Source organism: Rissa tridactyla, chromosome 17 (genome assembly GCF_028500815.1).
Source record: "Rissa tridactyla isolate bRisTri1 chromosome 17, bRisTri1.patW.cur.20221130, whole genome shotgun sequence".
NCBI lineage: Eukaryota > Metazoa > Chordata > Aves > Charadriiformes > Laridae > Rissa > Rissa tridactyla.
The window spans coordinates 8496317-8636896 of record NC_071482.1 but is presented as its reverse complement, the minus strand read 5'-3'; the positions used below and the strand labels follow the sequence as shown (position 1 = coordinate 8636896).

At 51.5% G+C, this 140580-nt stretch overlaps 3 protein-coding genes, 1 long non-coding RNA gene and 3 other non-coding genes across 12 annotated transcripts; 5 read left to right on the top strand and 2 right to left on the bottom strand.

Moving 5' to 3' along the window:
• Positions 1 to 34888: 34888 nt before the first annotated feature.
• LOC128918651 (olfactory receptor 1013-like) lies at positions 34889 to 42115 on the bottom strand. Its single transcript, XM_054223115.1, is given in 5 exon segments — positions 34889 to 35645; positions 35648 to 36099; positions 36950 to 37067; positions 39984 to 40107; positions 40691 to 42115. Coding segments are annotated over 4 exon segments (1410 nt in total). The 5' UTR covers positions 40072 to 40107; positions 40691 to 42115; the 3' UTR covers positions 34889 to 34893.
• A 7821-nt stretch (positions 42116 to 49936) lies between these two features.
• Positions 49937 to 65863, top strand: LOC128918590 (medium-chain specific acyl-CoA dehydrogenase, mitochondrial). Of its 2 annotated transcripts, none has more exons than XM_054223000.1 (12): positions 49937 to 50012; positions 54445 to 54544; positions 55349 to 55446; positions 55555 to 55624; positions 58205 to 58305; positions 58388 to 58468; positions 59268 to 59398; positions 60635 to 60743; positions 61897 to 62037; positions 62114 to 62209; positions 62934 to 63182; positions 65297 to 65863. In XM_054223000.1, exons 1-12 carry the CDS (start codon positions 49989 to 49991, stop codon positions 65366 to 65368), a joined length of 1272 nt encoding a protein of 423 aa, XP_054078975.1. In that variant the 5' UTR covers positions 49937 to 49988; the 3' UTR covers positions 65369 to 65863. The 2 variants fall into 2 exon arrangements, with proteins under 2 accessions (XP_054078975.1, XP_054078976.1); XM_054223001.1 differs by having other exon boundaries at positions 49951 to 50012; positions 54448 to 54544.
• Positions 65864 to 69838: 3975 nt separating this feature from the next.
• LOC128918579 (uncharacterized) lies at positions 69839 to 82332 on the top strand. Of its 4 annotated transcripts, none has more exons than XR_008469630.1 (6): positions 69839 to 70003; positions 70531 to 70632; positions 72097 to 72160; positions 73662 to 73803; positions 75148 to 81376; positions 81773 to 82332. It is a non-coding gene; the product is annotated as an uncharacterized LOC128918579 (long non-coding RNA). The 4 variants fall into 4 exon arrangements; XR_008469631.1 differs by lacking the exon at positions 81773 to 82332 and having other exon boundaries at positions 69845 to 70003; positions 75148 to 75363; positions 79608 to 80537; XR_008469632.1 differs by lacking the exon at positions 81773 to 82332 and having other exon boundaries at positions 69845 to 70003; positions 75148 to 75363; positions 75914 to 77181.
• LOC128918761 (small nucleolar RNA SNORD45) lies at positions 71052 to 71136 on the top strand. The gene has a single exon (XR_008469704.1). It is a non-coding gene; the product is annotated as a small nucleolar RNA SNORD45 (small nucleolar RNA).
• Positions 73967 to 74048, top strand: LOC128918757 (small nucleolar RNA SNORD45). Its single transcript, XR_008469700.1, has one exon. It is a non-coding gene; the product is annotated as a small nucleolar RNA SNORD45 (small nucleolar RNA).
• LOC128918760 (small nucleolar RNA SNORD45) lies at positions 76157 to 76241 on the top strand. The gene has a single exon (XR_008469703.1). It is a non-coding gene; the product is annotated as a small nucleolar RNA SNORD45 (small nucleolar RNA).
• Positions 82333 to 82367: 35 nt separating the features above from the next.
• MVP (major vault protein) lies at positions 82368 to 102066 on the bottom strand. Of its 2 annotated transcripts, none has more exons than XM_054222978.1 (17): positions 101872 to 102066; positions 101146 to 101320; positions 100350 to 100545; positions 99530 to 99653; positions 99323 to 99454; positions 98305 to 98399; positions 97390 to 97626; positions 96537 to 96662; positions 95920 to 96078; positions 94689 to 94939; positions 92354 to 92551; positions 91464 to 91602; positions 90927 to 91138; positions 90401 to 90517; positions 90178 to 90304; positions 89837 to 90025; positions 82368 to 84999 (listed from the first exon to the last, which is right to left on the bottom strand). In XM_054222978.1, exons 1-17 carry the CDS (start codon positions 102008 to 102010, stop codon positions 84892 to 84894), a joined length of 2724 nt encoding a protein of 907 aa, XP_054078953.1. In that variant the 5' UTR covers positions 102011 to 102066; the 3' UTR covers positions 82368 to 84891. The 2 variants fall into 2 exon arrangements, with proteins under 2 accessions (XP_054078953.1, XP_054078952.1); XM_054222977.1 differs by lacking the exon at positions 82368 to 84999 and adding an exon at positions 89457 to 89683.
• Between the last annotated feature and the right edge of the window lie 38514 nt (positions 102067 to 140580).

The following is a 140580-nucleotide window of genomic DNA, read 5'->3' as shown; positions in this document are numbered from 1 at the left end:
CAGTTATTGCGGTGCGAACAGCCACTTGAATCGGGGCTAAATGCTCTTCATTCACGACATGCTTAATCATGTCTGCGATAGTTGACCCCGGTGGTAGAGATCGTAAAATGTCTTTGGTTTTCGAATTACACTGCTGACGTAAGCAGTCTGCAACGACTGGGCCTTTCGCTTCCGCGGGCAGGGTCGAGGAGTCGACCGCTGCCTGAAGGCGGTCTACAAATTGCGTAAAGCTCTCACTTTCATTTTGTTTTATTGTGGACCATGGTGATGGCTTGGCGACAATTCTAGAGGCTACACGAATAGCTTCTCTGGCCGCACGAGTGGTTGTCATAACTTCATGGGCCCGCATGCCTTGAGCTTGCGCCTGGGGGGTAACCATTGTAGGGTCTGTACCCATTAGCCGCTGCAGGCTGGAGCCGTGTAGCGGGTGGTCCGCTCCGGTTATTTGGGCTAGTTGCTTCGTACAGTTGTCCTCCCATTCTTGTTTAAAAACAATCATCCCTGCTCCGTCAAAGATCAATCTACAAGCTTGTTTTATATCGAACGGGAGCATGTCGTCCCCCCCGAAAACTCCGTCTATGAGGGTGGAAACCATGGCAGAATTAAGCCCTTTGTCTGCGATTGCTTTAACAATCGCTTGTATATCCTTAGGATTTATTGGCGAGTGGACCCTTTGCCCCCCGTCCGCCACCCGGACCGGGAACGCTAGCGTGGCCGATGGGGCCCAATCAGTGCATGCGATCTTTATTTTTCTCCAATCCGTGAGGGGAATTTTTCCCCCTCGCCTTTTCTCTTCATTGCGAATTGGGATATTGTGGCTTTTGACTCTGTCTACCCCTATTTCCTCCTCCTCCGAACTTGAATGGATTGCGCGCCACTCGTTCCAGGTAGTGTCTGACCCGGAGTCAGAGCTCGACTGACTGCTCACTTCCGGGTTCCAGTGCTTTTTAGTTGGGCTCTGGCCCCGCCCACTTACCTTGCGGGCGGACCATTCCCTCCCCCTTAGCTCACCTCGCCTTCTGCCCGGCGGGGTGTTTGCCCTGTGAGGGCATTTGTGCAGATGACCGCTCTGATTGGCTTTCCGCCCCTCGCTCGAGCTCCCCTCCTCCCCCCGATCGCCCCCGCCGCTTGCCTCTTTCTCATTCTCCCCCTTTCTTTGTTTGTGAGCACCTGTAGGTTTTAGCACTTCCTCTCTGTTCCCGCGGGGGGCATCTTTGCCCCGCCTTTCCCTTCTTCGGCCGGGGCCGTCTTGGGGCGCATAGGGGGGTGGTCTCGCCCAGGGGTCCTCAGACTCTGATTTCCCTGCGGCACCCCTGGCCTCCTCGGCTAATTTGGCCCAGAAGGATTTTGTTTGATTTTGTCCCTCCGCGAGCGGGACGGGGTTCGGGGATTGGGGGGGCGTACCGCCCTCCCGCGAGTCCGTGGGCTCAGCAGGATTACCGTCGTCCTGGGGGCACGGAGTCTGTGTGGCTGCCCCGACTCCCAATTTCGGGGTAACCAACAAACAGTCCCTTGCCGCCCTCCAGGTATCCTGCTCCTGTATGGCCTTCTGCAAAGCCTGTACGACTTTTCCCCATGACTTAAGATTTTTCCCACAACCCGAAGACATCGTCTCCTCAGCTAACGTTTTAGTACATTTATCCCACACTTCTGGGTGGAGAATATCCACCGGCTGGTCAATGACCCCAATTTGTAAAAGCCTCGCAACTGCAAGGGTAAAATCTTTGAGCTTACAATCAATCCCCCACTGTTTATATACTTGGGATACGACCTTCACAAGGGCTTCCATCCTCCTTGTTGTTCCTGGTCTGGGAGCGTCCTCCCCTGACCTCCCCCGCCGGGCTGGTCCAGCCGCTCCGGCCACCGTTCACCCGAATCCAGGTGACGATTCCCGGGTTTCGGCACCACTTGTTGCCTGGGGTAGGCGTGGCGACCTGGTTCAGGAACGGCGCGGCGACCAATCACAGGCCGCTCGGTCCATCGACTCGCAGACACCAATGTGGTGGACAGCAAATGGCTGGTGGTGAAGGTGACCGGACGCCTCCACGCGGTTCCTGGGACCGACACAGCTCTGCTCCAGGGGCTTGCTGCGCTCAGCATGCTCGGTATCTCGGCCCATCTCCTGAGCTGACTCCGCTTGGCCTGGCTCCGCATGGCTCCTAGGCCACACTCCATTCAGCTCCTTGGACCAACTCAACTTGACCCCATGTGCCGCCTCCGTTCAGCTTTGAAACCAGCTCAGATTGGCTCCTTGGACTAAAACACCATGACAACTGGTGGAAGCTCAGCTCCCATCCTGAGGACAGCCAAGCTTGACTTTTGGGGCCGCCTCCATGCGGTTCCTGGGACCGACACAACTCTGCTCCAGGGGCTTGCTGCGCTCAGCATGCTCGGTATCTCGGCCCATCTCCTGAGCTGACTCCGCTCGGCCCTCGTCGCAGCCTTGCCTGGTCTTATGGCACAAAGTCAGATGGGCTCCTGCGGCCAGCTCTGCCCAACTCCTTCGCCGGCTCGTCAAGGCTCCTACCTTGGCTCCGCAGGCTTCCTAGGACGAGGACTGACACAGCTCAGCTCCAGGGGCTGGCTGCCCTCAGCATGCTCGGCATCTCGGCCCGACTCATGAACTGAATCCACTCGGCCCTCGCCAGAGACTTGCCTGGTCTTTTGACACAAAGTCAGACGGACTCTTGTGGCCAGCTCTGCCCAACTCCTTGGCCAGCTCATCTTGGCTCCTGGGACGGCTCATGGAGGCTCCTACGTTGGCTCCGCAGGGTTCCTAGGGCCAGCTCAGCTCCTGGCGCTATCTCCGCATCCTTCCTTGTCCCCGCTGAGCTCGACTCTTTGGTCCAGCTGTGCTCTGCTCTGCTCCTAGACCTGCATCAGCGTCACTCCTGTGACGGACTTGCCTGGCCGTTTGTGGCCAGCGCAGCTTGATAGTTGGGCTCTGTTTGGCTCCGTTCCCGCGACCGCCTCACCTCGCCTCCTGGAACATTGCCATAAGGCTCCTGGCCTGGCTCCGCATGGCTCCTAGGCCACACTCCACTCAGCTCCTTGGACCAACTCAAATTGCTTCCATGGGCCGCCTTGGCTTGCCCATTGGAGCCGGCTCAGCTTGACTACTTGGTCCAGTGCTGCTCTGCTCCTAGGCCTGCATCAGCTTCACTCCTGTGACGAACTTGCCTGGGTCTTTGTCACCAGTGCGGCTCGACCTAAGGCCTCTCTTTGGCTCACCTCTGGGACCGTCTCCACTCGGCTCACGGGAAACCTCTGTAAGGCTCCTGGCCTGGCTCCACATGCCTCCTAGGGAACTCTCAACTCAGCTCCGTGGACCAACTCAACGTGCTTCTATGTGTTGCCTCGGCTTGCCTTTTGGAACCAGGTCAGCTTGATTCCTTGGACTAACCTATCTTGACTCCTGGTGGCAGCACACCTCGGAACCTGAGGCCAGTGAAGCTCAACTTTGGGGCTGCCTCCCCTCGTTTCCTGGGACCAACGCAGCTCAGCTCCGGGGGCTTGCTCGTCCCAGCATCTGTTGCATATCGGCCCGAATCCTTAGCTTACACAGCTCAGCCCTCGCCGCAGCCTTGCCTGGTCTTATGGCACAAAGTCAGATGGGCTCCTGCGGCCAGCTCTGCCCAACTCCTTGGCCAGCTCATCTTGGCTCCTGGGACGGCTCATGGAGGCTCCTACGTTGGCTCCGCAGGGTTCCGAGGGCCGGCTCAGCTCCTGGCGCTATCTCAGCCTCGTTCCGTGTGCCGGCTCGACACGGCTCCTTGGTACAGCTCTGCTTTGCTCCTGGGCCTGCATCAGCTTGGCTCCTGTGATGGACTCGCCTCGGCGTTTGTTGCCAGTGAGGCTCAACCTTGCTGCTGTATTTGGCTCACCTCCCGGGACAGCCTCAACTCAGCTCCTGGGATGCCTCCGGAAGGCTCCCGGCCTGGCTCCGCATGGCTCCTAGGCCACACTCCATTCAGCTCCTTGGACCAACTCAACTTGCCCCCATGTGCCGCCTCAGCTTGCCTTTTCGTCATTTTAGAATGTGGGCCTCCAGGCAGCCATACATAATAAAAGTAGTATTATTGCCAGGATCAATGTCAGGATTCCCTGGAAACACTCAAAGGTAGCATAAGCCTATCCGTCTGTACAGCTCATCCAATGTTCCTGTAAGACACAAAGGAAAAGAAAATCTGCTCTGTCTTATTCGGCCGACGGGGTTAAAAGAAGGCGTGATCCACCGGGTGCTGATCCGGTGTATCTTCCCTGAACAGGCCTTGGCTTCCCATGCATAGGGATTTTTGGGAGTAGCTAGCACCATTGGCACCGTCCAAATTTGAGGCATTTTCACTAGCACAGGTAGTCCAGGGTGAAATCTTCCCGGGTATTTTCCCGGTTCATTGGGAGCCTTTGGAGAGATAATATTGGCAGGTACACAGAAAGCTTTCATTTTAGGACAGCCGTCTCCACTCCATCTGTTATTTAGTTGATAGATGGCATCATCCAATCGCAAATGCCAACCAGGTTCATGACTTTTTGCAAAACGCTTAACCAATCGCTTGGTGCGTTCAGCAATGCCATTAGCCTGAGGATAATAGGGAGTATGAAATACCCATCGAATCCCTTCTTCTTTGGCCCAATCTTGTACCACTGAAGCGGTAAATTGTGAACTGTTATCACTCTGGATTTCCTCGGGAAGGGGAAGTGTGCTGAGCCACCCTTTTAGGCCTTTCACTGTGTCGTCCCCAGTATAAAAATTATAAACGATACAGCCTGGCTATAGATGTAGGGTAGAGATTCTCTAGAGAAATTTCTAAGTTTCTTTGTATTCGCAAACAACCTTGTACAGGGAATCACAGCTGTTGCTTTCTTCGTGTGCTAGCTGCAGCTGTATTCTACCTCAGAAGCCTCTTGATTTTTTGACTTTCCTTAATGTGTGAACAATGCTGTATTTTTGTATTCTTGGCCAATTTAGTAATTATTCCACATAATCCACCCCGTGACTACAGTCACTCAAGCTCCACGATAATCAATACGGATGGGGAATATCACATGTCCTCTTGTGGCGAGAGATATCAAGTGCAAATACTTCTTGTGAGGTGATTAAGCGAGTTAAGCTTTTCATCATAATCCAAAGTCTAACATACAAAACAATTGTCAAAGCAAAGCACAATACAGTGAGTACTAGTAGAACGACAACAGGATGGAGCATCTTGTTAAAAAGTCGTGTAGCTGTTGGTGACCATCCAAAGAGGGTGTCCCACCATTCATGTCCCCCATCTCTCTTGACCCTTTCCAGTACATGGTGTATTTCTTCAACATCATGATGGACAGTAATCAGAGGTCTTTTCCATTTTCTTGGGCCTCTTTCAACAATCGCTTCAATTCATCGTGTTGTAGCAACTTCTTCACTAGTGAGAGATTCATTCCGATAAGGGTAGGCAGCAAATCTCGAATCAATGTGTAATTAGATTGTAGCAATTGAAAAGGTAACAGGAGCTGAATAATTGAAGTCACATCCAATGATGTTAGTAAAGTTACCAACAAAAAGATTTGAGTCATTACTTATATCTACTGCTATGTCATCTACGAATACGAGAGTACAGGGAGACCTCATGCAAACACACCCTTTCCCAATATAGACAAGCACAGTCTCTGGGGTTTCATCAGGTTGTTTCTCAAAGTGACAAACATTCTGGTTGGTGTCAAGACAAAGGTCTTGTGCTTTGAGAGTATTACTCTCACAAATGAATCCTTGTTGGTCTCGTGAAACGCATGCGTCAACATCAGCAGTTTGCCATTTAGTCTCATTTTGTCGTGCCCAACCTCTGTGCTGTGTTGGATAGAGTATAGCTCCTTGGTGATTCAACCCCAGTGCGATGATTGGGTATATGGTGTATACTGAGGCATTGCATATCGTTAAGACAAAAGCTGTGGCTTTGCTCTCAATGGGATCGTAGGTGAAATTAACCAGATACCACCAGCATTGAAATTTTCTCTCAAACTCAATTGCATTATCCCATATTACTTTTCGAATTTCGGTGGGCAAGGTGCCTTCTTCACCTTCCCTTATGATTGCGGCTGTCATAGATTGCATCCACAGTTGGGCTCGGATACAACTAAGAGCCAAGGAAACATTGGTTTGGGTTGTACCAAGTGCATCTGTGATCAGCTGATGGTCTTTTTCACCCGTTTCTTCCCACTGAGGCAATATATTCGATAAAAGCCATTGGTGATTTCCCAATGCTGACAGAGAGGACTGTAGAGGATGTTTTAATTTGTCTAGATCACTAGTAGTTGTGACTAGTTTGTTGGCAAGTATCTCAGCATCTATACTATTTAAGACTCCCAGCCCTGTTCCTAAGATACCAGTCACATCTCTCTTCAGTCGTTGTGAGGTGGCAACAGTTCGTCGGCCTAACCATGCTGACCATCCTGCATAAGATGTACTCAGGAATGGTGAGCAGGTGGGTTTGATCGCAGAGATATTAATCTGCATTGACAATTCTACTCATTTGAGGGAATATGTTGGGTTAAACAGTATTGGTTGTTGACCTGTGTGCTTAATGGCGTAAGGGCCAATGTTGAAGGTGTAACGAGTTAGACTAATGGAGGGCTGAGGAGCTACACCCTTCAAAGTTTGTGGGGGTGTAGGTTTTCGGTTCATTTCAACAGGTTCAGATGTATTTGAGTCAATCATAAATTCAAATAACAATTTCGTGCCCCTGTAGCCCCAAATACAATATACTACGATAGGTTTGATAAAGGTGAAGTTGTGCCAGCAATCTGAGTTTGGCTCTATAATTTTGTAACAATCAGTGTTTTATTTGTCCGGTTTAGTAGAGTCTACATGGATGGTCTCAATTACAGTTGGTCTATGGTGAGCAGACCTATTGATTACTTGCAGCCAATTTGTATTTTCTTTCCTGGGGCGGCTTCAAGCTTAGCCATTTGGAGTGAGTCTTTCCAACTCCATTTATCTCTGGAATATACTTCACTTCCTTCTATAACCAGAGTGGAGAGATTTAAATCCCTTATGTTTTCTAGTGTCTCAGTGCTTGCAGTGTATCGTGACAGTGCATTATCCCAAAGCTCATCATCAAGGGGCAGATTCTTAAGTCCGCTCAATAAGGTGTCATTGTCAGGGGTTTCAGATAGTGGCAGTGGAACCAGACTAGTCTGTGGAGTTGGGTCAGGTTCGACTATATCTATGTTTTGATCTATCTCATGTCTTGAAAACACCTCATTTTCATGTAGGACTACAGTGGCCAGGCTCAATTTTCCTTTTCCTGTTCCTGCCATCGCATTGTGTTTTACATAAGCTTGAGACCACGGCCATTCTGGATCTCTTTGAGTACAAACAACGGGGAGTAAGAAGGTAAAACTGAATAGCATCAATTCCATCTGCCAAATCGTCATTTTAAAATTTAGGCCTCCAGATGGCCATACATAATAGAAATAATATTATTGCCAGGATCAATGTCAGGATTCCCTGGAGACACTCGAGGTTAGCGTAGGCCAATGCGTCTGTCCACGTACAGTTCATCCGAGGTTCCTGTAAGACACAAAGGAAAAGAAAAATCTGCTCGGTCTTATTCGACCGACGGGGTTAAAAAGAAGGCGCGATCCACTGGGTGCTGATCCGGTGTATCTTCCCTGAGCAGTCTTTGGCTTCCCATGCTTGGGGGTTTTTGGGAGTAGATAGCACCATTGGTAACGTGCCAATTTGAGGCTTTTTCACTAACACAGGTTGCCCAGGGTGAAATTGTCCTAGGTATTTTCGTGGTTCATTGGGAACTTTTGGAGTGATGATATCGGCAGATACAGAGAAAGCTTTCATTTTAGGACAGCCATCTCCACGCCATCTGTTATTTAGTTGATAGATGGCATCATCCAATCGCAAATGCCAACCAGGTTCATGAGTTTTTGCAAAACGCTTAACCAATCCCTTGGTGCGTTCAACAATGCCATTAGCCTGAGGATAATAGGGAGTATGAAATACCCATCGAATCCCTTCTTCTTTGGCCCAATCTTGTACCACTGTAGCGGTACAGTGTGAAACGTTATCACTTTGGATTTCCTCAGGAAGGGGAAGTGTGCTGAACCACCCTTTTAGGCCTTTCACTGTGTTGTCCCCCATAGCTGATTTGAAGCTGGCGGCCATAGTGAGGCCGGAGATAATCTCCACTCCGACTAGGACGTCTCTTTTCTCACCTGATGATCTCAAGGGCCCAATATAATCAATCTGCCATGAATGCCACAACGCTTTCTTGTCCCGCATGTGTAAGGGAGGCGCCTTACTCGGATGATCTTTGCTGAGTCGTAGGCGACATTGTGAACAGGCAGTTACTACTTGTTCGCACAGCTTAACCAACACAGACCACCCCCGGCCTAGACCTTCCTGATACAGGTCAGCACGGCCTGTGCGGCCACGTTTAACATGTAACCATTCAAGTAAGTGTTCCCATTCCCGACCATCATCTACAATGTCAATTTGCTGCAGCCATGTGAGGCTATCTACCTGTTGGTTGAACTGAGCAGTGATCGAGTTTGAACGATCATGGCCTTTTACCCAAGCAATGTGCAATGTTCTCTGTCCTCCTATTTCCAACAGTTGCTTCCAGCTATCTGTCTCCCAGATTGGGACTCTATTCACCTGCCAATTATTGGCTGCCCAGTGTCCTATCCATTCAGTGGCTCCTTTAAAAACAGCATATGAGTCAGTGTAAATGTAAGTAGCCCCATGTTGTGCAGCTAGTAGGACGGCTCTGAGTTCCCCTACTTGTGCACTACCTTCTCCTGTTTCAATTGCTCTTTCTCCCGTTGCTACTTCCAGTGCTACGGCCTTGTATTTCCACTTATTGTTCTCAGAGTGAGATGACGCATCAGTAAACCACACTCCTGTAAGATCACTGCCTTCCTTCAGAGGAGGTGCTTCTTGGATTGGAGATGGTCTGTTTGGTGGCGATTGGAACAATAGGGCACCATCTATATCCTTCTGGAGCTTGGATACTTTGATACTACCTTCAGAGATTGGCATGATATCATTAATGCCTTCTAAATAAGCATACCACTTTCGAACTGTGGGTTTCTGGGCAATGCCGGCTGGTGGTGCTGTCACTTTACGGACCACATCTAGGAGGCGGAAAGGGCCGCGAACAATCACACTCTGCTCTCTCCTTATCTGCTCTGCCCGTTGCAATGCTCGCACCAGGGACAGTAAACCCTTCTCAAGGTCTGAATATCTGCTCTCAGTATCATTGAAGGAGTGGGAGCTAAATTCTAATGGTCTCTCCGGTCCTGCTGGTCCCTTTTGCCATAAGTTACAATGAGAACCATGTTCGCTGAACCCCCCATTCTACATAGACAGGGTCAGTTGGATGTATGGGGCCAAGTTGTTGGAATAACCTTAGCTCTTTTATTAGCAATTCTAGTGCATTATATGTTGTTCAGTCCACTCCCAGGATTTACCTTTTTTGAGCAAACAATAAAGGGGGCGAGCAATGATGGAAAAGCCAGGGATGTGTTTACGCCAATAACTTAAAGTTCCTAGGACTTGCTGTAACTCCTTCGTGCTGGAAGGATTCTGTCCATGCTCTATTTTTTCAGGGTATCCTGAGGGACGGAAGCAGCTCCCTTAATCCACCAGACCCCCAGGAATTTGACTTCCTGTGCGGGTCCCTGACACTTTTTGTCTGGAATTTCCAATCCCAAATCTGATAATGTTTTTCGGATGTTTTGCATCATATCTTGTACACTTTCTTGGCTCTCCCCCCCATTAAGATGTCGTCAATATATTGGTATACTGTACATCCCTGTGAAACAGGAATCTCCGATAGCAATTTAGCTAAAGCATTATGAGCAATGGTGGGGGAATGTTTGTATCCTTGTGGAAGTCGGTTAAAGGTATATTGGACTCCTTTCCACGTGAATGCAAACTGCGCTTTGTCCTGCTCAAGGAGGGGAATCATAAAAAACATGTCTTTAACATCTAAGGCAGCCATCCAAGGATGGGCAGCTCCTTGTATCATTGTCACAATTTCCGCGATATTCGGAACCGCAGCGGTCAGGGGTGCAGTGTTGGCATTTAATTTTCGGTCATCTACTGTGAAACGCCATTGCCCTTTTGGTTTCTTTACTGGCCACACCGGTGAATTATAAGGCGCGTGAGTTCTCTTAATGATGTTTCTTTTTTCTAAATCTGATACCACCCCATCTGCTCCTGCAAGTGCAGCTGCAGGCAGTGGGTACTGTCGGACTTCGGTAATTTTAGAGGGAGGCAAAGGTATAGATGTTTCTAATAGGCCCAATTTAACTGTGTCTAATCCTTTTTTGCGTCCTGCAAAACTCCACACAGTTCCATCTGGGAGTTTCCACATTCGCCCACGCAGCACGTCAAATCCTAGGAGGTTAGTACGTGAGGCACCTAGTCATTCGCTGCAGTGGGGCATGTTTTTACCACACCATCAATTCCTGTGAAGTTGACTCTGCGTCGGGTGGGATTTATACCTAGAAGTTGTGCTGTTTCGTTAGTGATTGCAGATATTTGGGCTCCGGTATCAATAATAAAATTTACCAATAACTTCCGGGGTCCAACAGGAATGACAATAACGGGTTCGGAGTCTTTATGAGAGAGCCATTGGATTGCTAGTACCTGCCGGACAGGGTGGCTCACTGCCCTCCCCGGGGATAGGAGTTTTTTGACTGGGACTCTGTCAAATCAATCAAGTTACGTTCCGGTGCAGAAGGCACAATTTTCTCACGGCTTGGGGATTCTCTGGTTAGACTTTTCTCCCCAGCCGCATTATTCTTTCTAGGTAGAGATTGGACTAGCGTACGGAGATCTCCCGTAGGGACACCATGCAAGAATTGTCGGGGCACCCCTAATTGTAGGGCTTTACGCCACAACTCATTTCGGTCCTTATCAGGCTTAAACCTTCCCTCCAATTTAGGGTTTTGAGTGTGAGTTTGGACTTGGCGAACCTTTCGGGGGTGTTCGGAGGATTTCTCACTAGTTTGGCTGGCCCAGCCCATTCGGCGCCCATATTGATCTATTTCCTGTACATATTCATTCCAGGTGGGCATGTAGTGACCACGGCCCCGCCCATGAGCACCCCGAGAATCCCGTATATGATCTTGAGTGCGAACAAGGAACAGTTTCAGGCAATCGGGAAGACCACGGATGAGGGGGGCTAATCGATATGGGTCGATAGGGGCTGACATTGGGGATTTCCGAAATTCCTCTCTGTCATACATGGCTTGCAGACAAGCTGCTTTCCGTACAGCCGCAAACAGATCAGAGTAGCCTGTAGCTCTAATCTCTAACAGCTCCCCCCTCTCTCGCGGATCCATACCCCCTGCCCAATAGGCTGCTAGAGCGCTTAGGGAATAGTTATGATCCCCAGGCATAGTGGTTAAAAACACTCCTGGTCCCCAAGAGTCTCCTGCTTCTTGCTCACTCAGCATAATTCTGTCCCTCCCTTCAGAAGAAACTCGCCACACGTACTCAACAGCTGACTCTTCTGGTCGCCTCGAATATTTCTCCCTTATTTTTGTTAACTCGGTTGGTGTCCACGGAATGGTACGCACAGTGGTGTGAATTTCATCACCATCATCAACCGCAGTTTCGGTTTTAACCAGAGGACGTAAAGGAAAAACTTGGGATTTCACAGTAAAAGTCCTTTCCTCCTCATCTTCTTCATCATCCTCACTATTAGAAAAAAATCTCTGGTCTGGGTTCCGGAATTTGGATAACACATTAACTTACGAATCTGTTGGACCTGGGTCGAGGGCTGCATTTTATCTAAGAGCCCAGTCACCCTTTCCAATAACATTTTAAGTTGGCGATTTTCACTCCCAAGTTGAGCATTCCGGTTTCCTAAACATTCATTCTCACTCACAAGCTTATCGACTTGAGTTCTTAATTTTTCTCCTGTCTCCTTTTGCAACGCTAATGATGACGTCAGCACCTCATTCTCCGATTTCAGGGTTGCATATTCTACAGCTGAAATCAGATTAGGAGCAGGGGTTTCCCTAGCTTCTTGTTGTGCACAAGATAAACAGGCGCTTAACACAGCACAAATCACACCCTTGCCTTTCCCCGCTCTGAGCTTCTGTGAAGCCCGACACTCTTCAATACGTTCCACCACTTTCTCTTCATCCTTCCAAAATTTTTGGGCCCACTCCTTCCCAGCCTGGGAAGGGGCACAATCATATTTTTGCAGCAGTTTATCCATGGCAATCCTGCCGACTACGCCAAATTCTGTTGCGTGAAACGGGGCCAAGCGGTTTTGGCAGAAGATAAACCCCCTTGCGTTCTAACACTCCTCTCCGAGGTGGGAGGCCAGGTGCGGCTGGGTTTAAATTCTGAGTGATGCCCAATTCAGCACTATCAGGCCAATCGCGTTTAATATGTGTTAAACTATTACGATTTGGATACACTAGTAGTGGGCTGCACCTTCAGTCTAGTCGTGCTTATGAACTAGCACGGCCTCTCTCAAGTTTTGGTGGCGTTCAGTGAGAAAGCGAAACGACTAGCTACTGAAACAGTGCAGTTTATTTAAAGAACAGATATACAGGTTCTTTAGGATTGCCGGTGATAAATACACTGTCTGCAAAGCACGTGCAAATAAAGCTATTGTTAAGTATAGAAACGCGCGACAAAATTATAAACGATACAGCCTGGCTATAAATGTAGGGTAGAGATTCTCTAGAGAAATTTCTAAGTCCCCGAGAAAGCGCTCGGTGTAATCCAAGTCTTACCCAAAGGCGTCCCTTTGTGGGGGAAGAAAGGCTCAGCCCGTCGACTGATCCCAGAAAACAGCGGTGGGATTCTTCGCAATGGTGTCTTCCCTGACATCCCCTCTTTCTTGGGCTATTTTTATATTTTTTTTATCTTCAAAGTGGAGTTTGAGTGACTTTAGTCATATGTACTTTTATTATGATTAATGTACTCAAGGAGGAGTGTTCAGACCTCGGGGGCGGATAGCCTCCGGGATGGAGGTGTGTTTTGGTACATTGTGGTGAGCAAAGTTTGCACAAAAGGACAGCATTTCATCAACATTTGACGAAATGTTGGCTCGGGTAGCGTGTAGGCCGCTTATCAGTTCCGTAGTACCATCTCGTCCCCATATCTGCTATTCGTCACAAGGGAAGACCATGGAATAAGCGCGTTCCGTTCCATCCCTCGTGTAGTTTCGCAAACAACCTTGTACAGGGAATCACAGCTGTTGCATTCTTCGTGTGCTAGCTGCGGCTGTATTCTACCTCAGAAGCCTCTTGATTTTATGACTTTCCTTAATGTGTGAACAATGCTGTATTTTTGTATTCTTGGCCAATTTAGTAATTATTCCACAAGAATAACCATTGGTTGCCGATTTATCGACGGGTCTACTCACCACAGGCCAACTGTAATTAAAACCATCTATGTAGACTTTACCAAACCGGACAAATACAACACTGATTGTTACAAAATTATGGAGCCAAATTCAGATTGCTGGCACAATTTCACTTTCATCAAAACTACAGTAGTGTACTGTATTTGGGTCTACAAGGGCACAGAATTGTTATTTGAATTTATGATTGACTCAAATACACCTGAACTTGCTGAAATAAATCCACAACCTACACCCCCACAAACTCTCAAAGGCGCTCTCTCTTCCAAGAGAAAAAAAAACACCTCTCTCTCTTCTAAGCCCTCCATTAGACTAACTCCTTACATTTTCAACATTGGCCCTTACGTTATTAAACACACACAGGTCAACAACAGGTACTGTTTAATCCCACATATTCCCTCAAACGAGCAGAATTGTCAATGCAGATTAATATCTCTGCGCTCAAACCCACCTACTTACCATTCCTGAGTACATCTTACGCAGAATGGTCAGCATGGTTATGCAAACGAACTCTTGCCACTTCACACGGACGGAAGAGGGATGCGACTGGTCTCTTAGGAACAGGCCTGGGAGTCTTGAATAGTATAGATGCTGAGATACTTGCTAATAAACTAGTCACAACCACTACTGATCTGGACAAATTAAGACATCCCCTACAGTCCTCTCTATTAGCATTGGGAAACCACCAACGGCTTTTATCGAATATATTGCCTCAGTGGGAAGAAACGGGTGAAAAAGACCATCAGCTGATCACAGATGCACTTGGTACAACCCAAACCAATGTTTCCTTGGCTCTTAGTTGTATCCGAGCCCAACTGTGGATGCAATCTATGACAGCCGCAATCATAAGGGAAGGTGAAGAAGGCACCTTGCCCACCGAAATTCGAAAAGTAATATGGGATAATGCAATTGAGTTTGAGAGAAAATTTCAGTCCAGGTGGTATCTGGTTAATTTCACCTACGATCCCACTGAGAGCAAAGCCACAGCTTTTTTCTTAACGATACGCAATGCCTCAGTATCCACCATATACCCAATCATCGCACTGGGGTTGAATCACCAAGGAGCTATACTCTATCCAACACAGCACAGAGGTTGGGCACGACAAAATGAGACTAAATGGCAAACTGTTGATGTTGACGCATGCGTTTCACGAGACCAACAAGGATTCATTTGTGAGAGTAATACTCTCAAAGCACAAGACCTTTGTCTTGACACCAACCAGAATGTTTGTCACTTTGAGAAACATCCCGATGAAACCCCAGAGACTGTGCTTGTCTATATTGGGAAAGGGTGCGTTAGCATGAGGTCTCCCTGTAGTCTTGTATTCAGAGATGACATAGTAATCACTCAAATCTTTGTTTTTGAACTTTACTAACACAAAGTTATGGGATGTGACTTCAATTATTAACCTCTTGTTACGTCTTTTCAATTGCTACAATCTAATTATACATTGATTCCAGATTTGTTGCCTACCCCTATCGGAATGAATCTCTCCCTGGTGAAGAAGCTGCTAAAACACAATGAATTGAAGCGACTCTTGAAAGGCCCAAGAAAATAGACAACTTTGATTACCGTCCATCATCAGGTTGAAGAAATACACCAAGCGTTGGAAAGAGTCAAGAGAGGCGGAGGACATGGATGGGAGATACTCTTTTTGGATGGTCACCGACAGTTACAGGACTTTATAACAAGATGCTTCACTCTGTTGTTGTTTTATTAATGCTCACTGTATTGTGCTTTGCTTAGACAATTGTTTTGCATGTTAGACTTTGGATTATGATGAAAATGTTAACTCACTTGATCACTCCGCGAGAAGGATTTCCACCTGATATCCCTCACTACAAGAACACATGTGATCTTTCTTATCAGTGTTGAGTACGTCGACCTTGAGTGACTGTAGACAAAGGGAGGACAATGTGGACTAAATACTAAACTGGCGAAAAATACAAACCCTAGCCACACCTAGGCACCCACACCGGTGAGGAGTGTAAGAACGAAAGGGGCGGCTTATTTTCTGCCAAAACCGCTTGGCCCCTTTTCACGAAACACGCACAGACAGTGGGGCTGCGGGCTTTCCCGTCCTTTTCCCTTCCCTTCCCTTTGGGAACTGCTTGCGTGGCCCCACAGACCTCGGGGCTGCGGGCTTTCCTGCTGCCTTACCTCAAAACAACCTTTCCCACTTGGCACCAGCCTCTGTGGACGTTGGACCAATATCTAGGCATATGGTCATTTTGGAGGCTGGCATGGCGCCAAGAGGGAAATGGATTTTTTTGAGGCTGAAGGCGCCAGGAAAGCCTGCAGCCCCCAGGTCTGTGGGGCTACGCAAGCGATTCCCAAAGAGCTTTAAAACAAGCCACAGTTTTCCGTCCTGGCTCTTTGGGCGTGGGACCAGTCTCCAGAAATAGGCGATTTGGGAGGCTGGCGAGGCACCAAATGGGAAAGGGTGGTTTTGAGCCTGAAGGCAGCAGGAAAGCCCGCAGCCCCCAGGTCTGTGGGGCCACGCAAGCGGTTCCCAAAGAGCTTTAGAACAAGGCATAGTTTTCCCTGCTGGCTCTTTCGGCGGGGATCCATCTCCAGCCATATGGCCATTTTTGTGCCTGGCGCGGCGCCAAGTGGGAAAGGGTGGTTTTGAGGCTGAAGACAGCAGGAAAGCCTGCAGCCCCCAGGTCTGTGGGGCCACGCAAGCAGTTCCCAAAGACCTTTGGAACAAGGCATAGTTTTCCCTGCTGGCTCTTTGGGTGGGGGACCCATCTCCAGCCATATGGCCATTTTTGTGCCTGGCGCGGCGCCAAGTGGAAAAGGGTGGTGTCGAGGCTGAAGGCAGCAGGAAAGCCCGCAGCCCCCAGGTCTGTGGGGCTATGCAAGCTGTTCCCAAAGAGCTTTAGAACGAGGCATAGTTTTCCCTGCTGGCTCTATGGGCGTGGGACCCATCTCCAGACATATGGCCATTTTTTGTGCATGGCGCGGCGCCAAGTGGGAAAGGGTGGTTTTGAGGCTGAAGACAGCAGGAAAGCCTGCAGCCCCCAGGTCTGTGGGGCTACGCAAGTGGCTTTCAAAGAGCATTAGAACAAGGCATAGTTTTCCCTGCTGTATGTTTGGGCGTGGGACCAAACTCCTGACATATGGCCATTTTTGTGCCTGGCGCATCGCCAAGTGGGAAAGGGTGGCTTTTGAGGCTGAAGGCGCTAGGAAAGCCTGCAGCCCCCAGGTCTGTGGGGCTACGCAAGTGGTTTCCAAAGAGCTTTAGAACAAGGCAGTATTTGGCTCACCTTCCGGGACAGCCTCAACTCAGCTCCTGGGATGCCTCCGGAAGGCTCCCGGCCTGGCTCCGCATGGCTCCTAGGCCACACTCCATTCAGCTCCTTGGACCAACTCAACTTGCCCCCATGTGCCGCCTCAGCTTGCCTTTTGGAGCCCGCTCAGCTCGGCTCCTTGCACCAACGTACCTTGACTGCTGGTGGCAGCTCAGCTCGGATCCTGAACAGCAAAGCTCGATTTTTGGGGACGCCTCCACTCAGTTCTTGGGAACGACACAGCTCAGCTCCAGGGGCTGGCTGCGCTCAGCATGCTCAGCATCTCTGCCCGACTACTGAGCTGTCTCCGCTCGGCCCTCGCCAGAGACTTGCCTGGTCTTTTGACACAAAGTCAGACGGACTCTTGTGGCCAGCTCTGCCCAACTCCTTGGCCAGCTCATCTTGGCTCCTGGGATGGCTCATGGAGGCTCCTACATTGCCTCCGCAGGGTTCCTAGGGCCAGCTCAACTCCTGGCGCTATCTCCGCATCCTTCCTTGTCCCCGCTGAGCTCGACTCTTTGGTCCAGCTGTGCTCTGCTCTGCTCCTAGACCTGCATCAGCGTCACTCCTGTGACGGACTTGCCTGGCCGTTTGTGGCCAGCGCAGCTTGATATTTGAGCTCTGTTTGGCTCCGTTCCCACGACCGCCTCACCTCGCCTCCTGGAACGTTGCCATAAGGCTCCTGGCCTGGCTCCGCATGGCTCCTAGGCCACACTCCACTCAGCTCCTTGGACCAACTCAACTTGACCCCATGTGCCGCCTCAGTTCAGCTTTGAAACCAGCTCAGATTGGCTCCTTGGACTAAAACACCATGACAACTGGTGGAAGCTCAGCTCCCATCCTGAGGACAGCCAAGCTTGACTTTTGGGGACGCCTCCACGCGGTTCCTGGGACCGACACAGCTCTGCTCCAGGGGCTTGCTGCGCTCAGCATGCTCGGTATCTCGGCCCATCTCCTGAGCTGACTCCGCTCGGCCCTCGTCGCAGCCTTGCCTGGTCTTATGGCACAAAGTCAGATGGGCTCCTGCGGCCAGCTCTGCCCAACTCCTTCGCCGGCTCGTCAAGGCTCCTACCTTGGCTCCGCAGGCTTCCTAGGACTAGGACTGACACAGCTCAGCTCCAGGGGCTGGCTGCCCTCAGCATGCTCGGCATCTCGGCCCGACTCATGAACTGAATCCACTCGGCCCTCGCCAGAGACTTGCCTGGTCTTTTGACACAAAGTCAGACGGACTCTTGTGGCCAGCTCTGCCCAACTCCTTGGCCAGCTCATCTTGGCTCCTGGGACGGCTCATGGAGGCTCCTACGTTGGCTCCGCAGGGTTCCTAGGGCCAGCTCAGCTCCTGGCGCTATCTCCGCATCCTTCCTTGTCCCCGCTGAGCTCGACTCTTTGGTCCAGCTGTGCTCTGCTCTGCTCCTAGACCTGCATCAGTGTCACTCCTGTGACGGACTTGCCTGGCCGTTTGTGGCCAGCGCAGCTTGATAGTTGGGCTCTGTTTGGCTCCGTTCCCGCGACCGCCTCAACTCGGCTCCTGGGACGTTGCCATAAGGCTCCTGACCTGGCTCCGCATGGCTCCTAGGCCACACTCCACTCAGCTCCTTGGACCAACTCAAATTGCTTCCATGGGCCGCCTTGGCTTGCCTAGTGGAGCCAGCTCAGCTTGACTACTTGGTCCAGTGCTGCTCTGCTCCTAGGCCTGCATCAGCTTCACTCCTGTGACGAACTTGCCTGGGTCTTTGTCACCAGTGCGGCTCGACCTAAGGCCTCTCTTTGGCTCACCTCTGGGACCGTCTCCACTCGGCTCATGGGAAACCTCTGTAAGGCTCCTGGCCTGGCTCCACATGCCTCCTAGGGAACTCTCAACTCAGCTCCGTGGACCAACTCAACGTGCTTCTATGTGTTGCCTCGGCTTGCCTTTTGGAACCAGGTCAGCTTGATTCCTTGGACTAACCTATCTTGACTCCTGGTGGCAGCACACCTCGGAACCTGAGGCCAGTGAAGCTCAACTTTGGGGCTGCCTCCCCTCGTTTCCTGGGACCAACGCAGCTCAGCTCCGGGGGCTTGCTCGTCCCAGCATCTGTTGCATATCGGCCCGAATCCTTAGCTTACACAGCTCAGCCCTCGCCGCAGCCTTGCCTGGTCTTATGGCACAAAGTCAGATGGGCTCCTGCGGCCAGCTCTGCCCAACTCCTTGGCCAGCTCATCTTGGCTCCTGGGACGGCTCATGGAGGCTCCTACGTTGGCTCCGCAGGGTTCCGAGGGCCGGCTCAGCTCCTGGCGCTATCTCAGCCTCGTTCCGTGTGCCGGCTCGACACGGCTCCTTGGTACAGTTCTGCTTTGCTCCTGGGCCTGCATCAGCTTGGCTCCTGTGATGGACTCGCCTCGGCGTTTGTTGCCAGTGAGGCTCAACCTTGCTGCTGTATTTGGCTCACCTCCCGGGACAGCCTCAACTCAGCTCCTGGGATGCCTCCGGAAGGCTCCCGGCCTGGCTCCGCATGGCTCCTAGGCCACACTCCATTCAGCTCCTTGGACCAACTCAACTTGCCCCCATGTGCCGCCTCAGCTTGCCTTTTGGAGCCCGCTCAGCTCGGCTCCTTGCACCAACGTACCTTGACTGCTGGTGGCAGCTCAGCTCGGATCCTGAACAGCAAAGCTCGATTTTTGGGGACGCCTCCACTCAGTTCTTGGGAATGACACAGCTCAGCTCCAGGGGCTGGCTGCGCTCAGCATGCTCAGCATCTCTGCCCGACTACTGAGCTGTCTCCGCTCGGCCCTCGCCAGAGACTTGCCTGGTCTTTTGACACAAAGTCAGACGGACTCTTGTGGCCAGCTCTGCCCAACTCCTTGGCCAGCTCATCTTGGCTCCTGGGATGGCTCATGGAGGCTCCTACATTGCCTCCGCAGGGTTCCTAGGGCCAGCTCAACTCCTGGCGCTATCTCCGCATCCTTCCTTGTCCCCACTGAGCTCGACTCTTTGGTCCAGCTGTGCTCTGCTCTGCTCCTAGACCTGCATCAGCGTCACTCCTGTGACGGACTTGCCTGGCCGTTTGTGGCCAGCGCAGCTTGATATTTGAGCTCTGTTTGGCTCCGTTCCCGCGACCGCCTCACCTCGCCTCCTGGAACGTTGCCATAAGGCTCCTGGCCTGGCTCCGCATGGCTCCTAGGCCACACTCCACTCAGCTCCTTGGACCAACTCAACTTGACCCCATGTGCCGCCTCAGTTCAGCTTTGAAACCAGCTCAGATTGGCTCCTTGGACTAAAACACCATGACAACTGGTGGAAGCTCAGCTCCCATCCTGAGGACAGCCAAGCTTGACTTTTGGGGATGCCTCCACGCGGTTCCTGGGACCGACACAGCTCTGCTCCAGGGGCTTGCTGCGCTCAGCATGCTCGGTATCTCGGCCCGTCTCCTGAGCTGACTCCGCTCGGCCCTCGTCGCAGCCTTGCCTGGTCTTATGGCACAAAGTCAGACGGGCTCCTGCGGCCAGCTCTGCCCAACTCCTTCGCCGGCTCGTCAAGGCTCCTACCTTGGCTCCGCAGGCTTCCTAGGACTAGGACTGACACAGCTCAGCTCCAGGGGCTGGCTGCCCTCAGCATGCTCGGCATCTCGGCCCGACTCATGAACTGAATCCACTCGGCCCTCACAGCAGCCTTGCCTGGTCTTTTGACACAAAGTCAGACGGACTCTTGTGGCCAGCTCTGCCCAACTCCTTGGCCAGCTCATCTTGGCTCCTGGGACGGCTCATGGAGGCTCCTACGTTGGCTCCGCAGGGTTCCTAGGGCCAGCTCAGCTCCTGGCGCTATCTCCGCATCCTTCCTTGTCCCCGCTGAGCTCGACTCTTTGGTCCAGCTGTGCTCTGCTCTGCTCCTAGACCTGCATCAGCGTCACTCCTGTGACGGACTTGCCTGGCCGTTTGTGGCCAGCGCAGCTTGATAGTTGGGCTCTGTTTGGCTCCGTTCCCGCGACCGCCTCAACTCTGCTCCTCAGATTCCTCCAGAAGGCTCCTGGCCTGGCTCCGCATGGCTCCTAGGCCACACTCCACTCAGCTCCTTGGACCAACTCAAATTGCTTCCATGGGCCGCCTTGGCTTGCCCATTGGAGCCGGCTCAGCTTGACTACTTGGTCCAGTGCTGCTCTGCTCCTAGGCCTGCATCAGCTTCACTCCTGTGACGAACTTGCCTGGGTCTTTGTCACCAGTGCGGCTCGACCTAAGGCCTCTCTTTGGCTCACCTCTGGGACCGTCTCCACTCGGCTCACGGGAAACCTCTGTAAGGCTCCTGGCCTGGCTCCACATGCCTCCTAGGGAACTCTCAACTCAGCTCCGTGGACCAACTCAACGTGCTTCTATGTGTTGCCTCGGCTTGCCTTTTGGAACCAGGTCAGCTTGATTCCTTGGACTAACCTATCTTGACTCCTGGTGGCAGCACACCTCGGAACCTGAGGCCAGTGAAGCTCAACTTTGGGGCTGCCTCCCCTCGTTTCCTGGGACCAACGCAGCTCAGCTCTGGGGGCTTGCTCTTCCCAGCATCTCTTGCATATCAGCCCGAATCCTTAGCTTACACAGCTCAGCCCTCGCCGCAGCCTTGCCTGGTCTTATGGCACAAAGTCAGATGGGCTCCTGCGGCCAGCTCTGCCATGAGAGAATGCTGTGCAGTCTGGGCTCGTCCCCTGAGTTGTCGCCTAACTGGGCTTCTGCTGCATTTCATGTGAGGACCATCTGACCATAAGACTGGGGGGTTTTTTTTGCACATATACTTTTCCCGTTTGGAGTGCCTGAGACAGAGTAAGAGCTCTAGGCGTGGAGAATATGCGTTGCCTTCTGTGTAGCATGGCATTAGGGTGTATAATGTGGTTTGATGCATCACACATGCAGAAGGCGGATGCAAAGCATTTGGGGAACTGGTTCTGATAATGTCTTGCACATCATTCCTGTTGTAAGTGATGCCCAGCGTTTGCCATTGCTCCGTGGTGCATAAAATCCACGGTGTAAGTTGCCACTTAGCAGGAACTAAAGCCATGCCAGCAGTTACGCAGTAAGCATTGTTGAGGTCGAAAAGCTGAGCTCGCTCTCTCTTTGGTTTATTTTAGAGTGAGAAAATGCCATAAACTTCTTTCTCTGTTCTAGGCCATCTAAGAGAAGCGTGAGTGGTTTATAAAAAGCTAGCTTAAGTCCAGTCATTATGCAGATACGAAGTGTTTCTCCCTGCCCCGTGAAGCCCCGGAGCAGGGAGTTTTTCACAACATAGTGTATGCGGTGGAACCTGATCTTCTCCTAACATCCCTCAGGTCTCCATCAGAGATCTCTAAGAGAGAGATCTGAATCTTCCTCAGGTCCGTGTGAGTCCCGTGGCTGAAGCATGTCTTTGCTATCCTTTTATCCCGAAGGACGCTTAACACAGGCAGTCAGTTGCAAACAAGGGAATTAAGCACCCGTTGGTGAATGTTTGGTCGTCAGAGCTTTTCACTGCAGAGTGAGCACTTGCCATGTTGACAGACCCCACAAGGACGGAGCGCAGTGCGCGATTGTCCACTTTTGCTCTAACGCAACTTTCAGAGCTGTGAGGTAATCGTACACATAAGAAAGGCTTCACAGCGTTGAAGGTGACTTCTGCAGTGGGAAAAGTGGCATGTGACAGAGGAGGCTGAAGAAGCCAGGAGGGCAAGTTACAAAGCGCCGATACTGGAAGAACAGCGCAAGGACAATCGAGAGACTTGTACAACTACAAAGCAGAAAGGTGGGCAGGCGGAACCTCTTTCTGCGTTACATTGGTCAGAAAAATGGCCAAAGTATAACATCAGCAGCTCTACCATAATGCATCGCTCAGGCACAGCAAAAAGCCTGAGAAGAGCTGAAAGATTTCTGTCAGACAACATGAGACCATAAGAAACACCACTGGGTCTTACGAAGCAGCGCTCTATCTGGTGACTGTGGGAGCACATAGGCCTGTCTGCGCTCTACAAACCACTCCCGTGCCTTTTCCACTGTCCACGTCCTCTAAATCCAGGGAAGGGAGGGGAACAAGGCGCTGTGGTGACAGAGAAATGGGGGGTTCCATTACTGAGATATCACAGAGTCATGGAGTTGCCCAGATTGGAAAGACCTTTCAGATCATCAAGTCCAACCATCAACCTAACGCTGACAAGTCCACCATGGAACCATGTCCCTCAGCATCACCTCTGCCTGTTTTTTAAATACCCGCACTGAGGTGGGTAATGGGAGTTGAGTACAACACCAAATTTCTCCACACTACTCAGGAAGGAGGACAAAAATCAAACATTCAGAATGAGTGGCTAATGCGTCTGCAAGCAGCCTGCGTTTCACTCTCTGGATCACAAGAATCATCTTACTTGGATACACTTATCTACCTCTCTGCCTCCCACTTAGATGACACTCTGAAAGGCTTCTAAAGCCGGATCAAGTCTTGCATTGGCAGAAACTATTTTTCTGTCTGCTGAAGCCCTGGACAAGATCTGCTGTGCATATGGCATATGGTCAGTGCTCTGGTGGGCTGCTCTTTATGACCTGGGGCTATGCAAAATAGTTGGTCAAGTCGTTTATTCGTTTTGATTCAGAGAGCCATGACACGGACAAGTAGTTAGCGGAATGGGCATTTCACCATGAATAGCACAAATATTTGAATTCAAATTGATGTTAACAGCAATTGATTGAAACCTTCATTGTGAGGGTCTACGGGAACCAAAGGCAGATGAAAGAAGAAGGAAAGATTCTTTTTAAGGCTAAGTTAGGCTATTAAGACAACACTGCTTCTTGCAAGTGTCAGCTGTGTTATGCATATAGCCACAGTAAGAGGACAAGAAAATTGTATTCTGCTTAGCCCCTGCACCGCAGTGACAGCAAGGGGGTTACTGTGAAGGCGGGCTGGAATTTCACATCATCTACTAAAATGTGGTCAAGTAAAAGGCCGTGCTATAACTATCTGTCTGTATGTTTTTTTCCTGGGGCGATGGTGCGTGCGCTTTCAAAAACGGAGTGCACAGCCGCAAAATGCCTGAAAGTTCATGCGGGGAATGTGTGTTTAAAAAAATAATAAAACCTGCCTATATGGGCATGAGGCATTGAAATAAAGAACAATTTCTCATTTTTATACATAATGAAAAATAAGAATGTGTATATATAAAAGTTCAAAATAAAACCCTGTATCTACTCTATTATATAAACCATGTTATCATATTAAAAGATCTGTCCCATAGATAATTTTTGCCTTCATGGTTCTTTCTCTGTCTGGCTCCCTGTTGCATCCTCCTGTCTAGTCTGTAGCCCGTTGCTGTTTTCTTTCCCCTGTGGCTCTCTTTCCCTGTTTCTCACCTCCACCTTCTCTGCCCTGTAGCCGATCGCTGTTGTATTAAGTGACAAGGTTTTGTTAGCTGAGTTGCAGGGGCTGCAGGGGTGGGTTGGGGGAGAAGACACCTGAAACTCTCGCCACGTTAGGCACAGCCAGTGCAGAGAGGGACCTGCCGCTGGTCAAAGCCGAGCCCACCAGCAACGCTGGCTGAGAGTGGAGCAGAAAGTCCCTGCAACCCATGGAGGCCCCCCCATTGGAGCAGAAAAAGAGTGCGAGGAGGAAGGAGCAGCAGAGACAATGGGAGGTGAACTGACCACCACGCCGAGTCCCTGTCATCACGTGTCGTCCAGGGGTAGGAAGCAGAGAAGTTGTGACTGAAGATGATTCCGGAAAAAAAGAGAGGGGGGGTGGGAAGGTGTTTTTTAAACTCGTTTATATTTCACATTGTTTGATTGACAATAAATTAAATGAATTTCCCCAAATTGAGTCTGTTGCTCTTGTGATGACGAGAGATCTCTTTGTCCTTGTCTCAACCTACAAGCTTTTTGATTTTAATTTCTCCCCTTGCCTTGTTGAGGAAAGGCCGCGATAGAGTGGCTGGGTGGGTACGAAGGGGCCAGCCAAGGTCAATCCACCACAGATGACTTCTGCTACACTCCCTATCTTTGTTGTTTTCATGCTTGACTCTGTCTCTTGTACCCGATATCTTTTCAAACTTTATTTCTTACTTTCCATCTCATTATTTCTAATTCTTGCTTATGTTTCTTGATCCCTGTTAGTTTTAAATAAAATTTGCAACCTTTCACTCTATCTGTCTCCCACAATAAATTTTAATTTCTTGCATATATTTCTTGTACCCTGTGGATTTTCATAATTGTCCTCCTCCATTTTTTACCAAAGTTCTTTGGGAACAGCTTGCATGCCCCACAGACCTCGGGGCTGCGGGCTTTCCTAGCGCGTGCTGCTCGAGAGATGCCCCAGACCAGGTTTGCAGCTGGTGGCGGGGACCCCCTGAGGGGAAGGGGCCAGCCCTGGATCTGGGCGTTGTGTTCCTTTTTTGGGGGAATTGAAAAAAAAGGGGATATGTGTGTGTGGCTGGAGGCATGATTGTGTCATTTCAGACACCGCGGTGGAGGAGCAGGTGAGTGGGGGATCTGGGGGTTACGTGGAGTTCCCCCCAAAAGAGGTGGGCCACAGCCCCAAACCATCTGAAAGTTTGGTGTTGGGGGTGGGGGGTGGAGGTCTGTTAAAACCTGTAACTGCAGGGGTGAGGCACTGAAATACAGAACAAGCTCTCCTTTTTATAGCTATTGCAAAATAATCATTGGTGTATCTAAAAGGAGCTCAAAGCAAAAGAAAACCCCACCTCTCTAAGGATGCTACGCCCGCCCCGTTGTGCGGCACGGCTGTAGGGCGCATGTGTGAGCCCTTGTGCCATACGTCTGGACTGCGCATGCGTTGTCTCCCCGCCTGCAGTACGGCACTGTGGCCAAAAGGTGGCAGCAGTGAGCGCTGCAGTGCGCATGCGCTGCGCAGTACCCGCCGTACGGATGTACTGCGCATGCGCGTTCCCGTCATGCCGTACGACTGTACTGGGCATGCACGCCCCCCCCCCGTTGTGCCGTACAGCTCTAACGCACATGCGCGCCCCTCTTCCGCCGCACGGCCGTACTGCGCATGCCTGCTCCGCTCTGCCATACAGCTGTACTGAGCCATTTCAACCGCTGCCGGGCGGATGGACGGGCGGGTGGGCCAATCAGAGCTCCCATAGGTCAGATCGCCTCGCCGCGCTTCCATTGGTCATGTCGCTCACAGGGGCTGCGGCGCGGTGGGGATTGACGGCAGCGATGGACCAATAGAGCAGCGCTGCTGCAAATAAGGTGAGTGAGCAGGGGCGGGTGGCGACCAATGGGTGCGCGCTGTGGGTGGGGTGCTCTGGTAGCAGAGGGGGCTGGGGAAAAATGGTGGACGGCTCGAAATCGGAGACACGTGGTCCGGGCGGACAGAGGGGCCCGGCGGGCGGGCGCTGGGCGCTCGGTCAGGTCGGGCCCGCGGTGCTGCCGCGAGCACGTTGTGAGGAAGCTGGACCACGTGAAGGTGAGCAGGAGGCGGCGGGGAACATAGCGGGGAACGTCAGGAGGATTGAGAGGGCCCCGAGGGGTGATTGGGGGCAGCTGGGAGAATCCCGAACGGGACAGGGGGGGACTGAGGGTGGGACTTGAGGGAGGCTGGGGGGAGCAGGGAGGCTGTGGTGGCCCCGAGGGGCGGTGGAGGGAGCTGATGCAGGGGAAGAGGAGCGTTCTGAGGGGGACAGGCGGGGCTGAGTTGTCCCTGGGGAGTGGCTGAGGGGGAGCACGGGGTTCCTGAGGGTAATGGGGAGGCCTTGAGAGGGGCTGGGGGTCATGAGAGGTCTCCGAGGGGGACTGAGGGATGATGGGGGATGCTGAAGGGACTCTCGGGGGGGGGGGGGGGGGGGCTTTGTGGGGGGAACCAGGGGGCTGAAGGGGATCTGGGGGGCCAAGGGGTGAGGGGGGGGCCTTGATGGGGGCTGGGGGAACGGAGGGCTGAGGGGGGCCCAGACGGTGGGGAGGGGGGCCCTGAGAGTGTGATGGAGGCAAACGGGGGGGGTCTGAGGGGGTGGCACTGAAGGGGGTTGGGATGGGGATGTGGGGGCCTGAAGGGAGCCCTGGGGGGGGCCGTGGTGGTGGTGGGGGCATAAGGGGAGCCCTGAGCTGGGGGATGGGGTGCTGGGGGAACCCTGAGTTTGGGGAGGGGGGCTATGGCCTGAAGTGGGTCCTGCGCTGGAGAGGGGCTGTGAGGGGGAGATGGGGACGGGCTGAGGGGTGATGGGGGGGTGCAGGGGGGCTGGGGGTGGGACGAGAGGGTCAAGGCATCCCCCAGCGTTTCTGGGTCCCCGTGACCCTCCTCCCACAGGATGAGGAGGCCTACAGCGAGCTGTACCCGAGGGTCTGCGAGGGGCTCAGCGACTCCTCCCAGGTCATTGTCTTTGGCTTCAAGGGAGCGTCGCCCATCACTGCCACGTTTTCCCCCCAGCACAGGCTGCCTTCTCCACACCAGCTGTTGCTCGGGGGCCTGTGCCGTTGCCATCGATGTCACAGGTGTGGGGATACTGGGACCCCTCCGGAGCTCTCTGAGACAGCCTGGGACCCCCCCAGAGCCCTCTGATAACCCCTGGGCTCCCCCAAACCCCTCAGGATCCCCCTGAGACCCCCTAGAATCTCCTAGGACCCCCTGCCCCCCCGAGAGCTCTGCAGGACGCCCTGCAACCCTTCATGTTCTCCCAGGACCACTGTGGGTCTATCCAGGACCCTCTAGGACCTCTCGTGTTCCCCCCAGGGCTCCGTGGAGCTTTCTGGGACCCCCCACATTCCCCCCAGGACCCCACACATCCCCCCCCTGGAGCCCCCCAGAAAACCCCAGAGCCCTCTGGGACCCTCTGGAGATCCTCCCCAGTACCTGCCACGTCCCCCTGGGACTGTCTTGGGACCAGGTTTGCAGCCAGTGGCAGAGTCCCGCTGAGGGGAAGGGGCCAGCCCTGGCTCTGGGCGTTTTGGGCCTTTTTTGGGGGGGAATAGAACGGTGTCTCTGTCATTTGGGACACTGTGATGTCACCGGGGCAGCGATGATGCAGCAGAGGAGCAGGTGAGTGGGGGATGGGGGAGTTACGTGACAGTCTCCCAAAAGAGGTGGTTCACAGCCCCAAAATGTCTGAAAATTCTTGGGATGCATTAAAAAATGTGAGAACCTGTAACTATGGGTGTGAGGCATTGAAATAGCGAACAAGCTCTCTCGTTTATATATGAGAAATATATATTGAGAAATAATATTAATTTACGTATGTAAAATAAGTTTAAAATAAAAACCTCTAAGGATTCTCTGATTCTGTGCTTCTGTGTTATATAAAAGATCCTAGAATATAAAAATACTTAAAAAAAATGTATTTATAAGAAGATATTAGTGTCAAAATAGATGTGTAAGCAGACAGTCTAAATATATATTCGGTATCACAAGTGTTAATGCAGAAGTCTAAGCAGATTTTCTGTGTAAGTGTAAACAGATAATATAAATTCCCTAAATATATATACATGTGTGTGTAAATAAAGGAGGGGGTGCTGCTGTCCAGCGGCTGCAGGCCGGTCCTGCAGGTGGGGAGCCGTGTGTGCACTTTGGCCCCACCTCCCGCCCTCCCTGGCCCCGCCCAGGACCTGCCTTGGCCCCCTCTTTGGGAACAGCTTGCATGCCCCACAGACCTTGGGGCTGCGGGCTTTCCTGACGCTTCAGCCTTAAAAGAACCCTTTCCCACTTGGTGCTGCGCCGGCCTCCAAACTTCTGATATGTCTGGAGATTGCTCCCATGCCCAAAGAGCCAGGAGGGAAAACTGTGGCTTGTTCTGAAGCTCTTTGGGTACCACTTGTGTGGCCCCACAGACCTTGGGGATGCGGGCTTTCCTGGCGCCTGCAGCCTCAAAACCAGCCTTTCTCAGTTCCTCCAGGGACGGCCTCCAAAATTTCCATCTGTCTGGAGGTTGCTCCCACGCCCAAAGAGCCAGGAGGGAAAACTGTGGCTTGTTCTGAAGCTCTTTGGGTACCACTTGCGTGGCCCCACAGACCTTGGGGATGCGGGCTTTCCTGGCACCTGCAGCCTCAAAACGACCCTTTCTCAGTTCCTCCAGGGCCGGCCTCCAAAATTTCCATACATCTGGAGATTGCCCCCTCGCCCAAAGAGCCAGGAGGGAAAACTGTGCCTTGTTCTAAAGCTCTTTCGCAACCGCTTGCTTGGCCCCACAGACCTTGGGGCTGCACGCTTTCCTGGCGCCTTCAGCCCCAAACCCACTTTTCTCAGAGCCTTATGGAGATGTCCTAGAGGTGAGTGTAGGCGGTCCCAGGATCCAGTCAAACACAGCCCAAATGCCAAGCTGCGCTGGATACAAACATTCAGGCGAGTCCTTCACAAGAGCCAAGCTGATGCGTCCCCAGGAGCAGAGCAGCGCTGGACCAAGGAGCCGAGCTCAGACCGCACAGGGAACCAGGCTGAGATAGCACAAGGAGCTGAGCTGGCCCTAGGAACCCTGCAGAGCCAGCGTAGGAGCCTCCATGAGCCGTCTCAGGAGCCGAGATGAGCTGGCCAAGGAGTTAGGCAGAGCTGGGCGTTGCACCAAAAGACAAGGCAAGGCTGCACCGAGGTCCGAGCCAAGTCAGCTTAGGCATCAGACCAAGATGCCCCACATGCTGGGTGCAGCGAGCCCCAGGAGCCAAGCGCGTGTGTCCCAGGAATCAAGTGGAGGCATCCCCAAAAGTCGAGCTTTGCTGGCCTCAGGATGCGAGCTGAGCTGCCACCAGGAGTGAAGGTGAGTTGGACCAAGGAGCCAAGACAAGCCAGTTGCAAAAGGGGAGCCGCGAAGGCCAAAGGAGGCATGTTGAGTTGGTGCAGGGAGCTGAGTGGAGTGTGGCCTAGGAGCCACGCGGAGCCAGGCCAGGAGACTTACGGAGGTGTCCCAGGAGCCGAGATGAGGCATTCCCAGGAGCCGAGTTGAACACAGCCCAAACGCCAAGCTGCACTGGATACAAACATTCGGGCAAGTCCGTCACAAGAGCCAAGACAATGCGTCCCCAGGAGCAGAGCAGCACTGGACCAAGGAGCCGAGCTCAGACCGCACAAGGAACCAGGCTGAGATAGCGCAAGGAGCTGAGCTGGCCCTAGGAACCCTGCAGAGCCAGCGTAGGAGCCTCCACGAGTCGTCCCAGGAGCCAAGATAAGCCAGCCAAGGAGTTGGTCAGAGCTGGCCGCAGGAGCCCATCTGACTTTGCGCCAAAGGCAAGGCAAGGCTGCGCTGAGGTCCAAGCCGAGTCACCTCAGGCATCGGGCCAAAATGCCCCATGTGCTGGGCACAGCCAGCCCCAGGAGCTGAGCTCGTGTGTCCCAGGAACCGAGTGGAGGCATCCCCAATAGTAGAACTTCGCTGGCCCCAAGATCTGAGCTGAGCTGCTACCAGGAGCCAAGGTGACTTCGTCAAAGCTGCCTAGATTAGTCTGCCCAACAGCCCATTTGAGTTGCCTTCAGGACCGAAGTTGCAACCAGAAATGGAGCTGAGGAAGACCCCGAAGCCAAACTGGACTGGCCCCAACAGTTGAGTGTCGTTTTTTGGGACGGACAGACCACCTAAATGAAAGAGAGATGCTCTACCCATCTCTCTGAGGAGACGTGGAAGAGAGAGAAAGAGATGAGTTTAGAAGAACTAAACTACTTTAACGGAAGTATTAGGAAAATAATAAAAATAAAATAATGAAAAATATCCAATTTTTTCAAAACCTCATTAAGCTCCATCAGCACAGACATCACCGTCACCACAAATCACCTTTCGCACAGCCAGTTCTCTCAGGTACTTAATTACTTTTTTCTATGCTGGTTCATTTGCTTGGATGGCATTCAATATCATCCCTGAAGGGATATCTGCCTTTTATGGCTGATACAGTTGCCTCCAGAGACTGAGAGTGTTTGTCTTTCTCCCAGTCACTTTATTGATACCTCTGTCTCTGGCCAGGTTTCCCGACTGCTTAGCTACTTTACCTTCTAAGTCTATGGTATCAGTCCCATTGTCCCAGCATCAGAGCAACCAGCAGATAAGTATCTCACCTTCATGACAACTAAAGTCCTTCCTCATATTTCGCAAATCCTTCATAGAGAAGGATTTAACGATTATCTCCGCATCTGAATCCTCCTCCTGCATTGACACTGCCTGAAAAGGACCTTCTCCCTGATCTGCTTTAGAAGGAATCTCTCCTTTGTCTGTTTTAGAAGGACTCTTTCCTTTGTTTGCTTCAGAAGGACCCTCTCTTGGATCTTCATCAGAAGAACTCCAATGCTGTCTGGCTCGTGCTGGTCTCTTTCGTAAGGGGCAGGGGAATGAGCTGACCTCCTTTTCTGCTTCCTGGTCACTGGGGCGACTTGTACCAGTTCTGATGGAGTTTGAGTAGCAGTGGTACTTGTTGTTAAAGCAGCTGGAGTAGTGATGGTGCTCGTTGTTGAGGCTGGAGTAGCTTGTGGCAGTACAGGCTGCAGAGTGGCTGGTGCCAGTACAGGTCAGGGAGTGGCTTATTGGCTTTGAGTAGCAGCAGCACATGTTACACAACTCTCACTCCCGCACTGGTTTAATAAAAAACTACCCCTGCAACACATTCAGGAATACCAACAACAAAATCATGATTTTATGAAAGTAACATTTTTGAAACAGCCCAAAAGGTTTCCCCTAGCTCTGATGGTGTCACTTTGGCGTAAGTATTAAAGGGCGAAGTAAACTTTCCCCAGGTAAAATTGAAAGTGTAATTAGTAATAGAATACATCACTTGATGCCCAAAATATGCAGGAAGAACTGTTATCCAAGTAACCATATTATACATCTGAATTCCAAACCACAGCAAAATTGCACATTTAAACCACCGCATCCAAACCCAAAGAGCAAATAAACCATGCAACACATTCAGCAGGTTACACAGCGTTGCATCAACTAACTTCAAACAGAGCTCTCTAAAGGCACGATACAACATTTTGCTTAAGAATGATATGATGTGAGCTGTCTGTTTTAATCTCTGAGCAAGCTGGAATTCAAACTATTCAGGCAATCTATCAGAGCTCTGGTCAAGCCCCACTCGAGTCCCACGTTGGGCATCTGTCACAGTTTGGGCCGGACTGGCCACTGAGATGAATGACAGATGCTCTCCCCCGCCTCTGTCTCCAAGGAGAGGAGGGACAGAGAAAAAGAGACTTATGAGTTTAGGAAAAAAACTGAACTACTTTAATGAAATATTAATAATAAAATAAAAAGAAAAGAATGAAATATATAAAATATACACAAAACTGTAGTAAGCTCCCAAGATGATGATCACGTCACCAGCAGGCATTGGGAAAGTCCCAGACTGGACTCAGCAATGGATGGGAACTGGATTCTGGATCTGGATTCAGGAAGGCACGGATTGGGATCAAAGGCATATGAACAGACAGAGTCCTCCTCGGACACCAGCCATTGAAGAAAGAGGCTGACTCATTGATCCCTCAGCTTTTATTCTGAGCATGGGGCAGATGGGATGGAATACACTCTTGGTCACTTTTGGGTCACCTATCCTGAACTCTCCTCCCTGCGGCTGCGACCCCTTTATGCTTTCTACTTTTGTCCCTCCAACGGGGCAAATAACAAAGTTATCTGGCCTTGGTTGTTATAGTGGTAAGTATAAGCAAGAGCCTCTCTGCATACCATCCCTTGGTCTTATCACTCTGAGAACGAACAGTGTCTCCATGAGGCTTAGCTAAAAGGTAAAATTACTGAACAGAAAATTCGTTCACGTCAAACCAGGACAGTGACCTGGATCCCTCCAGATCCCTGCCTTTGGCCCTTCTGAACAACCTAGCATAACCTTTGTGTGTTCCTACAGTCCTCTTCAAACACCCCCAAACAAGTTTTATACATTCCCACAAACCCCATTCACTATCCCACAAGGAGTTTGCTCTTTACAGGAGACCAAGGATCATTTTATCCCTTTGTGATAGGGCCTTTCTTGAGCCTCTCCCAAGTTGAACCAAGGGAAGATCCTTCAGTGCCCATCCACCACTGACCCAAGAGCTCTGGTCTCTGTTATCTGCTGCTTGAGACTCTGGAAGCCAGGTTGCTATTGAGGGGCATCTTGAAATTTCTATGAAGCCGGATGGGATCCACCTAAGGGAGGATTCAACTGAGGGAGTTAGTGAATGTGCTCACGAAGGCACTTTCCATCATTTATCAGCAGTCCTGGCTAACCGGGGAGGTCCCAGTTGATTGGAGGTTAGCAAATGTGACGCCCGTCTACAAGAAGGACTGCAAGAAGGATCCAGTGAATTACAGGCCTGTCAGTCTGACCTTGGTGCTGGGGAAGGTCACGGAGCAGATAATCTTCAGTGCCATCCCGTGACACGTACAGGACAACCTGCCTGTCTGATCAGGTGCAGTCAGCATGGGTTTACGAAAGGCAAGTCCTGCTTGACAAACCTGATCTCCTTCTATGATAAGGTGACCCGCTTAGTGAATGATGGACAGGCTGTGGATGTTGTCTGCCTAGTCCTTAGTAAAGCCTTTGACACCATTTAGCACAGCATTCTCCTGGCGAAACTGGCTGACCATGGCTTGGATGTGCGTACACTTCACTGGGTGAAAAACTGGCTGGATGGCCCAGAGTTGTAGTGAACAGGGTTAAATCCAGTTGGCAGCTGGTCATAAGTGGTGTTCCCCAGGGCTCAGTATTGGGGCCGGTTCTCTTTAATATCTTTATCAACAATCTGGACAAGGGGATTCAGTGCACCCTCAGTAAGTTTGCAGACAACACCAAGTTGGGTGGGATGTTGATCTGCTTGAGGTAGGAAGGCTCTATAGCCTTCCTGGATCGATGGACCCAGGCAATGGTATGAGGTTCAACAAGGCCAAGTGCCGGGTCCTGCACTTGGGTCACACCAACCCCATGAATGCCTCAGGCCGGGGGCAGAGTGGCTGGAGAGCTGCCCGGCAGAAAAGGACCTTCGGGTGTTGGTTGACAGCTGGATGAATATAAGCCAGCAGCGTGGCCAAGGTGGCCAATAGCATCTTGGCTTGTATTAGAAATAGTGTGGCCAGCACGACTGGGGAGGTGATTGTACCTCCGTGCTCGGCACTGGTGAGGCTGCACCTCAAATATTGTATGCAGTTTTGGGCGCCTCACCACAAGAAAGACATTGAGGTGCTGGAGCGTATCCAAAGAAGGGCAACGAAGCTGGTGAGGGGTCTAGAGCACAAGTCTTCTGAAAAGCATCTGAGCCAACTTGGGTTGTTCAGCCTGGAGAAAAGGAGCCAGAGGAGAGACCTTATTGCTCTCTACATCAACCTGAAAGGAAGTTGTAGCGAGGTGGGGGTCGGTCAGTAAGAGGCGATAGGACAAGAGGGAACAGTCTCAAGTTGCACCAGGGGAGGTTTAGATTGGATATAAGGAAAAATGTCTTCAATGAAAGGGTTATCAAACATTGGAACAGGCTGCCCAGGGAAGTGGTTGACTCACCATCCCTGGAAGTATTTAAAAGACATGTAAATGTAGTGCTGAGGGACATGGTTTAGGGGTAACTTGGCAGTGCTAGGTTAGTGGTTGGACTCAATGATCTTAAAGGTCTCTTCCAACCAAAATGATTATACGATTCTATTTTACGACACGCTGCAGAATGGGACTTTCAGGAGCATCCTGAAATCTAGCCAAGGCAGGGGTAGAGTCCTGCACATTGGGGTGCAGTAAACCCAAAAGCCCCGTGCAAGGAGTCAGCTAGGGGCCAAGTGATCAGAGAACAGCTTCACAGAAGAGGCCACAGGGCTCTTGGTGAGGAAGCTGAAGAGGAGTCAGCTGTGCTAGCTGGTGGCAAAGGCTCCCATCCCAAAGGGGACTGAAGGAGTCGAGATCTGTGGGAATCCAGACCCCAAGCCCACTCCTGTCCCTGGGCTCTGGAGGAAGGCTGAATCAGGGCTTTCCAGTGGAGAAATATGGCTGAAAAGGAAAGCCTGATCCTCCAAGGTGAAGAAGCTAGGATCAAGCTGTCCCTATTTCCCTACCAGAAAGGTGAAAAGAACAAGGTACAGCTGCAGCCAGAGGAGCGCAGCTGGGGCAGGGGCTTGTTGACCCCTCAGGGAACAGAGGAGGGAAAGATATGCCCTCATGCTTGTCTGGATGATACTCAGATGTTGTCCCAAATTTGGTCTTCTACTTTCTCAGTAAAGGAGAACTATCATTTAAAAAGTTCACACAAATAAGGTCACCAAACCATTTATTATAAAGGGAAAAGCCAACTCATTCCATTTTTCATAGTCTGTCCTCTACAAGAGTATTTATTTCTGAGAACTCTCCTCTTTCATCCCTGTGCTAGTTTCAAGTAGGCGCAGTGGCACACACTTCTGGAGGTGCACCCAGGATTCAGCACTTGCCCTTGTGAAAGAATTGTAAGTGGTTTGTTCCTACTGTCACCCTCACACCAGGAGCTCTGGGTGCAGGCCTTGGCTTTCCTGAGCACCTTCCAGAGGGCCTCCCTGACCTCCCTGTTCCTCAAACTGTAGATGAGGGGGTTAATCAGGTGTGTGAGGACAGTGTAGAAAAAGGAGAACACTTTGTTGAGCTGCCTCAGTGGAGTTGTCCTGGGCAGCATGTAGACAATGATGAGAGTGTCATAGAAGAGAGTGATGACAGTAAGGTGAGAGGAACAGGTGGAGAAGGCTTGTTGCCTGCCCTGATGGGACGGGATCCTCGGAATGGCAGCTATGATAAACACATAGGAGGCCAGTGTGAACAGAAAAGGGAATACTGCATCCAAGAAGACAAAGATTAAAGCAACCCTTGTAAGCACGTTGGTGTCACTGCAGGAGAGCTCCATCAATGGAGTAAAATCACAGAAGTGGTCAATTGCCTTGGGGCTGCAGAACTTCAATTGAGATAAGAGGAAGGTGAGTACTGCAAATAGCAGCAATCCCCCCAGCCAAGACGCAGCTGACAACTGGAGACTCACCTTCCAGGTCATGTGGCTTGCATAGAGTAAGGGCTGGCAGATGGCCAAGTACCGATCACGGGACATGGCTGCCAGCAGGTAACACTCAGTACCAGCAGAACTGGAAAAAAGTAGAACTGAGCCATACAGCCATGAGCAGAGATGGTCTTGTCCCCAGTCAGGAAGCTGGCCAGCAGACAGGGCAAGATGGTGGAGCTGTAGCAGGTCTCCAAGGAGGACAGATTGCCCAGGAAGAAGTACACGGGGGTGCGCTGATGCTGATCTGCCATCACCAGCACAACGATGAGGATGTTCCCAAAGACAGTCGCAGTGTAGATGACAAGTGAAAGGATGAAGATCAGTGTCTGGAGAGAGGGATCATTGCTCATTCCCAGCTGCAGGAACTCCACTGGTGGTGTCCCATTGACCCATTGCCCGCCATCCATGCTGTGGTGTTTCTCTTTTATTTCTGCAGTTCCCAAGAAGAGGAGCACCAAGAAGGAATGCGTATTTCTGTCTTTACTTTTAAAAAGATTTTTTTTAAGAAATCTCTTCACATTGACTCTGTGGACTCTGTGCCTAGAGAAAGCAGAGAAACCGTTTCTTCCAGAGACCTCCTCATACCAAAGAGCTGAGCTGCCCTGTAGAGCTGCATGTTTCTCACTATGGAACAAAACCAAAACGTGCACTTGCTCTCTCTGAGAGAGCTTTACTTCGTGTGCCCAAATTTGCTCCCAGGAAGACCCAGTTTAGGTATCAAGGACAGAGGTCCTTCTGCTCTCAGGAGAGAGAAAGGTGTCGGATATAACACACTCCTTTCACTCTGAAAGCCCTTTCTGTGAACCATGCGACACCAGAGACCCTTCTCCCTTCAAAGAAGAGGATGGACGCTGCACAAAGCAAGTGGTCCCGGCACTTCATGTAGGAGTCCCCCCAAAGCCACTCACTTCCCACACTGACCCAGAACAATCACTTCCATTGGCAAACTGAGTCTGGAATTCCTGCCTTAGAGAAACAGCAGGATGGGGCTGTCGATGCTGTGGGACTCTGACAGGATTCCTAAAATCACTTTGTGTATCAAACCATGGAGGAAAAACTGGTACAGAAGTTGAAAAACTAAACAGGAGGAAAATCATAACTGAGAGAATAAGGAAACATGAGAGACTGTGCAGGAAGGAAGGGAAAGGGACAGGGAGGATCATTTCAGTCATGTCTTTCCCTCTTCGTTGGTGGTTCCTGAGGGCTTTGGGGCTGCCTCCCCACACATCCCAGACCAGTAGCAGGACCTTATGAGGTCATCCCAGCCATCTGTGCTCACAGGGCTCACTGCCCAGCATTGCTGGGGACTGGCAAGGGTGTCCCCAGGGTGCCTGGGGGTGAGGTGGCACAAGAGCAGGGTCGGGGGCGTGTAAAAGTGCACAGAACATGCCTGAGAGTGCAGCCAGGGGAAGTCCACACCTGAGAAACATCCTTCTGCTCAGCACTCCCTGGAAGAGGGATTCCCTTGAAATCTCTCACACCCATCTCCTGGTCTGGATGAATTGCTTCTGCAGGTGATGATGACAGACACCGTTAGGAGAGGTTACTAGAGTCACTGCAGAGTCACTGATGTCTCCAGCCCTCCTCACAGAGCAGAACTGAGAAACATGACCACTGTAGGTCAAAACCTACATGATCATCATACAATCAGAGAGAAAGTAAAAAAAAGACAGAAACAAAGCAGCAATTTGTGTGGCAAAATGAAGGTCGCAGGCAGTCTGGCCGAAAACACCCTGCCCAGACACTTCTTCCATCCCAGCCAAGGCAGTGAGTGCCCAGGGCCGGTCAAACACGCCCCAGCCCAGCTGTAACCCAGCACCACCAGCCCCTCCCAAGCATCTCTGGTCCACGGTGCCTGGACTCAGGGTCTCTGGGGGAAGGAGGGGGCTGGGGTCGGAAGACATGCAGGAAAGGACAGGACCCCATTCTCCACTTACAAGTTTCTTCTTTTGAAAGATCCAGCAGCTTCATTAACAACACCCAGACTTTACTTAGAATCTAAGAATCATAGAATCATAGAATGATTCCACCCTTCTACCCTCAGCATCTTCAGCACCCACCTCAGCATGAAGGAGTGAATTCTGTGCTGACAGTGGCTGGAAATGAGGACTGAGGTCAGGGTCTCTCTGCTTTTTCTCCACCATGCTGTTCCCTTCCCTGGGCTCTCTGCAAACCAGAGAGTCTCAGCCCTGTCAAACCCCTGTCTCTGCCCTTGCTGTCTTCCCCCAGCAGCTCCTGCAGTGACTTTTCAGCAGCACCCAAATGCTCCTGTTCTCCAGCGTGTCCTGGGGTTTAGAGCAGTGTTCAGTCTCCCAGATGTTTTTTTTCCTCTGTGTCTCAGCTCTCCCTAAGGATTACTCTTAATAAACAGAGTATAATTGATTCCCTGGTGGAATGACAGCTCTGAGCTGGTAGGAATCGCGTTCCCATCTCAAGAAAGGGCTGAGCTCCCCTAAAACCTCTAGGGTAGACTTGAAACCTGCTCTTTCAAAAAGGGAAAGTGAGGCAGAGCAGTGAGCACGGGCATGTCTGAACTTGGTTATCGGGAACACAAGACAGGACGGGATCCCAGAAATGGTATTCAGCCCCTCTCCTCACAGATGACTGCGCTGTCATTGACTTTTAGACTAATACAGCCCTGATGGCCTGAGGTGGTCCCTCCAGCTTCCTCCAGTGGCCAGTAGGGAGGAAGAGGCAGAGCCAGAGCCAGCAGCATTTTCTCCAGCCACAGAGACTTGCCCTGTTGGATGGGTTGAGTCCTCCTTGGGTGCCAGGCTCTGTTCCCTGTTGGAAGAGGGCCTCCAAAACTCTCCCTGAGGCACAAGGGCCTGGAGTGTGATAGGATGAAGGCATGTTATGCTCTCTGAGGTGCTGACTGGAGAACAAGGATCATGTCTCGTCACCTCCAGGCCATGTTCCTCTTCATGCAGCCCTCAGTGCTGTGTGCACTCCTGGCTGCTTGAGCACACAAATGGCTAACAGCCACCTTGCCGTGCACCACAGCACCAAGGGCCTTTCCACAGAGCTGCTCCCAGTCCTGCTGATGTCAGGGCCCCAAGGGCCCTGGGACGTGCCTTGTCCCTGTGGACCTGCCTGTTGAGTACTGGCCTCTCTCTGACCCTCATTATCGTCATTGAATCTAATCCTGATTTGCTCATCTGTGCTCCTGCCTTGATCTTGATCTTGATCCTGCCTCATCACCACAAAGCCATCTGATGATCTGGACTCCCAGTTGACCCAGGCCACCATCTCCAGGCCTGCCCCAGTCCTCTTGCTAGGTAGATCCCTGCCCTGGTGGCTGTGCTCCTGTGCTGGGTTCACAGTTCTCCATTCCTCAGCAGCTGGACCTCTCTGCAACCCAACATGGCATGACATGTTTTCACTTAAGGATCATTTCTGGAACTGAGGTTTCTTTTTTCAACCTCTCAGCACAGGGAATAACTGAACATGGAAAATGAGGTCCTCTCACCCCAAGCTGTCGGACACTTTCCATTAAGGAAGAGGCATGAAAAAGATCCCTGAAAGGGCCTCCTTTACTCAGCTGGTGCCCCATAGAGTCCAGACTGTAAAGGGCCCTGAGGCAGATGCCTTTGTCCCACCTGGGGGCAGTGGGTTGTGTGGGCCCAGGGCCAGCCCCATAGACAGGTCCCATAGAGAGGCCAATCCACAGACACCTGCTTTTCAGCTCAGGCTTTCCCCCTTGCCCTTTCCCTCTTGCAGGTATGGTCCCACCTGGTCTCATTCCTCACTGACTTGGCCCTGATCCCAACCTCCTGACTTGCCTTTCACAACCCACCTCAAACCTGTCCCATTATGACTGACATACTGAGTACTGACTGGGCTCTCAGCTGACCCCTGCAGCCATCACCACAACTGGTCTGTACTTCTTGGTCCAGTGCTGTCCATCACCAGACCTTGTCCCCTCATTTGACTCACCAGAAGGAGGACAGACGTCCAGGCATCCTACCAGTTGCCCTTTCAACCTAGAGGAAATGTCAACCTTCCAGCCTCCTGGGCATGACTGGAGAGAGGCGCCTGAAGTGCAAGAACAGCCTTCCAGTACCTAAATGGAGCCTACAGGAAAGATGGGGAGGGACTCTTTATCCGGGAATGGAGCGATAGGATGAGGGGTAACAGTTTTAAACTGAAAGAAGGGAGTTTTAGATTGGATATTAGGAAGAAATTCTTTGCTGTGAGGGTGGTGAGCCCCTGGCCCAGGCTGCCCAGAGAAGCTGTGGCTGCCCCATCCCTGGAGGTGTTCAAGGCCAGGTTGGACAGGGCTCTGAGCAACCTGGGCTGGTGCGAGGTGTCCCTGCCCAGGGCAGGGGGGTGGAACTAGATAATCTTTAAGGCCCCTTCTAACCTGAACCATTCTATGATTCTATGATTCTGTGAACAGGAGGGATTGAGTTCACTCAACTTACCTTTATGGCCAGAGGTGTACTCTTGCTTCTGTATTCTCCAGGTAATATAAGGCTCTCCCAAGACTTTTCTGGAAACTCTTGAAAACATGTCCAGTTGTGGCTTCCTGTACGCTTGCTCCCTGGACTGCAAGGAAAAGATACCCTGTCTAGAGGGAAGACCAACTTTCCCTTGAATTACAGGTTCACCCTCAGTGAGCAAGAGATTTCAGTCTCTGTCCATCTTGTCTCTCTGAATGCATCATCATGACTTCCAAGGAGCCTGACGGTCCCAACAGATGAGAAAGGCAGCCCAAGAGGGCAGGATGGTGGAACAGTGGCTCTGAGCAGCCGCAGTAAGCACAGAAGGCAGCACATCCACAGTCATGGCCACCAGCCAGATTTGCAAGGAAAGCAAAAGCTTTGTGGTTTAACCCCAGCCATCATCTAAGCACCACACATCCGCTCGCTCACACACACCTCAGTGGGATGGGGGAGAGAGTCCGAAGAGTGAAAATGAGAAAACTTATGGATTGAGATAAAGATAGCTCAACAGGTAAAGCAAAAGCCACACACGCAAGCAAAGCAAACCAAGAAATTCATTCACTACTTCCCATTGGTAGGCAGGTGTTCAGCCGTCTTCAAGAAAGCAGAGCTCCATCACACGCAATGGTTATTTGGGAAGACAAATGCCGTAACTCCATAAACCCCCCCCCCTTCCTTCTCCTTACCCCAGCTTTATATGCTGAGCATGACGTCACATGGCATGGAATATCTCTTTGGTCAGTTGGGGTAGGCTGGTCAGCTGTCCCAGCTGTGCCCTGTCCTGTCTTCTTGTGCACTCCCAGGCTCCTTGCTGGCAGGGCGGTATGAGAAGATGAAAAGTCCTTGAATCTCTGTAAGCGCTGGTCAGCTTACACATGAGTGAAAACATCGCTGTATTATCAACACCATTTTCAGCACAAATACAAAACATAGCCCCATAGTAGCTACTGTCAAGAAAATTAAGTCTATCCCAGCCAAAACCAGCCCACTAAGGCACTCGAGCATGGCTGACACCTCCATGGGGATCCTTCCACCAAAGCTGAGGAGAAGAGGTGTTTCTTCTGTAACTATCTTTGCAAAGATGATCCTCAGCACCTCAAGTTGCTTTTCTTGGGTTCGCCCATCATACCATCTTGGATTTGGACTGAGGATTTGGCCTGAACTAGTGACTTCCAAACCTCCTACAATACCAAGACAAACAATAGCTCATAAATGAGTTCCCACTGGAATGGGGCCTCTGGAAATCATCTGTCCCAGCACACTGTTGTAAGCATGAACAGAGATTTGGTTGTCCAGATCCCTGCCAGGTTTAGCCTTGAGCATTTCCAGCAGGAGGTGCAGATTCATTGTGATCCCAGTAAGAAAGGCACCCAGACTCTGCTAGGTGTCATTCACAATCCTATTTCTCAGAGCTAGCAGAAGAGAACACAGATAATCTTACATCCCTTTAGGTGCTGGGAACCTGGAGTGGTGCAGTATCAAATACGACTCCAACCCACGTGCAGCACGCTGAGCAGACACTGTTCACAGAAGAGAGTGTCTCCCTTTGAGTCATTCAAGCTATTATGGAACTTTCTTACAAGAAAACAACTCTATTTGTCATTTCTATTGTGGTGGACTGACTTTGGCTTGCCCCCAGGTGCCCACCAAGCCACCCTATCGCTCTCCCTCCACCACAGGACAGGGTGGAGAAAATATGACAAAAAGCTCCTCGGTTAAGTTAAGGACAGGGAGATCACTCACCAATTACCATCATGGGCTGAAAAAACTTGACTTGGAGAAATTAATTTAATGTATTGCTAATTAAACAGAGCAAGATAATGAGAAATAAGAACAAATCTAAAAACACATTCCCCCTATCCCTCCCTTCTTCCCAGGCCCAACTTCGCTCCTGACTTCTCTACCTCCTTCCTAGTGCAGGGGGATGGGGAATGGGGTTGCCATCAGTTTATAGCACTTCATCTCTGCTGCTCCTTCCTCCTCAAACTCTTCCCCTGCTCCAGCGTGGGGTCCCACCCATGGGAGACAGTCCTTCATGACTTCCTCCAATGTGGGTCCTTCCCATAGGCCGCAGTTCTTCATGAACTGCTCCAGCGTGGGTCCCCCATGGCATCACAAGACCTACCAGGAGCCTACTCCAGCGTGGGCTCTCCACGGACTGCAGCTTCCTTCAGGGCACATCCACCTGCTTTGATGTGGGGTCCTCCTAAATATAGGGGGTGTGAATAAAAGTAGGTGCGGGAAACAGGTTTTTGAAGTGACACTACAGTCAAAGGGGAGGTAGCCAGTGTGGGTGCTGGAGACTGGCAGGAATTTGACCTCAGTGTGGGTTTCTGCTTTCACTGGAAGTCTCTGAAATACCTCCAAGGTGCAGGGGTTGGTAGATCTGCCCCAATAAAACCTGAGCCCTCCAGGAACAGAGACATGACATTCCAGAAGACGTGTCTGGAAACAATCATAGAAATGTGGCTGTTCGGCTGCCTGTGAGAACCCTTCAGCTGGAACAGGAGCCTGGCATGGCTAAGGAAGGTGGAAAAGTTTGCCATGCAGACATCTCAGGGTGAGTGAGATCTGCTTGAGAATGTCCTAGACCAAAAATGGTGCAGAGGAATCGTGTTCTAGTGCAGCCAGTGGCAGCCTGTATTTGGTTGACCCTGGCCAGCTGCTAGACCCTAACCTAGCTGCTCTCTCAGTATCCCTCCTCAAACAGGACAAGAAAATAAGACGGAAAAGATCTTATGGGTGGAGTTAAAAGGGAGATTACTTGCCAGTTATCATCATGGGCAAAACAGAATTGACTTGGTGAAAAGTAATTTAATTTGCTGCCCACAGAAATAGAGTTGGGTGGTGAGAAACAAAGAGAAAACTAAAACATCTTGTCCCCACCCCTTTCTTTTCCCAAAACACAACCTCACTCTTCATTCCTGACTCCTCTACTTCCTCCCTGCTGAGCAGCGCAGTGGCATGGGGAAGGGGGGGTTTCAGTCAGTCCATAACAGTTCCTCTCTGCTGCTCCTTCCTCCACATACTTTTCCCCTGGATCAGAGTGGGCTTTTCACAAGCCACAGAGAATAAGAAGAGCAAAAGTGACAAAACTTGTTAGCCAAGATACAGAAACAGTGAACCGCACATGGTGTCTTTGAGAAACAACCACGTAAATGTAAATCATTTGCTTTGAGTGACTTAGTCCAGGCCTTATAGTTAGATAGCAAGATATCTAGGGGAGGCTGAATCCCAAACCCTTACAAATATCTAACACCAACTGAAGGGTCTCCCCTCTCAGCTGCCCAGCCGTGGCTCCTGCGTGGTGAAAACCCTCTGCTCCTGGCTGTAGAAGCATGGCAGCAACATGGCTGTGGCCTGGGCTCCTGTGTATCAGTTGGCATCCTGCTCACCCCAGAAAGATTTGGCTGGCTCTCTCCTTTGTGTTTTTACACCACCTGGACCTGTCCCTTCACCTTTTATGTTTAAAAAAACAAAACAAACAACTCAGAGAATAAACCTGGCAATTCCGAGAGAAATGCTGTCAGGTGTAGCCATTGCTTGATACCAAAGAAATAATAGCAAGAGAAAAGACATTATTCTAAAAATCCCATGCAAGAAGATAAATATTGAAGTTACAGCATTTATTTATTTATTTATTATTTTTAAGGTAAAAATGGCTGACAGGACTAAAACTAGATAACTTTGGTTATCTAATGAAGAAGATGTACATTCCACCATTACTGTTATTAGCGATAGCAGCACTAACTCTAAAACCTCCCTGAGAACTTTTAATCTTTCCTCTGCTGCACAGGTCAGCCTGCTCAGGCCCTAAGTGGATGACCTCAACGCTTCCAATCGTCATTGCTCCCAGCACTTTTTCCATAGGAGACAGAGGTGTAAAATAACCAACGACACACTGCTGGGACGAAGTTCCTCGGCCAGGCCACAGGGAGGACAAGTCCTCTGCTGAACCCTTTGCAGGGCTGGCAGCATCTGGGAGCCCCACAGGAGAAGGGAGCATGTGGAGGAGGTTCTGGGGCCCTGTAGAGCGTTCCCATACCCATAGGGGTCCTCAAACATGATCCCTGACTTCAAAGATCCAGCCCAGCTTCTTGTTGCTTGAACAGGCAGAGACTGCCCCTGGACTCTCCTTCCAAACCCAAGCCCTTATATCAGCCATTTCCAGCCCTGGCCATTGATCACAGAGCAGGTGAGGTCTGCTCTTTGAGATGTGATCAGCTTCATTCTCCTTCTGGGCTTCAGTGCCTGTATTAGGTGAATAGTCAACCCTGCCTGGTTCCTCTCCCAGTCCAGACGCTGGCAGACCCCAGAGCAGGATAGAAGCAGTGCTGGCCACAGGCTGGGCACCGGAGGGAGCTCTTGTGCTCTGAAAAATGTCCTTCAAGAGCTGCCAGCAGCTGTTCGCTTCCTTTGTTCCTGAGGGCAGCTTCCCAGGGGGTCCCATCTGCTGTCTTAAAATTCAGGGTCCTGACTCTACTCTTCACCAAGCCCATATCCCTCAAGACTGCGAATTCCACCAGGGTTTGATCACTGCAGTCCAGGCTGCCACCAGTCTTGACATCTCTAATTAGTTCATCTTTGTTGGTAAGCAACAGGTCCGGTAATGCTTCTGCTCTGATGGGACTGTCTGTCATCTAGATCAAGAAATTATCTTCAACTCTCTTCAAGACTGCTTATATCTTCTGTGCTGCTTTTCCAGCACATGTCAGGATGAGTGGAGTCCCCCAGCAGGATCAGAGCCTGCAAGTGTGATGCTCCCTGTAGTTGAAGAATGCTTCATCTACAGGTTTCTCCTAGTCAGGGGACCTGTAGTAAACACCAACCACGAGGTTTCCTTTTTTATCTTGGACCCTAGTTTTTACCCAGAAGCTCTCAACCTGTTCCTCGTTCTTTTCTCTGACAGCTCTGGCAGTCAATCCATTTTTTACAAAGAGGGTGATGCCCCCAACCCACCCTTCCTTGACTGCCACTTCTGAACAGTTTGCGGTGCTCCAGTCGTGTGATTCGTCCCACCATGTTTCACTGATTAGATTGTAGCTTTTTAGATGCATGGTGGCTTCCAGATCCTCCTGCCTGTTATCCAGGCTGTGTGCATGGTGCCTACAGAGGCACTTCTGCAGGCCTATTGATGATGACACCTTTTTAGAGGAACACACCCTAATTCCTTTGAGGCATTTCACAGGTGTTTCCCTGTTGGTTCCAAATACACCAGCAGTCCCTGGCTCTTCTCTGTTGCTCAAAGCCCCAACCCCTTACCCTTCTTGATTTTTTCATTTTTCTTGACATTTTCAAAACATTTCTGTTATAGTCAGGACTGTATCGTTAAAAAAAAGGGCATTTTGCTTCTTGCAGAGACCTGTGCCCTAAAAACGCTCCCGTCCCAGCAGTGTGCATTCCACAACTCACTAAAGAGTGAGTCAGCCAGCCAGGTTCTTCCCAGTATCTTTTACCTGATACTGGGAAGCAGGGCGACCAACTTCAGCGAAACACCATTTTTGTGTGGCCAGATTTGCACACTTCCTTTGGCTTAATGATATGGGACTCCATTTTTGGTGAAGAAAGGGAGGAGACAGGTCTCCTCAAACACCAGATAACTCAGTGCAGATATGCATCTCTAATCAAGTAGTCTAGACTTTGCTTTAATGGAGAGAAGGAAGTTGTCTCAACTGAGGTGTTTGGAAATACTTTAACTGGTGACCAGCTAATGCTTCAGAAGAGCTCCCATAGGTGCTGGGTCAGGTTTCCAAGCAGCATACTGATACTTCAGCTACCCCAAGGCATCTCAGACACTAACAGCTGCTGGATGTGGGCAAAGGAATCAGAGCAGATGTGGGCAGAGGTGCTGGATGTGGGGGCTCCGATGGCCGGGGGAGCGGTGGCGGGGACACAGGATGGGAAAGAGGGGCTCCAGGTGAGTACAACCCCCCCCCAGCACACGTGGCTGGGGGGATACAGACCCTCGCCCCCCCCCAGGCACAGGGGCTGTGACCCACGGTCCTGCTCCACGGGCCAGCGCGGAGCCCCTCACTCATTCCACACCTGCCCAGCGTCTGGTTTTGGGGACACAGACTGGCCCTGCCGCAGTGGCTGGAGATTAAAGACTCCCATTTGCCCCCGCAGCTGCACTGGGCGCCCACTGGCTCCAGTACCTGCGCTGGAAGCCCACTGGCTCCGGTAACTGACACCACAGCCCAGGGACACTCCACCCTTGGTCTGACACCAGCAGCTGGCACCAAATTCCACTCACACACACAGGGGTGTCACCAGCAGCCAGCACTTGGTCCTTGCAGCACAGAATCATAGAATCATAGAATGTGTTGGGTTGGAAGGGACCTCTAAAGGCCATCTAGTCCAACCCCCTGCAGTCAGGGGGGCTCAGGACATCTTCAACTAGATCAGGTCGCTCAGAGCCTCATCAAACCTGGCCTTGGATGTCTCCAGGGATGGGGCCTCCACCCCCTCTCTGGGCAACCTGGGCCAGTGTGTCACCACCCTCATGGTAAAGAACTTCTTCCCCATGTCTAATCTAAACCCACCCTGCTCTAGTTTAAAACTGTATGTCTTTTAACGATTAACTCCTCTACGTTTCACACAGGTGAAATACAAACTTAGATGGTTTCCTAAGTCCTTGTTCCTTAACGCAGCTAGTCCTGAAAAGCCCTACACTAAACTTCATCGTATTTTGGAAAAAGTCAGGACCTTTCCCCCAGGGGACGAGGCAGAAGCTTTGTTCTGAGCCTTGCTCTGACCGTCCTTGTCTTCGCAAAGCCAGACAAGCCAACATTACTACCAGACGCAACCAAATGGTATATCCAACCCTTCTTTTTCTTCATAGTTCATGTTAGATTGTCATAGAAATGTAACCCTGTACCTTCTTATGACATTAAAAAAAAAATTTCCATGTGTTTACACGCAGTAGTCAAATTAAAAGCCTCCAAGGCTACGAGGAGATACGGATTTGTAATTAAAAAAAAAAGACTGACAATTTGAAATGAAGTAATGTTTGTGATACTCAGGAATCAAACAAGCTAAAAATATTCCTGAAAATATTTTAATTATATTTTAAAATGTTCTTTCATGGCAGTAGCTTCAGTAAATTGCACTACATCAGTCCCTGCATAACATTCAAATTGCGTTCCATTTCTAAAATAACGGTTCATTAGCAAATGACAGAATACAGTTTGTTCCTAATAATTTAAAAAAAAAAACAACAACAAACTGTAAAACATTTATAACTACTACTAAAAAAATAACACTTCAGCCTAGATTAGAATTGCTAACTTTAAGGAATGAAATATATTTTGTGGTGTAATATTTTTACTATGTTTTCTTGCTAATTTATACATCTCAGCAACAAGCGTGAGGTATCCTGGTAGTTGGTATAAAAGAGGATTCTAGTCTAACAATGCATGGGACTGCGGAGGTTGTCATTTACACCACAGTAAAAGTAAACGGAGGAGTAATAAGGAATATTAGAGTTATTACAAAAGAGTTCAAGAAATAAAAAGGAAAGAGAGAGGCTGTTATTTCCTTCTTCTGTAAGAAAGGCTACAAACGCTAGATGTGCCTAACAGAAACGTCTAGTGTCATTTCTTCACTAAACAACTTGGGAAGTCAAGGTTCGAGCGGTTCAGGCTCTGGCAGATATCCCTTTCTTCCCAAATACTTAGCAGCATTAGGGATTTTTTTAACGTACCGCTTGAGGTGAACATATCTGTGCTTAAATATATATTAAAAAAAAATAAAATAATGAGCAATGCATGGGGCAGAGTCCTACCGCCACGAGCAGTTCTGCGAGGGGTCTGCAGAGAGGGGGCAGGAGCCGATTCCTCGTGGGCCCTGGGACGCTGCACCCACCCTGCAAGCATGGGGCCGGGGGTCCATCCCCAGCCCAGCGCTGCTGCCCACAGGTGGCCCCTGGGCTGGCTCGTGCTCCAGGGTGGCTGCAAGACCAGGCTGCTCCTTCCCTCACCACCAAGGGAAACCTCACCCGGGCATTCCTGCCTCCAGCCAGTTAAACCCCTGCCGCGGCTGGACCTTCTCACCCTCTGTACCTGAAATTAAAGGAGCTTCTTTACTTGCCAAAGGGTTATGGATCCCAAGCTTGAACACGCTTAGAAATAACAGTTCCAATCCCTGCTGTATCTAAATCCCTTCCAGCAACTCATAAGGATCCTTAGTGTATGGCATCCTTACAGGTGGTTCTGCAGCGCTGCCTCCAGCTCTGGGGCCACCAACAGCAGAAGGACACGGAGCTGTTGGAGCGGGGCCAGAGGAGGCCACAAAGATGCTGGGAGGGCTGGAGCCCCTCTGCTGGGAGGACAGGCTGAGAGAGCTGGGGGGGTTCAGCCTGGAGAAGCGAAGGCTCCGGGGAGACCTTCCAGCCCCTTCCAGTCCCTAAAGGGGCTCCAGGAAAGCTGGGGAGGGACTCTGGAGCAGGGAGGGGAGCCACGGGACGAGGGGGAAGGGTTTTAAACTGAAAGAGGGGAGATTTAGATGGGATGTGAGGAAGAAATTGTTTGCTGTGAGGGCGGTGAGCCCCTGGCCCAGGTTGCCCAGAGAAGCTGTGGCTGCCCCATCTCTGGAGGGGTTCAAGGCCAGGTTGGACGGGGTTTGGAGCAACCTGGGCTGGTGGGAGGTGTCCCTGCCCAGGGCAGGGGGTGGCACTGGATGGTCTTTAAGGTCCATTCCAACCCAAACCATTCTGTGATTCTGTGATACTGACCTGCCTACCTGCCTCTAGAATTGCGTTGTGGGTGCAATCCTCATTAGCGTACTCACAGTAAAAGCTGCACTGCTCATTAAAAAAACCCAAAACTGTTAAAACCTTTATTGGTAAAATGGGATAAATATATTTCTCTACATCACAGGGCTGATGTGATGCTAAATGAACTGAGGAATACTGACATATGAGGTATGCAACTATACAAATAAGAGATAAATAATACATGAATAAAAAGTGATCTGCTCAGGAGCACCACACCGTAGTCAGAAGAACGACCTATGAAGAACCACCATGTAACATGGCACACAGAACACAGGCTTGAGAGATGATATTTAAAAGCCCCAAAGCCACACAATTGTGTGTCCTTGAGACTCCATTTAAAGCTGGAAGAAGACGCGAAAATCTTCATGAAATATTTTAATAACAAAGTTACAAATCACCTTTTACTCAACTGCTCTCAAAGTACAGAGAGAAAAAAAATCCACTGGTAATGGAGTGAAAAATCAGTACTTACTGCAGTCAGTAAATGCCCGGAGTCACGTCAGTACAAAGCCTGTGCGAGATTACCATCAGCTTCTTTTTAATCTCCTGATAAGTGTGCCAAAAAATAACTCTTAACACGGCCAGCTTCCCCCTGACGCCTTTCTGCTGCAATAGGTACAAAATCAACAGTTGTAGCCGTCGGCAACAAACCCAGCAACCCAGAACCCAACACACCCAGGCAACAACGCCGCTAAAAATACTTGGCACACCTTACTTGGAACCGTCACACAAAATTAAAACGCTGCCCCAAAACCCAGCTTTCAGAGAAAGGGGCTTCACGTCTCAGTAATTCAGTTAAAAATCTCGTACCAAAGGAGGTTGCTCATAGAGAAATCAAATTTCTCTCCAAAGCGTTATTTTAATAAAGCTTGAAGTAACACCGCTTTAATCCACTTAATTGTAATAATATTAAAAAAAAAAAAAAAGGGCAGACGATTTGCAAGATGGATGCTTTTGGGTGCAGACGGAGCCGAGAGCGTTTTATAGCCCCGTCTCCCCCCCTCAGACCGCCATGAAACCTCACGTTTTTTAAAAAACAAAACAAAAAAAATAAGACGTTACCAGCGTCAGAGCGGCTGCGGGCGGGGAAACGGAGGGCGCCAAGGCCCCTCGGCCCGCGGGGGGCCGGACCCGGCCGGGCAGGCCCGGCCCCCCCCGGCCCCCCCCGGCCCCGCCTCCGCGGCCCGGCACTGCCGCGAGCCTTCCCCAAGATGTCGGCGTTCGCAGCCAGCCGGGTGAGCGGCCCGAGGGAGGGGGGGAACGGGGAACGCTGGAGGGTGAAGAGCCGGGGGGGGAGCCGGGCGGGCGCTGCCAGCCCCCATCGGCCCCGTGGGCTCCCGGCCCGCCACCGGCCCCGCGGGCACCCTGCCTCCCCTCACGGCCTCCGAGGCGTACCCGGCTGCGCCGCCGGTGGCATGTTTTGATACGCCGTCCGTGAAAGCTGTTTGCTGAAGTACTAACCCTCCCCCTAGGAATTAAGAGCGTTCCTGCCGTACGAAGTTGTGGGTGACCTCCCCGCCCCGGGCAGCGGGGCGGCTCACGGCTCGGGCAGCCCCCGCTGCGCGCCCGCCCGCCCCGCGCTCCCCGCCCGGCTCCTGAACTGGGGGAAGGGTGAAGGGCGCTGGGACGGGGCGGCTGGGCAGCCGTCCCTCCTTCCCCCAGGCAGCCGTGTCCGTCCCTCCTTCCCTCAGACAGCCGCGTCCGTCTCTCCTTCCCCCGGGCAGCCGTTTTCTTCCCTCAGACAGCCGTGTCTGTCCCTCCGTACCCCGGGCAGCCGTGTCCCTCCTTCCTTCCCTCAGGCAGCCGTGTCCCTCCTTCCTTCCCTCAGGCAGCCGTGTCCATCCTTCCCTCAGACAGCCATGTCCCTCCTTCCCTCTTTCGACACGGTCTCCCACAGCATCCTCACAGGGAAGCTTAGGAAGCGTGGGTTAGGTGGCTGGACAGTGGGGTGGATTGAAAACTGGTTGAAAGACAGAGCTCAGAGGGTCGTGATTAGGGCGCAAAGTCCAGTTGGAGGTCAGTGGCGAATGGTGTGTGTTATAGATTGTGGCCCAATAATTGACAGGAACCAGTCCAATTAATCAAATTAGTTTATTAAGCAAGCGGCAGCAAGCAAAACAGCGCTGGGCGGCCGGGGAGTCTTTGCTCCGCCAACGGCGCACACCCACTTCCCGAAAGTAGCTGATTATATACTCTTCTGGTTCCCGTATATGTGTCAATCCTGATATATTCTGTGTCTGAGCGACGTGTTGCTAGGGGGTCGGTCTTGTCCCGCCTCCTGGTGGTCGTGAGGCTGAAGGCTCCTCATCTTTATCAGTGTCCTTGGGGAGACTCTTTTCAGCTTATCGCACAACCTAGCTCTTCCCTTTGAAGTGTTAAAACACACTAGATGCCTGTGATTTAGGCCTTGAGGTGTCAAAGTGCCCCAGACAGCACACCGGATGCCTGTGATTTAGGCCTTGAGGTGTCAAAGTGCACCAGATAGCACACTGGATGCCTGCGATTTAAGTATGTGAAGAGTCGAAACATTGTAATTTTTCACCAGCCTTTAAGAAAGCCTGATTTGATTAACAAACATGATTTTATTTATTACAGTGTGCCCCAGGGGTCAGTTCAATATATTCATCAATGACCTGGATGAAGGGACAGAGGGTACCCTCAGCAAGTTTGCTGATGACGCAAAGCTGGGGCGGTGGCTGACACACCAGAAGGCTGTGCCGCCATCCAGAGAGACCTGGACAGGCTGGAGAGTTGGGCGGAGAGAAACCTTATGAAATTCAACAAGGGCAAGTGCAGGGTGCTGCACTTGGGGAGGAATAACCCCCTGCACCAGGACAGGTTGGGGGTCACCTTCTGGAGAGCAGCTCTGTGGAAAGAGACATGGGAGTCCTGGGGGACAACAGGGTGACCATGAGCCAGCAATGTGCCCTTGTGGCCAAGAAGGCCAATGGCATCCTGGGATGCATCAAGAAGAGTGTGGCCAGCAGGTGGAGGGAAGTCATCCTCCCCCTCTGCTCTGCCCTGGGGAGGCCACACCTGGAGCACTGTGTCCAGTTCTGGGCTCCCTGGTTCAAGAAGGACAGGGAACTGCTGGAGAGGGGACAGCAAAGGGCTACCAAGATGCTGAGGGGACTGGAACATCTCTCTTATGAAGAAAGGCTGAAGGATTTGGGTGTCTTCAGTCTGGAAAAAATATGGCTGAGGGGGGATCTTATCAGCACTTATAAATACTTAAAGGATGGGTGTCAGGAGAATGGGGCCAGGCCCTTTTCAGTGGTGCCCAGGGACAGGACAAGAGGTAATGGGCACAAACTTGAGCATAGGAAGTTCCACCTAAACGTGAGGAGGAACTTCTTTCCTTTGAGGGTGGCAGAGCCCTGGCACAGGCTGCCCAGAGAGGTGGTGGAGTCTCCATCTCTGGAGACATTCGAAACCCGCCTGGATGCGTTCCTGTGCAGCCTGCTCTAGGTGACCCTACTCTAGCAGGGGGGTTGGACTAGATGATCTCCAGAGGTCCCTTCCAGCCCCTACAATTCTGTGATTCTGCGATTCCCTCAGACAACTGTGTCCCTCCTTCCCTCACGCAGCTGTGTCCTTCCCTTGGGCAACTGTGTCCATCCTTGCCCCGGGCAACCATGTCCATCCTTCCCTTGGGCAGCCGTGTCCATCCTTCCCTCGGGCAGCCATGTCCTTCCCTTGGGCAGCAGCTGTGTCCTTCAACGCGGCCAAGCGCTGGGTCCTGCACTTGGGTCACACCGACCCCATGAACGCCTCAGGCCGGGGGCAGAGTGGCTGGAGAGCTGCCTGGTGGAAAAGGACCTGGGGGTGTTGGTCAACAGCCGGCTGAGTATGAGCCAGCAGCGTGCCCAGGTGGCCAAGAAGGCCAGCAGCATCCTGGCCTGTGTCAGTGATAGTGTGGCCAGCAGGACTGGGGCAGTGATGGTCCCCTTGTACTGGGCACTGGTGAGGCCCCACCTCGAGGGCTGTGTCCAGTTTTGGCCCCTCACGACTAGAGAGACATTGAGGTGCTGGAGCGTGTCCAGAGAAGGGCAACGGAGCTGGTGAGGGGTCTGGAGCACAAGTCCTGTGAGGAGCGGCTGAGGGAGCTGGGGGTGTTCAGCCTGGAGAAAAGGAGGCTGAGGGGTGACCTTCTCACTCTCTACAACTCCCTGAAAGGAGGGGGTAGCCAGGGGGGTCGGTCTCTTCTCCCAAGGAACAGGCGATGGGACAAGAGGAAACGGCCTCAAGTTGTGCCAGGGGAGGTTTAGGATGGATATTGGGGAAAATTTCTCCACCGAAAGGGTTATCAAGCATTGGAAGAGACTGCCCAGGGACGTGGTGGAGTCGCCATCCCTGGTGGGATTTAAACCCGGGCAGACGTGGTGGTGAGGGACATGGGTTAGTGGTGGTTTTGGCAGTGTTGGGTTGATGGTTGGACTCGATGATCTTAAAGGACCCTTCCAACCTAGACAATGCTATGATTCTAAGATTCCTTCCCTCGGGCAGCCTTGCCATGTCCCCCGGTGGGACGCAGCCACTTCCCAAAGCGTCACAGTGATGCTGGAGGTCAGAAAAGGCAGCTCCACCTGACGGCAGCCGGTCCCTCACAGACCAAGGGTGATGCTTTGGGCATCAGTGGTTGGAGTTCAGCCCCCACCAACCATCGCGCCGCGGCTGCATTTCCAAGGGTGGCAGAGCTGGTGTAACGTGCGAGGAGTTGGCTTTGAGCGTGGCCACCGGCGACATTGGCCACTGGGGACTTGTTGCTGAATCCACCCAACGACAGGGAGGTTGGCGGAGCGGGCAGGTCGTTGCCCAGATCCCTACATGTTGTGAACTGCGGTCCTTTGTCACCCTTTTGTGCCACCTCCAGGTATGAGCCCCCCTCTCCAATCCGTATTTCCATTTGTTGGGGGCAGTGTCAGGTGTTTTCAGAGTAACCGTCAGTGTTGCGCACCACTCAGGTACGAAAATCATGATCGACTTGGGTTTTCTAGCGTGAATTTGGCAGCTTCTTTCTTGTAGGGTGTCACCTTTAGCATTATATTGAATTCAGGACTTTTTCTAGTTTAGACAACACTTTTTGGTGACAAAGTTATATGGGACTGGGTCATCCTTAATAAAAAAAAAAAAAGTGATTACAGTTACCTGGCTTTTCCTCAACCTTATCTTCTTGTCTGTTTCCAGATAAAATAAGGTATGAAAAGTTGGGAGGACTGAGGTCTCTCCAGATGTTTGTGGGTATTGTTTGATTGCTTTGTTTTTTCTGTGTAGTGGTGGTAGCAGTTAGGTAAGAAAGCTGAGGCAAGAAGGTAAAACTTAGGTGAGAAAGCAACGTACCGCTTTGTAGTGGCTGTGGCTTGGGAAAACTCCAGATGAGTAATACGTTGCCTACTGGAAAATACAATCCTGAACCATTAATACACTCACTTACCTCTTCAGTATTCAGAGCTTCTACGCCTAGCAGTGGTCTTCCTGCATTTCTTCACCTTTTAGCTTTATAGATGTTTTCGGTATTCTCTGAAAATACTTCTTTTTCGCTGTGTTGATACCTGTCATTGCCCTTGTTCTTCATGCTTCATTCTGCAGTGGTGCTGCAGCCGGGCTAGCGGCTTTAGGAGACTTGAGCTGCAAAGATCTTACGTCTCATCTTCTCTTTCCCTTTAGCAGATGCTCCGAACCATTGCAGGCCACGGATGGAGAGCACGTTCTAGTAAACCTGCTCAAAACGTACGCATAAGCAAACCTGGAGCTGGCTTTAGCTTTGGTATGTACTGCAGTTTTTACAAGAAATACAACGCTTAAGGACAAATTGCAGTGTTAGGAAAAAAACAAAACAACTGTATTGCCATTTGGTATGAATTTACAATGAAGGTGTTTATTCTGAATAGATTCCTATTCTTTTTTTTAAAAGTGTTCGCAAACCAAAATTACGTTTTTCTCCAGGTATGCATGTGATATTTATGAGATTTTCTTCCTTTTTAAACTAACATCTGTCTTGAGCTTTTTTCATTGCCAAAGTTGCCTTAGCTTTGCATAATTATCTCATGCTGGCTTTTAAAATGTTAAAATAACTGTATGTAGCCTTAGTTGAACTCGACTGTAAAGAATTCATCCTCATCTTGGCGTATTATGTATGTAAAAGTGAATTTAATGGGTCAGCAGCTAGATGTTTGGAACTGGGTAGCCAGAATTGTCAAATAAGGAACATTTATCTACCTCCGTCTCCTTCATTTAATTAGCACAGCCACCTTCTCATTTCTGTTGGTACTGCATTTTATGGTACATGGTACTTCCTTCTGCATTTTCAGTATTTTGTGGATAATTGCGTCAGAAGTAATTAAGTGCACTGTACATGTTCGTTAGAGATGAGTGGAGGTTTTCTCCAGACGAAGGAGGAAACTGAGCTTCTCTCGTTTCTGGAGAGGCCCAGGACGGTGGGTCCTGACGGTTTGGATTGTCCTGGAAGGACCTGAGACTTGTTGTGGTTTTTTTTCTTTTCTCACAGTCTGACAACTGGCAGAGAGTACAGAATTTGTGACTTTATTTTTTACTTTTCTTTTTTTAATAGAACTTACTGAGGAACAGAAAGAGTTCCAAGCTACTGCTCGTAAATTTGCTTTGGAAGAAATTATTCCTGTTGCTGCACAATATGACAAAACTGGAGAGGTAAATTTACCATAGAGTAGAGGAAAAATAGATTTTTATCTTAACCTGTGTAAAATTTAAAACATCAACTGCGATGAATCAGGCAGTGACGTTCCCTCTCTATTTCAGTATCCTCTTCCGCTCATAAAACGGGCCTGGGAACTCGGTCTTATAAATTCACACATACCAGAAAGCTGTGGTAAGTAAACATTCTTTTTAATCTGTAAAATGAAACAAAGAAAAGTCCTTGGGGGATTTTTATATGTGTAATTATGCGTTCTGTATAAAAGGAAGAGTTGCATGCTTGAGCACTGTAAATTTAATCAGTAGGAGTGTTGACACATACAAGTGTTATTAGGGGTGGATGTAATCCGGCAACAAATTAGACAGATCACGATTTAGTAACTTACAACCAGTTTTTCTACCACGATTACAACTGACTGATGTTCCCCTGGTGCACTGCCTCAGCTGCGGAGGCAGAGAAATTGGAAGGTCGTATTTTGATCTAGTCTCTGACGCAGGCAGCAGCAATTTAAGAGTTCTTCCAGAAGGACAGTTTTTCAGTTTCGGTGACGTGAGGTACAGCTGTGCTTTGGCAGTGCTTGGGTATGTGACTGACCAGGGGAAAATATGCTAAAAGTTTTTACATTTTCTTTATTGCATCTGTATTGCGTGAAAAACAATTTGTGGAAATGTCCATAGCAGACCCTATTTTTTTTTTTAAGACTCATCAGAGTGTATAACTGTATCAAAAAATTTAATTAACGAGGGTAAGGCACAAAGAGACGAAAGGAGCAATTGTGATGATCACATTTACTCCCAACACAAATTCTAGGGAAACTCACGGCTGAAATAGCTGGATTATTGCAATGTGTAATCGCTCCGTTATTAAATTAAAACTTACAAGTGACAAATTGGACACCATTTACAGGCTCTCCTGAGGGAGAGCTGGGAAAATACCAATGACCCTGATACACGGTGTAAATAACGAACACGTAAGGTAAAGTACAGCTAGAGTGGGCACACACAAACAAAGGGTTGTCGTAAAAGGATGTCATGGCACAAAAAATAGCTGGGGTTCTCTGAAGTAGCTAATAAGTGTGTGAACAAGAGCTGCCTGCTTGGTATAAAAATGCTGGAACTTCCAAAATGAATTTGAAAACTTATCAGGTTTCACAGCGGAAAAATCAGCAGCACGGTCTTGTTGGCGCTTGTGCTATTTGGAATATCTAGAAATAATCTGGAAAAGGATGTCAATAGTGAGGCCACAGAGTTTACTGATGATCCTAAATTATTCGGTATAGGAAAGGTGAGGCTGGTGCAAAGAGCTGTAGGAGAAGGTCGTGAAACGGGGTGACTGTTAAAACGGCAGATGGAAATTCAAAATAGGAAAAATGATGCACACAAGAAAGGAAAGAGACAATCCAAACTTCCTAAATAAAACAGTGTCTTCTGAACAAGTTACTACCTCTAAAAAAAAAAAATAAAAATATTTTGGGGGTTATAATATATAGTTTGTTGAAGATGTCAGCATGATGCCCAGAAGTGGTCAAAAGCGTAACTGTAAGGTCAGAAATTAAGGAAGGAATGACAAAAAAAAAAGCAGAAGCCATAATTCTGCTGCTGCTTGAATCCAGACTGCGCTTGCCTCTTTAATGCGTTGATCCTTCCACCCCAAAAGGGTGTTGTGGGAGTGGAGAAGGTTCCTAAACGGATGACAAAGATGATAAAAGACAAAGAACAGCTTCTGTGTGAGAAACACCTGAAACGCCAGTGTCATGGAGCGCGTGAAGAGGGATCTATGGCTCATTGTCCCCTTCGCACAACCAGAAGGCAGCAAACGAGGGCAGCAGGCTCAGGATAAACGAAAGGAGATGGTTCTACGCTCAGTGCAAGGTTAATTTGGGAAACTCATTACCCCTGGATGATACCGATGCTAAAATTGTACACAGGTTCAAAAAGAGACCAGGCAAATTCACAGAAGAAGTGTCTATCAGGGGTTAGCTGACAAAGACACCAAGGATCCTTTTGGCTGAGGAAGTCACCTGAAGGCTGGGGAAAATATTTTGAGGGAGTATTGCTGTAGTGTTACTGTATTTTTATGCACTTCCCAAAGTGTTGGCTTATGTCAGAAACAGACCACTGGGTTGGTTTTCTGACCGATACAGATGCTTTGGGTTTTTATTTCTAAGCACTGTGGTAGCTCAGGAGCCCCTGTGGCCCTTTCTCTGCTTCCTAAGAACTCTTAAAAAAATTCTCAGATGTAAAGTAGTTGAAAGATTCCAGTGGTACATTCTTGCTGTTCGGTGCAACGTGGCCCACAGCAAGCAGGCAAGCAGCCTGGCGCAGCGAGCTGTCCTTCCGAAGTCACCTGTTACTAATCTGACGAACCTTCATTTAGAAAGCTTGGATGGGAAGGCCTAAGCGAACACAGTGCTCAATCAAATGGACATGGGGGAATGTGTTTTTGATAAGTAAATTTTGTAAATCACTGATACCATAATGGTATCATAAATAATCATAAACTTTGTAAATCACTGATACCATAATGGTATCAGTGGGTTGGGTTGGGAATGGTTTGCGTCGGAAGGGACCTTAAACACCACCCAGTGCCACCCCCTGCCCTGGGCAGGGACACCTCCCACCAGCCCAGGTTGCTCCAAGCCCCGTCCAACCTGGCCTTGAACCCCTCCAGAGATGGGGCAGCCACAGCTTCTCTGGGCAACCTGGGCCAGGGGCCCAAGTTCCACTTTTAACTAGTCAAATATTTCAACTGTAGGTGGCCTTGGCCTCGGCAGTTTTGAAGCCTGCCTTATTACGGAAGAGTTAGCCTATGGATGTACGGGCGTCCAAACGGCCATCGAGGCGAACTCCCTCGGTGTGAGTTCTGTCTTTTCTTACCTCCTCTAAACTAGAACCAGTGCCCTTTGAAAAGGTGGATTAACGGTCCGTTTTCTTTCAGCAAATGCCAGTAATCATCGCGGGAAATGAGCAGCAGCAGAAGAAATACTTAGGAAGAATGACAGAGGAACCAATGATGTGTGTAAGTATAGTTTAGGAACACTGTGGAATGTTCTTAAATCGTATTAATCAGGTTGGTTGGTTTGTTTGTTTAAAACACTGATATCTACTCACAACTTAGCCTGTTTATTTTGTAAATTAACAGTGGTATTTGCTGAAAGACAAGGAATGTTGAACTAGATATATTCAATACGCAAATGGAAGATGTTACCTGGAAAACCATCCTAAGTCACTTACTGAAAATTAATACCTTTTATTTCCCTTTCAAGAGAAGGTGTAGGAGTTTAAGAAAAACGCAAGGCTTATATGAGCACACACTCGACTCAGATGGGCGTTAAACTGCAGTTACGAACCTTAAATATTACCTAAGCAGTACTTGTTACACGGGAAGGAGTAAAGATTCACGTGCAATGGGTTAAAATCTGAACAACTAAGCCTCATAAAATGGAGCGCACAGTAAGCATAGAATGTTACCCTGTGCTCTTATTTTCAGATTTTAGAGATCCTTAGCTTTTCTATCAGAGTTTGCGAAGCGTGAGGAAGTGATGACTTGTTAAAAAGTACAGAACGGTCCTGTTTATCATTAAAGTAAAAGACAATTTTAAGTATTATTATGGATTTATGAGGAAAATTAACCTTAATGTGTTTGGATTCTTGCTCAGACAATTGTTGGGGTTGTTTGCTGTCATATTTTTGTGTTCTCTGTGCAGTTCATTTAAAACCTTTGCAGGTCAGTTTGGTGCACGTAATTCTGCAATAATTTGTGGTTTCTTAAAATGAGAATTTTTATTCTTCCAGATTTTGCATTTGTTTTCTTTTAGGCTTACTGTGTAACAGAGCCCGGAGCGGGCTCTGACGTGGCTGGGATAAAAACAAAGGCTGAGAAGAAAGGAGATGAATATGTTATTAATGGCCAGAAGATGTGGATCACAAATGGTGGGAAAGCAAACTGGTGCGTTGACTTTTGACTCACCTTCCACTTTCTGTTATTCTGTTCTATACTGACATGTGTCGTTCCCCCCCACCACCCAAGGTAGATGCTGGTGTTTCTTTAAAGATCTGCTGTAAATCCGAACGTTCGTCATGTTTCATCGCACTGCGCTTTAATCAGTGACCACTTTGTCAGGACAAGGTATGAGAAAGCAGTCCCAAGTGCTGTGCAGTGCCTAAAAAGGAAACTGAGCGATGACAAGACTCCCTTCAAAAATGCCTCTCAAATTTTGCTGCTATCAAACAAAATCAATTCCGCTTTCTCTTCAGGAAAGGGCAGCAGCAGTAAGAGTTAACTCGCAAAGTTAACTGCTCGAGAGGCTCATGTTACCAGCGACCTTGCTTTGTGGGTGTGCTGACCCGGACCAGTTGCTTCTGATTCTACTGGAAACACCTCTCACTTTTAGTGAAGATAGGCAACACCACAGTCCAGGAGTTTGTCTTTCATTTTCTTAAGGAAAGATATTTTCCAAGTGTCAAAGAATCCAGATTTTGCTGTGGTGCCTATGGATCGTGCTTTACAATATTGACCTCTGTCATCATGTCTCACGTAAGATCGTGCTCATCCCCAACACATAAATTCTTTCGAATTCAAGAGGAAAAGCTTTATACATTTATGGATAAAGCTGAATTTTCTCATTATTTATTTCGTGGTTCAAGGCAGAACCATCAAAGAGAATCTACCAGCTATCTTTTCATCTTGCTGAACACCATAAATGTGATTTACAACTGTTTAACTTCTAACAGAAAAAGACTTACTTAAAGCTTATACTGAGAAGAATAAAATTACGATGTTTGAAATCAAGAGGATAACATAACATTCTGTATGCAATACTGTATTTCCTAAATAACAATTTTCACGTCTGTGCTGTGAATGGGTTTCTTTTGTACTATTTGTGAAGCTGATCGTATTATTAAGACGTGGGTTACATGGAAAAGGTGCAGAACCTTTGCACGTTGATCTGAAGTAATTTTATTAAATCTTGACTTTTGTGGTAAGAGGTGCACTGCCACTTCCTCTCCCTCACTCCCTCTCACTTTATTTTTGGAAGGTCCAAGAAAGAAGGGTTGTTAACTTACTGATAGATGTATTATATGGCACAAACGCACATAAAAATATTTAACATACGAGCTAAAAAAGTATCTGCTTGTTAATTGTGAGGATAAACTGACTCCCCTCTTCTTTGTTTTCCACTAGGTATTTTTTGCTAGCTCGTACCGATCCAGACCCAAAAGCTCCTGCAAGCAAAGCCTTTACTGGATTCATTGTGGAAGCAAATACCCCTGGAATCCAAATTGGAAGAAAGGTGAGCAGCGATCTCTGATTTGACAAGCCAGGAATTACTATTGGCTTCCAAATCTGTAATGCAACAAATTGCCGTCAAAGAAAAAAGCCTGTTAAGCCACCGAACGTTTTCATGTGCTCAACGATCTCTCCATTTCCACAGCACACAGAAACTATTCATGAGACGGATGTACTTAGTAATTACATTAATTCAGATAAGGAATTACTCAGGATGGTCTAAAGTAAGATGACTTTGCAGAGCTGCAAAAGAATCTTTGCCACCCACTTAATTGACAAGTGCCAATTAAAGTAAAGTAGCAAGCCTTGAAAGCGTAAGCAGCAAGGTGGACAACTGACCGTAAACATGGCATGCTTTAATGTTAGCGTCTCCTGCTCAGGGAACGGGCCTCGGAGATGCTGGGCGAGTTCTTGTTTGAGGGGGGAAAGAAAGAAAGAAAAGAAAGAAAGAAAAGAAAGAAAGAAAAAGAAAAGAAAGAAAAGAAAGAAAAGAAAGAAAAGAAAGAAAAAAGAAAGAAAGGAAAGAAAGAAAGAAAGAAAGAAAGAAAGAAAGAAAGAAAGAAAGAAAGAAAGAAAGAAAGAAAGAAAGAAAGAAAGAAAGAAAGAAAGAAAGAAAGAAAGAAAGAAAGAGAAAGAAAGAAAACGAAAGAAAGAAAGAGAAAGAGAGAAAGAGAAAGAAAGACAAGGAAGGAAGGAAGGAAGAAAGGAAAGTACTATTTTTGGTAGCAGGGAAAATTGGACATTGAACATTAGGAAGGGAGTCGGAAACCTTGAACATCTCATTTATTTATTTGTGTGTTTGTAGTACAGCTGCATTTTACTACTGCCTGCATTTTAGGTTCTTTACTTTTTCCTCTCTCATCTCAAAAGGATATAATTGAACTAGAAAAAGACAAACGAGTGATTACAGCTACAGAATTAATTTCACAAACGAAGAAAGTAAACTGCCCGGCTTTGAGAAATCAAGGGCATGCAGATCAGTAAATGCAGAACGAGTATTTGGTGTGTATATGGTGATTTTTAGATAAAAATTTAGTGTTTGGCGGTGGGGGGGAGAGGGGAGCTTTCTTTATGCTTTGAGTAAACTAAGGAATGAAAACGTGTTGTACCTTGGAAGAATGTAATTTAGTTGCCCATCTGTAAACTTCCCTTTTCAGGAAATGAACATGGGTCAGCGCTGCTCTGATACAAGGGGTATTGTCTTTGAAGACGTAAGAGTGCCAAAAGAAAACGTGTTAATAGCTGAAGGAGCTGGCTTCAAGATCGCAATGGGAGCTTTTGATAAGACCAGACCACCCGTAAGTATCAGAAATAAGTTACTTCATAAATATGGTAGGAATTTCTGATTTTTACTCTGTACTGTGTTTAATTCAGGTAGCAGCTGGTGCTGTTGGGTTGGCAAAAAGAGCGCTCGATGAAGCTACTAAATATGCTTTGGAGAGAAAAACCTTTGGGAAACCAATTGTTGAAGTAAGTTAAATATGTGGAAATGAATATATCAAAAAGCTCTGTTTTCATACCAGATGCACTACTAGTGAATTTTCAAGGTCGTTCCTTGATATTTAGTATGTGTGATTTATTATCTCTGCCATTGCTTGTTTTCAAGTGCATAGGTCAGTGCTATCTGAGTAAATGTAGCTTTGCAGTAACTCCTGGGATTCTTCAATAACTTATTAATGATAATTGTATGTATGTAATGATAATGATAAAAATGTAAAATCACAAAGCAAACTCTTCCCCAAACCCTGAAACTCGTGGACTGTCAGGCCATACTTATGTTCTTCAACGCTAATGTACAGGGAAGTTCAGGGGAGGAAAAAACCTCCTTGAGGTACATGAAACAAGACTCAACGGTATTAACACTAATAGAATACATCGCCGGTCACACTGCTTACCAGGCGGAAAGAAATACCAATAAACATCAAACTAAATACAGATCTCATAAAAAGTAAAGCACAACTTCATAATTCAGTACTTGATCCCTGTGACTACGTGAATTTTAGAATTAAAAACTTAAAAGTCTAATTGAACATACAGTTATGAGAGCCTGATCCAAATTTGGTACGACTCCTTAAGTCGAATCTCCCCAGCGTGTTAAGTTTGCAAACTAAGAAATCAAGAAGACTGTATTCTTCTCGGATGCCGTGGAATTTTCAGTGGGCAGTGTTAACCCAGTGCATTCCGTCACCCGCAGCACCAAGCGGTGTCTTTCATGCTTGCCGAAATGGCCATGAAGGTGGAGCTGGCTCGCATGGCTTACCAGCGAGCTGCCTGGGAGGTGGACGCCGGTCGCAGGAACACCTACTACGCCTCCATTGCAAAGGCCTTCGCTGGCGACGTCGCCAACCAAGTGGCTACAGACGCAGTGCAGATTTTCGGAGGGAATGGATTTAATACCGAATATCCTGTAGAAAAACTAATGAGAGATGCTAAAATCTACCAGGTAAGTAAACAAGAGAATGTCATCTTTATAGTAATGCATCCATGTTATATAAAATAAACTAATGGCTGCTTACTTGCAATCATGATGTACGTATATAAAAGAAGTTTCATGGATGAGAGCAATAATCCATTTAAAGAAAGGGCGTTCAAGTCAGGCAAATTCTTTCATGCAAGACTCTCTGCGTTAGATCAGTAACTTGACCCACGCAAGATAAATAAAGTTCGTGGTGTGGGTTTGTTTTTCTGATGTGGTAACTCTCGGAAATTCTCGGACTCGAGAATTCTTGGACTCGATTCAAATTCTTGGACTCTTCATTCCGAAGCTTTTGGACCCTTAGGAAACAACAGTGCAGGGAACACTGATGAAAACAGCAATGCGTGCTGGGGGGTTCTGTAAGTGCAGGTGGTTTATGTACGTTCTCGTCATCGCTTCTTGCTGTGCTTTAACCCTTCTGTCTGAAACTCCAGTATCATAAGCCGGGCAGATTACTTCAGTGAAGGTATCACCAGCACTGCGTGTCATGGATTAATTATCTTGCACGTATTAGCCAGAGGCGTGGCACAGCCCAGAGCGCTGCGCGTTTTTTTTTTTTTTAAAAAAAACCGAACAAAACTCAACAGCAAAATCTGCTCATAGTTATTGATGTTTAGCCTGTAGTCACCCATAATCCCCAAATATTTTTCTGCAGTTTTATTACCAAGAAATTATTCCACGTTGTAATTCTTCTCTTAGCAAATACTAAACTACAGTACTTTATTCAGCAAATGCAGTTTAATTATGTTCAGGAAACCCGGTAATTTTGTATCTTTTCACCTCTTTCTGACATTACTAGTGACCAGATAAAACATATAAAAACAGACGATATCAAGAAATGCGTGTGGCCTGTGCTCTGTAATGTTGGTTGTAACCGCTGCCATCCGTGAGATTCTGGGCGGTTGAAGTTTCTCTTACAGCTGACTTTAAAATGAAAAGTATTCTCACTGGCCACGAATTTTTCTCTGTTCTAGGATAGAAAACTGCTGTTTTGGAATCAAAAGGTTCTTAGCCCTAATTGCGCTCCTGCAAGCGAGGAAATGAATGAGCAACTGAACTTTGTTATGATCGGGCTTTTTTTCCTGGGGGGTTCCATGTGTTTCTAGAGAAAGAGGGTGGGAGGGTTAGAAGTTTTATTTGAAAGCTGAAACTCATTTTACGGGATCCCAGTTACTTAGATTTTCCATTATGCTGATCCGTCAGGAATGCCTGGCTAGATAGACTTTTTTTTTTTGATTGTTCAAATTAATCAGATTTAGTATTACTTTTTTTTTTTTTGGTGTTTTTGTTCAAATTAATCAGATTTGGTATTACTTTTTTTTTTTGGTGTTTTTCTGCTCCCCTTCATTCCCAAAAGAATACAGGAAAGGCTTTTGTCTTTACAGTTATTTCATCCGTGTCTCTTGATTGCGCTTCACTATATTTCTGCCCAGTTCCAGACGGTAAATGCTTTCGGCCATGTGTTTCCTGTAAAGAAACTTTGCTTTCCACCTGTTCTTTTCTGCCGTATATTTGGTATTTCTCAGGGTGACACAGTTGTGCTGCGGCGCTTACTGGTAACACTCTTACACGTCCAGGCTGTGCTCTGGGCGTCTGTCTGGCCACAGATCCAGGCTGCTGGGACAGGCCCTCATGACTTAACTTCTCCAATTCAGAAAACTTCCCGTCTTTAATTGGCAGGTACTGCCAAATTAAATACTGCCAAATTACTGCCAAATACAGCAGCTACTCCCATCGCCTTACGAACCAAACCCTTTGTAAAGCCTAAATTAGGTATTTTCTTCCCCTGGTAAGAAGTTTTCCCCATTCTTCTTCACCCACTGTGTCCGTTAATTTCCTGAGAGCCTTCCTGAACTTTGATGGGAGCGTGTGAGAGAGCAAGACTGTCCATGGCTCCTCTGGGATTAGCCCACTGTTGTTACTCAAGTCACGCTGGATTTTTTTTTTGGTTTTCTCTGTCTTTCTGCACACACTGATCGACCCTGGATTAGTGCTACGAAGGCTTACAAGCGTAGGAAGACCCGTTAAAATATTTTTTTTTTAAAATGTTCAGCTAACATTACTTTAATTCCACTTTGCAGATTTATGAGGGAACCGCTCAGATCCAAAGGATGATCATTGCTCGTGAACACGTTGGCAAATACAAGGCTTAAAGACGTGTTTCAAGTACGGCTGGCGCCGCTGTAGTCCTGTGTTCTCATGGAAGAAGATTTTTGTGCAGTCCAATTAGAAAGGCCTGGAAAAACGCCTTTTCCTTTGAAATCCTTCTGTTGCATACACAATTAAGCACCACTTCTGTACTCCCTGCCCCTTCCCTCACTTCATGCCTCCTGATCAGCAAACTTGGTGTTTTCTAAACGTTTCTGAATTCCAGAGTGATTGGTGGTCATCTTTCCCCACTCACTCTCTTTCACTCAGACCTTTGGCTTTTGGTGGGAGAAGAGGTAAACACCTCCCCTGGAAAATTTATACGATCAAAAAAGTGTACAGAAGTCAGATTTTTTTTAATCTCTCTTTTTTTGGTCTGTGAAGGAATTGGATTTTAGGTGTTTCTGTATTGTTTATAATGATACAGTTTTGCTCCCCCTCCTTTAGCACTGGAGTTTGGGTGGATTGCAAATTAATAAATCTCAGGCAAATCTAAAAAAGCGGTTCTGCTTCGTCGGGGATGCCGTCCTGCAGCACGCGGTCTCTACGTCACCACTTGCTAAAATAAATATGCTGACAGTGGGGGTTTGTGGCCTTTAGCAACTTGCATCTTTTAAAAAAGTTGGAAGTGACTATATACTGACTTCTGGACCTTTCAGAAACGTACAGTCTCATAAATCACAACACAGATTGGTGTTATTTTTCTCAAACAGTGGCATTATGACTACTTGCAGATTATCTGTATTTTTACCTGCGTCCAGAAACTAGTTTTTGTTTTCAAAATATACAGTATAATAGGGCTGCTTTTCTGTGACTCAGCCATCTCAGTCCTCTTGAGTCCAGCAGGCAGAAATTGTCCTTTAACGCGTTTATCTCTGTGCCTCCGAGAAAGCTGTAACATTTATGAAGAAAACATCTGTTTGCTTGTGCCTTAAGCAAGATTTCTTCTTCGTGGATGAACGTTAAGGACAGTTCTTGAGAAATTCAGGTACGTGTTTTTATCACCATAGGAAAAAAGAAGTATGATCGTTCAATTTTAAGCGTGTTTTCATTTTAACTGGTCCCATGTGGGAGAACCCGTAGGAAACTGCCTTATGTTCAGTTATAACGGCGCTGTTCTAAGCTCAGGTATTACCCCAGATACAATAAGCGGCAAGAAATGAGAACCTCGCAACGCAGTGCTTTTCCACTGTAAAATTAAGATGATCAAAATGTTGTTTCCGACAGACGTCGCTGCATTCTAATAAAAAAAAAATCCAAACAAACAATTTTTAAGCAGAGAGGTGCGGTTGCTTTTATTCGCTTTGCTTGCCCCATCGTTTAAATTATATTTCGGGCGAGTTGTGCGGTGTCCAAGGCGCGTTCCGGCCCTGCTGCTTTCCGCCACAGCCCTCCTAGCTCAGCGCCCCTGAGCCCTGCGCTGCCGCCCTCTCTCCTCAAGGATTTAGATGCTGCCCAGTAAGAGAATACCGGCTTCCCGGAGCGCGGCCCCTCTCACCACCTCGCTTCCTGAGCAAGGCAGTGCTCTGTCAGGGTGAGGCAAGTGGAAGTGCGTAGCTTTTCCTCAGGCGTCGCGTTCATTTCAAATCCGGTATATTTAAACCTATTATTCCTTTCCATCAGGATATTATGGTTTGAGAAACCCACAATTTGGACAATATATTTAGACAATTATTCTGTCACACGGTGACCCCTCCCCACCCAGGAAGGAGAACTGGGGAAAAAACAAGGAAACCCGAGGGTTGAAATATAAACAGATTTAATAGGCTAAGACTAGATAACTGACACTAAAGAACAGTATTGATCCTGATACCAATATAAAACACACAAGGTTCGTACCCAGCCTGTTCCATCATCAGGAAGCCGTGCACTCCCGGCAGGGGACAGCAAATGTCGGACACTGCCAGCGCTGTGGCTTTGGGAGGAAGGGAAGGGCTCCGGCACCGGGGCGAGGAGTTCTCAGGATCGCAGCCATCAAGGAAAGAAGAACTCCTCAGTAAATTTCCTAATTTCTATTGAACATGACGTTCACGGCATGAAATAACCCTGTTGGCAGCTTGGGTCAAGTGCCCGGGTCTCGCTCCTCCTCATCCCCGCACCTAGCGAGCTCAAAAACACTGAGACCTTGAAACCTGCCCACCAGAGCTGGCCCTAAAGTAAATATTTTCAAAATTCAAACACTAGAGTCTTGTAAAAGTGCAGATTTCCCAAGCGTTAGAAGAGAAATTAGACCTGTGTCCCTCCAACCAGGACAATGTATTTAATGACGTCTGCAGCAAGAACAGCTGGGAAGGAGGAATTCTTCCGAGATTTTTTACCATGGATGGCCCTTCTTTCAGCGCTGGCAGAACGCACCTTCCCCAGACCTCCTGGAAATGGCTGAGTGCTGGTGAGTGACGTGTCCAGTGCTGGGATCCCTGTGTCCAAGGCCTGGATGTACTGGAGAGAGTCCGTGGCGACGGCAGAGGGTCTGGAGCACGAGGCTGAGATCTGGGACGGTTCAGCCCGTGGAGGCTCGGGGGGATCCTCTCAATGCGCATCAACACCTGAGGGGATGGCAGGAAGCGGAGGGAGCCCACTCACAGCGCAAGAGGCAACGGGCATGAATTAAAACACGCAAAATCTCACTAGGAACACAAGGAGACATGTTTGTTTGGTTTTTTTTACTGCCAGGGTGGGTCAAAACCTGGCACAGGTTGCCCAGATGGGCTGTGGAGTCTCCATCCTTGGAGACAGTCAGAGCCCACCTGGACATGTTCTGCTGGAGTAGGTGGCCTCCAGAGGTGCCTCCCCACCGGAACCCCTCTGTGATTTCCTCTGCAGCTGCTCAGCAAAACGCCCTTGCTACACCACGGTCCCTGTCACCCCCGCTCTGGGCAGTAGAGATCCTGTCACAGCTTGCGTTCCGCTTGTCTTGCTGAACCACAGAATCATAGCACTGTCCCGGTTCAAAGGGACCTTTAAGATCATCGAGTCCAACCATCAACCCAACACTGCCAAAACCACCACTAACCCATGTCCCTCACCACCACGTCTGACTGGCTTTTAAATCCCTCCAGGCATGGCGAATCCACCACTTCAAGGGGAAGCCTGTTCCAATGCTTGATAACACTTTTAGTGAAGAAAATTTTCCTAATATCCAACCTAAACCTTCCCTGGCACAACTTGAGGCCGTTTCCTCTTGTCCCATCGCCTGTTCCTTGGGAGAAGAGACCGACCCCCCTGGCTAACCCCTCCTTTCAGGGAGTTGTAGAGAGTGAGAAGGTCACCCCTCAGCCTCCTTTTCTCCAGGCTGAACACCCCCAGCTCCCTCAGCCGCTCCTCACAGGACTTGTGCTCCAGACCCCTCACCAGCTCCGTTGCCCTTCTCTGGACACGCTCCAGCACCTCAATGTCTCTCTAGTCGTGAGGGGCCAAAACTGGACACAGCCCTCGAGGTGGGGCCTCACCAGTGCCCAGTACAAGGGGACCATCACTGCCCCAGTCCTGCTGGCCACACTATCACTGACACAGGCCAGGATGCTGCTGGCCTTCTTGGCCACCTGGGCACACTGCTGGCTCATACTCAGCCGGCTGTTGACCAACACCCCCAGGTCCTTTTCCACCAGGCAGCTCTCCAGCCACTCTGCCCCCGGCCTGAGGCGTTCATGGGGACGGTGTGACCCAAGTGCAGGACCCGGCGCTTGGCCGCGTTGGCCCTCACACTATTGGCCTGGGCCCATCCATCCAGCCTGGCCCGATCCCTCTGTGGAGCCTCCCTGCCCTCCAGCAACCCACGCTCCCGCCCAACTCCGTGTCCTCTGCAGACCTACTGAAGGCCAAGCGCTTAACGGCTGTAACCCACCACCTCCTTTACCTGTGGGAAGATCAACACTGTGACAGGCTGGACAAGTATTTGCTCTATTTAAAAAAAAAATAACACCCACACCCCCAAAAAAAACCAACCCAACACCACCCCGTAACCCCTCACACCCGCAACCTTGACCCCTGCAAAAAAACACCCACCCCGAACAAAACAAGAGACCTCATTTTCAACTGCTTTATGCCAGCCAGCATTACAGATATATAGACTGTATATTTAACTATATATACAGATATATAGACTATATATTACACATACATATATATATACATAAATATTATATATTTATAAATTTCTTGTATAGTCTCAAAATGGCGTTGCCGCCTGGCAAGGATCACGGCTGCCGGAGCCCCACGTTGGTAATTAACAGCGCAATCAGAGTAATCGCCTTTAAAGAGGAAGGAAAAGGGCCTGTTTCCGAGGGGAAGCTCCCGGGGCTGAGCTCCGCCACCGGTTCCCCCACAGGCCGCGGGGTCCTTTCCGCCGCCGGGCGACCTGCCGGAACGCCTGCTCCCGCCCGCCCGTGGCGCCGCCTCGGCCGGCCAGCACTGATCAGGCGAACAGCGCGAACAGCTATGTCGGGGTCCTGCCGGGCAGGTACCTATAGCCCCGCCCCGGGGGGAGACGCTCTTTTCGGCGCGGGCGGCGGAGGGGATGGTGATGTGCACCGCGTGGTGCGGACGGGCCTGGGCCCGGTGGGGGCTCCGGGCCCTGGTGGCTCTAGGTCCAGCGGTGCGATGGGCCCGGCCGGGCCTGGCGGCGAGGGGCGTCCGCCGGGGTGAGGGGTGGGGAAGCCCGTAAGAGGGGCACGACCTCGGAGGGGGGGTGGTGGTGGGGGGGGGGGCGGCTGGGTAGGGGGGTAGCCCGGGGGGGGTGGTGTCCGTAAGAGGAAGGGGGACCATTCAGCGGGGGGGGGGAATTGTCCATAATGGGGGGAGGAACAGCCTTAGGGGGGGGTACGGTTTTCGGGGTGGTGGCGGGGGGGAGCCTCCGTAAGGCGGGGTAGACGGTCCCGGAGGTGAAGAAGGGGGGCGTCCATAAGGAGGGGGGACACAGCTCCCGGGGTGGCGGTGGTAGGGCCTCCCTAAACGGCGGGGGTCGGCCCCGGAGGAGGGGGGAGTAGGCGTCTACGTGGAGCGGGGGCGCGGTCTCCCACTGGTCGGGCCTGCCGGCGGCGAGCTGGTGGTTCGCCTCGGCTCCTCGGGGGCTTTCCAGCGCGGGCTCTTCCCGGGGAGGGTCCGGCCAGGCGGGGATGTGCCCGTGGTCAGCGCCGGTTGGCGGCATTTGACCTCGTTTGTGTTTCAGCCTCACTCTTGGGATCATCACCAACCTCTTCTGAGCCCCACATCGGACCGGGGCTTACCAATGCATGGCCTCTATAGTTTCGTTTGTGACAAAGGCAGGCGGGTAAGTAAATACTGACTGATCTCAGCGCAGCTGTGCTATTATGAAGAGTAACAAACCTCACTCAACTTGTTGAGAGTTAAGGGTTCTTTTTTCCTGACAATTACACTGGTCTGTTCGGTGACTATTTATTTAGTGTGTCCTGTTCCCCACAAAAAAAAGACTTAGTCTCAGTCTTATTTGTTCACTGTAGCTATTCCCATTGTAAGCTAAATTTCTCACCATCATGGTGAAAAACAATACCCGAAAGGCTCTAATGCTTCCAGCCAGTGGCTTGATGGCCTGTGTAACGTATCTCTTGTCCCATCTCAAGAAGAAATATATTGATGATGTTACAAATAAAGCAGGTAGCGTCCTGTTCTAGGAAGAAAGTGTGTTGTGTTGGAAACCCTTGGGTAGGGCAGAAGGAGGTGTCCTGCCTGGGTCAGTGATGAATGTTGGCATGTATTATCTGATCTAAAGTTGATGTCCGTCACCACTTTAGCTCTAGAATTACTCTGAGACCCAGACAACTCCAGTTTTATTTAAAATCTCTGTAAGGAGAAGGGGGCACAGTTTGAGTTCCCTCTCCTGGATGTGTTAGCAAGGTGTGGCTCTGGCTGTCACTCAGAGATGCTTCCACGTGAACTGAGAGCAGCTCAGGATAGCTGGAGCTGAGCAGTGCCAGCAGATGCTGAGGGAGGGATTTGGGGGTAAGCTCAACCTGCCTGTCTCAGCGAGTGTGTTGTTGAGTTGCACCATTTCGTGCCACCTGCACCTGCAGGATGCTTAAAGGGTGCTGTCCCATCTTCCTTTGGTCACAATGAGCAGTCAGCTGTTTGGATTTGCTTTTTAAAGAGAAAAAGCAATGATATTGTGTTTTCTGTTGGGGCTGTATGTTGCATTTTGCAGTTCCGTAAGACTTAAATTTTAGCTAGCTGGCGATTAGAAGATTCCAGCTCTCTCCAGGCATGGAAAGCTAAAGTTGTTGAGGGTTGCCTCAGGAGTCTTCCTTAGTTTCATCTGTTCCTTCTGTTATGCTTTGTATCATAAATTCTTAATTACTGTCTTTGCTCCCAACTTGTGTAATGTGTAAAGACACAAGGGCAGCTGGCGCTGAGGAGCAGCGCTGTTGTGTTCACAGGACGTTTTGTCAGAGGGATGTAGTGGCTCCAGTCAGTGCTAGCTCAGAAATCTTTGTATTCCCTGCTCAGACCTTTCTTTTTCCTCCAGAATATATTTCCTGTGCGGTTTGTGTCTGACCACATTGTTTTTGGGGTTTTGTTTTTGTGAAGTTTTTAGGCAGCAATAGATGAACTGCAGTTGAACAAGTTTTACTTTAACAGATCTTACCAAAGAGTATTCACAATCAATCTAGTGAAGCCTTGTACAAATCTAGGGGTTTGATTTTCCTTTTTTAAATAACTAAACGTTAACACCCTTGCCCCTCTGTGATTTTTTTGCTGTGTTTTTTTTTTTTCCCCCCAGGTTCCTTTCTGATGTCTCTGTGATGTAAATGAAATTGTTGAATCTATAAAGAAGTTGCCCAAAGGTGAGTTGCTTGCTGACCACAAATGGGTTACATTTAGATGTTTAAAACACAGTGATGAGGCTGAGGTGTGTAAGCCTATAAACTGAAGTTTGCTTGGGTGGTATCTTTGCTTAGATATCTGTGAGCGCTTGTTCTTTTGCAAAGGACAGAGTTGGGTCTCTCATTCCTTTCTGAAAGATTCTAAACTTCATGTCTTTTGCATGAAAAATAAATCGTCCTGCTCCTAAGGAAGGAATCCTTTGGGCACTTGCGAGTGCTGGCTGATGTGCCAGTTATGCCAGTCCCTAGGGAATGTTTTGTGCTTGGTTGTTAGTGGCCATCGGTTGTGACTGTGAGCCATGTTGGCTGTGAAGGGCACTTGTCTTCCTGTATGGGAATGAGAAAGAGAAGAACTTTCTGTGCTTGTCAAGTGCAGTTGCTGCTAATTTAGCTTGTGCCCATGGCAAACTTCCGTGTGACCACAGGCAGTGTTTATCAGCTGTAGCATGAATATTCAGCAACTCGGGCTTTCTGTGGGGATAGGGTTTCTTCCAAATCTACTGTATTTTCCTCATGTTACTGTTCTAGCAGAATTCATCAGTCAAGACTCTGACAGTGGACGTTTGTGGTGCTAAAGCTGGCTGTTTTGATGCTGAGTGTTGAAATGGCACATTATTTGCAGCACCCTTTTTGTTAGTGCATTGAAACTGATGTGCCGAGTGCACAGTGGCTTTGTGTTATTTCTGAAGAGCAATAAAAGCTCAACTGAAGGAGGGTGATACCTGATAGGGCAGAGAAGAGTGTGTGTTTTGTTGCTTTCAGTTTGTGGATTTCTTAAGGAGAAGGGCCTTGCATCAGTTTTACCCCAAAATTGCATTGGTTCAAAGTTCGTCTCTGGGTTGAAGTTGAAATGCTGACTTGAAAATTAATTGCTGCCAGTGTGTGTCAGGAGAGCTCTGTTGGTGTGGGCGTGCTGAGCAGTGGTTCAGCTGTGTGTGTGGTGTTTTGGGTTTAGCTTCCAGGTGTGAGGATGCTGAAGAAAACTTGCAACTGGAGTCAGTCTTGCTCTAAAACCAGGGATGGTTTCCACTTGTGCCCAGGTGTCCAAGGGAGCCATGGCTGTTTCAGGTGGGCCAAGAGTTGTTCCCCAGAGTTTCCCTGGGAGTCCCCAGCTCTGCAGTTAGCCAGTGGAGGCTAAAATGGCGTAGCTGTTAGCAGCTTACAGTTGTTGAGTTGTGGGGGATGTGGGTGATGTGTGTCTGACTGTATCCCCAGCTGAATAGAATTGTTTGCTTTTATGTGCCCTAAACCCCCAGGTCACTTGTGTGTATGTGTCAGTTCTTGAGGAAGCTCTCTGGGGGCTGGAAAAGGAAATGGTGCAGGGGAACCATTTATTTAGTTTTTGTGTTCAGTGTAAAACCTGGAGTTTAGTTTTTTGTCCCTTATTTTCAATGCTGATCTAAATGTATTTTTATTGGTATTAAATAGTATGTATTTCATTCCCTCCTCTCTTATGTTCTAGGAGAAATAGCTGCAAGGTTCTCCCTCTGCTGCAAGACAATGCTGCGAAAGGACCTGATAAGACACCCTGCTGCCCCGAGCATGTTGCTTTGGGAAAGCATGTGGCCTGTGTAGCTTTGTGAGGGAGAAGGAAAGGTGACTATGTGAGTATTGTCTTGTTTCAGCCCAGCCATGCTTTTCTCCAGAGGAATAAGCCCCAGGCCCTTGTTGGGAGTTGGGGGCTGGGTGTGTGCTCCCCAGCTGCTCCTCTCTTGCCCTGCTGTCCCCTGTGACACACAAATGGGAGCTGCTGTGTTCGTTCCCCTGGGTCTGTGATGGCTGTTGGCATGTATTACCTGAGCAGACAGCTGAGGATGATCAGTTGGATCTAGAATGACTCTGAGACCTGGGGAGCAAGCTTCTTGGTGCTCCTTTACCTGCCAGGAGACTGCAGCTGTATTTCCTCCTGGCTCTCTTGGTAGGAGAAAGCTCTGAGTGTGGCCGCAGCGCTGCTCTGTGCTTGCTGGGGTTGAAAACCGCTGCCACTAGTGTTGGCTTTGAAGGCGTGGTGTACCAGATGTAGCTGCAACACAGCTGGATTGCAGTTCTGGGAGGTGGAAAGTGTGGATAGCTGCTTATGTCTGGGGGAGAGAAAGCTGCAGTTTTTTGGTGTCCCAGAAGAACTGGAGGCACTCTTGCTTATGGTTGTTGTTGCTGTGCTGAAAACATGCAGGTTTTAAGTACTGAATCAAGAAAGAATGCTTGTGGGTAGTTGTGGTGGTTTAACCCCAGCTGGCAGCCAGGACCATGCAGCTCCTCCCCCTTCCTCCAGAAGGGCAGGGAGAAAAGGAGGGGAAGGGAAAAGGAAGAAACAGCTTGTGTGTTGAGATAAGGAGAGTTCAATAGAACAAAAACAGAAAAGGAAGTAGCACTAATGATAATGACATACTTGCCACCTGGTGAATTGGTCCCTTCCTGAGCAGTGATTGTGGGTTACAGCCCCCTGGCCAACCCCCATCTGGATACTGAGCACGATGTCTATGGAAGGGAGTATTCCATTGTGCTGTCTGTGCTGCTTGTCAGCTTCTGTGGGAAGCTGAAAAGTGTCCTTGAAAAGTACATAAACATGCCTACCACCAATTAAAGTAACGTGCATTCTTGACATTCCTTTCACAGCAATCACTGCAAAGAAAATTAACTCTTTCCCAGTTCAAACCGGGACAATGTGTAGGTAAACAACAGGAGAGAGATCAGTGTATGAGTATTCCCTTTCTCGTGCCCCCTCCGATGGTGGGAGCAACCAGAGGGGAGGAAGGAAATGCGGTAGCGCGGGTGTCCGCATGCACATGTGTGTGTATGTTCGTGTGCGTGCTGCAGGTCGTGTGTGAGTGCTCAGCACATCCCGAGCTGTTGGCGGGTTGGAAAACGTTGTAGGCACTGTGAACTTTGTAAATGTTAAGGAAGGGCTTTCCTTGGCTCTGTTTCACTGCTGTGCTTCTCTGATTCAGAGCTGAAGCCATGCCCTGCTCAGGGGCGCGGTGTGTGGCGGTGTTTGAGGAAGAGCCGTGTTTCCTGGGGGCGGGCAGCAATGGATCTCCTGGGACGGCTGCAGGGAAGGGAGACAGATGGAATTCTGGCCTTCATCTGATCCTGTCAGCACAAACGTGGCGCAGGAAGTGACACACAGGTCATGGCGTTCCTCCTGTGTCAACCCTCATGCCCAGGTAAATGTAATGGGGTAACTGTAGAAGTGACCGCTTTTGGTTAACGATCCTGATTATTGCAGACTAATGAACCAGGTGCTGTTGGACACCGATGGCCAAAACTCTGTCAGGACCTTATTGGAAAAAAGGAATCATGCAATGTGCAAAACTAAGATTCATCTTCTAAAAAACATTGTCAGATTTGGGAATGCTGTGCTTTCAGTGTTGCTTTACTGGCAATTTTGTCTGCATTCTTCATGAATTTTGTAGTGGTCTTCCTGAAATACTTGTTAGCTACAGATGTTTATACAAACGATATGTTTATGCAGTACCTATAAATTGTGTGTGTTGTGTATTTACATTTTAGTATTATACAAAAGTGTTGTGGTAGTCAGCTCTTAGGTTGTCTTCCTCAAATCTGCTTTTTTCCTGTAATTTAAGAATTATACCAGTCTTTTGTGCACTTGATTTATTTGGTGTGCTCTTCCCCTGGGGGGAAAAAAAAGAAACACCAACAACAAAACCAAACAAAGAAAGGGACTAAGTCTGAGCTTTATTGTTTTCACCAAAGCTGTCTCCATCTAGTCTGTCTTCAATTTTCTTTCTCATGCAAACCATGGTGAAAAACAATACCCGAAAGGCTCCAGTGCTTCCGACCAGTGGCTTGATGGCCTGTGTGATGTGCCTCTTGTCCCATCTCAAGAAGAAAGAAGTATCGGTGGTGTTACAAATAAAGCAGGTAGCGTCCTGTTCTAGGAAGAAAGTGTGTTGTGTTGGAAACCCTTGGGTAGGGCAGAAGGAGGTGTCCTGCCTGGGTCAGTGATGAATGTTGGCATGTATTATCTGATCTAAAGTTGATGTCCATCACCACTTTAGCTCTAGAATTACTCTGAGACCCAGGAAACTCCAGTCAGCTTTTCAGATTTGCTTTTTGGGGTGGGGAAAGCAATGATGATACTGTATTTTCTGTTGGGGTTGTACATTCCTTTTTGTATTTGCAGTTGGCGTTTCCTGGAAGGGTTAAATTTGTTGGGCATGTTCACGTACCTCTTAGAATACTGTAAATGGCAACTGCTTTGCCTGCACAGCAGTTCAAAAATGTGGGAATATTACATGTTCTTGCAGTGGTTTTGGATATGCGTGTCCCTGTTGGTGGTTGTTTTGGGTTTTGCTTGGTTTTTTTGGAGGGTGTTTTCTTATCAGGGGATTGTGAGCAGCCTTTGGTCAATACTGTGGTTTCCTGCAATTTGTGTTTTCCTAGCGACTGCCTGAAATGTGTCCAGAAGGACTGCAAATGTTGTCTCCCAGGGAAGACAGAGGGGTTTGTTGATGCCTAGGTATTATGTGACATGTTGTAAATGAGCCTGGTGGTTGATCTACGTGGGATTGCCAGGAACGTTAACGATCGGAGTTAACCTGTTTCTGCCAGAGAGCCCATTTGGCCTTCAGCTTGCCCTCCGTAAGCCTTAGGGTCAGAGGAATGGACAGGATCAAACCACAGGCTGGATGCAGAATCGTCCTAAGGCTGTATCCAGCCTCCAGGAAGCAGTTTTAGTACTGCTGTGGGTATTTTTGAAGAAGAGAGTAGTGCTCTGCTTATCTTTTAGGATCTTTTTTCCAAACTTTATACTAATGTAATATATTAGTTAAACATTACCATTCTATAATTGCATTGTGTAACTGGAACTTCTTTACAAAAGCAACATTAATCCAATGGAAAAGTAAAACTAATTTGAAACTAAAAGATGAGATGCGTGCATGTTTTTCATCATGTGTGCAGGACTGCTTCAAGATCTTCCTGCATTTACTCTGCTAAATATACTTATTTTTTCAGTACAAGCTTACTTCTGTCATTTTGGATCCAGATAATCAGCGTGACATCCCACACTGGAGTCAGGTGCTGTTCCTTGTATAATTCTGGTTCCCGAAACACAAACCATGCAAATGGCTTCTCATGAGGCCACTTAAAAGAGCTCTGTAAAAAAAAAATACAATTTAAAAAAAAAAAAAAAACAAAACAACAACAATTGGTAAGCTACTAGAAACCATGGTGGGTTAATTAGTCTTCAGCTCTTGGTGCTTTTGCCTGACCTAAATGAGTCAGAAATTGCTGTGAAGAATCCCTATGCCCCAGGGTCGGCTCCGTGCCAGCCCACCCACCGCAGAAATCCTCTCACTGCCATTAGTCTCAGTGAAGGAGGAAGAAGATTTTGGGGTGACATGATGAAGAGGAAATGGAAGTCATTGAGATGGTCTAAGTGAAGTGGCGGATTAAGATCACGTCTTTCAAGGGCGCTGGCCAGATAAAATAAAAAGTGTTACGAGATCTCAGTGCCACTCCTATAGAATGCTTGGTGGCTTATTTGTCGAAGGTCGGGGGGAAATTGTAGCTGTTTTTATTATGGCTGTCCATGTCTTGTCCTTTCTCCACACGAGTGTTAACAACTGATGCAGTTTTCTCTTCCTTTGTAAGCTGATACATTCCTCGCGCTGGTGGGGCAGGGGGTGTCTGTTCTGCTCTGTCACTTTGGAAGGGTTTGGGGGGAGTTAAAAAGTTGTGGGTTTTTTTTTTTAATTTCTGAGGAGCTCATAAAAAAAAAAAACCAAACCCAGCAAACACTTTCTCTTCAGAATGCCCTAAGAAAACCTTAACATCTGAAGTCCTAATGCTTTTCTGGTCTTGGGATTAAACTTGAGCTATTTCTGTCTTGCTGGAAGACCAAGTTGGCTGAGTTCTTCCATACGTAATGCAGGTACCTTTGCGGGCTTCTGCACGTTGTATTTTGCAGGCGTTTTGTGCTATTTCTACCTGTCATATCTATTGTGGAAGTGGGCGCAGCCATAGAAACATCGGTGCTTACAGGTCTTTCCTTTCTTCTGCACTAACCCATTCCTAACAGATCCTGTTAGATTTTTGCTTGTTTTATTTTTTCTTTAAATTAGTTTTAGATCGTAGTCTTTTGACTTGACAATTGTGGTTGTATTTCAGGTTTTGAACCATTCGACTATAAAGACTTCTGTCTTTTAAGTAGCTTGGAACCTAGTGTAGTAGTTGTGCATATTAGCAGGTTTTTCCTTTTGTATTTGCTTTTAAACAAGAATTGCAGAGAGGAGCGGAGCGTGACGTGGCCGTAGATGCATCTGCTCCACATTCATGCTTCCCTGAAAACACATACAGCTTCCCAGAGCCTGAGTCTGCAATTAGTAACTTCATTTGCCCACTTGCCAGTGGGGAACATGCCCCTCTCTGAGCATCCTCATGCGTACAAGGGAAGTTTGTCGTCTTGTTCCTGAAGTGCACTGACTTTAATTATTATGTTTTTATACTGATTTTACTTCTCTAATAGCTACGTATTGGTTCTGGGAAGGAACAAGTAAACATACACACCGTACCTGTGTTTGCCAGACCCCTGTGGTGTGGGGCAGGACTTGTGCCCGTGTAGTTTTAGCCTTCTGTGATCAATGGTGGGGACTCCTGTCTGTGGCCGTAACACGGTAATTCCCCTCGGCTTGCTGCGATTTACAGCCTTTGCGATGAGATCCAGCAGTTCCACTTGCACACGCAGGACGCGCGCTGCAACCTGACCCCGTGGGGGATTTTGGAGAGGATTTTGTAGAATGACTGATGAACCCCGCTGACGGGATGCTCAGCTCGTGAGCCTTTCGGTAGCCTCGTGCAGTTGTGTGGTGACAGGTGCTCCTGGGGAAGGTTCATGTGGTGAAGGAACACTGGGATGCCAGATAACTGCTGCCTCTGTGGGGTTGTTTTTTTCGTTCCTTGTACTTTTTTTTTCCTTCCAGTTCTATAGCACAGTAGGCTGCTGCTCCCCTCGGGGGTTTCCAGGAAAGCTCTAGTCAGAGACCATCAAAGAACATTATGCTGTTGCTGAAGAGAAAACAGGGAATTAGGGGAAGAGGCACTTGGAGGTGATCAAATTTACCTTTTCAGCCTTGGTTATCTTTGCTTCTGCTGCCGATGCCATCAGGTGTGATTGGGGACACATCAGTGCTTCCTGCTGAAGGCAGAGTTGGAAGCTGTCTTACAGCAAACGATCTACAGGTGTCTCTGAGTAAATCATAGGGCTGTAAATGCCACAGAAATTGCTCTGATGGGTGTTGACAGGCAAGACAAAAGTTTATTCAGTTGCAGCAGCATCTTCAGCCATGGAGGTTTGTGTTTCTCTTGCTGACAAAAGCTCCATCCTGTACAAACGACAGCTGGGCGGCTTTTTGGAGATGAACACAAACTTTCTTTCTTTTCCCAGGTGGTTCCATTTCCCAACCTGTTGGGAATTGCTGGACCATCTCTTTTCAGAAGAACAAATGAAGGCTGTCAGCCCTGTCTTTCGTATGCCAGAAGATGCCCTGCAAGAGCAAAGGCACAGCCTGAGCTGTCTCACAGAGAGAAAAGGTGTCTGCCCTCTTGCCGTGGTTTGACTGCTAGGAGGTCATCTCCGAAACCGTTACCGTATTCTCTTTTTAAATGTGTTTATGTTACTGTAGTAGAGCAGAACTTTGGCCTGGGCTTTGTCACTTTGTAAGTTGTATAGAACAGGGTTGTTCTAATCATCAGAGCATAACCTGTTCTTTCGTTGTATATGAGGTGTAGAAACCTTTCTAATCTGTATCTAAACATGTGGGGCTTTGGACGTTTTTCTGAATATTCAAGTCAAAGCAAGAGTGTGATTGGCTTAATTTTTGTATCCCTGTGATACCAACTGTATTAACCATCATCTGTCTTTATACGAAGGTGCTTTGATGATGGATTAGAGTGTACTTCAAAAGAATCTGAAAAAAGCCCTACCTAAGCTCTGCGTTAATGCCACACACTTGTGCATTCTTCCCATTCATGCTTGACATGGCTTTTACATGCTGAGACACAAGCTGTTTCTTCTGATGGTGTGAAACCAGTGAAAACAAAAGTTATGGTTTCACTAAGTGTATATAAATGTCTTCATTGATTGAAGTCCCTTAGATGAGATTTCCCTGATATTTTGAATAAAGCATACCTTGAGTGTGTGTGATGTAGTGAAACTTGCTAATGTTTAGCACTTTAGAGAAAGTGTCTACAGGAGAGTGGCTTGTTATATAGTGTTGATCCTAAACTTGCTGGGTTAAAATTCTGCTGTCATGGCATTTAAGACAACATCTAATAACATGTTGGCAATTAAGAATAAAACTAGCCATGGAAAACACTTGCTTTCTGAAGGTTGGAGTCCTCTTTGTCTTCACAGGAGTCCTAAAATTGCCTCTTACTTTACATCTTGCAGATAGTTGTTGAGACTGGATGGTATTCCAGATGAAATATAAGGTAAAAGATAACTGCAGAGGGGAAGTAGTTGCTAATAATCTCTATACATCTACTCCCACCCCCTGCCCTGGGCAGGGACACATCCTGCCAGCCCAGGTTGCTCCAAGCCCTGTCCAACCTGGCCTTGAACCCCTCCAGGGATGGGGCAGCCACAGCTTCTCTGGGCAACCTGGGCCAGGGGCTCACCACCCTCACAGCAAAGAATTTCTTCCCAATATCTGATCTAAATCAAGGCTTAAATAAAAAAAGTTAGAGTAGGCTTTGCGTGCATGGAATGAGAGCCAGGCCATGTGTTCCCTAGACTTTAAACAGAAACTTTAAAATTATTTTTTTTTTTTTGTAACTCCAAGTTACCTTTGCAAGTGCTGCTCCTTTTGGTCAAGGGAATCACAGTGCATAAGAATTTGCCAGATTTTTTTCCATGTGTAGGAATAAAAAAATCCTCTTCTGAGCCTCTGGTATAGACTGAGACACTGTGGGGATTAATATTTGGGTAACGCTACGTGACAATGTAGACCATGGTAGGTTGAAATCCCATTAATATTCCTGGAGACTTTCTCTGGAGCAGGTCTGGTTAACTTCATTTCCTAAGTCAGCTGTGATTTTTAAAGGCCTCTATAAGATTTACAGGTTAAAGGAGAGTAAGTATGTGTATGAACAGAAAACTTAAGAAAAAAAGAAAAAGCATTTTTTTACATCAGATCTTTAAAGAATACTGAATTTGTAAAGGGTCATCACATCTTAAGTGAACAAAATCACATTGTTTCCTTTTTAAATGAACTGAGAAATACATTAGTTGCCCAACGTGTGTGTGTGTGTCAGCTGCCACAGTCAGGGCGCAGGAACAACCACAAAACCAGGGATGAAATGCGAAGAGTAAATATAATCCCGATGCCTCGCAAACTGGGGGATCTCGGAAGCAGCCCCCAGGCGGAGGCATGCGAGTGGGAACACCGGCACCGCGGTGCTTGGTCCTTGTTAGAGAGTGATGGAACCTGTTGTTCTCCCCTGTATTTCAGGGACTGAAGCAGGCCGAGTTTTCCACTGTGCTTTGATCTTTCCCGCAGCAGGGCAGGAATCTCGGGCAGGTTCAATAAGGTGCCTCAGAGTCCATCGCAGGCCGATGGTACCCAAGCACAGATGTTCTACTTGGCGAGCACACAAGGCTAAATGATGATTAGTGTGAGGTATGGGGTTTTTCGACACCTCAGCTGCAAGTCACTCGAGCAGAACACATTGCTATTGCCTGCCTCTACTATTTTGTTAAATGTATTTCTTGGTATTTCTGAGCTTTCATATTTAGAAACCTTGCAGTAATTAATCTGCCGTTCTCAGTCTTTGGTTGTGGCTCCTTTATTAAAGGCTTTCAGAAAGTTGCACTTCCCCCAGGCAAATCTTTACAGGGTCCGATCCCGACGCTCTCTCAGTACTCGGTTTTCAGTGGGACAGTGGAGCTGCCCAGCCCAGCAGTACGTTTTATAAGGCGCTGTGTGAGAATTTGCAAAAGAACAATCAATAAGTCAAGAATACAAAACTGTAGGTATGTTTGTTAAAAGATCTGGGGGGAAAAGAGACTCGGCCATTCTGTTATCTTCGAAGAACATGCTCAAGTCCAGAGGTATGTGCTTTATTCCAGAGATAATTCTTAGCAGTTTTGGTGACCCAGCCTGGTTGGTAGAGTCAGACTTTGGATGAGAAAGGGATGAGGAGGGGGATGGGATATTCCTTTTGTTTCTGCTTTTCTTGCCATGCTTTTGTGTTCGAGAAGCGGAGAAGGTCTACTGCCAGCTTCAGGAGCCTGACTGCAGCTGGGAGTGTCGGTGTGGGACTTGGCAGGGGACCAGCGCTGCTGTCTTCCATCCCGTGCTCCGCGGTGACACCGAAGTTCCCGATGGTGGAATTTTTAAAGCCAGGTTTGTCTGACCAGAGAGTCGGTTCCTCCGCGGGGGCTGGGAGGGAGCAGCGCTGCGCAGGGCTCTGCTGAGGAGCGGCCACCCATCACTGTCTCTGTAGGACTCGTGTGGTGAAGCCGAGGAGGTGTCAACCCACTGCTGCCCACAAGGTGCTGTGTCCTGGTAAAGGCTGGCGGCAGCTTGGGGTGGCTTTTAATGCAGGGCTGCTAAGTTCAAGAGGCAGAACGTCTGGTTGAAATGTTTTGTTTCTTAATTGAAAGAGTTTTAGTGGTGGTAATACATGCTAATACACGGAGCAGCGTGCTCTAAAGCGTGGGTAGAAGCACATCGTGGTGGGCTGACCTTTGCTGGCTGCCAGCTGCCCTCAACGTCGAGAGGTCAGAGCGAGCACTGGCAGTTACTGGCGAGGGCAAAACAGACTCCGTGGGTGGGGAAGGCGGGGGGGAACTAATTTAATTTATTGCCAATTAATTGTAGCAGTAGGATAGTGAGAAATAAGAGCAAGTCTTAAAACACCTTCCCCTCTTCTTCCCCTTCCCTTCTTCCCAGGCTCAACTTCACTCCCCATTTCTCCACCTCCTCCTCGATGGGGAATGGGGGTTGCAGTCAGTTCGTCACACGTTCTCTCTGCTGTTCCAAGGCACAAGCCACATGTAAATGCTCCACTGGTGTTCTGAAGAGCAGCAGCGTTGCTTTCTCCTCCTGGGTCCTTTTTCCCCTCTTTTTTCATCCTCCTGCCCTCTCCGCTGGGGCCGGGCTTCGAGAGTCCTGCTGTAAGCGGTGCTTGGGCTGAGCAGCAGCATCTCTACATCTCTTTTTTCCTTCCACCCCCTCAAAAAGAATGGAGGTGTCCTTCACTCGTCTTTAAATAAAACCTTATTATTTTCTTTGCCTAAACCTTTTCGACTGCACTACCTCAGTTCCCTGCTGGGGTCCATAAAGTGGTTTGATTTGCAACACGATGTTTGCATTAACCGCCTGGATACATGCTGGTTTTCAAAGCAGACTTATTTTCTATTTAATTTCGTACTTGGGCTGCTTCAGGGAGCTTTTACAGAATGGTGGTGAAGTTTATTGCTTGGTTATCTCTACTCCTAGTATGAAAAATGAACTTTTCTGAGGCGTATTTTTACGTATTGCTTTCTGAATAAAAAAGGACTTATTCGCCCACCCCCCCAGTTAGCGATCTACAATTTAATGTGTCTCTTCTGAAAGATTGATTCCCCCACCCCCTCAGAACCATATTTTGGGGACAGGCGTTGTGTAGGCAATGCTGGCGCCGCACGTGGAACTCCCCACCTTCTGCTGCCCGTGGCCCAGAGAGCAGGAGTACGGGGAAAATGCTGCTCTCCCCCAGGGGATCCGATTGCAGGAGCCATACCCCTCTTATTTGGGTAAAATTGGCAGTTCTTGCAGTAAATAGTCCAGCTTAGCATCCATTAATTTACTAAGCATCTTATTTTTTACCATGATGCAGTGAGATACTGAAACATAATCAAAACGCACGTACCACCGAGGATGCCTGCCAACCAAAGATGCACCCGTTAAGATGCTGTTTTCCGCGTAGGTGTTTTGGCGTTGAAATCTCCCGCTACGTATTTTGTATTCATAAAATATTCATACAGCTAGAATTCAGATTTTTTTTTTTTCCCAATTGTCCAACACTGTATCAGTTTTGTGGATGTCTTGGTTTCTGTGGTGACTGAAGAGCCCAAGTCATATGCATGCACAACTTTTCTCGTCGGGGTCTCTTTTGATGCCTGTGACGCATCATACCGCACGTATTGTGATGTAACACCCAGGTTTTTTTGACCCAAGTTCTACGTGTTTTTGTGTTGGCATCTTCAGAGGTGCCGAGCACGGGGGTCTTTAGAGGAGCACTCTATCAGACAGAATTGGACAGGATTCAAAGTTGGTCTTTTCACGGTCTGAGTTGGCATTTTCAGTTCAGTCTTTTGTGATCTTTAAGGTATTTATCGTTAGTTCTCTAAACCAATTAAACTTTAAAAAACATTTATTCCTGATAAGACTACAAATTGTCTCTCCACTTGCTACTGAATTGAATGAATTTGTTGCAAAATTTACATAGCATGAAGCTTCTCATTTCCTACAGCCGTTTGTGATCCCGTTTTCTTTGTGACTGCTCCGGGAACTGGAGATCGGAGCGGCTGCGACGCTGAGAGCTGCAGGGCCGGCTTCTCAAGCCTTTACACATCTCAACAACGAAACAAAACCACAGCGGCTGTCTCCTTCGATTTCATTAGTGTGTGCACGTGTACGTACGCTCGTGTGCGTGCATCTGTGTGCTCATTCACACCTGCTGCATCACGTGGGACATCCTTGGGTCACCCTTCCATGGATCTGTCTTGGAGGCGGCACATCCAGATCATCGCATTTGGAAGAACGGTGCTTCGTCACAGCATTTTTTTTTTCCTGTGTAGCACGAACGGAAATACCATCTTCAGGATAAAATTACTGTACCAAATTTAAAATACTTCAAGGAAAGCACAGAAGGATTGTTCTTCCCTCTGCTGGCCTCTCCCTGCCTCCAGCAGCTGGAGGTTTTGGGGCTTGTGGCCTGAAGGCGGGTGTGTGTCATGGTGCTGAGGGGCCGGTGAACCTCTTGGATGCCAGTTTGGTTTACCCTCTTTGATCCCATTTGCACACTGACCACCACCCAACACTCAGAGGACATGACTCCTTGTAAAAAGGGAGCCTCCATCTTCTCTGTGGCCACCCTTTAAATACTGGAACGTGGTGGTAAGGTCTCCCCTGAGCCTCCTTTTCTCAAAGCTGAACAAACCCTGTTCTGTCAGCCTTTCTTGACATGCCAGGCTTCCCAGTCCTTGGATCAACTTGGTGGCCCTTCTCTGGACCCTCTCCAGCCTGTCCACATCCGCTTTGTATAGCGGGGACCAAAACTGAACACAGTGTTCCAGGTGGGGCCTGACAAGTGACGAGTAGAGTGGGACCAGGACGCCCAAGTCCCTGTCCACAGAGCTTCTCCCCAGCCAGGTAGATCCCAGCCTGTGCTGCACTCCTGGATTATGTTTTCCCTGGTGCAAGACCTTACACTTGCCCTTGTTGAACTTCATAAGGTTCTTGTTAACCCACTCTTCCCGGACGATCCAGGGCTTCCTGCTGGGTGGCTCTCCCTTCCCAAGTGTCCACTTCCTCACTCTGGTATCATCGGCAAACTTCATCAGGGTACACTTGATCCCATCTTCCAGATCACTTATGAAGATATTAAACAGCATTAGCCCCAGTATCGATCCCTGGGGGACCCCACTTGTGACAGGTTGCCAGTCCGAGAAGGAACTATTGGCCACCACCGTAACGCATCAGTTTCTCTGGGAGGAGGCTGCAGGGAACCGTGTTGAAAGCCTTGGAGAAATCCAGGCAGACAATGTCCACCGCTCGCCTCACATCAACCGAGCAGGTCACTTTGTTGTGGAAGGTGATCGGGTTTGTCAAGCATGATTTGCCCTTGGTGAATCTGCGGTGGCTTTCCCAATCACGTGCTTCATTTGACTTGTGGTCGCCCCCAGGAGGATTCATTCCATAACTTTCTGAGGGACTGAAGTAAGACTGATGGGTCTATAACTTCCTGGGTCCTCCTTTAAGCCCTTCTTGTAGAAGACATTAGCCTTCATCCAATCTTCTGGGATGTCCCCCAGTCTCCACAGCTTCTCAAGAATTATAGAGAGCGGCCTCACCGCGACGTCAATCAGCTCTCTTTACACCCTTGGGTGGATGTTGTTAGGGCCCATCCATTGGCAGGGCTCAAGCTCCTGTAACTGTTCACCCACCAACTCTTCCTTCACTGGTGGTGGGTTTGGGTTTGCATCAACCTGAATTGTTGTTCCCAAGGCCCAAGTTCACACCAAGGTGAAAGTGCTGAGAACCTCTGCCTTTCCAGTGTTGGTGACTAATTCACCTCTCCTATTTAACAGCGGGACAATATTTTCCTTCCATTTCAGCTTGTTGTTCGTGTGCCTGAAGAACCCTTTTCGTGTAGTTTTTGACACCTCTGGCCAGTTTCAGTTTGTGCTGAGCTTTTTGCTTTTCTAACTGCGTCTCTGCACGCCCTGGCAACGCCCTTGTAGTTCTCAACGGGGATTTGTCCACTTTTCCATCTCTGGAAGGCTTCTCTTTTGGTTTTGAGCAGACTCAGAAGCTCACAGTTAAGCCAGGGGGGTGTCTTGCTGCTCCTACTTCCCTTACCTTTAAAGGGGACATTCCTGTGCTTGCAGGAGAGTGTTCTGGCTCTCAATGGGAGCGTCTTCACTGGGAAGGTCTTCAGGAGCTATTTCATGGCTGTTGGCACAGGGGTCATTAGCCCTGAGCCAAGCCCCAGGAGCTCTGGGACCTCTTGGGAGATGGCTGGGCAGGGCTGGTGGCTGCAGCAAGAACCTGGATGGGGAGAGTCCCATGTGGCTCAGGGGTAATGGGGCAGCCGTGATTCCTGGGTCTCCTGGCTCTGTGCCTGGCCGTGGGTCCTGGTGGGGTGGGTTTGTTTTGGAGCCATCTGGAACCGGCTCCACCTGACGTGGGGGCAGCCCCTGGTCTCTTCTCTCCGGGGCCACCCCTGCAGCACCCCCACCCAGACCTCCCCAGGTGAACCCCATACAACATGTCTAAGCCTCACTGCTGGATGGACTTCGAGGCCATGAAGCTGTGGCAGCCTTGCCTGTCCCAGGCTGCCATATTCGTATTGTCCTGACCTCTTGAAGGACTCACAATGTCTCTTCAGAGGTCTGCCTCAAAGAGTGCCCTTTATGGTCTGCTGATTCTTTACCTATTTGAATAGTTATTGCATCTATTTAGATAAGACGGGCACGTGCAATCATGGGCATTGAGGAGACTGACCGATAGTCCAGCTTACACCTAGGTGCTGTAGACAACCCCTGGTGATGCACGTGCTGGCCCCGAGTGCAATGCAGCCATGCCTACCTGCATCTCTTGCAGGTCAGGGCTGGCTGCCTGCAGGACGCCACACATCGTCTTGTGGCAGGTGATACCAGGCTGAATGGCGCAGGTGATTTGCCAGAGGGGCGGGATGCCGTTCAGAGGGACCTGGACACGCTCAAGAAGTCAGTGTGAACCTCATGAGGCTCAACCAGGCCAAGTGCAGGGTCTTGCCCCTGGGTCAGGGCAAGCTGCGGTCTCAGCACAGGCTGGGGAGGGAGAGATGGAGAGCAGCTCTGAGGAGAAGGGCTTGGGGGTGCTGGGGGGTGAAAAGCTGGCCATGTGCTGGCACCGTCCGCTGGTAGCCTGGAAAGCCCCCCGCATCCTGGGCTGCATCCCCAGCAGCGTGGGCAGCAGGGTGAGGGGGAGGATTCTGCCCCTCTGCTCTGCTCTGGGGAGACCCCACTGCAGGACACCAACAGCAGAAGGACACAGAGCTGTTGGAGCGGGGCCAGAGGAGGCCACAAAGATGCTGGGAGGGCTGGAGCCCCTCTGCTGGGAGGACAGGCTGAGAGCTGGGGGGGTTCAGCCTGGAGAAGAGAAGGCTCCGGGGAGACCTTCCAGCCCCTTCCAGTCCCTAAAGGGGCTCCAGGAAAGCTGGGGAGGGACTCTGGATCAGGGAGGGGAGCCACAGGACGAGGGGGAAGGGTTTTAAATTGAAAGAGGGGAGATTTAGATGGGATCTCAGGCAGAAATTGTTTGCTGTGAGGGCGATGAGCCCCTGGCCCAGGTTGCCCAGAGAAGCTGTGGCTGCCCCATCCCTGGAGGGGTTCAAGGCCAGGTTGGACGGAGCTTGGAGCAACCTGGGCTGGTGGGAGGTGTACCTGGGAGGAGAGAGGCTGGAAGTTACACCTGGAAGTTGCGGGGGGACGTCAGCTGGTGTGATAAAACCTTCTCTGCACACCCTCAACGGAGAACAGCAGCTGGAGGACCCTTCCCTTCCCCAAAAACTACCCCACAGCATCTTCTTTGTGTCCCACCACAGGACACATGGCCCCATGCATCTTCATAAGCTCAGAGGAGGGCAGAGGCAAGGGCACAGCAGCAGGAACCCAAAGGAAGGTGCAGCCCACCCGGGCTCCTGTCCTGGGAAGGGCCTCAGCCCCACGGTGCAGGTAGAAACCCGTCATGGTGAGTAAGGGCCAGCACACCCATGGGACACCTTGAAGGATGCTGGGGATGAACGTCTTGGCATCACGCAAGACATTTCGCAGAGGATCCAAAGGAAGGATCCAGAGGATTTGGGGGAGAACAAGTAGGGGAACAATGGACAAAAAGGGCCCACCATGCCTGCTGGTTGGTCACGCCGTGCCCTAGGTGTCACCAGCGCTGTCCGTCCCACCTGCTTATTGAATCCCTTCCTAACGAGCGCAGCACCCACAGCCAGCCCATGGGGTTGTGGCGGGTCCATGGGGCGGCGACTGGGGAGAGTGGAGCGAGGGAAACCACGTGGGAGAGGGGCCAGAGGCTCCCATGGGCTCTCGGATCCAGCCTGACGCCCCCGTGGCAGCCCCCAGCCCCATCGCGGGTGGGCGAAGGTCGGGTATTACCAGGTCACGATGTGGGGGTCGCTGTGCCCTGTGACCCCCCCATATCGTGGGGGGATCACTGTGCCACGCCCCCCTCCCCCCCCCCCAGACCCACGGTCCCCTGATCCTCTGGGCTGCATTGCTGTGACGTCGCTGTGACGTTGCTCATCCCAGTACCCGACTGCTGGCGACCTCACAGCTCCCGATACCCTGGGGGCTACCACAGGGCTGCCCTCGCTTGCCCTCATGGCTGACGTCACAGAAACCATCCCCCCCCCCCCGCCAGCAGCGGGGAGTCCCTGCTTCTGCAGCTGCACTTCCAAGCCCCGCCCCCCGCCACCTCTGATGTCACCGCCCCCGGCCCTGACATCACCATGACATCACACGGACACCACCGCTGCCAACCGCTCCCTTTATTGGGCTGCTCCGGACAGTCCGGGGGTGGGTGGGGGGTGGCAGCCCGGAGGCCTGGGTGCTCAGAGGGTGGGGCCCTGGGGGGCGGAGCTCTCCAGGGGCGGGGCCAGCCCCAGCAGCCCCCGGGCGGTGGTGAAGAGGTTGAGGGGGGCATTGCCGTCGGTGATGAGGGTGGACTGCAGCCCCAGGCCCTGCAGCAGCTTCACCTTGGTGGGGGGGAACGACACACACACCTCCCGTCAGGCCACGCCCCCAAACCCTGCCCACGGAGACTCCGCCCCCCCGGGAAGTGCCACGCCCAGCAAAGCCCCTCCCACCCTGCAGACACACCCCCCCTCCCCATGCCCCCCACCCCTCACCTGGAGCTCCGGCCCGGCCCGGGCGATGTCTCGGATGGTTTCGGGCCCCAGGGCGGCCGCCACCTCCCGCACCCGCGAGGCCTCCACGTCCGCCAGCGCCTGGGCCCGCGCCGCCTCCGCCTCCCCCCGCGCCCGCTGCGCCCGCACCTCCTGCGCCTGCAGCCGCTCCTTCCGCGACAGCTCCGCCTCCTGGGGGTGGGGAACTGTCGGGACATGCCCCCGGCTCCACCTCCATTGGGTGGGACATGGCGGGGACACGCCTCCACCCCACAGCTCCGCCCCCCGGGCCCCGCAGGGCACCTCCCCGGGCAGGTCCCGGCCGCCCCGCCCTCTCGCCGCACCGTCTCGATGGCGATGGCCTCCGCCTTCAGCTTGGCCTGCTGGACGGCCGCCTCCCCCTCGATGCGGGCGGCCTCCACCCGGGCCTGCGCCTCCGCCCGCGCCGCCCCCGCGCTCTCCACGGCCGCGCTGGGGAGAAGGGAGGAGAGGGGAGGGCAGTCACACCCCCAGCCCGCCGCAGAACCCCCGCCCCGCACCCCCTCGCCCGCCGGGAAGATGGCCGACCTGAGGGCCTCCAGCTCCAGCAGCTCCCTGCGCGCCCGCTCGGCCTCCGCCTGGTCCAGCAGCCGCTGCCGCTCCAGGCGTCCCCGGGCCTCCTGCGCCAGCCGCTCCGCCTCATGCCTGGGGACAGGGAGCGAGGGGTCAGGGGACGCGGGGGACACGGGGGGACATAGCGGGGAAGCTGGTCGGGTGGAGGACATGGGGATGTAGGGGTGTAGGGGGACGTGGTTGGTATGGGGGACATGGGTGTAGGGGACATTTAGGGACATGGGGGGTCACATGGAGGGACACAGGCGATGCGGCAATATGGGGAGAGCATTGGAGGAGATGGGGGGGCTTAAGGGACATGGGGGGGGACACTTGGGGATGCAAAGGACACCGAGACCTGGCAGTGGCCTCCTGGGAGTTAGTGCTGATGATCTCCAGCTGGAAGGTGGGCTGGGGGGACACAAGGGGACACAGGAGGAACCTGGTGGGACGTGAGGTGACCCGGGGGGGACATGAGGTGACATGGGGGGGACATGGGGACCTGGCTGCGGCCTCCTGGGAGTTGGTGGCGATCTCGATGGCCAGCTGGACACTGCGCTGCAGGGCGTCGCGGGTGCGCTGGTCCACAGGCTCCACGCTCTGGATGTCGACGCTCGTCACCACCAGCCCGTTGGGGGCAAAGCGGAGCTGCTCCCGCAGCCGCCCGCCCTCATCAAAGCCAAACACGGCCGAGCAGATGAGACGATTGGAGTTCTGGGGACAGCAGAGATACATGAGACACTTGGGGACATCGGGGTCCCCTGGGGACATTGAGGAGGTTGAGATACTGGGTACATGGGGGGATATAGGGAACATGTGGGGCTTCCTCAAAGCCAAACAAGGCTGAGCAGATCAGCCTCCTTGAGTTCCTGGGAGATGAGGGATACGCAAGACACTTGGGGACATCAGGGGGACATCAGGGACCGAGGGAGACCCAGGGTGACATGGAGGGGGGGCACAAGGACGTGGGTGAGGCGGGTGGAAGTGGGGGTGGTTGAGCCCAAGGGAGGGGCTGCGCTGGGGGCGCAGCCGAGGAGACCTTGTGGAAGTTGTCGAAGGTGACGGCCGCCACGGCGCCGCGCACGCGGGAGGCCAGGGACTTGCAGGCATCACCCACGAAGTCGGGGACGCTGAAGAGGCGCCCCAGCTCCTTGGGGTCCTTGGGCACCTCGAAGTGCCTGCGGAGGGGGAAGAAGGATCCACCCTCAGGCCCTGCCCACCACAGGCCTCACCCACCCTGGCCCTGCCCACTGCCATAACCTCGCCCCATCCCGGGGCCACGCCCACCCCAAGGCCATTGGTCACCTGGCTCTGCCTGGCTGTTAAGCCCCGCCCCCTGGCTGCCAACCACGCCCTCTCCCTAGATGCCCCACCCACGCTGTCTGACCACGCCTGCACCTAGCCCCACCCATAGTGCCTGACCATGCCCTCAGCACTGAGACCATAGCCCCACCCACAATGACCACGCCCTGAATGCCCAGGCCACACCCCCTTGCCTAGCCCCGCCCACACTGCATGACCACACCCCCAACACAGGCCACACCCTCCGTCTAGCCCCACCCATACTGACCACGCCCCCAATGCCCAGGCCACACCCACTTGAGTAGCCCTGCCCATGCTGCATGACCACCTCACCAAGACCACACCCCCTTGCATAGCCCGGCCACAGTGCATGACCACGCCCCAAAGACCCAGACCATGCCCCCTTGAGTAGCCCCACCCACGCAGACCACGCCCCAAATGCCCAAGCCACACCCCTCCCTCTAGCCCCACCCACAATGTCTGACCACGCCCCAAGACCCAGGCCACACCCCCAGTAGGTTGACCACTGTCCCCACAGCCCGGTCCTGCCCCACCCCAAATCTGTTCCCGCCCCTTGCCCTAGCCCTGCACCTCCCACCCCAAACCCCGCCCCTGAGCCCCACCCACCAGTTGTAGGCCAGCTGGAGCTGGAGGCGGGCGTGGTCGGCCGTCTCGATGGTGACGATGTCGGTGCAGAAGTCGGGCCCCAGGCGGAGGCAGAGGCTGCGGCGGGCGTGGGGACGCTTGGGGCGCCCTGCTGAGAGGGACAGGACCGTCAGCTGCTCCCCGGGGCCCAGCACCACCAGCTCGGGGCCCAGCATCACCCTGTGACAGGACGAGAGCGTGTCAAGGGCATGGGTGACATGTTGGGGGCACCACCCTGCACAGGAGGGGACCACGAGGAGGCCAAGGACAAGCCACCACATGCTGGGCCCAGCACCATCACCTGCTCCGCGGTGGCTCTGAGCCACCCTGCCGGGCCAAGGACATGCTGTGACATGTGGGTGCCCAACACCACCTTGTGACATAGCAACGGACATGTGCCAAGGACAAAGCTCACAAGACAAAGACAGGCCAAGGACGTATCGCAGCAGCACAGTATGGGTGAGGTGGGGAGGGACCTCTGAAGACCATCTTGTCCAACCCCCCTGGTCAAGCAGGGCCACCTGGAGCTGGCTGCCCAGGACTGCATCTAGTCAGGGTTGCAAATATCTCCAAGGATGGAGATTCCACCACTTCCGTGGGCAACCTGTGCCGGTGCTCGGTCCCCCTCACAGTGAAAGTGTTTCCTGGTGTTTAGAGGGAACCTCCAGTTTGTGCCCGTTGCCTCTGGTCCTGTCACTGTCCTCTCTGCACCCGAACGTCAGGTATTTATATACATTGATAAGATCCCCCAGAGCCTTCTCTTCTCCAGGCTGAACAGTCCCAGCTCTCTCAGCCTTTCCTTGTAGAAGAGATGCTCCAGTCCCTTCATCTTTGCGAGCTTTCTTTGGTGTGTCCGTGTCTGTCTTGTACTGGGGAGCCCAGCACTGGACACAGCACTCCAGGTGGGGCCTCACCAGTGCTGAGGGGAAGGATGAGGTCCCCCACCTCCTGGGAACACCCCTAACGCAGCCCAGGACACAATTTGCCACCTTTGCCACCAGCTTGGTGTCCATCAGGACCCCAGGTCCTTTTCTGCCGAGGTGCTTTCCAGCCGTTCAGCCCCCAGCATATACCGGTGCACGGGGTTGTCCCTCCCCAGGGGCAGGACTTTGCACTTCCACTTGTTGGTCTTCATGAGGTTCCTGTCAGCCCGTTTCTCCAGCCTGTTGAGGTCCCTCAGGATGGCTGCCTGACTCTGGTGTCTCAGGTGTCCTCTGCGAACTTGCTGAGGGTACCCTCTGCCCCATCGTCCAGCTCAGTAATGAAGGTGTTAAACAGGACTGGACCCAGTATTCACCCCTGGGGTACACCACTAGCTACTCTCCTCCAACTAGAGCTCGTGCCACTGATCACCACGCTCTGGGCCTGGCCATTCAGACAGTTTTCAGTGCCCCTCGCTGCTCATCCAGCCCAAACTTCATCAGCTTCTCTATGAAGATCTTGTGGGAGACAGTGTCGAAGGACTTCCTGAAGTCTGAGTAGACAATAGCCACCGCTCTCCATCTACAGACCCAGGCATTTCATCAGAGATGTTCATCAGGTTGGTCAAACATGACTTGCCCTTGGTGAATTCACGCTGACAGCTCCTGATGATCTTGTCCTTCACATGCCTGGAAATGGTTTCTAGGATGAGCTGCTCCATCACCTTCCCAGGGATCGAGGCGAGGCTGAGCGGCCTGTAGTTCCCTGGGTCCTCCTTCTTGCCCTTCTGGAAGATGAGGGTGACCTTTCCCATCTTCGGACACTTGTCCCAGTTGCCATGATTGATCAAAGATCGTCGAGTGTCCTCTTAATGACATCAGCCAGCTCCTTCAACACTCGTAGTTGCGTCCCATCTTCTTTGCTCCAGACTCTCCCCCTGGTCTCTGGAGCCTGGGATCCCCAGTGTGACTTGTACTGAAGCCAAGGATATACCATGACACAAGAGTCCCTGCACTGTCACTTGCTTCCCAGGGCCCTACACGACCAACTCTACACCCAGCACCACCCTGCAACATGCCAAAAACACGTGAAGGACATGGGTCACATGCCAAGGAAGCACCAGTCCCCACACCGTCAGCTGCTCCCCGGGGCCCAGCACCGCCAGCGCTGGGCCCAGCATCAGCCGGCCACAGACATGCCAAAGACACTGGTCACACGCCAAGGACACACCATGGCACAGGGGTCACAGCAACATCACCTGCACCCTGGTGCCCAGCACCCTCCTCAGTGTCCCCTCCATCCCCACATCCTCCTCCCACACCCCCCGTACATCCACTATGTCCTCCATGCCCTGCCACGTCCCTTCTCCCCCGCGCCCAGAACCACGGGTGCTCACCGTGCCCGCCGCTCCCCGTAGTCGTAGACCTGCACGGCGGCATTGTGGGGCACCTGGTAGGTGATAGCGCGGGTGCAGTCACGTTGGGGGACCCCAGCGTCCGGGATGGAGAAAGACTGGGCACCGATGTCCATGCCGCGGATGTCTCCACGGGCTGCGGCCAGCAGCGCCTCCACCCCGGGGGGCAGCTCCTTCTCCCACAGCTCCTCAGACTCTGTCAGCATGTAGGTCTGGCCCATCACCACCCGCACCTGCAGCCAGAGCCACCTCAGGGTGCTGCCGGGCTCTGACAGCCGCTGGAGGGCTTGGAGGCACTGGAAGGGGGTGTCTGGGTGGCTTGGGGGGCAACAGGAGCATTTGGATGGGGTTCAGGAGTACCAGGAAGGGGTGGGGGGGATACTGGGGGGGGTTATGGAGAGTGTGTGGAGGCACTGGGAGAGGGTATAAGGGATACCAGCAGCACTGGGATGTGGTGGGGGGGTACTGGGGGCACATTGGGATGGGGTTTGGAGGCACTGGGAGCAGGTATATGGGGTACTGGGAAGACTGGGATGAAGTGTGGGGGGGGCATCTGGGGGCACTGAGAAGGAGGCTGGGAGACTGGGACTGTGTTTGAGGGCACTGGGATGGCATACATGGAATACTGGGAGTGGTGGGAGGCAGCGAGTGGATACTGGGATGGGGTATACAGTTACTGAGAGCACTGGGAGTGGGCTGGGAGCACTGGGACGGGGTATGGGGAGCACTGGCGGGGACATGGAATACTGGCATGGGAACTGGGGACATGGGGAAAGGTATGGGGGGCTAAGGGGGGTTGCATGGTTATGGTGGGCTGTAGGGGTTATGGGGAGTTATGGGGCCCCATGGGGGGCTATGTGGCTTATGGGAAGCTACAAGGGGCTACAGTGGGGTTCGGCAGCTCTAGGGGTTAGGGGGGAGCTCCCGGGGTCTATGGGGGGCTGTGGAGGAGCTGTAGGGGGGCTATGGAGGATGATGGGGGGCTACAGGGAGCTCTAGGTGGTCTATAGAGAGCTGCAGAGGACCGTGGGGAGCTCCATGAGTCTCTGGGGAGCTCTAGGGACCTGCGGGGGAGCTGCAGGGAGCAGGAACAGGGCTAGGGGGAGCCACCGAGGTGGCTGTAAAGGAGCTACAGGAAGCCACAAAGGCCAGTGGGGGGCTATAGGGGGCTACAAGGAGCTGCAGGGGACCTACAGGGGGCCGGGGCGGGCACCTTGCCAGTGCGGATGTCGCGCACGTAGATGCCCTCGTTGTCAGCAAGGGCCACGGCCTGGCGGCGCTCCAGCACGGTCACCTCAGCCGGTGGCACGTACTCGAGGGGCCCCCGGGCCAGCCAGCGGTCACCTGCCCGCCGTGTCACCTCCTTCCCCTCCTGAGAACGCAGGGATAGCATCAGTGACCAGCCTGGGGATGCAGAGACCCCGCCACCCCCTGGATGGGGACACAGGGACACAGACATTCCCCCATGGCCCTCTGCCACCTGCTGGCCTGAAGACATGGTGACAGGGACACCCTCCCTGTGCGGGAGGGACTCCCTCCGTGGCCCTCTGCTACCCACCTGGCTTGGGGACACAGGGATGAGGACAGGAGTCCCCACAGGTGTCCTCTGGGGCCTCCATAATCCTCCAGGAGTCCTTCATGTACCCCAACTGTCCCCAGGTGCCCTAACTGTCCCCAGTGATCCCCAATCACTTGTGCGTCCCATCCCCCTCCCATCGTCCCCATTGTCCCCCAACCACTTTTGGTTGCCCCAGTCATCCCAGGCTCACTGGGCCTCCCCCCCTAGTTTCTCCCAGGGGATCCTGAAACCCCAAGTGTCCCCTGGGCCACCTCATTGGTGTCCTTGATGGTCTGCAGCGCTTGGAGCAGCAGCCCCTCATCCTCAGAGAGCACGTAGACATCCTGGATGCCGGCCTGGAGCCGTTCGCCCGGCTGCAGAAAGAAGGACTTCTCCCCCTGGGGACACAGGGACATGTCACCAGCAGGACAGAGATGTGGCAAACCCATGGGGACATGGGGACACACTGGAACATGAAGTAAGAGCATGGGCACACAGTGGCACAGGGGAGAAGGACATCAGGTCATGGCAGGACACAGGGCAGGGACATGAGTGCATTACAGTCCCTCAGGGATATCTTATGGTCCCCGTGGACCACCTTCAAGACCTTTGGGGGTATGTCAGGGCCAGAGTCTTCTGGTTCTTGGTGTCCACCCATGGGTTCCTATGGAAGCTTAGGGTCCCTCAGCAAGACATCAGGGCTCACACAGGTGTTTTAGGGTACCTTAAGACCACGTTTGCGACCTTTGGGGATGTGTTTGGGTACGTCAGGGCCACCACTGGGGCCCTCAAGGGTACGTTAGGATCCCTCAGGGATACCCTAGGAACTTTTAGGGACACCTCAGGGGTACATTGGAGTCCCTTGGAGCCACCTTTGAGACTTTTGAGGACACCTATGCATAGAGAAGGTTCCATCAGAGCCACCCAGGTGTCCCTTAGGGCCACTCTCAGGTCCTGGGAGCCACATTTGGGTACCTCGGGGCACCTTAGGGTTCCCCGGTGACACAGTAGTGGTACATCGTATATCTTAAGGTCCCTCGGGACCATCTTTGATACCTATGGGACCCTACATTAGGTCCCTTGGGACCAGCTGCAGGTCCCCAGGGGCCACCCTTGTGTGCCCACCTTGACAACAAGCTGCTGGCCCAGCTGGGGATGCCCATTGGGCCCCACGGGGTCGAGCACCACACAGTACTGCCGGGGGCCCAGCGTTGTCACCGCCACCTCCGCCACCACCTCCTCGAACACCTCCGGGATGTAGGCCTCGCTCTCCGCCTGGGTCACCAGCCACTCCTCCCCAGTGCGCCGCACCCGACCCTCCTCATCCTCAAAGGTCCGCGTTGCCCGCAGGTGTAGGGCTTTCTGCAGGGAGGGGACACAGGGGGAGATGGTGGGTGATGGGACACCCAAAGGTCGCCCCAACTGGCCTTGTCACCCATAGGCACAGGGAGACGGGGTGATGGGACCCCCAAACCTACTCCTGAGGGACCTCATCACCTGTGCATGCAGGGGGACAGAGATGGGGTGGGTGGAGGGAGCACAACCCCCTGGAGGGCCCTTGTCACCCATGAGTGCAGCAGAACTCATATGCCCATCCTGGGTGTCCTTATCCCATGCAGGTGCAGGGGGCACAGGACCCCCAAACCTATCCCAGGGGGGTCTTCATCACCCATGGGTGCGGCAGCAAAGGGGTCATGGTGGGCTGCAGGGGGACTGGAGGCTTTTCGTCATCCACTGAGGCAGGAAGAACAGGGACACCATGGGTGAAGGGGATGGGACGTCCTGGAGAATCCTCATCACTCATGGGCACAGGGGCCACGGGAACACAATGGCTTGGAGGGATCCCCAGGTCCCACTGGAGGGTCCTTTTCACCCATGGGCACAAGGGGTCAGGGTCATGGTGGATCAGGGGGTGATGGGACCCTTCACCCATCCTGGAGGGCTCCTGTCACCCATGGGTGCACAGGACCTCCAAACCCAGCCCAAAGGGGCCTCATCACCCGTGGGCACACAGGAGGCGAGGGCTAGGATGCCCAGTACCTTGTCGGTGAGGATGTAGGCATCCACAACGTCCACTACTTCCTCGTAGACACCGGGCAGGTAGGCACCCACCTGCTTCACCAGCCACTCCTCACCTGGGAGCAGGGTGACGGGTGCTGGGGGAGCTGAGGACACTAAGGGGCTTGGGGAGGCAGGGGACTGGGAATCCCAGGGGTTCTGGGGTGGGATGTGGGTCATGAGGGTGCTGGGGAACAGGCAGCACGGGGTGCCACAGAGGTCCTGGGGTGCTGAGGGTCCTACGGATCTCAAATGTCCTTAGGGGTGCTGGGGGCAAGGGGTCCTACAGGTGGAATGGCAGCCCTGAGGGTGCTAGGGGGTCCGAAGGGTGGGATGGGAGGATGCTCAGGGTGCTGGGACCTGGGGGTTCTGGTGGTTCGGAGAGTACTATGGGTGCTGGGGGATAAGACAGGGTCCCAAGGGCACTGCAGGGCTGGATGGGGTTTATGGGGGGTGGGATGGGTGAGCTGGGGATCCCAGGGATGTGTGTGGGGGGGGTCCCATAGGGATCCTGGGGGTGCTGTGGGGTGGGATGGAGGCTTATGGGGGGGTGGGATGGGAGCACTGGGGATCCCAGGGATGCTGTGGGGTGGGAGGAGGTTTATGGGGGGTGGGTTGGGAATTTTGGGGATCCCAGGAGCACTGAGGGATGGGACAGGGCTCCTGGGAATGCTGTGGGGTAGGAAGGGGGTGCTGGGGGTCCCAGGAGATGGGATGGGGGTGCTGGAAGCCCCAGGGGTGCTGCTAGATGACGTGGAGCTCCCGTGGGTGCTGGAGGGTGACAGAGGGGTACGAGAGGTGTTGGAGGGTGAGAAAAGGGTCCCAGGGGTATGGGGTGGGGTGTCCCAGGGTACGCCAGGGGTGCCTTCAGGCAACAGAGGGGTGCCATGGGTGCCCAGGGGTAGCACCAATGGTACAGGGTGATATCACGCCAGCTGACACCAAGGCCACTGAGCAAGGGCTGAACCCAGGAGGCCACCGGGCTGTCACCGGGTGCTACCTGTGACGCGGCGGGTGCCATTGCGGTCGAGGCACTCCTTGCGTGCTCGCAGGCGGATGGCCTGGTTGTGCCCAATGACAGTGGCCTGCAGAGTCTCGGCCACCTCCACCTCCTTGCGGGGGATGTAGGTGTCTGTGGGAAGGTGGCACCATCAGCCCATGGGTCTCCCAGGGTGTCCCCAAAAGGGAGTATCCCCCCTGTGCTCACTGGGACCCTCGAAGAGCCACTCGTCTCCTGCCACGAACTTCTTCCCGTCCTCGTCCGTGAAGTCAAGCAGGGCCCGCAGGCGCAGGGCAGTGTCAGCCAGCACCATCTGCAGTGGGGTGATGTCCTGGGGACACACGGACACGGGGTTGAGGGAGAATCCCCTGGGGACACAGGTGTCACAGCAGAGGTGTGGCCGACATGGGGACAAAGGGTGCATGGGGCACTTTGGAAGATGCCTTGGGGACACTCTGAGGACACAAGCGGCACGGTGGGAGACATGGGGGCCACGGGGGAGTCACAGCAGGGGACGTGGGGATGCATCTGGGGGGTCACCATGGGGAATGTGGGGACATGGGGGTCATGACAGGGTTGCGAGGGTAAGGGGGCACAGGGGTGACAGTGGGGGACACGGGGGGTGAAACCCTGGGGACTGGGAGACAGGTTTTTCGCTGCGGGGCGTGTGGGGGACAGCCTGAGGATGGAGAAACAGAGAACGCTCCAGGCACAACCTGGGGCGAGGTACATGGGTTTGGAGCAGGGAGAGGGATGAGATGCTGGGGGCTATAGGGGGCCATGGGGGGAGGCTATAGGAGCAATGGGGGGGTGATGAGGCAACTATAGGAGCTGGGGGGGGGGCATTGGGAGGTATATGGGCTACAGGAGCTGTGAAAGATGACAGATTATGGAGCTACAGGGGCTATGGGGGGCCATGGAAGGCTACAGCGGTGAGTTACAGCGAGGTTATGGAGCCTACAGGGGACCACGGCGGGGCTACAGAAGCTGTGGGGAGCCCTGGGGCTGCTATAGGGGCTACAGGTACCTGCTTGATCTCCTCGCCGGGGTATAGGGGGAAGGGCTCCTGGGCCAGGCGGATATCGAGGTCGGCGTGCCGCAGACGGGCCTGCCCCGCTCCGTCGAGCATCACGGCCCCTGTGGGGCCCCGCACCACGGGGTTGAGCACCACGCAGTAGTGCCGGGGGGGCACCATCACCATGCGCCTGGGGGCGAACACCATCCTGCCGGCAGCCCCCCGTTGGTCCCCTCAGCCCTATAGAGCCCCCAGGGCCCTACAGAGCCCACCAGCCCCTCGACCCTCCAAAGCCCTGTAAAGCTCTATAGAGCCCAAGCCTCCCAGTCCTATAGAGCCCCACAGCCCCCCTTTGGCCCTCTACAGCATGATGGATTCCCCATGACCCTATAGAGCCCCTATGGCCCTACGGAGCCCCCAAACACTGCCCACAGCCCTATACAACCCCAATGCTCCCCAGGGACCATAGAGTCCCCATAGTCCTAAAGAGCCCCACAGCATCCCCCACAGCCCTAAAGGGCACCAACGGTCCTACGGATCCCCTCAAGCCCCTCATGACCCTACACAGCCCCCCAAACATCCCCCACAGAGACCCCACACACCTATAAGTCTAGACTGCCCCATAGCCATGGAAATCCACCCCCTGCCCCGTAGCACCCACGTCTTGTAGTCGTACCAGACACAGGGGTAGGACCCATCCTCCCACAGATCCCCACCTGGCCCATAGCATCCACTCTTTGTGGTCCTGCCAGAGGTGGGAACCGGACCCCCGCAACTCATAGGCGCCCCCCTGCCCCATAGCACCCACCTCTCGTGATCCTGCCTGATGTAGGTGTGGGGCCCAACCTCCACACGGGTGACATTGCTGTTGAGGTCCAGCACATGGACATAGTGGTAGGGGGGTATGCGGATCACAGGGTCCTCCATGGGGCAGCAGAATTCACAGTGGGGCAGGAGACCTTCCCGGGGTGTAGATGAGCTTGCTGTGGGGCAGAACAGCTTGTTGTGGCTCACAGACTTTGCCACAGGGTGGAAAAGCGTGCCACGGAGCTGACGGAAGTTGCCGTGGGGTGGATGAGCTCATCAGGCAGGGGAGGGGGAAGGACAGAAGACATCGCCATGGGGCTTATGGTGGGGTGGGAGACCTTGCCACAGGGTGGAAAAGCTTTCTGTGGGGCAGACCAGGTCGCTGTGGGGCAGAAGACCTCGCTGTGGGGCTCATGGTGGGGTGGGAGACCTCGCCACAGGATGGAGAAGCTTGCCGTGGGGCAGATCAGGCTGCTGCAGGGCAGATGGGGATGCTTGGGTGGGGCAGGAGACCTCACCATAGGGCTCACGGGGGGGCAGGAGGCTTTGGCACGGGGTGGGAAAAGCTTGCCGTGGGGGTGAGACTTTGCCATGGGGCAGAGGAGCCCCCCCGCAGGGTGGGATGCCCAGGGTCCCTGCCGTGGGGTGGGGGAGCTTGCTGTGGGGCATGCGAGCTCGCCATGGGGCTGGGGGGAAATGGAGGCGGGGGGGGGGAAGGAGACCTCACCGTGGGACAGGAGATCACCTCGCCGCGGGCAGGACACCTCGCTGTGGCGCAGGACACTTCCCTGTGGGGCAGGACACCTCCCCGCGGGCGACGAGAGCACGGAAAAGCCTTCGCCCGGGCCCAGCCCCGCCCGGCCCATCGGGGCCCGCCCCACAGGCCCGGATTCACACCCCACACGGCGCCCCCGGGCAAGATCTACCCTCCCCGGGAGGATCTACCCCACCCAGGGCACAACCTGTCCTCCCCCACCCCCCAGGGCTGTATTTGCCCGGGGGCCGGTGTGGGGTGTGAATCCAGCCCGGGCTGGATTCACCCCTCCCGGGGGCACGGTTCGCCCCTGCCCGGCGCGGGGTGTGAATCCAGCCCGGGCTGGATTCACCCCTCCCGGGGGCACGGTTCGCCCCTGCCCGGCGCCGGGATTTTCCCAGGGGGGCCGGGCGAGGCGGGTGCGGACACAGGGTGCGGCGGGGGCGGGCGGGGACAGAGGCGTCAGCGCCGCTCCCGGCCCCGGCTCCGGCTCCGGCCCTGGCTCCGACCCCGGTGCCGGTGCCGGTCCCAGTCCCGGCTCCAGCAGGGACTCGCCGGGCGCAGGCCCGGACCGACCGACCCGGCCCCGGGCCCGTTGCACGGCAACCGGCACCGCCATCTTGCCCGCCCGCAGTACGCGTGCGCCGCTTCCCTCCCGCCCCCGCGGGGGACAGGCCCGGGGAGGGGGGTCTGAGGGAATGGGATGATGAAGGGGGTGAGCTCTGGGGGGACAGGCCTTGGGAAAAAGGGGACACATGTCCCCCCGGATGAATCCAAGCGGGGGTGCGGGACACCCAGTGGGTGTGTTCCCGGCCCCCCCGGGTGATCTCTAACCCCGGCCCCCCTCTCGCCCGCAGGTCCTGCCCAGCGCCTCGGTGGCACAGCCCGCAGCACCCGGGGCCACCGCCATCGCCCCTGGCCGCGGCTTCATGTGTCTGTTGTGCCAGGACCTCGGTGCGCCCCCCGCTGCCGCGTCTCCTGGGGGGCTTGGGGCGAGGGACACAGTGGGGGTGATTAAGGGGATGGGACCAGGGGGAGCAGGTGGGGGACATTAGGCGATGGGTAAGGGGAGGTGGGGAGCCCCTGGGACAAGGGAGGGGACGGGGAGAGCCGTGGTGGGGATGTGGGGACCAGGAGAGGGGACAAGGTGAAGGTGGTGGTATGGGGATGTGAGTGGCCCCGGGGTGATGTGGGGCACAGCAGGAGATGTGGGCACGGGGGCGTGATTTGGGGTCTGGGGGAGATGAGGCACTGGGAATGCTGGGGGGGGGTTAGGGAAGACTGCTGGGAGACACTGGGGGTGATGGTGGGGAGGGGTGAGGGGATGTGGGGTGCCCTGGGCACAAGGGAAGTGACATGAAGATTGGCTGGGGGGACATGGAAACCGGTGAAGGACAGAGGGGGCGTGACATGGGGATATGGGATGAGGACGGTGGGACCCAGGATCAGGGGAGAATGTGGGGGGACAATGGGGGATGAGATGGGGACCCAGGGGGTATTTTAGAGCTCCTCTCTGACACAGCACCCCACCCCACAGGTTACACTGCCACCAGTGCCACCCTGGAGCCTGGGCAGGGTCCGATAGGTGTGGGGGTAGCAGGGGCCCCTGGCGTGTCCTCCAGGTGACAGATCCCCACCCCACCACCCCCAAGGTGGGGGATGTCCCAGTGTTCAGGGTGTTCCCAGGTAACAGATGCCGCCCTCCTCTCTGCAGGCTAGCCTGCCCAGCACCCTAGGGACACTGCTGTCACCTCCCGCCCCCTCCCAGGCCCAAGGCTGCCTGTCACTGGTGGCACCAACCTTCTCCTGTTCCTGCCTGAACATCTGTGTCCCTGGGACAGGGGGATGCAGGGCACCCCCAGGCAACTGGGACCCTTGGAGGCCTGGGTCCTCCAGACGTGGGCGGAGGGGCTTGCAGGGATGGGTTCCCTGGACTCCTAGGTCCCCCAGACACAAGACGAGAGGTTTTGGAGGGTGGGGGGCAGCTGGACACCTGGGTCCCTCAGAAACTGAGGGGTTCATGTGGGAGGTGGAGCGTGGGTGGCTGGGTCCCTCAGTCACCTGGGTAAATTGGACGTGAGGCACAGGATCGTTTAGGTTGGAAAAGATTTCCTGAGATCATGTGGTCCCACCTCCTGCTCAAGCATGGCCACCTAGAGCTGGTTGCCCGGAACCGTGTCTAGGTGGCTTTTGATCATCTCCATGGATAGGGACTCCTCAGCTTCCCTGGGCAACCTGTGCTGGTGCTCACAGTGAAAGTGCTTCCTGATGTTCAGAGGGAACCTCCAGTTTGTGCCCGTTGCCTCTGGTCCTGTCACTGTCCTCTCTGCACCCGAACGTCAGGTATTTATATACATTGATAAGATCCTCCGGAGCCTTCTCTTCTCCAGGCTGAACAGTCCCAGCTCTCTCAGCCTTTCCTTGTAGAAGAGATGCTCCAGTCCCTTCACCATCTTTCCGAGCTTTCCTTGGTGTGTCCGTGTCTGTCTTGTACTGGGGAGCCCAGCACTGGACACAGCACTCCAGGTGGGGCCTCACCAGTGCTGAGGGGAAGGACCACCTCCCCCGACCAGCGCTCCTGACGCAGCCCAGGACATCCTTTGCCACCAGGGCATGCTGCCAGCTTGTGGTCAGCTTTGGTGTCCACCAGGATGCCCAGGGCACATACAAACACATGCACATGTAACACGCCCACACGTGTGACCACAGCGCACAGACGCTCTCCCCACACTATGTGTCCTTCCTGTAGCATGAGTACAGACACGCACTTCTTATGCCCACGGGACCCTGACCCAGTGTTGATGCCACACGTTCACTTTCCACTGGGCTGAAAAGATAGCAGTGTCTATGAGATTTGTGGAGAAAAGAGATGATGGTCATCAGCTGAAACAAGCACAGGTCAGACAGGATGTGAAGGACAGAAGTCAGTAAGGATTATGAAGCATTTGAACGGCTCTGGAGAGGTTATGGACTGTGTTCTTCAAGGGTTTTAGGACTCTATTGGACAAAGCCCTGAGAAACTTGGGGTGGCTTCTGTGTTGATCCTCATGTGTGCACGCGGTTGGGCTGGAGACCACCCAAGGTCCCTTCCCACCTTGATGGTTGAGTGATTCTGTCACCTCTGATGATCCCCGAGTTCCTCCTCTGCATGTGGGTTAGCACCAGGTATCCCCAGAGCTACATCATCTTGGTGGTGGGATCTTCCCTTTTGGGCCCGAAACATTTTAAGTTCACAGTTTAATTACACTTGACTACTTGCTCAGAACCATCCCTCCTCACAGCCTGCGCCACCAGTGCATGTGGTGACAAACCAGAGTGATATCATGACAGGAGAATGGCTACGTTTTAACGTAGGAGAGATGGAGGAGGAGATGAGGAGATGGAAGATGATCTCCAGTGGCAATATGGAGGCTTTGGGTTAGAATCAGCTTTCTCAGAGGAAGGACAGGCTGACGAGGAAGCTTTTGCCCCTCCCAGCACTGGAGGTCTTCCCTCAGCTTCCTAATGCAGCCCTCCAGGATCTGGCACATTTTGCTGCTTCTACTTTGGGAAAGGATGGATGTTCACAGTAACTCCCAAGTGTCCTCGTGTCCCCAGTTGTTACACAAGGTGCAAAGAAAATGTGGTGCCTTTCCTTCAGACTGGTGGTTTTTTTCCTCTTTCTGTGTGCAAGTTTGAGATGGCAGCTGGAAAGCCATTTGGGAGGCCTGTAGGACCTGTGAAGTCCACCTGGGAAGAGGAGTGGGGAAAAGATGGTGCCTGGGCAAGACAGGTAGTGGAAGAGCTGATGGCAGGCAGGGCTGTGTGCCTCCTTCTCCTCCTGTCCTCCTCGGCAGGGGACTGGAGCCAAGGCTGCGAGACACGAGATGTGACGCTGCTTCCCTCTGATGGGAAGTCCCCAGTAACTCTTGGCAGTAAGAAAGTCTCAGGGTGGTCCAACACTCCCAGCTGCAGCTGGTGTTCCCGAATTCCACGTGCACTGCGAATGGCTCTTCAGTGGGAGGAGTTGCTCGGAAGGGAGTCGAGCTTGAGGACAGTCCTTCCCCTCCTTTGTGATGCCTTTGTGAGGCTGAGGGCTGCGCTGAAGCGGCCCTGCTCGTTCTCCAGCATCCCTGCCAGCGGTACCTGAGGCCACACCAGACGGAAGGGGCTGGTGACAGCACAGCATCTTTAGGCACTGGCTGCCCTAGTGGCGCATGTTCAGGGAGCTTGGAAGCAGGGCTAAAATGTCAAATTGCCGTGCAGGTTCAGTGAAGTACTGAAACCCAACCGCTTGCGTTGGTCACTCTCATTTCTACCCCCAGCTGGGAAAGAAAAGACTGCTGAGAAGCTGCGTGAGGAAACGCCAACTGCTCAGGGGGGTCCTTGAGCGCCACCAGGCATCAGATGAGGACTGTGACTGTGGAAGTTAAAACTTCCTTTGCACAAATGAGGAGGAGAAAAGAGCAACTGAGAGGATGGGGACACAGCAGATGGTCCCGCCAGTCAAAAACTGCACTCCCTCGACCCTGACTTATCTTGGTGTCTTTTTGTTGCTGTTTTGCTTTGAGGTGGGGGAGGGCATCTGGCGTCTTGTCATAGGCCAGTCCGGCCTAAACCACGACAGTTGCTCTGCCAGTAGCTCTTTCTAAAATCGTCTGTTTCTAAATCTCATACTTTCCCACTACACCAGTTGTGTAATTTGTCAGTTTATAAACTGAGGCTCTGCCTGTGGTCCCCCAGATTTCTTCTCGTCTGACTGAGGGTGGTGGTTTGTTCTCCTAATTTGGGGATTTCCTTCTCCTTTAGCCTCTGGGTTTCTTTTTGCCACTTCTGTCCCTTCCCACCTTCCTCTGTTGGCAGACCCGATGAGGCACAGCCGAAAGGGCACCAGCTGCCTTTTTACTGCCTTTCGATTTCGCCCCTTGGCAGTGAGTGGCAGAAGCCTCCCAGCCCGCAGACGTGGGATTTGCTCCTTTAGAGCGGATCCTGCGGGGTCTTTTCCCTTGTTTAATCACCCACTTGTGGTGTTTAGTAACACCCTGTTGGCGAGGGCGGCCTGGGCTCTTTGGCCTTGCGCGCTTCCCACACTGCCTTGACACACACACACAATGAGGAATTTTCTTGCTCCAACACACCGACTTCAAAGGAGTTTTAAAGGGGTTTTTTTTGGTAAGATCTAGTTCCAGATTTCCTTTCTTTCCGGGCTCAGTTGCTTCTGAGCCCCGCAGAGCCAGAGGGTTGGATGCATTTCTGGTCCTCGTGGTGACCGCCCTCCCTCACGAGCTCCCGCTTGTGCTGCAGGGCCTGTCTCCCGGCTTTGGGGCAGCAGAATGAGCCGGGTCAATGTGCCCCACAGCGCCTGCGGAGAAGCCGGGGCTGCCCTCAGCTCGACACGGCGCTGCTGGTGTGGGTCCTGCTGGTGCGGAGCAGGGGAGTCCGCACCACGGAGTTACTGCGGTCAGCCCAGGCGCCAAAAGCAGCCGCCGAGCCAGCGCAGGGACAGCCCGTCGTAGAGGAGTACGGAATATCAGTGGTGCGGTTTTAAATAAAAGGAATGGCTTCGTCACTTGGTGTTGGGCTGCGTTGGTGTCCTGCTCACGGAGAGCTCAGGTGGCAGAAGTCGCTGAAGTTGCCTTTGGGCCGCAGGCTGCGAACTTTCACTGAGATAAGTTGAACTTGTTTTGAACTTCTGCTTAGTTCCGTGAAGGAAGGCCCGGAGACCGGTACAGCCTGGGAGATAAGGAAGCTGCTGCTGTCAGCAGAGGCTGCAAACTGACCAGAAAGGAACATGTCAGGGCCCTCCTGGCGACAGAGGGAGAATCCAGTGAGGAATAAGAAGACCCCAGACCATAAATTACCGTTGGACCAAGGGGCCCGTGCAAGGGGCCTGAAGAGCTCGTGAAGGGCGGGAGCACAGATTGGGAGGGTGTAATTGCCCAAGAATTTCTTTGTTCTGTGTCCCCCTCCAGAGGCACGCAGCTTCAGCTGTCCTTGCTGCTGTACCACTTGAATCAATAGGTATTTTTTGGGGGGAGTATTGCCTGAGACTGCTGCGGGAAACGTAGGATGAAGAAGCTTCTTTAAGACCCGCTGGCAGATGCCCCTAGGGCAGTGTGGGGTGGGTCTCAAAGACACCAGAGGGTGAAGGGTTAAGGCAAATACCCCGAACCCACAGACCTAGCAGGGCAATTGTCACTTTGCCCGGCATATAAATATTTCTTGAGAGGAGTATCCAGCCATCTGGCCAACCTGGATAAGCTCAGACCAACACAAAAGAAAAAAAAAAAAAAAGGAAGAAAAAAAAATTTTTTCTGTCAAGGAAGGAGTAAAAACGTGCAAAAAGGGAAGTGGTTTGGGGAACTCAGTTCCAATGGTGTGCACGCATTTGGGCTTGCAGCGTGCAGGCTAAGGGCCAAGTTCCCAACAAGATGCAGGCGCAGGTCGGGATATTCATAAATTCAGAGCCTTATTTGACAGAAATAAAATGCAGGAGCGTGAGTGTACAAGCACAGGCATTTTGTTATAGGGTGCCTCAAAGACACCTGCTGGTGAAATGGGATTCCTACTGCAGACAAGGAATCCCGCCTTCGGTCAGTCTTTGCAAATCTGGCAACTCTCGGTCTCACCCAACAGGGTCCATCTCCCCAGGAACCACCAGGAACGGACCCCCCGGCGTCTGGAAGATTTCCCAGACACAGCCTGGGAGACCTTCCAGTGCGGATGAGCAGCTGAGGACAGGGAGCAGCTTTCTGGTGCCAGCACGACCAGTGCTGGTGGAGACACCACCAGTGTCTTGGGCCTTGATGGTGTTACTTTCACAAGTAAATCCCCGTTGTTCCCGTACAACACATGCGTCATCAATAGTTTGCCATTTGTTCCCATTTTGTTGGGCCCATACTCTGTGCTCTAACGGATAGAGCACGGTTCCGCTGTGATTTAATCCCGGTGCAATGAATGGGTACACGGTGTATTCCGAAGCATTGCGTATTGTCAAAACAAAAGCTGTGGCTTTACTGTCAGTGGGGTCATAAGTGAAATTAATTAGATGCCACCAAGATTGGAAATCCCTTTTGAACTGAATCGCATTATCTCAAATGACCTTCCGAAACTCAGTAAGCAAGGTGCTCTCATCGCCTTCCCTTATAATTGTTGTTACAGTAGATTGCACCCCTAACTGAGAAACATGTAGGATGCAGAATGTACTAAAGATACGGTATTGATTAGCATAAATAAAAGAAGTGAAGGTCTCCAACCTGTGGGTCAGGTTTGTCAACATCTGAACCATATTTGGCTCATGGTGACGGTAATCGGCTTGAGAGCAACCTTGAGGGGAAGGACTTGGGGGTGCTGGTGGATGAGAAGCTCAACATGAGCCGGCAATATGTGTTGGCAGCCCAGAAAGCCAACCGCATCCTGGGCTGCATCAAAAGATGCATGGCCAGCAGGGCGAGACAGGGGATTCTGCCCCTCTGCTCCGCTCTGGTGAGACCCACCTGGAGTACTGTGTCCAGCTCTGGGGCCTCAGCACAAGAAGGACATGGAGCTGTTGGAGCGGGGCCAGAGGAGGGCCACAAAGATGATCAGAGGGCTGGAGCCCCTCTCTGCTATGAAGACAGTCTGAGAGAGTTGGGGTTGTTCAGCCTGGAGAAGAGAAGGCTCTGGGGAGATCTTGTAGCAGCTTTCCAGTCCCTAAAGGGTGCCTACAGGAAGGGTGGGGAGGGACTCTTTATCCAGGAATGGAGCAATAGGATGAGGGGTAACGGTTTTAAACTGAAAGAGGGGAGATTTACATCAGATATTAGGAATAAATTCTTTATACTAAGGGTGGTGAGACCCTGGCCCAGGTTGCCCAGAGAAGCTGTGGCTGCCCCATCTCGGGAGGGGTTCAAGGACAGGCTGGACGGGGCTTGGAGCAACCTGGGCTGGTGGGAGGTGTCCCTGCCCAGGGCAGGGGGTGGCACTGGATGATCTTTAAGGTTCCTTTGAACCCGAACCACTCTATGATCTTATGATTCTGTAATTACTCCTGTGAGGAGGATAAGCGATCCTCCATCAGTTAACCTGACCTCCAGGGAGGTGTGCTGCTATCGTTCCTGGAAAGGAAAAGCAACACAAGTGTCAGCAGGGTTTTTCTGGAGGGGTGACCCCTTAGTAGCCCAGCTGCTCGGACTGAAGAAAAAAGTCCTTTTGCCACTCACAATATATCTGTCCTGTCTCTTTAAATGTGGTTCAGCTAAAAGTTAAAGGCCTTTTTAGCATTTTTGGTCTGGTTTGGAATAGACTGGAATAAGTACCATGTTCTGCAAAACCCCATTCTGCTATAATAGAGCCACAGAGGTGTGCCGGCCCCAGTGACTGATATGTCTTTAATTCCTGTATTAGAATTTTGCCCACCTCTTTGTGTTCTGGGTTCCATTTCCATGGTTTTCCCTTTCATAAGAGTGAGTACAGTGGGTAAGTAATGATAAAAAATCCAGGTACATGTTTCCTCCAGTACTTGAAGTACCCATAAGCTGCTGTAATTCTTTCCCAGAATGGGGCATCTGCCATTATCATAGAATCATAGAATGGTTCGGGTTGGAAGAGACCATAAAGATCATCTAGTTCCAACCCCGCTGCCATTGTTTTATTTTGCTTGGGGTGTCCAGTGGAATCGCTGCACTACCTGCAATCCACTAAGTACCTAAAGATTTTACTTCTCTACTTGGTCCCTGACATTTTTCAGGTGGAATCTCAACTTCTGCTTTATGTAGTGCTTGCCGCACTGCTGCTGCCACTCCCCACACCTTTTCAGGGGAAGTGCCTCCAATTAGAATATCTTCTATATATTGGTACAGTTTCACATCCTGAGGAAGTGAGACTGTCTGTAAAAGTTCATCAAGTGCAGCACGAGCAATTGTGGGTGAATATTTATACCCCTGTGTGAGTCTGTTAGAGTCCCAGTCTGGACTGGGTCCAGTCCTGTTCAACATACCCATCAATGACCTGGATGAAGGGACAGAGTGCACCCGCAGCAAGTTTGCCGATGACACAAAGCTGGGGCGGTGGGTGACACACCAGAAGGCCGTGCCGCCATCCAGAGAGACCTGGACAGGCTGGAGAGTTGGGCAGAGAGGAACCTTATGAAATTCAACAAGGGCAAGTGCAGGGTGCTGCACCTGGGGAGGAACAACCCCCTGCACCAGGACAGGTTGGGGGTGACCTTCTGGAGAGCAGCTCTGTGGAAAGAGACCTGGGAGTCCTGGTGGACAACAGGATGACCATGAGCCAGCAATGTGCCCTCGTGGCCAAGAAGGCCAATGGCATCCTGGGGTGCATCAAGAAGAGTGTGGCCAGCAGGTGGAGGGAGGTCATCCTCCCCCTCTGCTCTGCCCTGCTGAGGCCACACCTGGAGCACTGTGTCCAGTTCTGGGCTCCCTGGTTCAAGAAGGACAGGGAACTGCTGGAGAGGGGACAGCAAAGGGCTACGAAGATGATGGGGGGACTGAAACACCTCTCTTATGAAGAAAGGCTGAAGGATTTGGGTCTCCTCAGTCTGGAAAGAAGACAGCTGAGGGGGGATCTTATCAACATTTATAAACACTTAAAGGGTGGGTGTCAGGAGGATGGGGCCAGGCTCTTTTCAGTGGTGCCCAGGGACAGGACAAGAGGTAATGGGCACAAACTTGACCATGGGAAGTTCCACCTAAACATGAGGAGGAACTTCTTTCCTTTGAGGGTGGCAGAGCCCTGGCACAGGCTGCCCAGAGAGGTGGTGGAGTCTCCATCTCTGGAGACATTCAAAACCCGCCTGGACAGGTTCCTGTGCAAGCTGCTGTAGGTGACCCTGCTCTGGCAGGGGGTTGGACTAGATGATCTCCAGAGGTCCCTTCCAGCCCCTACAATTCTGTGATTCTGCGATTCTGTGTACATTGCATACCTTCCCAAGTAAAAGCAAGTTTCTCTATCCTTCTGCTACAAGAGGATCACGAAGACCATATTTCTGACATCTAGCACTGCCATCCCTGAATGTGCAGCTGCTTGTAGTATAGCGGTTTAAGTTGCAATATTAAGTGCTGCAGCCATTAGCGGAGCTGTGTTGGCATTTAGGTGTCGATAATTATCATATGCCATCTCCCGTCCAGCTTTCAGACTGGCTAGATGGGTGAATTGTACGGGGAGTGGGTTCTGGAAACAGTGTGCCTTTTTTCCAAATCTGTTATTCCTTCAGAAATTCTGCTTTGTGCCACAGCAGAAATTAATTACTGTGGTACATTGTTAATTTTTGGACCAGGGAATGCACGGGCTGCATGGAACACACACACCATAGCCTCCCAATTTCTACCAGGGTTGGGGTTGGTACTTGTACCAAAGAACCACAGGCTGCCATGTGGCAAGTGACAGTTTCATCCAGACAAAACATGAAAACCCAAGTATTTTCATTGTGCTTTTTAATTGCAAACCGAGTAGACGACATGCACTTCTTGCCCGGGAGCTGTACATTAACACTTGTGGTTTAGCAAATAACACTTGCTCCGTTTACTTCTATGACTTTAACTCTCTGCTGTCCAGGTCGCACACCCAGCTTCTTGGTATCCTGGTGTGTTAGTACTGAAATTTGTGCTCCTGTATCCATTAGCAATTTTATCCGTTATTCTTGAGGGCCAACTGGAATTAAAATGTAAGGGCCTCCTTCATTTAGCCATTGGTATGCTTCCATTTGCTGGATGGACAGGCCCAATTGCTGTACTGGTGCTATTAGTTCTTTGACCTCAAGGTCTGCAATTCCCTCCTAAAAGGCATAAAAGGGTTTTGGCTTCCCTGTGGAGTCTGTGTCAGTTGTGGGACATTAGAGGTCCGTTTAGTTTCCTCATTTCCACTCAATTTTTGAAGTGCTTGCATTAAGCTTTGTATTATACCTGTCAGTTGTCCCTGTATTGGCACCTTTGGAATACCTAGTGCTAATGCTTTTCTCTCTAACTCATTTCTTCTTTCTCAAGACTACTTGAGGGTCTTTGTTTTTATATTCCTGACAGCCTGACAGCCAGTCCTTGTGGAAACGTTTGTGTTAGGGGTCGCGCTCAGTGGTTTTCTGCTCGGGGTCGTGGGTCTGATTTCTCGGTCGACAGATCGTCTCACCCCATTTCATGGCCATGGTTTAATTCTGCCAAGGTAGGGAGTTGTCTCTGGGGATCATCACAACCTAATTCCTCTTTGTTCTCTGTCTCCTTTAATCTCATCCTGTTTTGCAATTAAATAGGGTTGGAGAACTGCTGGGGCTCCCATAATTAGTGGCTTTAACACAGTATGAACTACAGTACCGGATATCGGGGTATCACCTGGCTCTCCATGTTTGTGCATAGCTTGTATGCAGGCAGCTTTAGTGACGGCAGTGGAGAGTTCACTTAGGGAATGGATGGGAATCATAGAAGGTTCACCTCAATCCAATGCATTTATTCCCCCAGCCCCATAGGCTACCCTACTGGTCATAGAATGGGCTTCTTCTACCGGGTTGGGTCCCAGGTTTAAGAAAACTGGGGCAGAATTAAAGAAGACTATAAAGCCCTGGGCATGCAAGTGAAAAAAAAATGGTGCCCAAGTTATCTTTTCCTCCATTTTACCAGTTAGAGGAAAGGGAGCAGCCAGAAAAGGATGGATAATGCATATCAACTCCTGGCTACATGGCTGGTGCTGTTGTGAGAGTTTTGGCTTTTATGACAATGGGACATTCTTTGATGAATATGACCTGTTAGAGAAGGATGGGATACACCTGTGGCAGGGGAATCTTTGGCAGCAGGCTGGCCAACTCGATGAGGCGGGCTTTAAACTGAAGGACTCTTGGAACAAGATGATCTTTAAAGTCCTTTCCAACCCAAACAATTCTATGGTTCTATGATTCTATGATTTGGGGGATGGTGGCAATGTTCATGCCAACTTATCCAACTGGGCAATAATCCAGACCAACCAGAGCAGTGACAAATATTCCTTAGTTGACTCCCAAGATGAGATCCAGAAAGCCAACCACCTCAAGGATGTGTATTGCTGTGATGGATTCTCTTGCTCCCCTCCAGGGAAACACACATGCTTGATTACCTCTCCGAAATGCCTGTACACCCACACTTGCAGCATGGGGAATAAGCAGGAAGATCCAGAGATCTGTGTGTGGTCGCAGGGCCATGATCTCACTGCAATTACAGAGACATGGTGGGGTAGCTCACATGACTGGAATGCTGTCATGAAAGGCTATGTACGTTTTAGGAAAGACAGGCCAGCAGCGTGAGGTGGTGGAGTTGCTCTCTATGTGAGAGAGCAAATGGAATGTATCGAGCTTTGCTTAGGGGTGGATGAAGAACAAGGTTAGAGCTTATGGGTGAGAATTAAGGGGCAGGCTAATATGGGAAACACTGTTTTGGGTGTTTACCAGACCAAGAAGAGGAAGTCAACAAGGCCTTCTACAGACAGCTGGAAATAGCCTCATTATCACAGGCCCTGGTTCTCATGGGGGACTTCAGCTACCCTGACGTTTGCTGGAAAGGCAACACAGCCCAGCACACACAGTCCAGGAGGTTTCTGCAGAGCACCGGTGATAACTTTTTGTCACAGGTGGTGGAGGAACCAATGAGGAGAGGTATGCTGCTGGACCTTGTGCTGGCAAACAAAGAAGGTCTGGTTGAGGACGTGAAGGTTGGGGGTAGCCTTGGCTGCAGTGACCATGAGATGGTGGAGTTCAGGATCCCGTGTGGAAGAAGCAGGGCAAAAAGTTGTATTACAGCCCTGAGCTTCAGGAGGGCCAACTTTGGCCTCTTCAAAGAACTACTTGGGGAATCCCATGGGCTAAGGCTCTAGAAGGAAGCGGTTTAATATTTAAGCACCACTTCCTCCAAGCTCAAGATCAGTGCATCCCTAGCAGCAAGAAATATGGCAAAGGAGGCAGGAAACCTGCATAGATAAGCAAGGATCTTCTGGAAAAATGCAGATGGAAGAAGGAAGTTTACAGAATGTGGAAAAAGGGACTGGACACTTGGGAGAAATATAGGAACATTGTCAGTATACGGGGATGCAATGAGGAAGGTTAAGGTCCATTTGGAATTAAAGCTGGCAAGGGATGTCAAGGACAATAAGAAGGGCTTCTTCAAGTACATCAGTAGTAAAAGGAAGACCAGGGAAAATGTGGGCCTGCTGCTGAATGAGGTGGGTGCTCTGGTGATGGAGGATGCAGAGAAGGCAGAGTTACTGAATGCCTTCTTTGCTTCAGTCTATACTGCTAAGGCCAGCCCTCAGGAACCCCAGACCCTGGAGGTAAGAGAAGAAGTCTAGAGAAAGGAAAACTTTCCCTTGGTCAAGGAGGATCAGGTTAGAGATCATTTAGGCAAACCTGACACACACAAATCCACGAGCCCTGATGGGATGCGCCCCTGAGTGCTGAGGGAGCTGGTAGATCACAGAATCACAGAATTGTAGGGTTGGAAGGGACCTCTGGAGATCATCTAGTCCAGCTCCCCCCAAGAGCAGAGGATGACCTCCCTTCACCTGCTGGCCACACTCTTCTTGATGCAGCCCAGGATGCCATTGGCCTCTTTCCACTGAGCTCCTCTCCAGCAGGTCACCCCCAACCTGTCCTGGTGCAGGGGGTTGTTCCTCCCCAGGTGCAGCACCCTGCACTTGCCCTTGTTGAATTTCATAAGGTTCCTCTCTGCCCAACTCTCCAGCCTGTCCAGGCCTCTCTGGATGGCGGCACAGCCTTCTGGTGTGTCAGCCACCCCTCCCAGCTTTGTGTCATCGGCAAACTTGCTGCGGGTGCACTCTGTCCCTTCATCCAGGTCATTGATGAATATATTGAAGAGGACTGGACCCAGTACTGACCCCTGGGGAACACCACTCATCACTGACCTCCAACTAGACTCTGTGCCCCAAAGAAGGAAGGGTCAGGCTGAGAGCATGGCAAAGGGTCCATGTGGGAAGAAGGAGGAAGAGGCACAAGAAGCTGTTTCTACAGTGGCCGCTGGCAAGGCAGGAGGGAGGCTCCCCTCCGCAACATTGCCCGTCCTCCTGTTCCCACCAGCACCTAGCAAGCAGGGTTTTCCTGGCCACCCTCGTGGGATGGAGAGCAGCAGCATCTGGAGTCATGGCCCTGACGTGCTCTCCTCCCACCCAAGACCAGGACTGGTCCCTGCAAAAGTGTTTCAAGATGGGATGTGACTGGCTGAAGAAGAAAGGCCTCCTCTGATGTTTGTCTCTCTCTTCAAATGCAAGAGACTCTCCTGCTTCTCACAGCATGTCGACACCAAGACACTTCTCTCCAAGGTGCATGCTTGCTGAGGCCAAGGTCCTATTGCTGAGCCAGGCATGGCTGATCAGCAGCATTGGGGACATGCCACAGGCTTGGGCACAAGGGCGAGAGTCCCAGCACCGACAGCTCTGAATCTCCAGCAGCAGCACCTCCAAGAGCATATGGCCTGAACAAGCCCTGTGGAATCTTCCGTTCCCTTCCCTGTGGACAACAATCAGCTTTGCAGACTGGTGTGGACTTCCCAGGAGATGTTGTGAGCTCAGCTATGAGCAGTGTCAGGGCTTTGGAGAGGCAGGAGAAGCACAGCCCAGAGACAAGGTCTGAGGTATAGCCCAGCTCCCACGGAGCCCTATCCCAAGGGGAGGCCGTAACAATTCCATGACAGCATTTCCATCATGTGCCCCTGTCTTTCCCCAGCCCTCCTCCTCCCCTAAGAAGGTCTGGCCCTGTTGGCCACTTCCAGCCCCCCAGATCCCCAGCACTCCTCAGAGCAGGCCTCCGGGCTAGAAGGACTAGCCCTGCCTTTGGCTTTCTGTGGAGGTGCCAACTGCAGCTCGTGCTGAACTTCACTCTTAGACACCAGAGAAGACCCAGAGAGGCTTAGCACCAGGGAATCACATTCTCCTACTCCCTTGCTGATGGAGCTGGGCCACACTTCCCCTGGGGGAATTCTCTGCAGTGGCCCCAGCATGCTTTCCTGGCCTGTGTTGGGGATTGCCCCAGACAAATATATGGGCCAGGGTGTCCAGGGAGGCACATGGGCCCAGCATGGGGCTCTGAGATCGCCTGTGAACCCAGGAGTGCTGTGTCTGTGGGGCAGGGAACCACACTCCCGTGTGCCAGAGCAGGGAGAAGACCACAGGGGTGTGGGCTGTTTGCCCGTGCTCCTCTCCTGCCCCAACACCAAATGGTACTATTTGAGGGATGGTGCTCACTAGAGCCTCCGTAAGAACCTATTTGCCACTGTGCCTCCAAAGAACCGGGTGTCCCAAGAGGTGGCAATGTCTGCCCTTTGCCTCTCCCAGCCTCATAGTGGGACAATCCAATTTGCCCCGATCTGCCCTTATGCTGCATTAAAAGGACTATAGTTTCGATATTCATCAGTCAGAGTCCCAGGACTTTCACTGATTTTCTATCAGAGTGCCAGCAAAGGATTTTAACTAAGTCAGATTCACAAATCATCAAAATTAGTTAGTTTATCGAGAGCGACAGAAACAGATTTAAGATTGCCGTTGAGAAATTCACTAACTACAATAGCGCTAATTAATTGAGGTTAATATTGCTGGCAAAAATAATGATAACAAAACAGCCTGGGAGTAGCATTCACCAGAGGATGAAAGGTGAAACACTTACCCAGAAAGGAGTCCCTTTCACCCAGAAAGGTGTCTCCCCTGGAGAACGCAGCCTCTGTTGCGCAAAAAGGGGCAAAGCGGTTTTGGCAGAAGATAAACCCCCTTGCGTTCTAACACTCCTCACCGAGGTGGGAGGCTAGGTGCGGCTAGGTTTAAATTCTGAGTGATGCCCAATTCAGCACTATCAGTCCAATCGCGTTTAATATGTATTAAACTATTACGATTTGGATACACTAATAGTGGACTGCACCTTCAGTCTAGCCGTGCTCCTGAACTAGCACGGCCACTCTCGAGTCTTTGGTTGCGTTCAGTGAGAAACCGAAACGACCAGCTACTTCAACAGTGCAGTTTATTTAAACAACAGATATACAGGTTCTCAGGATTGCCGGTGATAAATACACTGTCTGCAAAGCACGTGCAAATGAAAGTATTGTTACATATACAAAATGCACGACAAAGTTATAAACGATACAGCCTGGCTATAAATGTAGGAAAGAGATCTAAGAGATCTAGTAATCTCTAGAGAGATTACTAAGTTCCCCGAGGAAACACTTGGTATGATCTAAGTCTTACCCAAAGGCGTCCCTATGGCGGGGAAGAAAGGCTCAGCCTGTTGACTGGTCCCAGAAGTCAGTGATGGATTTCTCCTGACTCGTTCGTGATGGTGTCTTCCCCGATATCCTCCCTCTCTCGGGCTATTTTTATACTATATTTTTATCTTCAAAGTGGAGTTTGAGTGACTTTAGTCATAAATACTTTTATTATGATTGGTGTACTCAAGGAGGACTGGTTGCGCCTTGGGGGTGGGTAGCCTCTGGGATAGAGGTGTGTTTTGGTACATGGTAATGAGCAAAGTTTGCACAAAGGACAGCATTTCATCAACATTTGACGAAATGTTGGCTCGGGCAGCGAGTAGGGCTGCTTATCCGTTTTGTAGTAAGCAAGTAGGCAGCTCATCTGTTCCGTGGTACCATCTCATTCCCATATTTGCTATTCGTCACAAGGGAAGGCCACGGAACAATCGCATTCTGTTCCATCCCTTGTGTAGTTTCGCAAACAACCCTGTACAGAGAATTGCAGATGTTGCATTCTTCATGCCAGCTGCAGCTGTATTCTGCCTCAGAAACCTCTTGATTTTTTGACTTTCCTTAACGTGTGAACAATGCTGTACTTTTGTATTCTTGGCCAATTTAGTAATTTTTCCACATAATCCACCCCATGACTACAGTCACTCAAGCTCCATGATACTCAATACTGATAGGGAATACCACATGTCCTCTTATGGTGAGGGATATCAAGTGCAAATACACCTTGTGGAGTGATCAAGCGAGTTAAGCTTTTCATCAGTCCAAAGTCTAACATACAAAACAATTGTCAAAGCGAAACACAATACAGCGAGTACTAGTAAAACAACATCAGGATGGAGCATCTTGTTAAAAAGCCCTGTAGCTTTTGACGACCATCCAAAAAGAGTGTTCCACCATTTGTGTCCCCCGTCTCTCTTGACTCTTTCCAGTACTTGGTGTATTTCTTCAATATCATGATGGACAGTAATCAGAGTTCTTTGTCCATTTTCTTGGGCCTCTTTCAACAGTCGCTTCAATTCATCGTGTTGTAGCAGCTTCTTCACCAGTGAGAGATTCATTCTGATAGGGGTAGGCAACAAATCTTGAATCAATGTGTAATTAGATTGTAGCAATTGAAAAGATGTAACAGGAGCTGAATAATTGAAGTCACATCCAATGATGTTAGTAAAGTTATAAACACAAAGATTTGAGTGATTACTTGTATCTACTACTATGTCACCTACAAATATGAGAGTACAGGGAGATCTCATGCAAACACACCCTTTCCCAATCTATACAAGCACAGTTTCTGGGGTTTCGTCGGGATGTATCTCAAAGTGACAAACATTCTGGTTGGTATCAAGACAAATGTCTTGCGCGTTGAGGGTATTACTCTCACAAATGAATCCTTGTTGGTCTCGTGAAACGCATGCGTCAACATCAACAGTTTGCCATTTAGTCTCATTTTGTTGTGCCCACACTCTGTGCTCTATTGGATAGAATATGGCTCCATGGTGATTCAAGCCCAGCGCCGTGATTGGGTATATGGTGTATACCAAAGCATTGCGTATTGTTAAGACAAAAGCAGTGGCTTTGCTCTCAATGGGATCATAGGTGAAATTAACCAGATACCACCTGGACTGAAATTTTTTCTCAAACTCAATTGCGTTATCCCATATTACTTTTCAAATTTCGGTGGGCAAGTTGCCTTCTTCACCTTCCCTTATGATCGTGGCTGTCATAGATTGCATCCACAATTGGGCTTGGATACAACTAAGAGCCAAAGAAACATTGTTTTGGGTTGTACCAAGTGCATTTGTGATCAGCTGATGGTCCTTTTCACCCGTTTCTTCCCACTGAGGCAATATATTCGATAAAAGCCATTGGTGGTTTCCCAATGCTGATAGAGAGGACTGTAGAGGATGTTTTAATTTGTCCAGATCAGTAGTGGTTGTGACTAGTTTGTTGGCAAGTATCTCAGCATCTATACTATTTAAGACTCCCAGGCCTGTTCCTAAGATACCAGCCACATCTCTCTTTGGTCGTGAGGTGGCAAAAGTTCGTCTGCGTAACCATGCTGACTGTCCTGCATAAGATGTACACAGGAATGGTGAGCAGGTGGGCTTGATTGCAGAGATATTAATCTGCATTGACAATTCTACTCATTTGAGGGAATATGTTGGGTTAAACAGTATCTGTTGTTGACCTGTGTGTTTAATAACATAAGGGCCAATGTTGAAGGTGTTTCTTGTTCCTGCCATCGCATTGTGTTTAACAAAAGCTTGAGACCATGGCCACTCTGGGTCTCTTTGACTACAAACAACAGGGAATAAAAAGGTAAAACTGAATAGCATCAATTCCATCTGCCAGTTCGTCATTTCAGAATTTAGGCCTCCAGATAGCCATACATAATAAGGGTAATATTATTGTCAGGATCAATGTCAGGTTTCCCTGGAGACACTCAGGGTTAGCGTAGGCCAATCCATCTGTACAGTTCATCCAAGGTTCCTGTAAGACACAAAGGAAAAGAAAATCTGCTTGGTCATATTTGACCGACAGGGTTAGAAAGAGGGCGAGATCCACCGGGTACTGATCCGGTGTATCTTCCCTGAACAACCTTTGGCTTCCCATGCATAGGGATTTTTGGGAGTAACTAGTGCCATTGGTACCGTCCCAATCTGAGGCATTTTCACCAGCACAGGTAGTCCAGGGTAAAATCTTCTTAGGTATTTTCCCGGTTCATTGGGATCTTTTGGAGTGATGATATTGGCAGATACACAGAAAGCTTTCATTTTAGGACAGCCGTCTCCACTCCATCTGTTATTTAGTTGATAGATGGCATCATCCAATCGCAAATGCCAACCAGGTTCATGAGTTTTTGCAAAACGCTTAACCAATCCATTGGTGCATTCTACAATGCCATTAGCCTGGGAATAATAGGGAGTATGAAATACCCATCGAATCCCTTCCTCCTTGGCCCAATCTTGTACCACTGTAGCAGTAAAGTGTGAACCGTTATCACTCTGGATTTCCTCGGGAAGGGGAAGTGTGCTGAGCCACCCTTTTAGGCCTTTCACTGTGTTGTCCCCCATAGCTGATTTGAAGCTGGTGGCCATAGTGAGACTGGAGTTAATGTCCACTCTTACTAGGACGTCTCTTTTCTCACCTGATGATCTCAAGGGCCCAATATAATCAATTTGCCATGAATGCCACAATGTTTTCTTGTCCCGAATGTGTAAGGGAAGCGCCTTACTCGGATGATCTTTGCTGAGTCATAGGCGACATTGTGAACAGGCAGTTACTATTTGTTCGCACAGCTTAACCGACACAGGCCACCCCCAGGCTAGTCCTTCCTGATATAGGTCAGCACGGCCTGTGTGGCCACGCTTGACATGTAACCATTCAAGTAAGCGTTCCCATTCCCGACCATCATCTACAATATCAATTTGCTGCAGCCACGTGAGGTATCTACCTGTTGGTTGAACTGAGCAGTGATCGAGTTCGAACAATCATGGCTTTTTACCCAACCAATGTGCGATGTTCTCTGTTCTGCTATTTCTAACAGTTGCTTCCAACTATCTGTCTCCCAGATTGGGACTCTGTTCACCTGCCAATCATTGGCTGCCCAGTGTCCTATCCATTCAGTGGCTCCTTTAAAAACAGCATATGAGTCAGTGTAAATGTGAGTAGCCCCATGTTGTGCAGCTAGTAGGACAACTCTGAGTTCCCCTACTTGTGCCCTACCTTCTCCCATTTCAATTGCTCTTTCTCCCATTGCTACTTCCAGTGCTACAGCCCTGTATTTCCACTTATTGTTTTCATGGTGAGATGACGCATCAGTAAACCACACTCCTGTAAGATCACTGCCTTCCTTCAGAGGAGGTGCTTCTTGGATCGGAGATGGTCTGTTTGGTGGGGATTGAAACAATAGAGCACCATCTATATCCTTCTGGAGCTTGGGTACTTTAACACTACCTTCAGAGATTGGCACGATTTCATTAATGCCTTCAAAATAAGCATACCACTTTCGAACTGTAGGTTTCTGGGCAATGCCGGCTGGTGATGCTGTCCCTTTACGGACCACATCTAGGAGGCGGAAAGGTCCCCGAATGATCACGCTCTGTTCTCTCCTTATCTGCTCTGCTCGTTGCAACGCTCGCACTAGGGACAGTAAACCCTTCTCAAGGTCTGAATATCTGCTCTCAGTATCATTAAAGGAGTGAGAGCTAAATTCTAATGGTCTCTCCAGTCCTGCTGGTCTCTTCTGACATAAGTTACAATGAGAACCATGTTCACTGAACGCCCATTCTACATGGACAGGGTCAGTTGGATGTATAGGACCAAGCTGTTGGAATAACCTTAGCTCCTTTATTAGCAATTCCAGAGCATTAGTGTGTTGTTCAGTCCACTCCCAGGATTTACCCTTTTTGAGCAAACAATAAAGGGGGTGAGCAATGATGGAAAAGACAGGGATGTGTTTACACCAATAACTTAAAGTTCCCAGAACTTGCTGTAACTCCTTCACGCTGGAAGGATTCTGTCCATGTTCTATTTTTTTCAAGGTAACCTGAGGGACAGAAGCAGCTCCCTTAATCCACCAGACCCCCAGGAATTTAAGTTCCTGTGCAGGTCCCTGACACTTTGAGTCTGGAATTTCCAATCCCAAATCCAGTAATGTTTTTTGGATGTTTTCCATCATGTCTTTAACGCTTTCTTGGTTCTCTCACATCCCTGTGAAACAGGAATCTCGGATAGGACTTTAGCTAAAGCATTATGAGCAATGGTGGGGGAATGCTCGTATGCTTGTGGAAGTCGGTTAAAAGTATATTGGACTCCTTTCCACGTGAATGCAAACGGTGCTTTGTCCTGCTCAAGGAGGGGAATCCTAAAAAAACATGTCTTTAACAACTAAGGCAGCCATCCAAGGATGGGCAGCTCCTTGTATCATTGTCACAATTTCAGCGATATTCAGAACCGCGGCAGTCAGGAGTGCAGTGTTGGCGTTTAAGTTCAGGAGCACGACTAGACTGAAGGTGCAGTCCACAATTAGTGTATCCAAATCATAATTCTGTTATGATTTGCCCTTTTTCTGTTATGATTTCTGTTACAATTGCCCCTTTTCACGCAACAGAATTCGGCGTAGTTGGCAGGATTGCCATGGATAAACTGCTGCAAAAATATGATTGTGCCCCTTCCCAGGCTGGGAAGGAGTGGGCCCAAAAATGTTGGAAGGATGAAGAAAAAGTGGTGGAACGTATTGAAGAGTGTCGGGCTTCACAAAAGCTCAGAGTGGGAAAAGGCACGGGTGTGATTTGTGCTGTGTTAGGTGCCTGTTTATCTTGTGCACAACAAGAAGCTAGGGAAAACCCTGCTCCTAATCTGATTTCTGCTGTAGAGTATGCAACCCTGAAATCAGAGAACGAGGTGCTAAAGTCACCATTAGCTTTTCAAAAGGAGACAGGAGAAAAATTAAGAACTCAAGTTGATAAGCTTGGGAGTGAAAATCTCCAACTTAAAGGTGAAGATCTCCAAGTTAAAATGTTATTGGAAAGGGTGACTGGGCTCTTAGATAAAACGCAGCCCTCGACCCAGGTCCAACAAATACTTAAGTTAATGTGTTGTCCAAATTCCGGAACCCAGACTGGGGATTTTTGGTCTAATATTGAGGATGAGGAAGAAGATGAGGACTGTTAGAACGCAAGGAGGTTTATCTTCTGCCAAAATGACTTTGCCCCTTTTCACGCAACATCCCTCAACTGGTCCGTCAGGTATCGAGTTTCTTCTCTCGCAGTTTAACAGCCATTTTTTCTGTCTTTTTATCCCAAAAATTACAAGGTCTCCCTCCCCTAGGTGACATGTAGTAAGATTTGGGTGGAGAGAACAGTGCTGTATTCCTATAGGTTTAGCATGATCTCTAAAATCTTCGTTAGCATATACAAGGGTGGCAACTTTAATATGCATTTCACAGGTAATGAGGCAAAGCTCAATTATCAGGCATGGTAGCCTCTCGAGGGAAGGAAGAACTACACAGAGTCTCTGTTACCTTGAATTCACTGCCTTTGCCGAAGAAAAGCAGGGCTGTCCTGTCTCCACAAGACAGCTCCGTTATCTTGTGATAGCCAGACAAGTCTTCAACCCCCTGGCTGGCCCAAGAGAGAGCAAAGCCAGCCTTAATTTCTCTTTGAGCACAGAGACTTCACCTCCTTATCCAAATGGCACCCCTTATCTGGGAGCACATGGTGGGTGGGAAGGGGATCCCCTTTACAGAGACACCCCAGGTGTCTCACCCTCTGCTCATACCCGAGCTACAGCCAGAGAGGACCCAGGTGCCTGGGCGCTGGCAGACCAGAGGGGACACGGACACAGACACAGACACAGAGCGTAGCTTTGCTGATGAAGTTTATTGATGATTAGAGGGAAATGGGCCAGGGCTACCAGGGGATCAGGTGGTGTCATCCAGGGATGATCATATCCTCATGCTGCTGGAGGGGGACAGGACGTGGGTGTCACCGCCAGTTCCAGTCCTGAAAGACAGAGCCCACAATAAACCCTCGAGTGTTGGCCGGGACATGAGAGTGGCCTTGTCTGCCACGGTGACTCTCTGCAGAGGTGTGGGGAAGGAGCAGGGAACTGGAGCCCTCCACATATAGGAAGGACTGGATTTGGCTCTCCTGAGATCCATATAACACCCAGAGGGCCTTGCCCAGTGTACCATATCCCTGAGAAGCCCCTAAATCTCCCAGATCCCTGCCCAGCCCTCAGTCTGGTCCTTGGGGTCTGTATGGCACCAGAGCCCCCTGCCTGGCCTGCATGGTGACCCTCTGGGTCCGTAGAGCCCCCCTGGGTGCAGGGAAAGGCACGGGGGGAGCTGTGTCCAGCTCCCTCTGGGCCATGGATCGTGCACAGTCCCCTCTCTTTCCCTCTCCCACACCCAAATTCTGGCCATCCCAGTGGGCTCAGGGATCCCCCAGGGCCCAGCATCCTTTGTGGGGCTGGAGACTCCCTGATGCCGCTCACCTAGGCATGAAGGGATGCGGCCACACGTCTCTGGCGCAAAAGGTCTGCATCCACGTCAGCCAGAGGGGGCTGGGGAGAAATCAAGGGTTAGAGAAAGGTGTGGCTGCAGTGGGCTGTACTGGGAAGCAGTAGAGGGGAAAGCAAGGGGGTCCTTGGGGAAGGTGCCTGCAGGGAGAAATGCGGTACATGAGCTTGTGTGGTGGTGCACAGGAAGCAGCGGGGGTCCTGGGGAAGGGGCCCAGCTGGGTGCATGGCTGTGTAGTGGGGCATCGTGGGGTGTACTGGTTTGTAATGGGCTGGATGGGAATGGCATGGGGGCCCCAGGGATGGGACCCTCCCTGGGAAAAGAGTGGGGTGCAGGGGTGTTTTCTGGGGCTGCAGTGGGGTGTATTGGGGTGTCCTGGGGCACTCTGGGATGCACTGGAGTGTGGCGGCCATGGAGAGGAGGGACTGGGGACAGCAGAACTCATGGTACCCACCACAGCCCTCTTAAATAGCAGACGTCTGAGTAGTGCCATCTGTAAAGAGAACAAAAGACCTCACTGATGGCTGGGGTGTCCCCGGTCCCAGGAAAGGATGGGATGACCAAAGTGCCCTCCTGTTCCCCAGTCTGGAGGCCCTCCAACTCCACCCAAGTACTTACATCCATGTCACTAAGTCCACTTCCTTCCAAGAATGCCTAGGAAAGGAAAGCAAAGGGGTGGTCTGGATTGAGCTCGTTGGGGCTGAGGGTGTGACACAGGTGTCCCCAGTCCACCCAGGCCCGTGGCTTCCCCCTGGTGTGAGCGGGAAAATCCTTCCCGCTCCTCGCAGCTCCATGCCTCAGAGTTTCACCTGGGATACCTGTTCATGCAGGGAGGAGGGGTGGGGATGGAGACGAGGATAGCGTGGGGAATTCAGGGCCTCCAGAGAGGATGGGTGTGGGGAGAACCCAAAGACAGGGCACTGGGGTGAATGAGGGGACCCCAAGGGAGTGGGCAGGGGGTGTTGAATGGACAGCACTGTGCGGGATGCAAGTTAGGTGTAAAGGAATTCAAGTGGAGGGGATAGAGGGACTTCAAGCGAGGTAGTCGGTGGGGGCAGAAGAGGACTGCAGAGGACCAAACAAAGGGGATTGGGAGAGTGTTTGGGAGTGAGGGTTCAAGGAAGGTAATCGGGGGACAGTACCGCAGTGGAGAGGGTGAAAGGCAAAGGACTGAAGGGAAAGAGTGAAAGGCAGGTGTTGAGAACAATCAATGGAAGGTCATTTGGGGACGCTAGAAAGGACACAGAGGAGATCCCGGGGAGGTGAAGCGTGAGGGGACCAAAAGGATGGGGTGGGGAGGCCAGAAAGGGAGAGCTGTGGGGGCACCAAGACAAGGAACGGGTGGGGGCCCTCAGAGGAGTTTGTGGTGGACCCTCCCAGGGAGGGGACAGGTCTGACCACTCACTGAGGAACTCGGGCTCTGGGCAGCAGAAGCTTAATGGTGGGGGAAGTGGATGAAGAGACAGAGTTGTGGGAGGGAGAAAGCTGCATTGCCCAGGGCTGGCGGTGCCTGGGAGCCTGGAGGAGCTCCTTGCTTGGGAAAGGGAGAGGCCAATTCACGGGGTTTTTTGCTCACCAGTACGATTTCAGTCTGCAGGAGAGCGGATGTCCTGTTGCTAAGCCCCATCCCCAGCCTTGAGGCCCTCCCCATGGTGCTGGGGACTCACCTGAGCATCTACTGGGGTGCACAGCAGGATGGTGAAGAGCAGGGCCACGCTGAGGACTGCGACCTTCATCTTCCTCTGCGGTGTGGTAAGTGCTGGGTGAAGCGTGAGAAGGTGAGGCGCCAATTTATTCCTCCCAGGACTCCTCCTTGTCCCTCCCCACCCCGAGAGCCCCCAGGGCAAAGCCAGGTCTGGCAGAGACACCAGCCCTGGCAACAAGACCAGCCCCGGCACAGAGTCACCCCCCGCCTCCGGCACTGGCCCAGCCACCTTCCCTGGCATCAGTCCAGCTTCCTGCATGGGGCAGCTGCATGGCGAAGTGCCCAGGCATCTGCAGGTGGCGACGGGGCGGGCTGGACAGGGACCCCTGACAGCTGGACACCCTGCGATGATGACCCACTGCTCCAAGGAAAAGCCATCCTCCAACAGCCCCCTCAAAGCCACATCCTCCCATCTCCCAGTGCCCCTCACCTCCCAGCACTGCCATCCCCCAGTGCCACTCAGCTCCCAGGCCCGTTTTTCCCCCTGGGACTCCCCCAGAGATGGCGCCAGCCCCAAGCTAGGCGTCTCTCCCCTTGAGTAAACAGGGGGCTGGGACTGACCCCTCTTCTTGGGACACCCTGGACTGCAGGATTGGGGAACACTGGGAGGTAGGAGGGAAACTCACGGCGTGGACAATGAGGACAGCCAGATGACTGGGATCTTCAGTCACTGAAGGCAATGGGGAGCACTGCTGCATGTTGGGCACCGGGAGATGCGGGCTGGGCTTTGGGGAAGTGCTGCAGTTGTCGAAGTTCCCTGCTCCAGGCCACCCCATTTCCCTTGCACGGCGCATTATAATCTGGTCGAGTTCCCAGCCATGTCCTCCCCAGAGCAGAAAACAGAGGGGAATATCCCTTGTCCTGGCCCTCACCATGCCCCTCTCTGGGTCCACCGTGCCCTCCAGAGAACAGGGGTCTTACTCTGGAGAGCTTCCCCTGGATGGTGGGTCCCAGTGACACCGTCCCCAAGAAGGCTCTGGCTCGTTCTGGGAGTTCCTGGCTACTTGGCCACTGGGAGCACTTGGCCACAACTCACCAAAGGCCCTTGTCCCCACAGAGCGTCCCTCCAATGCCCTCGTCCTTGGCCCAGGCCAGTGCTGTCCCTGAGCAGGATGTGGCCATTCAGAGGGACACAATGAAATGGTTGCTTGTCCGCAGGCAGCCACCCGGAGGTAACTGTGGGGAAAGAGCTCCGCTGGCAGGAGGAGGAATGTTTGTTCCCGCAGCATCTCTGATAAGCCCTGTTTGCCCAGGGCCCATGGCACAATGGGCCTGTTGAGTAAGACTGATGCTTCAGAAGAGTGCCCAAGTTGGGGGAGTCTGGTGCGGGTTCAAGCAGCCTCGATGGCTGGGCTCCCTCCAGCCCCGGCAGTGAGGAGATCCACAGAGGAGGGAGAGTAGGGAGGAGCAGTCCTGGGGTACCCTGCACGCCTGGGGTTCCCTGGCTCCCCTGGGGACAGGCTGAAGCCCGGAGGCAGGGGCAGTCCTGAGTGAGCAGCCTGGTACCTGGAGTGTCGCCGTCCTTCAGGAAAGCCTGGTGGCAGGGGAGTCCTGAAGGAGTGGGCCTTAGAGCAGCCGGGGTGATGGAGCTGTCTCCCCAGGGGCACTGCGTCCCTGTCCCTCCCTTCCCTTGCCTGCCCGGCAGCTTTGCCTAGGGCTTTCCAGGGTGTTTTCCTTCACAGCCCCCCCTGGCTCAAACATCACCACCCTGGGGGCCCTTGACAGCATCCTCTGACCAGAGAGGGGCAGGGGCAGTGTGGGACTCAGAGAACCGTAGAATGGTCAGAGTTGTGAGGGACCTTAAAGATCATGTAGTTGCAACCCCCCTGCCATGGGCAGGGACACCTCCCACTAGACCAGGTTGATCAAAGCCCCATCCAAACTGCCCTTGAACACTTCCATGGAAGGGGCATCCTCTGCTTCTCTGGGCAACCTGTCCCAGTGTCTCGCCACCCTCACAGTAAAGAATTTCTTCCTAATATCTAATCTATATCTCCCGTCTTTCAGTTTAAAACCATTACCCTTTGTCCTATCGCTACACTCCCAGGCAAAGGGTCCCTCCCCATCTTTCCCATAGTCCCCCTGTAAGTACTGGAAAGCTGCTATAAGGCCTCCCTGGAGCCTTCTCTTCTCCAGGCTCAACAGCCCCAACTCTCTCAGCCTGTCCTCACAGCAGAGGGTCTTCGATCCTCCGACCATCTTCCTGGCCCTCCTCTGGACTCACTCCAGGAGGTCCATGTCCCTCTTATGTGGGGTCTCTCCAGAGCAGATTAAAGGGGCAGAATCACCTCCCGCGTCTTGCTGGCCACGCTTCTTTTGATGCAGCCAGGATGCGGTTGGCTGCCATTGGTGCTCTCTTCAAGGATGGCAGCGCCCCAAACAGCAGAGGGTACCTCTGTTAGCAGGGACACACTCCTAATGAAGATGGGCATAGTTTGGATCAACAAGCTCAGGCCCCCCTGTTTTGCCTCCTGTAGGTGCACGCATCTGTCAGACAAGATAGAGAAACAGACCAATATTTACTGATTTCTGCCTAACGAGAAGACCAGCATTTTTACGAGTGGTGTGAGGTAGCGCTGGGAGGAGGTAGGGCCAGGAAGGTCTCAGTCAAGAGATGCGATATGCATTTACTTGTTTCTTGCGGTAGCTGATAGTCAGAAGTAACCCCATGGAACGACCAGCAAACCCTCTAGCTGCACTGAGCAAGAGCAGCACAGAATGCATTGGACTCCACGTCTGTCCTGAGTTCATGGGACATCAGTCTTCTGAGAGCAGATCCATGGATACTTTGTAGGGAGGTTTTCCTGAGTTTCAGTGAACGCAAGGTGTCGCTGCTTTTGTTCCCTTGATGATACAGACTGCTGTCACGGCTTCAAAGAAATAAAAATACACTGACAAGTGGTTCACAAGAACTGGAAATGGCTCAGCTTCTTCAGTGACATTCTATGTCACGTTCAAGGATTTTGGGTATGATTATATCTTTACGGGCCACTAGTTATAAAGAAGAGAAGTGTTGTGGATCATCTGTGAAAAGATTTAAGGCAACTGACTTGAATACTTGCTTTGGAAATTGCCCAAAGAGCAGGCAGTCACCTGGAAGATTATCATGTTGACTGCTTCTGCTCGGTGTGTTATTTATTAGACAGCGAAGTTACCCAGTGTTGAATTCTTGATCATCTTTAAACATGCTGTGACGCTATTTGTATTCTGAAGTTATTCTGAAAAGACTTGGTGAATTGTGCATGCTGTCATAATGGAGGAATATTGACTTAGGAGAGGTCAAGGCTGCCTTGGAGATAAGTGCAAATGAGGGACAAATGCATTTGATAGCCACTCAACATTCAAGGTGCTATTCAGGAAGATCCCATCTGCTGCTTGAATGACATCTGAAAGGACTCACATCTGTGGGGACAGAGAAAGAGTGTGGGCCCTTTTTTCCCCCACATTTTGCTTCCCATCTCCCAGCACCCTCCAGTCTCCAGCATCCCTCAGTACCCACGGAGGGTGAGGGGAAGGACAGGACTCAGCAGGGGGTCTCTGTCCTGCTGTCCCGCTTTTGGCTGGGATATAGAGTTTACAAGAGGTTTGAGCCGAGCACGTTAGAGGGAACTTAGAACTGTTCTATCTGTTTAACAGTTGCTGGTCATGCTATTGACATATCCGTTCCGGACATTAGTTTCTCTGCTCTGTGCCGTGCTCCCTTTTTTGTTGTAGAAAGGTGGCGAAAGCGAGAGCAGCGCTCAGGCAGTGAGGAACGCAGCGGTGGCAAGGGTAAGTTCTGCGGCTGGTCTCATAGGAGAGGGGCTCCAGCCCTCTGATCATCTTTGTGACCGCCTCTGTCCCTGCTCCAACGGGTCCATGTCCTTCCTGTGCTTGTGATCTCCAAAGCTGGACACAGTACTCCAGGTGGGGTCTCATGAGAGTGTAGTAGAGGGGCAGAATCGCCTCCCTCCACCTGCTGGCTGTGTCTTTTGATGCAGCCCAGGATGCGGGTGGCTTTCTGGGCTGCCAGCACACATTGCTGGCTTTTGTTGAGCTTCTCATCCACGAACACCCCCAAGTCCTTCTCTTCAGGGCTGTTCTCAATCCGTTCTCTGCCCAGCCTGGATTTGTCCTTGGGATTGCCTCGACCCACATGCAGGACCTTGCACTCGGCCTTGTTGAACTCTATGAGGTATGCACACGCCTACCTCTCAAGCCTGCCCAGGTCCCTCTGGATGATATCACTTCCCTCCAACGTATCAGCCACACCACACAGCTTGGTGTCATGGGCAAACTTGCTGAGGGTACACTCAATCCCAACATCTATGTGGCCAACAAAGATGTTAAGTAGTACCAGTGCCAGTATTGAGCCCTGAGGAACACCACTCATCAGTGGTCGCTGCTTGGACATGCAGCTGTTGACTGCAACTCTTTGAGTGGGACCGTCCAGTCAATTCCTTATCCACAGAGTGATCCATCATTCAAATCAGTGTCTCTCCAATTTTGAGAGCAGGATGTCACGCGGGACAGTGTCAAATGCCTTGCACAAGTCCAGGTAGATGATGTCAGTTGCTCTTCCCTTATGCACCAATGCTGTAACAGCATTGTAGAAGGCCACCAAATTTGTCAGGCATGATTTGCTCATAATGAAGCCATGTTGGCTTTCACCAGTCACCTCCTCATTTCCCATGTGCCTTGACATAGTTTGCAGGAGGATCTGCTGCATGATCTTGCTGGGCACAGAGGTGAGACTGAGTGGTCTGTACTTCCCCGGGTCTTCCTTTTTTTCCCTTTTTAAAAACGGGCGGCATATTTCCCCTTTTCCAGTCATCAGGAACTCCACTGGCCTGCCACGACTTCTCAAATATGGTGGATAGTGGCTTTGCAACTTCATCTGCCAACTCCCTCAGGACCCACGGAAGAACCTCCTCAGGTCCCATGGATTTGTGCAACTTAGGTTCCTCAGCTGGTCTTGGACCTGATCTTCTCCTACAGTGGGTGGTTCCTCATTCTCCCGGTCCCTGCCTTTGCCTTCTGCAATTTGGGCAGTGTGGTTAGAACCCTTACCGGTGAAGGCTGAGGCAAAAAAGTCAGTCAGTACCTCAGCCTTCTCCATATCCTTGGTTACCAGGCTCCTGTTCATTTCCTGAGTGGGACCACGTGTTCCCAGGCTTTCTTTTTGTCACTGACATACCTATAAATGCTTTTCTTGGTATGCTTGTTGTCCCTGGCCACATTTACCTCTATTGGGCTTTAGCTTTCCTAACCTGACCCCTGCTGCTTGGACAATCTCTCTGTATTCCTTGCAGACTATCTGTCCTTGCTCCCACACCCTCTTTAGGCTTCCTTTTTCTGTTTGAGGTTGTCCAAGAGCTCCTTGATCATCCATGCAGGCCTCCTGGTGTTTTTGCCTGACTTCCTCTTTGTTGGGATGTATCGCTGCTGAGCTTGGAGGAGGTGATCCTTGAATGAAGGCGGTGAGCTTGGAGGAGGTGATCCTTGGTGAAGCAAGGCGGGGAGCCAGCAGAACTGCCACCTTAGATTTCCGAAGGGCTAACTTTGGCCTGCTTAGGAGTGTGGTTGAGAGTGTCCCTTGGGGGACTGTCCTGAAGGGCAAAGGTGCTCAGGAAGGCTGGTCTTACTTCAAGGAGAAACCCTTAAAAGCTCAGGAGAAGGCCATCCCCAAGTCCCCCAAAACGAGCAGACAGGGAAGTAGACCAGCCTGGTTAAATAGAGAGCTTTGGCTGGACCTCAGGAAAAAAAGGAAAGTTTATGATCTTTGGAAAAGGGGGTTGGCTACTTATGAAAAATACCAAGATGTAGTGAAGTTATGCAGGGCGAAAATTAGAAGGGCCAAAGCTCAAGCAGAACTCATCTTGGCCAGCACGGTTAAAGATAACAAGAAGAGGTTCTTTTAGTATATCAATAGAAAAAGGAAGACTAGGGAAAATGTAGGCCCACTAACGAATGAGATGGGCGCCCTAGTGGTGGAAGACACAGAGAAGGTAGAGCTACTGAATGCCGCCTTTGCTTCAGTCTTCACTGCTAAAGCTGTCCCTCGTGAATCCCAGGCCCTGGAGGCAAGGGGGAGGGTCTGGAGAGAGGAAGAGTTTTCCCCTGTAGAGGGAGATCAGGTTAGAGACCACTTGGCCAAACTGGACACCCATAAGTCCACGGGCCCTGACAAGATGCACCTGTGAGTGCTGAGAGAGCTGGCAGGTGTTATTGCTTGGGCACTCTCCATGTGTGGTGACAACATGAAGCTGGGAGGAGTGGCTGATACACCAGAGACATGGGGAAGGAGCAGGAAATTGGAGCCCTCCATATATACAAAGGACTGGATTTGGCTCTGCAGGTGGCAAGGGGGTGGGCAATGCACTCCTGAAAGCTGGACACTCTGCAGTGATGACACACCGTATCCATCACATGTACTTTGCCTACAAGCCAACCACTGCATCCCATAAATACGAGAGCCTAAATGAGCCTTCTTTGAGCTCTCCCTGCCAGGCAGAACGGCTGCATGGTGGTGATCTCCCCTTGAGCTGGGACACCTCTCAAGGTTGCTCCTTGAGGCAGACAGGTCTTCCATCAGTGTTTCATCACTGTTCCAGGCCTCTGGCACCCTCAAAGTAAAAAAGTTGTTCCTCAGGTTGAGATGGAATTCCCTGTGCTCCAGCTTGTGCCCGTTGCCTCTTGTCCTGTCGCTGGGCACCACTGAAAACAGTCTGGACCATCCTCTTGACACTCACCCTCTAGATATGTATAAGCCTTGATGAGATCCCCTCTCAGTCTTCTCTTCTGCAGGCTAAACAGACCCAGGTCTCTCAGCCTTTCCTCATCACAGAGGTGCTCCAGGACCTTCATCATCTTTGTAGCCCTCCGCTGGACCCTCTCCAGTAGTTCCTTGTCTTTCTTCAACTGGGGAACCCAGAACTGGACACAGTACGCAGGATGTGACCTCACTAGGGCAGAGTAGAGGGGCACGATGATCTCTCTTGACCTGCTGGCCACACTTTTTTTCTTGCGCCCCAGCAGACCATTGGCCACAAGGGCACATTGCTGCCTCATGGGCAACTTCTTGTCCACCAGGCCTCACAGGTCCCTCTCTGCAGACATGCTTTCCAGCATGTCAACCCCTAACTTCTACTGGAGCATGGGGTTATGCCTCCCTACGTGCAGGACCCTACACTTCCCACTGTTGAACTTCATGAGGTTCCTCCAGCCCCGCCCAACTCTCCAGCCTGTCCAGGTCTCGCTGAATGGCGTCACAGCCTTCTGGTGTGTCAGCCACTCCTCCCAGCTTCGTGTTGTCACCAAACCTGCTGAGGGCACACTCTGTCGTTCAGTCAGCTCGTCGATGAATACGTTGAACAAGACTGGACCCAGTACACACCCCTGGGGAACACCACTAGTTACAGGCCTCCAGCTGGACTCTGTGCCACTGATCACAACCCCCTGAGCTCTGCCATTCAGCCAGTTCTCACTCCACCTCACTGTCCACTCATCTGACCCACACTTTCTAAGCTTGCTAGGAGGATGTTATGGGAGACAGTGTCAAAAACCTTGTTAAAGTCAGGGTAGACATCATCCGCTGCTCTCCCCTCAGCTATCCAGCCAGTCATGCCACCACAGAAAGCTCTTCCTTGGCTTTCCCTGGCTCCGGGAACACCCTCCTTCGCCTCGATCCAGCGCCCAGCCGCAGAACTTACCCTTGCCACCGCTGCGTTCCTCACTGCCTGAGCGCTGCTCTCGCTTTCGCCACCTTTCTACAACAAAAAAGGGAGCACGGCACAGAGCAGAGAAACTAATGTCCGGAACGGATATGTCAATAGCATGACCAGCAACTGTTAAACAGATAGAACAGTTCTAAGTTCCCTCTAACGTGCTCGGCTCAAACCTCTTGTAAACTCTATATCCCAGCCAAAAGCGGGACAGCAGGACAGAGACCCCCTGCTGAGTCCTGTCCTTCCCCTCACCCTCCGTGGGTACTGAGGGATGCTGGAGACTGGAGGGTGCTGGGAGATGGGAAGCAAAATGTGGGGGAAAAAAGGGCCCACACTCTTTCTCTGTCCCCACAGATGTGAGTCCTTTCAGATGTCATTCAAGCAGCAGATGGGATCTTCCTGAATAGCACCTTGAATGTTGAGTGGCTATCAAATGCATTTGTCCCTCATTTGCACTTATCTCCAAGGCAGCCTTGACCTCTCCTAAGTCAATATTCCTCCATTATGACAGCATGCACAATTCACCAAGTCTTTTCAGAATAACTTCAGAATACAAATAGCGTCACAGCATGTTTAAAGATGATCAAGAATTCAACACTGGGTAACTTCGCTGTCTAATAAATAACACACCGAGCAGAAGCAGTCAACATGATAATCTTCCAGGTGACTGCCTGCTCTTTGGGCAATTTCCAAAGCAAGTATTCAAGTCAGTTGCCTTAAATCTTTTCACAGATGATCCACAACACTTCTCTTCTTTATAACTAGTGGCCCGTAAAGATATAATCATACCCAAAATCCTTGAACGTGACATAGAATGTCACTGAAGAAGCTGAGCCATTTCCAGTTCTTGTGAACCACTTGTCAGTGTATTTTTATTTCTTTGAAGCCGTGACAGCAGTCTGTATCATCAAGGGAACAAAAGCAGCGACACCTTGCGTTCACTGAAACTCAGGAAAACCTCCCTACAAAGTATCCATGGATCTGCTCTCAGAAGACTGATGTCCCATGAACTCAGGACAGACGTGGAGTCCAATGCATTCTGTGCTGCTCTTGCTCAGTGCAGCTAGAGGGTTTGCTGGTCGTTCCATGGGGTTACTTCTGACTATCAGCTACCGCAAGAAACAAGTAAATGCATATCGCATCTCTTGACTGAGACCTTCCTGGCCCTACCTCCTCCCAGCGCTACCTCACACCACTCGTAAAAATGCTGGTCTTCTCGTTAGGCAGAAATCAGTAAATATTGGTCTGTTTCTCTATCTTGTCTGACAGATGCGTGCACCTACAGGAGGCAAAACAGGGGGGCCTGAGCTTGTTGATCCAAACTATGCCCATCTTCATTAGGAGTGTGTCCCTGCTAACAGAGGTACCCTCTGCTGTTTGGGGCGCTGCCATCCTTGAAGAGAGCACCAATGGCAGCCAACCGCATCCTGGCTGCATCAAAAGAAGCGTGGCCAGCAAGACGCGGGAGGTGATTCTGCCCCTTTAATCTGCTCTGGAGAGACCCCACATAAGAGGGACATGGACCTCCTGGAGTGAGTCCAGAGGAGGGCCAGGAAGATGGTCGGAGGATCGAAGACCCTCTGCTGTGAGGACAGGCTGAGAGAGTTGGGGCTGTTGAGCCTGGAGAAGAGAAGGCTCCAGGGAGGCCTTATAGCAGCTTTCCAGTACTTACAGGGGGACTATGGGAAAGATGGGGAGGGACCCTTTGCCTGGGAGTGTAGCGATAGGACAAAGGGTAATGGTTTTAAACTGAAAGACGGGAGATATAGATTAGATATTAGGAAGAAATTCTTTACTGTGAGGGTGGCGAGACACTGGGACAGGTTGCCCAGAGAAGCAGAGGATGCCCCTTCCATGGAAGTGTTCAAGGGCAGTTTGGATGGGGCTTTGATCAACCTGGTCTAGTGGGAGGTGTCCCTGCCCATGGCAGGGGGGTTGCAACTACATGATCTTTAAGGTCCCTCACAACTCTGACCATTCTACGGTTCTCTGAGTCCCACACTGCCCCTGCCCCTCTCTGGTCAGAGGATGCTGTCAAGGGCCCCCAGGGTGGTGATGTTTGAGCCAGGGGGGGCTGTGAAGGAAAACACCCTGGAAAGCCCTAGGCAAAGCTGCCGGGCAGGCAAGGGAAGGGAGGGACAGGGACGCAGTGCCCCTGGGGAGACAGCTCCATCACCCCGGCTGCTCTAAGGCCCACTCCTTCAGGACTCCCCTGCCACCAGGCTTTCCTGAAGGACGGCGACACTCCAGGTACCAGGCTGCTCACTCAGGACTGCCCCTGCCTCCGGGCTTCAGCCTGTCCCCAGGGGAGCCAGGGAACCCCAGGCGTGCAGGGTACCCCAGGACTGCTCCTCCCTACTCTCCCTCCTCTGTGGATCTCCTCACTGCCGGGGCTGGAGGGAGCCCAGCCATCGAGGCTGCTTGAACCCGCACCAGACTCCCCCAACTTGGGCACTCTTCTGAAGCATCAGTCTTACTCAACAGGCCCATTGTGCCATGGGCCCTGGGCAAACAGGGCTTATCAGAGATGCTGCGGGAACAAACATTCCTCCTCCTGCCAGCGGAGCTCTTTCCCCACAGTTACCTCCGGGTGGCTGCCTGCGGACAAGCAACCATTTCATTGTGTCCCTCTGAATGGCCACATCCTGCTCAGGGACAGCACTGGCCTGGGCCAAGGACGAGGGCATTGGAGGGACGCTCTGTGGGGACAAGGGCCTTTGGTGAGTTGTGGCCAAGTGCTCCCAGTGGCCAAGTAGCCAGGAACTCCCAGAACGAGCCAGAGCCTTCTTGGGGACGGTGTCACTGGGACCCACCATCCAGGGGAAGCTCTCCAGAGTAAGACCCCTGTTCTCTGGAGGGCACGGTGGACCCAGAGAGGGGCATGGTGAGGGCCAGGACAAGGGATATTCCCCTCTGTTTTCTGCTCTGGGGAGGACATGGCTGGGAACTCGACCAGATTATAATGCGCCGTGCAAGGGAAATGGGGTGGCCTGGAGCAGGGAACTTCGACAACTGCAGCACTTCCCCAAAGCCCAGCCCGCATCTCCCGGTGCCCAACATGCAGCAGTGCTCCCCATTGCCTTCAGTGACTGAAGATCCCAGTCATCTGGCTGTCCTCATTGTCCACGCCGTGAGTTTCCCTCCTACCTCCCAGTGTTCCCCAATCCTGCAGTCCAGGGTGTCCCAAGAAGAGGGGTCAGTCCCAGCCCCCTGTTTACTCAAGGGGAGAGACGCCTAGCTTGGGGCTGGCGCCATCTCTGGGGGAGTCCCAGGGGGAAAAACGGGCCTGGGAGCTGAGTGGCACTGGGGGATGGCAGTGCTGGGAGGTGAGGGGCACTGGGAGATGGGAGGATGTGGCTTTGAGGGGGCTGTTGGAGGATGGCTTTTCCTTGGAGCAGTGGGTCATCATCGCAGGGTGTCCAGCTGTCAGGGGTCCCTGTCCAGCCCGCCCCGTCGCCACCTGCAGATGCCTGGGCACTTCGCCATGCAGCTGCCCCATGCAGGAAGCTGGACTGATGCCAGGGAAGGTGGCTGGGCCAGTGCCGGAGGCGGGGGGTGACTCTGTGCCGGGGCTGGTCTTGTTGCCAGGGCTGGTGTCTCTGCCAGACCTGGCTTTGCCCTGGGGGCTCTCGGGGTGGGGAGGGACAAGGAGGAGTCCTGGGAGGAATAAATTGGCGCCTCACCTTCTCACGCTTCACCCAGCACTTACCACACCGCAGAGGAAGATGAAGGTCGCAGTCCTCAGCGTGGCCCTGCTCTTCACCATCCTGCTGTGCACCCCAGTAGATGCTCAGGTGAGTCCCCAGCACCATGGGGAGGGCCTCAAGGCTGGGGATGGGGCTTAGCAACAGGACATCCGCTCTCCTGCAGACTGAAATCGTACTGGTGAGCAAAAAACCCCGTGAATTGGCCTCTCCCTTTCCCAAGCAAGGAGCTCCTCCAGGCTCCCAGGCACCGCCAGCCCTGGGCAATGCAGCTTTCTCCCTCCCACAACTCTGTCTCTTCATCCACTTCCCCCACCATTAAGCTTCTGCTGCCCAGAGCCCGAGTTCCTCAGTGAGTGGTCAGACCTGTCCCCTCCCTGGGAGGGTCCACCACAAACTCCTCTGAGGGCCCCCACCCGTTCCTTGTCTTGGTGCCCCCACAGCTCTCCCTTTCTGGCCTCCCCACCCCATCCTTTTGGTCCCCTCACGCTTCACCTCCCCGGGATCTCCTCTGTGTCCTTTCTAGCGTCCCCAAATGACCTTCCATTGATTGTTCTCAACACCTGCCTTTCACTCTTTCCCTTCAGTCCTTTGCCTTTCACCCTCTCCACTGCGGTACTGTCCCCCGATTACCTTCCTTGAACCCCCACTCCCAAACACTCTCCCAATCCCCTTTGTTTGGTCCTCTGCAGTCCTCTTCTGCCCCCACCGACTACCTCGCTTGAAGTCCCTCTATCCCCTCCACTTGAATTCCTTTACACCTAACTTGCATCCCGCACAGTGCTGTCCATTCAACACCCCCTGCCCACTCCCTTGGGGTCCCCTCATTCACCCCAGTGCCCTGTCTTTGGGTTCTCCCCACACCCATCCTCTCTGGAGGCCCTGAATTCCCCACGCTATCCTCGTCTCCATCCCCACCCCTCCTCCCTGCATGAACAGGTATCCCAGGTGAAACTCTGAGGCATGGAGCTGCGAGGAGCGGGAAGGATTTTCCCGCTCACACCAGGGGGAAGCCACGGGCCTGGGTGGACTGGGGACACCTGTGTCGCACCCTCAGCCCCAACGAGCTCAATCCAGACCACCCCTTTGCTCTCCTTTCCTAGGCATTCTTGGAAGGAAGTGGACTTAGTGACATGGTTGTAAGTACTTGGGTGGAGTTGGAGGGCCTCCAGACTGGGGAACAGGAGGGCACTTTGGTCATCCCATCCTTTCCTGGGACCGGGGACACCCCAGCCATCAGTGAGGTCTCGTGTTCTCTTTACAGATGGCACTACTCAGACATCTGCTATTTAAGAGGGCTGTGGTGGGTACCATGAGTTCTGCTGTCCCCAGTCCCTCCTCTCCATGGCCGCCACACTCCAGTGCATCCCAGAGTGCCCCAGGACACCCCAATACACCCCACTGCAGCCCCAGAAAACACCCTTGCACCCCACTCTTTTCCCAGGGAGGGTCCCATCCCTGGGGCCCCCATGCCATTCCCATCCAGCCCATTACAAACCAGTACACCCCACGATGCCCCACTACACAGCCATGCACCCAGCTGGGCCCCTTCCCCAGGACCCCCGCTGCTTCCTGTGCACCACCACACAAGCTCATGTACCGCATTTCTCCCTGCAGGCACCTTCCCCAAGGACCCCCTTGCTTTCCCCTCTACTGCTTCCCAGTACAGCCCACTGCAGCCACACCTTTCTCTAACCCTTGATTTCTCCCCAGCCCCCTCTGGCTGACGTGGATGCAGACCTTTTGCGCCAGAGACGTGTGGCCGCATCCCTTCATGCCTAGGTGAGCGGCATCAGGGAGTCTCCAGCCCCACAAAGGATGCTGGGCCCTGGGGGATCCCTGAGCCCACTGGGATGGCCAGAATTTGGGTGTGGGAGAGGGAAAGAGAGGGGACTGTGCACGATCCATGGCCCAGAGGGAGCTGGACACAGCTCCCCCCGTGCCTTTCCCTGCACCCAGGGGGGCTCTACGGACCCAGAGGGTCACCATGCAGGCCAGGCAGGGGGCTCTGGTGCCATACAGACCCCAAGGACCAGACTGAGGGCTGGGCAGGGATCTGGGAGATTTAGGGGCTTCTCAGGGATATGGTACACTGGGCAAGGCCCTCTGGGTGTTATATGGATCTCAGGAGAGCCAAATCCAGTCCTTCCTATATGTGGAGGGCTCCAGTTCCCTGCTCCTTCCCCACACCTCTGCAGAGAGTCACCGTGGCAGACAAGGCCACTCTCATGTCCCGGCCAACACTCGAGGGTTTATTGTGGGCTCTGTCTTTCAGGACTGGAACTGGCGGTGACACCCACGTCCTGTCCCCCTCCAGCAGCATGAGGATATGATCATCCCTGGATGACACCACCTG

What these genes read in the sequence shown, in the direction of transcription:
- LOC128918590 (XM_054223000.1), top strand. Translation starts at nt 49,989, where the DNA reads ATGTCGGCGTTCGCAGCCAGCCGG. An exon ending in AATGGTGGGAAAGCAAACTG is followed by an intron (nt 59,399 to 60,634) that starts GTGCGTTGACTT and finishes GTTTTCCACTAG; the next exon opens with GTATTTTTTGCTAGCTCGTA. An exon ending in GAATCCAAATTGGAAGAAAG is followed by an intron (nt 60,744 to 61,896) that starts GTGAGCAGCGAT and finishes TTCCCTTTTCAG; the next exon opens with GAAATGAACATGGGTCAGCG.
- MVP (XM_054222977.1), bottom strand. Translation starts at nt 102,010, where the DNA reads ATGGGCCGGGCGGGGCTGGGCCCGGGCGAAGGCTTTTCCGTGCTCTCG. An exon ending in ATCAGGCAGGATCACGAGAG is followed by an intron (nt 100,546 to 101,145) that starts GTGGGTGCTATG and finishes GGCTGCCGGCAG; the next exon opens with GATGGTGTTCGCCCCCAGGC. An exon ending in GTGGCTCTTCGAGGGTCCCA is followed by an intron (nt 99,455 to 99,529) that starts GTGAGCACAGGG and finishes ACCTTCCCACAG; the next exon opens with ACACCTACATCCCCCGCAAG.